The following is a 141,750-nucleotide window of genomic DNA, read 5'->3' as shown; positions in this document are numbered from 1 at the left end:
ACCCCCGGGACCCCCAGGACACGCAAGAGGAAGAACCAGCGGGCAGTGTGAGGCCTTCTGGAAAACGGACTGTTGCCTGAAGCCAGGGGCCGCCCAGGGGTGGGGTGGGGTGGGGGTGGGGTGGGGGTGGGGTGGGGTGTAGCTTCTACACTGACATTCTCAGGCTCTGCTGCTGCTCCTGCAGGCTCCCGGCTCCTGCCCACTGTCTCAACCGAGTCCAGCGGAAAACTGGGAACAATGTGGCGGCGGTGTGAGCAGAGAGGCCTATAAACAGCCGATCCCAGCCGGTGGAGAACATCAGGGGTGTCCCAGGGCCTGTAGAAACAGACTAAATGGCACAGGAGACAGTCACCTTAACAGGTTCTCCTTTCTTCCCACCAGTTCTCTAGTCCTGCTCCTTTGCCAAGCTGCCCTCTGACTTTCAGCGTCCCTCGGGCCAATAGTTCCTCTTTCTCTTTGATGCTCGCGCACCTTTGTCGCCTTTCTTCCCCGCGCGCCCAACGGCACCGCCCAGAAAACCAACTGGATGCCTTGGACAGGACCTGCGCCCTGACCCATCCTACACCTAGGCTGGCGCTCCAGCAGCCCCTGCTCACGGAGCCCCCGCGCTTTGCGCGCCTCTAGCGGCGGTGCCGCGAAGTGCAGGGGCGGACTCTCTGGGGGACAGCTGTGCCATGAGGTCAGTGAGGACCTTAGTCTCCCAAGGCCATTTGCTGCCAGGGCTGGTCCTGGCGTTGCTCCTGGTTGACTCCCTCGGCGAGGACTTCAGTTTTCACCCGGAGTGGGGGTTTGACTCCTATGAAATCACCATCCCCAGAAAGCTGAGCTTCCGGGGAGGGGAGCAGGGCGTGACCAAACGCATGTCCTACCTCCTGCAGGTACAAGGCCAGAAGCATGTCCTCCACCTGTGGCCCAAGAGGTTTCTGTTGCCCCGGCACCTGCAGGTTTTCTCCTACACGGAACAGGGGGAACTCGTGCAGGATCACCCTTACATTCCCAGGGACTGCAGCTATGTGGGCGTGGTGGAAGGAGCTGAGGATTCAGAAGCTACTCTCAGTACATGCGCGGGGGGGCTCCGAGGCATATTGAAAATTGATGCCAAATATTACCAAATCGAGCCCCTCAGGGCCTCTTCCAGTTTTGAACATGCCCTATATCTCCTGAAGAGCAAGAGGGAATTTCAGGATCGGATCTGTGGCTTCACCGGTGATGAAACAGAAGATCAGATAGCCCAGCCTGACATCATGGCTCGGTATAGTGACTTTATTATACCCTCGATGCACCAAAAATATTACGAATTAGCCATGGTCTTTGATCATGAGAGATTTATGTTTTCAAATTCCAATCTTACTGATATCACAAATGATGCCATTCTTCTGACTTCGATTATGGACACTTACTTTCAGGAACTCCATACGAGAATACAGCTGCGTGCACTTGAAGTATGGTCCGATAAAGACAGAGTAAATATTAATTTTCCAACATTACAGCAAGCTTTAGGCCAATTTTTGATATACCAAAGAAATATACTAAGTTATCAGTTTAAAGTAGATTGGTCACAACTATACATTAAAAGACATTATATTGATGCTCTTGCATGGTCCTGGGGGATAGTGTGCACTGAGAGGTATGCAGGATCTGTATGTGTTTTTCCAGACACAGGCATCCTTGGACCTGCCACTTGGAGCGCTCATAATCTGGGCCATAGTTTGGGAATGAGCCATGATGGACCATCCTGCAGGTGTAAGGGTCGGCGGAGTTGCCTCATGGGCACCGGCCGGGCTGGGTTTAGTAATTGTAGCATTATTCAATTTTTTAACCACGTACATAAAGGGGCAAACTGTCTGAATAATATCCCAGGAGAAGATTTTGTGGTTAAGAGATGTGGAAACAAAATTGTGGAAGACCAGGAGGAATGTGACTGTGGCTCCTTAGAGGACTGTGAAGACGATCTTTGCTGTCAACCAGGCTGCAGATTCAGACCTGGTGCCAATTGTAGCATTGGACTTTGCTGCCACAAATGTCACTTTCGTCCCTCTGGGTATATGTGTCGGAAGGAGGAAAGCGAATGTGACCTTGCAGAGTACTGCGATGGGACCTCCGGTTTCTGCCCAAATGACACGTATAAGCAGGATGGCACCCCGTGCAAGTACAGCGCCCGTTGTTTTCAGAAGGGGTGTCATTCTGCGTACATGCAGTGCCAGCGCATTTTTGGATCTGATGCCAGGGAGGCTCCTAATCAGTGCTTTGAAGCAGTGAATTTAATAGGGGATCAGTATGGGAACTGTGGTATCATTGGAGCTGGCAACTATAAAAAGTGTACCAAGAGGAACGCGGTATGTGGCAGGGTGCAGTGTATCAACGTTGAAACCCTCCCCGACATGCCAGATCACACGAGTATCGTGTCTACTCACCTGCATGATGAAGACCTGATGTGCTGGGGCCTCGGCTACCGTCTGTCCTTGATCCCCATGGGGATCCCTGACCTGGGTGTGGTCTATGATGGCACCTCCTGTGGCAAGGACCGGATATGTGTGAACACCACTTGTTTTAACGTTTCAATCCTGCACTTTGACTGTGTGCCAGAGAAGTGCAACCACAGAGGCTTCTGCAACAATAACAAAAACTGCCACTGCATGTACGGCTGGGCGCCGCCGCTCTGTGAGGAGCAAGGGTACGGGGGCAGCATTGACAGCGGGCCGCCGGGGGAGATGCAGGAGGAGGTGCCCGCCTCGGTTCAGATCGTGTCCCTTATGTTATCTCGCATTGTTTTATTAGTCATCTCCGTGATTATCGTGTTTTTCAGGCGACTCATAGGAAGCTATTTAAATCCCGAAGAGACGAAACCCAAAGAAAAAGAAGAGCCCCCCAAAGAAGTAAAACCCAAAGTCAAAAAAGAGCCGCCAGCTGACACTAAAGTGACAAAATCTCCATCAAAAAAATTGAAAAAACACAAGAAAAAGGGATCCAAGAAGCCCTCAGCCACTCACTGACACAGGGTCATATCTTGAACAAGTTTATCATTTATCCAAACGGCTCTTCATTCTTCTCCGAACTCTTTTTTACTTCATTTTCCTTCATGGTTGATCAGCAAAATAAATGATATTCTTGTTTGGGAGACAAACCAGTGCACGTTGCTTTCCTGGTGTTCGCGTGCCCGAGTTTGTGAGCGAGGGTGGCATGTCCTGAGAGGAATGCCCTGCTGGCTTTTCTGAGCTACAGCTCTGGGTGGTGTGAGTCTCATACAGTTACAGTGCTCGTCAGAGCCAAGTCCTGCCTCCCAGAATCCCAGCAAACAGACGGATCCTTGGCCTTTGCCTCTGCCTCCCTCGGTGTGAGCAGTGAGGATGCCTGTGCCAGAGTCCCATACTGAACCACCGATGGTGACCTCCACAGTTTACAAGGCCTGCTCTACCAGGAGTGCCCCTCAGATAAGCTTATCGCCCTGGATAGTCCCTGTCTGGGCCACTCAGCTCTACAGATGTGTGGTCTCTGACTCAGGTTTGGGTGACCTCAGTGGGTTAGGATACTAATCTCTTGCTTTGTATCTCAGTCCATAAATGACGACACCCCCTGGCAGTATTCAGAGGACAAGGATCTAACAATAGCCTGTGCTTTGAGATTCTGCTCACAGAGACTCCTGGCTCTAGGTTTGCCGCACCCGTAAGTGGAGCAGAGGAGAGTGAGGAACCCCTTCCACACCCCAGGACGCCCCTGTCTGCCTCCAAAAATTCTTTCCCCTTTTTCTGGTACTTTGGGGGGAGGGGAGGAGGGCTGAGTAGGCCTTTGGAGGAGTCAGTGTCCACCTCTCCTGCCCAGGAAGGGTCTCATCCTTCGAAGACCTTGTCAGCCCAGGGGTTTTCAGTCGTGTCCCAGGCTGAGGCTCCCTGCTGTTCTCTCACCGGGCCCCAGGGCACCTCCTTCCCACGCACCACAAGCCCACTGTCCACCACCCCAGCATCCTCTCGTCCTAGCTACATCATTCTTCTCATTACAGAAGAGGCTGAGTATGCTTCATAAGAGTGGTCCCCGTGGACTGTTTGGGGGCTGCTTTTACTCGGAGAACATCAAGATAATCCATGTTTTGTGGTTGTCAAGCTTGGTCATCACGAGAAAAGGTTCTGAAAGAAAACAAGGACATTGATTTACAGCCCCAATGCTGACAATGATGGCTGCGGTGGATTGAGAGTTCCCTGCGTGCCAGGCAATGTCTCACGTGTATTACTGTCATGCTCCTGACGATAACTCTGTGAGGAGGTGTTGTTTTCCTGTTTTCTGAAAGAGAAATTGAGGCACAACAAGGTTAAATCACCTGTTCACAATTACGTAACTAATAAGTAATGACATTGTTCAAGGAAACATTATATAGATATTAGGAAAGAGAATTTAGAGAGAGGATGAAAAGTTTTAATTGTGATAAAATGTATATAATATCTACCATCTTACCCCTTTTTCTACTGTATTCAGAAATAATTGACAAATGTAATTGAAGAGATATAAAGTGTACCATGTGGTGGTTTGATATACATATACATTGTGGAATGACTACCAAGATCAAAATAATGAACAGATCTGTCACCTCACATAGTTAATTGGGGGGGAGGCACTGATGAGGATGCTTAATGAGAACTCGAAGCAAATTTCAGGTAAATTGTTAACGACAAGTATCATCGCCATGCTGTACATTAGAGTCTCAGAACTATATTACTGAGGTGATAGTTTGTACCCTTTGACCTCCATCTACCCATTTTCCCCTTCCCTCCCAGCCTCTGGCAACCACCATTCTATTTTCTGTTTCTATGAAATTGATGCTTTTTTTTTTTTTACATTCTACATATAAGTAATACCACATAGAATCTGTAAATCTCTTTCTGGCTTCTTTCAGTTAGCATAATGCCCTCCAGGTTCTTCTACGTTGTTGCAAATGGCAGGGTTTCCTTTTTACAGCTGAATCATATTCCAGGCCAGGCTGGGGGAGGGAAGCCTGCGATGATCTGGGAAGAAGCAGATATCTATGCAGAAGGAGAGTCAGGATCATAGGTGGTCTCAGAAGCACTGCATGGAAGATGCCGTGGTCAACAGGGGAAATACTGAGCAGAGTTGAAGAAACACTGAATTTATTTATTTTTTATATTGTCATTGAATTCAGAGAGGGAGAGAGAGAAGCATCAATGATGAGAGAGAATCATTGATCAGCTGCCTCCTCCATGCCCCACAATGGGGATCAAGCCGGCAACCTGAGCATGTGCCCTTGACCTGGGAATCGAACCCAGGACCCTTCAGTCCGCAGGCCAACTACTGAGCCACACCAGTTAGGGCAGGAAACACTGAATTTAGCCAAAGGAAGGTCGGAGTCACTTGAGTAAGGAGTGAACTTGAGGAACGGCTGAGGAGCAATGCCAGCCACCAGAAGGTTGAGATATGAATGGGCCATTAGGAAGGGAGGTCACAGGTCTAGACCAGATCTTCACGAAATTGAATGTGAAGCGAGAGAAGAGGTGGGGAAGTCTCTGAAGGTGCAATGTGGTAGAAGGTGGGGTTGGGCGATGGAAGGGTCCTGACCGTCGCATGGGCTGCTGGGAAAGCCTCAGCAGGCTGCCTGGCTCCGCCTCCCCGAGAGGATGGAGGTCTCTGGGCACTGGGAGCAGCCCAGGAGGAGGCAGGTGCACAGAGATGAACTCGGTTGGGAGTGTAATGAGGAGACAATAAGGGAAAGTCAGTCCGAAGGCCGTTTTCTCTGAGAAGTCAGCTGCTGAGCTGAGGAATCAGTGGGAGGATATGAAGAAGAGGCGAACTCAGGGGAGGGCAAACGAGGGGGAAATTCAAGGAACACCAAGTGTGCTGAGCTGCACTTCCGGTTGGAGCGGCCAAGGCCCAGCCATGCTTTGTTCCAGCAACACGCTTCTTTGTCCTTTCAAGTAGCCCACTTGAAGTTGAGCTTGCTGGGGTATAGTTCTCCTTCATCAAAAGCAAACTTTAACTCTAAGGATCTCCAATGGACTGCGAGCGCAAAAGCCAGGCCTACCCCTGCTTCAGTCCCATTCTCTCCCTTGTAAGATGAGGGAGAGGTTCCAATCACCTCTAAATTCTCCTCTGTCTTTGACATCCTGTAAATTCTGGTTCCTTTTCAACTACTTTGTTTTTGGAAGCAGGTACCCTAAAGGAGCTGACTGAACGCCTCCTGTCTCCTGGGTCCAGGCATTCCTGGGGCTCTTTCAGATAAGAGGTTCTCGGGTCGCTGTATTCACAGCACTGAGCCAACTCCGGGGCCATCTGGGCCGTGGCTGAATGTTTGCCCGTCTGATGTGGACATAAAGGGAGGAGACAGCTACAAAGCTTGGGTGTTATAAACTGTGTCATCTTTAAAGGAAACGCATGCAAGACTTTGCAATAAAACCATAAGATTTACTCATTTTAAGGCTGAACCCCGTGAAGGATGCCCATAAAATTCTTATCTAAAGAGTATTCAGGAAATTGTTGAACAAAGACATCGTCATTCGAAGAGATATAAAGAGGCTCTCTCAGCTAAGCATATGGACTATATTAAAGAGGAAAGTAAACAACAAAAGAACCCAACTCTGCTCTGGGAAAACAACTGATGGCTCCTTAAAAATAATAATAATAATAACTCTTGTATTTGACTCTACTCTTTGACCACAGGCTCAGATTTGATGCCCCCTGATCTCAGAAGCATTGCACGGAAGATGTCGTGGTCAATACCTGCATTGCTCTCTTTTAAATCGTATCAACACCTGGGTTTCTAGAAACGATAGATTTTTTTAGACCATCCTTATCTTCAAGGGTTACCAAGAAGAAACAAAAAATACATTTCCCTGCCCCAAAAGCACAGGTGTAATGAATGAATCACCAGGAGACACTTCGCTGCCAGTGACCCCAGAGCCTCCTCTGCCCTGATCATTTGAGTACCCTGTGTGGTCTGACAGGAACTCACAATTAGCCTACTTTCTAAAGCCCAGGTGATGGTGGTGGTGGGGTGTCCCTGGAGGCCATAGTCTTGGTCCTGAAGTCATCAGCCATGTCTCCGGTTAGACAAATGCAAACATGTAGATGGAAAACCCCTTTGGAAGTAGCAAACGCCTTCTCCCCTCTCATACAGAGTGGAGGGAATGCAAAACGGTTTAACCAATTTGGGTAAAAGTCTGGCAGATTCTTGAAATTAAACAAATACCTATTCACCGATTCTATTACTCAGTAACCCCTAGGTCTTCACCCAAGAGAAATTAAAACATGGCCACAAAATGACTTATACGAGAATGTTCATAACAGCTTTATTATTATGGCAAAAACTGGGACCATCCAGGTATCTGTCAATAGAATGGATCAACTGTGATGTATTCAGTCTATGGAAAGCGCAAAGAGAACAATGAAAAAGAAACAAAGTCGTACACAAGAGAGTAGGAACTCTTTAATTCCAGTGATGGGGTCCTGGGGTTGAAAATTAATCTCCAATGGAAAAAGTCAGAGCAGCACTTGCCCATGGCGGGGAGGAACTGATTGGGAACGGGCATGAGGAACTTTCTAGGGGGATGGAGAGGTTCCATCTCTTCCCAGGGGTTTGGTTTGCATGTTAGTATGCACTTGTCAACACTCTGCAGAGGTATGCTAGACGTGTGTGCATTGTGTTGTATGTAAATTTTACCTCAAAATTAAAAAAAAAACTGCAAGTACATTTTTAATTTAGTAAATGATACGTATGATGAAGTATTTAGAGGAAAGTGTACTGATGTCTCCGATCTACTTTGAAATGCACTTAAGCCCTCCCAGTCAGGGCACAGGCTCAATCCACATGTGGGTCGTGCAGGAGGCAGCTGATCAATGATTCTTTCTCATCATTGATGTTTATATCTTTCCCTTCCTCTCTGAAATCAATTTTTTTAAAAGAATGTATTTTTTAAAAAAACCATAACATGGGTTGGTAGGTGATTGGGAGTTAGTTAATGTATCAACATATAATATAGCAAGAACAGTAAAATTCTCATGATGGACTCTAAGTGATGGGTGTACAGGTGAAAGTTTGCCACCTTGCCGGAACCAGTTTGGCTCAGTGGATAGAGCGTCAGCCTGCGGACTGAAAGGTCCCAGGTTCGATTCCGGTCAAGGGCACGTACCTTGGTTGCGGGCACATCCCCAGTAGGAGGTGTGCAGGAGGCAGCTGATGGATGTTTCTTTCTCATCGATGTTTCTAACTCTCTATCCCTCTCCCTTCCTCTCTGTAAAATATCAATAAAATATTAAAAAAATAAAAATTAAATAAAAAATTTAAAAATTAAAAAAAAAAAAGTATGCCACCTCAGTAAAGCCTTTCTACTTTGTTTCGTGTTTGAAGATGCGTGTGATAATGCAGTACTTCAAGTCTTTGGAGATCCTACAGGAGGGAAACTGCCTTCTCCGTCATGTCAGCCACACTGAGATTGGCCACGTTCATTAGAACTCCACTTCCCCCCACCCCAGAATATATTGTAAAAGTGTCCATTTTTTAAAAAAAATCTGATATGTATTAAGTTCTTACTATGTACCAAGCATAATGCAAAACTCTTTGCACTCATGACCTCATTTAATATTCAAAACTTTCCTCTGGTACAGTGGTCGGCAAACCGCGGCTCACGAGCCACATGCGGCTCTTTGGCCCCTTGAGTGTGGCTCTTCCACAAAATACCACAGCCTGGGCGAGTCTATTTTGAAGAAGTGGCGTTAGAAGAAGTTTCAGTTGAAAAAATTTGGCTCTCCAAAGAAATTTCAATCGTTGTACTGTTGCTATTTGGCTCTGTTGACTCATGAGTTTGCCGACCACTGCTCTGGTAGATGTACAATTCATATCTGATTTTATGAGTAAGAAAATAGAGTATTTGGGGGCTCAGTATCTACTGCAAGCCCCCCAGCTAGTAAGTGGCAGAGCCTGGTGAGAACCCAACGACGACGCTCGCCTGCCTCCCTCCAAATGCGTTCTTTGAGTTAGAAATGCCTCAGAAACGATCCGCTCCGCTGCCGTTGTTGTAGGGACAGTAACGAGGCCCGGAAAGGAAGAGTGATTCTCCCACAGGTGAATTCTCTCCTCGTTGAGGCCCGGGCCGTTTTCTCTGGGGAGTTGTTGATCCCCTGCTCTGTGATCAGCGACAGCACCGGCATCGAATGTCTTACGTTTCGAATGAACAGGAAAGTGGTGAAAGACTGGCCACACCAAGTGACACCAGGATGTGGAGCCCTTGGAAGGCTCATCATTGCTGCTGGGACTGTGACATGGTCCAAATGCGCTGGAAAACTGTTTGCCACTTTCAAACCAACTCAGGTATCCACGCATCCCACGACCCAGCCAGCCCACTCCTCGTCATGGAATGAGAACCATGTCCACCGGAGACTAAGAATGGCCATTGCAGCTTTAGTCAGAAGCTGGAAATAGCCACCCTGTCCACCCACCAAGAATGAGTAACCACATAACAATCTGTGCTACCACATTCACGCAGCCAAATGCTACTCAGCATGAGCAAAGCGTAAACTATTAATACAGGCAACATGTGGAAGCGTGACAAAAACCTTATGTCAAGTGAAAAAAAGACAGACAGAGTACATACTATATTATTTCATTCATGAAAAGTTTTTTTTAAAAGGCAAAATGAATCTATGGTGTTCAAAGTCAGAATAGGTATTGCCTTGGTGGGGGATTGACTGCGAAGGGGCAGGAGAAAAATTTCTGGGGGGATGGGAATGTTCTATATCTTGATCTTGGTTTTTGTTACACAGGTGTATGGATTCGTCAAAATCCTTCAAGCTTAATATTTAAGGTGTGTGCATTTTATGCAATGTAAATTATACCTAATAAAGTAATATCATTAAAAAATCCTTCTAAAATGCAAAGCAAGACAAATTAAACAAGGAATTTGGCAACAAGGGGAGCTACATTTCACCTAGTAATTTTGAAGATGTGATATGGTAAGCCCCCTTCCCCTCACCCCACATGAGAAACAAGTGGATAATAGTACCGTGGAAATAAAATAAAGCGACTTAAAGAGTGAGGGAAGGAGGCAGGCAGGGTGGGAGGGGGCTAGTCAGGAACAGACTTTTCACTTGACCTCTCTGTGGCATAACTTCCATGGCCACCTCTTGAGCGAATCAGCTGATGCTTTTGAGCTGCTAGAGCTCTCCCACATTAGATAACAGAGAGTCCAGGAGAGGTGGAGGAGGGAAGATGGAGGAGAGGAGGCGGGGGAGGGGAGGAGAACAAGGGAGCTTGCTCTCTGCCACCTGTCCCTGCATCAGGGCTGAGTGAGCAGGCATAGACTACAGCTCTCCCCGCTGTAAAAGTTAATGAACATCCTCAGTGACTCATTTCCTCTCTGCTGATAGGATTGGTTCCGGTATCGAAGGATGTTACAGGGCTTGCTTGCAGAAGTGCTCCTGATCAATATCGTGGTCAAATACAAAAGGATGAAGTCCAAGACTGTAAAAATGTGCACCGCAGAGGGGTGGCGGGGGGGAATTCTTCCATGGTATTTGTTTAAACGAGTGGTTCACGCTGTTTTCTTAGGGTTTAGATTAGAAGCTTCTAAAAGCTCAAGGCTCACCATTTCCATATGCAGCCCCTTTAGACCTTGCCCAGGCCCCTCTGCCAGGCTTCATTCCCCACGTTCCCCCAAAGCACTTTCCTCTCACCTTTTCCACACTGTCCGTTCCATTAGGTGGTACACGCCCCAGGCCCCTGCCTGGCTCAGGCGCTTTTTTCATGCCAATCTAATGTTAAAAAAAATAATTGAGCCTTTGCAAACCTTCCCACAGGCACCGTCAGGAAAGTAGGAACTGCTCATGAGTTAACATGAGGACTAAGTGACTCGCTGCCACACCGACGCGGGAGACCATTCGTCCTTGACCTCAAACGAGGAAGCAGGGAGAAGCTCCAGGACTTGGCTCACATGGAGTTCCCTGGTCATCTGAAGAGGAAGGCGAAGGGACAGTCACTCAAGCTCCCTCCCTCTCTATCTCCCACCCAGTTTTCAGTAAGCCTCTTCCCTTTTGAATCTGTGTGGATTGCTCTCGTCATTTCTTTTTTTTTATTATTTTAGAGAGAGAGGGAGAGAGAAACATCAATGATGAGAGAGAATCATGGATCGGCTGCCTCCCGCACGCCCCACATTGGGGATGGAGCCCACAACCCGGGCATGTGCCCTGACCGGGAATCAAACCGTGACCTCCTGGTTCACAGGTCAATGCTCAACCACCGAGCCACGTCAGCCGGGCTGCTTTCTTGATTTCTACCCTGAGAGGGGGCAAGAATCCCTCCATGGTGCAAAGCGGAAGGTTTTTAAAGAAAACTGGACAGGACAAGAAAGTTATTAGCAAAAGGGAAGAAAGGATTGTTCCAGGTAAGGTCGCCTGTCTTGGGAGGAAGGGAAGGGCAGAGGTCTTATAGGCACAGGACCTAGTCACTGATCAGGACATCCAGCTTCAATCTCCACTCGGAGAGGAGCAGGTGCTGCAGCTGAGTCTTGCTTTGCTGTCCTGGTCCAAGTAGCCCCACCTGGGTCCTTGGCGCGCTCTCTCTCTCTCTCTCTCTCTCTCTTAGAGCTCACTGAATGTTTGTGGAACCATATCAAGGGCTCATATTTGAATTTCCATCAGAAAATTCACTCTGTTGTCCGCCTTTTGAACCGCCCTCCTCTTCCCAGACAGGTATCGCCGCCTGTGGAGACGCATCAGTGTAAGTGTTTGCACTTCAGGAGTCTTTCCAAGGAGCCGAGTAGCATCACCACGTGGAGGAAGGCAAGATGCTTCACCTGGGCGTAGAGCATGATTCTGCCAAGGGAGGAAATAAACCACTTCTCTCTCCCAAAGGTAACTGTCTTCTCAATAATAACAATACGCCCGGTTGGCGTGGCTCAGTGATTGAGCGTCGACCTATGAACCAGGACCTCACGGTTCGATTCCCGGTTAGGGCACATGCCTGGGTTGCAGGCTCAATCCCCAGTAGGGGCGTGCAGGAGGCAGCCGATCAATGATATTCTCTCATCACCATGCGTCCATCTCTCTCTCCCTCTCCCTTCCTCCCACTGAAATCAATAAAGCCATATATATTTTTTAAAGATTATGTTCTCTTTTGAGAGTAGTTAGCTTATTTCAAAGATGTGTTAAACTAGATGCACACCACAGAAATAATAAATGCCTATAAGAAAATACTATGAACAAACTCGAATCAGTAATCAAAAAACTCCCAACAAACATCCCTCTCCCCCCAAAAAGAGATAATTTAAGGTTTTCTGAGTTCCGTTTTTATTTCCCTGATGCAGTGCCATTCCAATTCCTGTTGTTTTTTAGGTCATTGTTGCTGGTTTGTGGTTTTAGGATTCTCTTTTTCTAAATCTCATGCATGGTGTGTCTACATGTACAAGACATTTTAATAATTCTACTCAGTAGTCAGTGGGCCTTTTCAGTTCAGATGTCTTGCATCCCAAACTTTTATGTGGGTTCCATCAAAGCCCACCTCTGTCGCCACCTAGTGGGGAGGCAGGGAAAGAACTCTTAAAGTCTTAGCATCTACCTCTGTCTAATCTCTTTCCTTTCTCATCTCAAGACTTAATATCCTTATCTAGTGGCATGGAGATAGCAGAGCGAGGGGGAGGAAAGGGGAAGATTTACCTAAACACATGTTTTGTCAAAGCTTCCCTCTCCTACACCTGGCCCGGTGCTTTGAACCGAAAAGCCTTGGAGTTCATATCGCTGTTCTCTACTGTGCCATGAAGCAATGGCAATGCCCCTTCAGCTGCCCAGAGGGGAAGGGGCTTGTGTTTAACAGGAAGTGTGAAAACTATAACCCATCCCGTAATATCAACCACACACAGTTAGTTAGGAAACTGAGCCTTCAAAGAGGACGGGGAACAGGCCCAGTGGTACACGGTGTGTGGGCGACAGAATGAGGACCTGAACCAGGACCCCTGGGGAGCAGCCCTGGTGACATTTCTCCAGAGCGTCGTCAGAATGGCAGAGGGGCGGGGCTGGCGCTTCAGAGAGAAAGCCTGCACGTCCTCCTCGAGCTCACCACGCGGGGACATATCCGATGGCAAATCCTCTCTGTGAGGGTACAAACATCACGAGTCCCCAGAGCGGCAGTGGGGCATCTTTACAGAAAAGAAGGGGAAATACAGCAAAGGGGTGAAAAGAGAGACCGAAGAAAAGGTAAGCAGGTGGAGAGGAAGGTGGGCTGTAACTGATGACAGGATTTTGCCAGTTGAGATAACGTGGGCTGTAAAGACAGATTCTGTGTGCAAACAGGGAGAGGTTTCCCTTCTGCTTGCTGAAAACACAGCGTACAGCCATCCCTCAGACCGGGCCTCTGGCTGCAGATAAGACTTTTATGGGTGGATTATTATTTGTAAACAATGTTATTGCTCTATGATTAAAACAATGGTCATATAATTCCCGAGGGAAGAAGATATAAGAGCAGCAGAAACTGCCGGGGGTCTCTCAGAAGGCTGAAGAAGGCGGGTCCTCAGAGCCTTGAATGCCAACCAGGTAACCCTCCTGCTCTCTGCCAGCTGTTCCCTGGGCAGAAACGATAAGTTACAGCTCTAATGGTGTTGGGCACGCTTCTTGCTGTGTTGTTTGATATATGAATGACTTATTTTCTTCCTTCCCCCATTATGAAGAGCGTTGGCTTTGGTCTCAAATAGTGCAGGGTTAAATCATGGCTCTGCAATCTAGCAGCTAAGGAACTTTAAGAAAGTTAATCTTTTCTTTTTTTTTTTTTTTATCTTCACCCAAGGATATATTTATTGATTTTTTAGAAGGAGGGGGAGAAAAGAGAGAAACATTGATCAGTTGCCTCCCACACCTGGACCAACCAGGAATGGAACCCACAACCTAGGTATGCGCCTCAACCAGAAATTGAAACCACAGCTTTTTGGATGATGCTGCCACCAGCTGAGCCACCCAGTCAGGGCAGGAAAGTTACTTTTTTAAAAATAGGTTTTTATTGATTTTTAGAGAGAGAGGAAGCGAGAGGGATAGAGGGATAGAAATATTGATGAGAGAGAAACATCATCGATCATCTGCCTCCTTCCTGCATGCCCCCCGCTAGGGATCAAGCTCGAAACCCAGGCATGTGCCCTGACCAGGAATCGAACCGGTGACCTCTTGGTTCCTGGGTTGATACTCAACCACTGAGCCAAGAAAGTTAATCTTAATGAATGTCAGTGTCCTCATATGTAAAATAAGCTAATGATACCTGCAATGCAGCCTACTTATGAGAATTAAATTAGATGAGATGTGAGAATGCAATGAATGTCAGTCATTAACATTCATTTGTAGATTATTCAGAAAGATGCTGTACCTCCCTCCCTGCAGACAGTTGGCTTGACGGAGGAGTTCTTACTATTTGTGTTTCAGGGGGATTTCAGGACAGGAGAATACCTCCATCACTTGGGAAGGAAGTTTGTCAGAGAGTGCAGGGCTAATGCAGTGATTTAAAGGAGGGGGGCGGTCATAAAGCCCCACACTCTTCATCCTTTTGTTTCCTCTGTATTAACTGTGTCCAGGTGTCCATATGGAGTCTAATATGGAGCTAATCTTTAGATTTTCCAGGGAAGTTTCCGTTTCGAAGTCATGTTCTATTCTTCCCCTTAAGCAATCTATTATTTGAGAGCTAGAACATGTGTCCTGATTTTTGGATCCTAATGCACGCTCAACTGAGAAGTCAATGAATTGCCCATTTTCATAATTATTTTGGGGGAAATCTTGGGCCCAATCCCAAGCTTACACTAAAATAAATGTCAGATGGATGAAAATAGAGGAGAATGTGGGTAAGTATGTGGATGGTGATGGCCAGTTTTTCTGATCTAAATTCCCAAGATGTAAAGGAGATGATAGATATGACGATTTTTGAAATTTTCAGTATGGCAAACAAGATAAATAAGAGAAAATACAAAATGGGAAATATTCTGACTAATATACAAAAGACAATAACTATTCAAGAAAAGACTTCACAAATTCCCAAGAAAAAAGATAAACAATCAAATAGAAAATGTGCAGAGCTATAAACCAAACCTTTACAAAAGAAACTTTAAAAGCTAATCCCTATATGAAGAGATGTTAACACTTCATTAGCATATTTTAAATGCTAACAAAAACAATGAGGTTTTTCTCTAGTATACCAAAATTAGCAAGAACGCAATGGACAAATTAGGCACTCATTGAGGGTGCAGTTAGTGGAATGTACAGTGCAGCCCAAATGGAGGGCATTTGAGCCAAGGGTATCAATGCGGCAATGCCTACGTTCTGTGCAGCTAGAACCCTGTGTATGTGAATTTATACTAAAGAAAGAATCGGAGCTGCATAAAAATCACATGAGTGGGAAAGATTTATTACAATCAACTTGTTTCTAAGAAACAAAACCAGGTTGCAGGACTATATGACTCCATTTATGTAAAATCTCACACACCAGAGAGATGTATATGGAAAGAGGTCTTTAAGCTGGTCCCTAAAGTGTTTACCTCTGGGAGATGGGATTTCCTTCTCACTTCCTAGTTTTTCACTGAGCATGTACTGTTGGATGGTGGGACAAGATAACGAACTTTTATTTTATTTTAAAGAGGGGCATTGCCTAAGGATAAAAGGGTGGAGTCAGAAAATCTGGTTGTAGCTGTGTGACAATGAGCAAATGACTTTGGACCCATCAGCCTCCAGGTTCCTCGTCTGTAAAATGTGGGTGTTAAGAGCATATCTTCACTTTTAAATTTAGCACCAAACAATTCACTGCTTTCATTTGATTGACTTGTCTGCAGCAAGCCCATTACTTCCTCATCTGTGAGAAATCTTGCCTGCGACGCCCTCTGGCGGTGCCCTTGAGAATATCAGGGGCAGGCTCTCCACAATATCCCTAATGCCTCTACCTGGACTTTTAAACCATTCAGCCCAGTCTAGCTAGGTCCCTGCCACTGGCCCAGAGACCTTGCAAATATGAACACCTCATAAGTTCAATGTTCCCACTCTCCTAAACATTTAGTTGAAGATGCCCTTGGATGTGTAATCTTGGTTTAGCCAGAAAAAATATTTTTGTTCTCCATATGTGATTTGGCACCTAAATTCCTGGCTCCGTCTCACCAGCGCACATGTGTTCAGATTGCGGATCTAGGTAAACCCGGGAGCTTCCAGGGAACACTGACCAGGGCTCTGAGATCCTTTCGGTAAAAGGTTCTGAAGCTCGTCTGTCCCCGGGGAAGAGGAGGATGGCCTCCAAGAGCGTGTGGCTGCTCCTGCTGGTGGCCGGCACCGGAGCCCTGGCTGGTGAGTATCGGGCCCTCGGCTGGAACAGAGCCCACGGCCAGGGTTTGTGCCACTCACAGGGCACAGCCAGATCCATTTGCCCCCAAAATATTTAGGCACTTCAGGAAATAGATGCTACAGACAAAAGCGAAAGACAATGTGATGTGGTAAGTAAAAATAAATGCCAGGAATTTAGAATCAAGAATTCCAACCTTGTATGATTGTGAGCCATAGTCAAATCATCAATGACATGTAGATTATAATGATTATTTTGCAAGTTTGTGAAGGGTAGAGATATGTGTTTAAAACACCTGACACCTCGCCATCAGTAAATGAGAGCTGTACTCAGAACTGCCAACGTTTCTGCCTTGCTTTCCTACTTGACCAGATGGGGAGTTTGCGTTGGAAAGATGGATCCTACACGGGTATCGACCTAGCACCAAGTATAAAGTAACATGTCAACAAAGCGGGGGGCAGTACCCTAGAATCCACCAGTGCAGAAAACGGGAAGAGTGAGCTAAAGATAAGTCTCAACAAATATCTGAAATGAAAGGAACTGAAATGTAGACTCCATTGTTCTATTGATGAGGAAAATGCGGTCCCAAGAGGGATAGAGACATGCCCAAGGTCTCTCAGTAAGGTTAGGGCAGTGGTCGGCAAACCGCGGCTCGCGAGCCACATGCGGCTCTTTGGCCCCTTGAGTGTGGCTCTTCCACAAAATACCACGGCCTGGGCGAGTCTATTTTGAAGAAGTGGCGTTAGAAGAAGTTTAAGTTGAAAAAATTTGGCTCTCCAAAGAAATTTCAATCGTTGTACTGTTGCTATTTGGCTCTGTTGACTAATGAGTTTGCCGACCACTGGGGTAGGGGATGCTCTGGCTCAGTCCTGGCTGCTCCCGCCATTCCCTGTGGCCCTGCTGGGCATTGTATGTGGAGGGGTAAGCCCAGCCCACTTCTGTTGAGAAAGGGGCCTCACTTCTCCTAGAGGGGACTACCCTGGCTGGAGCGGGGACTGGAAGGAAACACAGAGGGAAGCAGGGCTCTTTGGCATCATGTTGGTGTCCGTGGCTGATGTCTGTGGCCCAGCCACCAGCTGTCCCAACCACCCACGGCTGCTCAGGACCCGGGGCACTCAGACACCTCTGAACCATGCCAGGGTGTGTGAGACTCAGAGGTCCCTCCTGCAGAGCCACCTCCCATGCCGTTTCTAACCAACTAACCAGTAGTTCCTGTTGCTCTGGTTCTGGCTTCCCTGAGGCAGCTTGAAATTTGCCCACGCTCTGTGCTGGGACATGAGAAACAAGCCTCCACTCGGGGGTTCCCTGAACCTCTCTGGTTCCTCCCTTAGAGAAGGTAAAGGCAGAACACTCCCTTCCCAGCCCATCCATTCCTTTTTTACAGCTCTCCCTCCCAGCTGTACAAAGACTTCCTCCTGATTCTACTGTCTTGGGGGGGCCTCTCACAACACATCCCGTTCTTCTTTGCATTATGGCTTGTGGACGGAGTCTAATCTTGCATTTAAGGGGAGTGTGGGAATGAGAAGGGCATTTTCTCTCTCAGGGAGATGTGATGGTCAAGAGCATCACCCTGTGGCCTCAGCAGTGATTTCCTTGTCCCAGCCCTCAGCTGCCTTTCACCTGAAACAATTCACTCAACGAGTAGGAAGACAAAAAAGCAACATGACTGGCGGACAAGGAAAGACTCCATCCAGTGACTATTTTCAAAAGGATTACACTGGTTATAATGATAACATGATTAATTTTAATAGCTGCGATTCGTTAAGTAGCTACTATCTACTGAATAATTACTACATACCAACTCTATGCTAATGGCTGTCCATGCAGCATCTCCTTGAATCCTCCCAACAACCCAATGAGAAAGTTAATATTGTCAGTCATGGTGCAAACACTACACTAAAGCTAAGAGAGGTCACAGAGGGCTCCCGAGGCCTCGTCTCGTAGCCGTGGCGTCAACAGGCTGTTGCATCCAGGCGACACGCCAGCGGCTGAAGGCTCTCGTCACGCACGTGGTGACCAGGAGCTCTGGCACCAGGAGAAGTGGGGCCGGGGGGCCGGGGCTGCTAGGAACACTCGCCCTCGCCCAGGTCCCGCCTCATCTCCATCTGCGTGACCTCAACAGGCCACTTCGCCTCTTTGAGAAGGTTCTATCTGTGCAGTGGGGTGGACATCGCTATCTCTCGGACAGTCTGGTGATTAAAGGAGGCAATCTGAACAGTCCAGGGGTGCAGCCCATTCTCCAATCGCCCAACAGGGAGCGCTGGCAGCTCTGGGTCACGCTTCCTTCGCTCTTGGGCCCAACTCTCCCTCCCTCCCTTTCTCCCACGCCTGCCTGACGGATACCCTCCCTTCAGGCATCGGTGCTTGTCCTTGCCATTCCTGCTCCACTCCTCTGCTCACCCACCCCTTTTGCTTAATGCAGTGGTCGGCAAACTGTGGCTCGCGAGCCACAAGCGGCTCTTTGGCCCCCTGAGTGTGGCTCTTCCACAAAATACCACGTGCGGGCGTGCACATACAGTGAGATTGAAACTTTGTGGCCCATGCGCAGAAGTCGGTTTTCGGCTCTCACAAGAAATTTCAATCGTTGTGCTGTTGATATTTGGCTCTGTGGACTAATGAGTTTGCCGACCACTGGCCTAACGTGTCCCCTCCCCGGGCTACCGTCTCGCAGCCCAGCTGCCCTTAGCCTGTCCTATGTCTTCCTGGGAAAAAAAACACTCCCTCCTTGTCATGCCTCCTGTGAGCCCTCACCCTCTCCTGAGATGCCTTGACCTATAGCTGTTGGATCTCAGTACCAATGGGGGGTTCTACCCGATGCATTTGATGATGGGAAATCGCCACCAGATGGGCTGGGGCCCGCTGGGCCCGCTGTGAGAGGGGCCTGAGCCGAACTCCGCTGGTCACCTGACTCCATCGCCCCTCCGCTGGCTGGTGGAGCTCAGCGACACTGGTTCTCCTGGAATTAGTGTCGGTTCCAAGTCAGCATCCAGTGTCCTCCAAGGATGGATTCCATCCTGTTCCCCAGTGCACAGCCATCCTGGTAGATGGCCATCGTCCCCCTGGGGAAAGGCTGGGAGGACTCACGGTCTAAAGTATTCGCAGCCTAGGAGGGTCGGAGACTCCCTTCCATCGCAGGGACTCCAGGTCTGTAACGGGATCGAGGGTGGACATGGATGGCTTTTGCCATCAGAACCTGTCACTGCCTTGTGCTTACATGCAGACATCATCATGAGGCCCAGCTGTGCCACCGGCTGGTTTTACCACAAGTCCCATTGCTACGGGTACTTCCGGAAGCTGAGGAATTGGTCCGATGCCGAGGTAAGACATGCTTGTCCACAGCCGGGGGCCACCCTGGGGTTCCAGACCTCATTTGACTCTGAATCGAGGGTCCTTGCTGGGCATCCCGAGAAGTCACCTGGCTGGGGACATGGAGAGAAGAGGGCTGTGTGCTCAGCTCGGCCCCTGTTTCAAGCATTGATGGAGCAGGTGCTCTCTGCCCGGACCCTCAGTGGGCTGCGAAGACGTGAGAATGAACAGGGCACAGCCCCTGGCCTCCAGGAGTTCACTGTCAGTAAGAGAGACAGAACTATGTGAGTCAGAGGAGGGCGAGAAGCTGAGAAGTCACAGAAAGAGCAATTGCATTGCAGTAGGAGAGCTGCAGGAAGCCGGTGTGTGGCCAGGCCTGGAGCTCAGGCCCCAGACCCTGACAGGCCGTGAGGCAGAGGATGGAGAGCTCAGTGGTCCTCTCAGCCTGACAAATACAGCAGCTTAGTTCATCGCGGCTTCGTCTAAGAGACACCCAAGGAGCCGGTCGAATGAGTTACTCAGGGGAGCGTGGGGAGTCCGCTGCTGCCTCTCTGGACTGTGGTTGTTTAATTGAAGTGACTGTGGGGGCTCCCATGGGAAAGTATGGGGTGACCTGGGCCCAGAATGGCCTCAGAAGCCCTGATACAAGCAACTCAGCACTGATGGCATCCTGCGGCGAGATAGGTCTTCTCGGGCCTTAACACGTGCAGCGTTCATGTGGGATGGTGGCATTTACACGGGAAATGTCTTCCCAAGATCCCAGCGAGAGTAGCTAGCAAACCCAGGCAGTCAGCCGTAACGCAATGCTTTCCTGAACTGATGTGAATGATAGTTTTTTTAAAAAATAGCTAAACAAACAAGGGGTCCCCAGGCTGTCCACTGGGGCGGGGCCAGCGGGGGGGTGAGGGGAGGAGAGTGATGTGGGAAGCAGCTGGAGAAAACCTTGGGAGGCATGTCTGCCTGTCCCCGGAGATTCCAGCACTGATTCTGCCAGAACGGGGAGGAAGCTGACTGGGGACCTGGGAGCTCCTCAGACCTGGGTTTAAGTCAGGACTCTGACATTCCTTAGTCACAGAAGTACCTCACTTTACCAGCTTTCTTGCTGTGAAATGGGGGTAACGCGTTTACCCCCGGGGGCTGTCAGGGGGACTTATTAAAGCAACTTGCCAAAAGCCTGTGGCACACGGTAGATACTCAGTTCAGGTTTTCCAGGCAAAAACAGTCCACAGGATCGAGACCGAGCCTTGGCAGTTAGCCCTGCAGCACCAGAGGCCAAGGATGTTCTGGACGCCACGGTCCCTGCTGCTCTTGGCTCCCTGCCAGTGCTGATGGCCGATCTTAGTGCTCGAGGCTCCTGGAAGCTGATCCAGGGGACAGACGGGAGAATGACAGGGAGATCTGAGCTCAGGCTGCAGAAGCGGAAGGAGGTCTGAGTTCTGTTCCAGCTTCGTCGCCACCAGCTGTGTGAGCTTGGAGGGAAAATATCGCTTAAACACTCCCAGGCCGTTTCCTCTCCGTCGCAGGAAGTTCTGTGACTGGTGCACCCACTACATGTTGACTGGTACTCTGGCTTCCGTGCCTCACACATTTGAAAGTCAAATGCAACTCCCGGTAAAAAAAGCATTTAGGAACTGTAGCGTGGGTGGCGAGTGTGAGGACTGAGCTATCATTACCCGGGAACCACACCTCATCCCAAGCAAGAGCCTAAAGGCAAGCGCTGGAGTAGCAATCACAGCCAATCCATGTTTTTATTACATTACACTTTTATCACGTGGGCAGATCCCGTCACACAACCCTCCAAACGCGTAAAATAAAGTGTGTATCTCTATCTATAAAATGCGTATAGATAAAGTGTTTGCTTTGTTTCATTGGGCAGTAAGTTTCAGGTTAGAGAATAGCACATTTTTTAAAAAATATATTTTATTGATTTTTTACAGAGAGGAAGGGAGAGGGATAGGGAGTTAGAAACATCGATGAGAGAGAAACATCGATCAGCTGCCTCTTGCACACCCCCCACCGGGGATGTGCCCGCAACCAAGGTACATGCCCTTGACCGGAATTGAACCTGGGACCCTTCAGTCCGCAGGCCGACGCTCTATCCACTGAGCCAAACCGGTTAGGGCTAGAGAATAGCACATTTTATAATCAGTGGTTTCTTAGATGTGTGTGGGATGTAGTAGTATAAAACACTAGAGGCCCGGTGCATGAAATTCGTGCACTGGGGCGGCGGGTGGGGGGGTCCCTCAGCCTGGCCTGCACCCTCTCGCAGTCCAGGAGCCCTCGGGGGATGTCCGACTGACAGCTTAGGCCTGCTCCCAGCAGTGCTGCTGCGGTGGCGGGACCGCCACTGTGCTCGCCAGCCATGAGCCTGGCTTCTGGCTCACTGACCCCAGGGGGCAACTCCTGCATTGAGCATCTGCTCCCTGGTGGTCAGTGCGCATCACTGGTTGTTCCGCTGTTTTGTCGATTTGCATATTAGCCTTTTATTATGTAGGATAATTATAACAACTGTATCCTCCTGACAACTCCCTGGGTCGCGGTAATTATTTTTCTCCGTTTACAGATAATGAAACTAAGTGAGCTCAGAGAGGTGCAGTGACTTGTCCAGGTCACATACACTAATGAGAGGCAAGACCAGGACCCCAGGCACTTCCGGGGCCCTACAGCCGGGCCCCTGCCTGGAGCTGCCTCGTCCTCTGAGACCTGGCACTGATTCCCTCCCTTGGTGACAGGAAGGCCAGGAAGCCTTTGGGGGGTTAGATGATGACTTCCGGAGGCTGTGGGGCTATGAGAGTCCCCGCTGCGTGGCACAGGCGAGGGCTGTGCTTTTAAACCTTGAGGCATCACCGTGACTTCTCCTTGCCCACAGCTCGAGTGTCAGTCCTTTGGAAACGGAGCCCACCTGGCGTCTATACAGAACCTACCGGAAGCCAAAGCCATCTCCGAGTACATAGGTGGCTACCAAAGGAACCTGCCCGTGTGGATCGGCCTGCATGACCCACAGAAGGTAAACTCGGACATGGCCCCCAAACACCCACAAAGGCCCCGGGGGAAAGCCAGAGAGCTAGCCCCTCTCCGGAACTGGCCACCAGGCCCCCTGGCAGGGGCCACACAGAGCAGAGCTCCAGTCACATGCCTCCAACGGAGAGGGCCCAAAGCCTCCAGGTCAGGGTCCAGTTCTAAGGAAAGTCCTCCCCAATCTTAGAACGCACAATTACCAGCTTTAAAAAAAAACAAATGTTTGTGCAAGCACACACAGACACACACACACACACACACACACACACATCTGGTATGGCACCTAGCTTAATTAAATCTCCATTGGGTCTTGGCTTAAAATTGGAAGCTTTTAGCTAAGCTTTCTCCTAGATGCCATTATGTTTTTTAAAATTTTATATTTTATTGACGAGATGGGGGGGAGGGAGCGGGAGAGAGAGAGAGATTTGTTGTTCCACTTATCTGTGCACTCATTGGTGGTTTCTTGTACGTTCCCTGACCAGAGATGGTACTGACTTCCTTGGCGTATCAGAACAATGCTCTAAGCCAGTGGTCAGCAAACCGTGGCTCGCGAGCCACATGCGGCTCTTTGGCCCCTTGAGTGTTCTAACGCCACTTCTTCAAAATAGACTCGCCCAGGCCGAAAACCGACTTCTGCGCATGGGCCACAAAGTTTCAATTGCACTGTTTGTGCGCGCCTGCACGTGGTATTTTGTGGAAGAGCCACACTCAAGGGGCCAAAGAGCCGCATGTGGCTCGCAAGCCGCGGTTTGCCAACCACTGCTCTAAGCAACTGAGCTACCTGGCCAGAGCCTATGCTCTTATGCTTTTGATGATTCCTTAACCTTTTGCACTAGACCAGTGGTGAGCAAACTCATTAGTCAACAGAGCGGCAAACCGCGGCTCACGAGCCGCACGTGGCTCACGAGCCGCAGTTGGCGGACCACTGCACTAGACCCTCATTTTCCTCTCTGTCAGCACCTCATTGTAAGGAGCGGCCTGTGAGGTCTTCGGGCTGAGGTCTCTGTGGGATCTGCCGTGAGCAGGTTCTTCGTGGGGCGTCTATAGTCAACCCAGACAAGCGTAAGGAACACGGGAGCGGACACCCGGACAGTTCCTTGATAAAACTTTCCCATGGATGTTACACATATTCTTTACAATTAATTTTCCATTTTTATGTATTCACACTGCTTCCAACCAGAGCTCTCATCCAGAGGTAAAATAAATATTTAATCTATTTCCTCTAGATAGGTTTTGTAATTCATTTTTTTACATTTGTGACTAAAGAAAGTGGCGAATGAACATTCTAAAAAGTATGTGATGTCTCTAGTTATCAAAGAAATGCAAATTAAAGGGACATGACTTATTGTACTATCAAACTTTTGTTTTGTCTTAATCAATAATATTTTTAAGGATATGGACTAATTGCCCACTCGATGGGGACGTAAATTCCTCCATATGAATCATTTTGGACAGGAGTTGGCCATGCATATCAATCCCCTCGAACTATTCGTGCCCTTTGGCCATTCATTCTATTTCTGGGATTCTATTCCAAGAAAATAATTTTAAGTATAGAGACAGCTTTATGAACAAAGTTAAAGCAGTATTATTTGTAATAATTGTAAATTGAAAGCAATATAAACGTCAATCATTAGGGGAATTATTCAGGTAAATTATGGAACAGACTTACCATTAAAAAATGTTTTGGAAGCAAGATACAAAGTTGGGTATATACTTTAAAGATCACCACGTTTTTTAGTTCACAAACATATTGTGATAGATAAAAATGTTTACACCAGAAATGAATACACTAAGTGATGAATAATGTTTACGGAGCAACTTTCAGTGTTTCCTTTCTCACACATTCCTGTGCTTTCCCACTTTTCAAAATAAAAACTGCATTTTAACCCAGCCCGGGTGGCTCAGTGGTTGAGTGTTGACCTACGAACCAGGAGGTCACCGGTTTGATTCTGGTCAAGGGCACATGCCTGGGTTGCAGGCTCGATCCCCAGCAGGGGGTGTGTAGGAGACAGCCAATCAGTGATTCTCTCATCATTGATGTTTTATATCTCTCTCTCCCTTTCCCTTCCTCTCTGAAATCAATAAAGATATATTTAAAACCAAAAACAAGAAACAACAACTGCATTTTAGAGGGGCCCGAGGGCTGCACCTGGTCTGTGAGAGGGTGGGGTGACCCCGGGCTGTGAGGAGGGGGCGGCTAACCTCTGCGTGCCCTCTGTCTCCTGTCACCCGCAGAGGCAGCAGTGGCGGTGGATTGACGGGTCCTCGTACTTATTCAAAACCTGGTCTGGCAGGTCCAGGGCTGGAAACAAGCACTGTGCTGAGATGAACGCCCACAGTGAGTTCTGAGGCTTCGCCCTCCCCTCCCCCCTTTACTCTGGTTCCAAGCAAAGCCCCCAGAAAACGTGCTCAGCTCAGTACAGGGCCGCACGCATTTACGTGGCTGTTCGTTCTCTTACAGACTTTTTAACTTGGAACAGCAAGGAATGCGACAAGCTCCAGCACTTCCTCTGCAAGTACCGGCCCTAGAGCGGGAATCGGGGCCCCGCAGCCCCTCCCCCCTTCTTGCCCTGCCACGCTGGCTACTCCAATCATTGCCTCAGGAAGTAAACGTGGTAACCAAGGCTGGTGAGGGTCTTACTGCATTGCTTTTATCGGGTTAGAGGCAGAGACCTCAACATCGACACAACGGCTTCTAGCTCTACATGTTCACCCCACAATCACTGCCCATTACCCTCCTCTTCCCTCCTCCCACCTCCACGTGTCTCACGCAGACTAGGGGTGCACATCCCTCCTGGCGAAAGAGCTGGGTGTCCGGCCATCAGGGACACAGGTTTGAAGACGGAAGGAATCGCTAGTGAGCTTTTGGTCACAGCTGACAGCCGGGCTGTCTCAAGCAAAAAGGAAAAAGTATTGGTTATGTTACTCCACAGTCCACAGGTAGATCTGGGCTTCGGGCATAGCTTGACCAAGGGCTCCACAAAGCCCCCAGGATAGGGCTTTCTCTCCGTATCCCTCGACCTTGTTTTGCTGAGAATAGCTTTTATTATTCCACCCCATCTACTTGCACGGTTGGCTACAGCAGCTCCGATCCTCACCTTGTCAGGAAAGAGAGCCACAGCCCTCGAACAAAATCCTCCAAATTACAGCCTCCTTGGCCAAGAATCTTGAGTCACATGTTTCCTCCTAACGGATCACTATGGCCAGGAGGACAGAATGGGATGGTTAACTTCGCTCAGGTGTATCACAGGTAGCCCCCGGGAGCCCAGGGGTGTAGTCCGCTTCCCACCAAGGCCTCTGCTGCAGATATGGTGCCTGTGACGGAGGGGTGCCCCTCTGGGGAGGCACAGCATGGACCGCAGGACCAGAGCAGGCTGCCCCCTTAGCTGTGTGCTTGGGGCAGTGCACCTGCTCACGGCCCTCCTGTGGTCCTGCTGGCTGACAGCGGGTGAGGTGGTCCTCCACCTGGGAGCCAGGGGCCATCCGTGGGGAGGTCTCTCCTGAGGCCCCACAGCAGGACTTTAGACCAGCCTTGGGCAAACTATGGCCCGCGGGCCGGATCCGGCTGTTCTATCCAGTTCTCTTGCTCTCCCCTCCGCTCCTTTACTTTGAATTTATATTAGTTCACACAAACACTCCATCCATGCTTTTGTTCCGGCCCTCCGGTCCAGTTTAAGAACCCATTGTGGCCCTCGAGTCAAAAAGTTTGCCCACCCCTGCTTTAGACTCAAGTGTCTGAACCGAGACTGGAGATGTACCTGATGCCAAAAAAAGAAAGCAACCAGGTAGATGTTGTTCCCCAAGGTGTGCTCATGTGCATACAACTCCAGCCACCGCCTAAGGCAGTATGTTCTACTGGGAAGAGCAAAAGGCTTGGAATTGGGCCTCTGGATCTGAGCGACTGCCTCCAACTGGCTGTAGGAGATGGAGCCTGACGCCTCTGAGCCTCTGTCTTCTTTCTTGGGAATCTCAGGGTTAAATTGGTGGAAACAGGTAGAGTTTGGAATGGGGCCTGATATACGTGCTTAACAAATGCAGCTGTCCTCTCTGAGAGTCACACAAGCTGTCATAATAGCTGCTTACGACCGTGACACAAGCTGACACCCTCCTCTGGGGACAGGAGGACAGCAGCACAGGAAAAACTTGGGCTCCAGGAAGCTGTGTGTGTGTCTGCTGGCCCGTGCGTGCGCCCACAGGAGGCAATGCAGACAGGATGGTGAGGGAGGTGCCTTCCCAAGCTCTAATTCAAAAATCTAGCACACATTTCCATCAGCCTTCCTCTGTGTGAAGTCGTCCTAGTCACTGCGTGGATGAAGGCAAAGGAGAGTAAGCTGAGGGCATAAAGATTAAGTTAGAAATCATACAGATGGAAATCTTGGTGATCTTGGGTTAGATGTCTTAGGACACAAAAAGCAAAAACCACAGAAGAAGAAAAAAATCATAAATTATCGTCAACATTAGAAGTGTTTGCTCTTAAAATATACTGGTAGAAAGCTAAAAGACATGTCATGAAATGGGTGAAAATATCTGTACAACATAGATCTGAGGAAGGACTTGCAATTCAATAAGAAGGCAACTTGATTGTTTTTTATTGTTTTTTATTTTTTTAATATATTTTATTGATATTTCACAGAGAGGAAGGGAGAGGGATAGAGAGCCAGAAACATCGATGAGAGAGAAACATCGATCAGCTGCCTCCTGCACACCTCCCACTGAGGATGTGCCCGCAACCAAGGTACATGCCCCTGACCGGAATCGAACCCGGGACCTTTCAGTCCGCAGGCCGACGCTCTATCCACTGAGCCAAACCGGTTTCGGCCTTGATTGTTTTTTAAATGGGCGAAGGAAGTGAACACTTAACCAAAAAACGTACACAAATAGCCAGTAAGCACATGCGTAGATATTTAACCTCTCTAGACAGGAGAGCACTGTTAATTAAAACCTAATTATCCCAGGAATGCAGGATTCAATACAAGAAAATCAATCAGTGTACTATGTCATATTAATAGAATGAAGGCAAACCCTCACATGGTTATCTCAGTTGGCTTTTTTTTTTTTTTTTTTTTTTTTTTTTAGCATTCGGCAAAGTCTACCTTCCTTTTATGATTAAAAACAATCTCAGAGGCCTGGCTGGCGTGGCTCAGTTGGCTGAGCGCCAACGGGTGCACCGGAAGATCTCTGGTTCATTTTTCTGTTTACTCTGTAGGATTATTACCTGACTTTTCCTCTAGATCCTCCTCTCCGAAACCAAACACAAACAAAAAAGAGTTTCCCAGTGGGTACAAGAGGAAATTTATTCTGCTTCTGATCTGAGCCAAAAGCCAGACTATTGTAATTCACCTGCAGGCATGATGATGGTGGTGTGATGACCTAAATCTTGAAGCTAGCAAAGTGTCAGGCTGCCAAGTTCCTTTTTTTTAAAAAAAATTATGTATATATTTCAGAGAGGAAGGGAGAGAGAGAGAGAGAAAAACATCAATGATGAGAGAGAATCATTAATCGGCTGTCTCCTGTACACCCCACATTGGGGATTGAGCCTGCAATCCAAGTATATGCCCTGACTGGGAATCAAACCATGACCTCCTGGTTCATAGATCAACGTTCAACCACTGAGCCACGCCAGCTGGGCCCAAATTCCTTCCTTAACAGCTCAATGATTATTTTTCTTATCTCATGAAAGGCTGACAGCATTCACACAGCACACCCTCCCTTGATTTCCCAGGTCCAGCTGGTGTGCATCAAATGAGAGGCAGGGGTCCTATCAGAGGAAATGGTTTGTGGGCAGTGGGAGGAAGCGTGAGGAAGTCAGGTCCTCTTCAGCCTGCAGATGCTGGTTCATCTCCTCATGCCCTCCCCAGTGCACAGCGTTCATTTATTGAACACTTACCATGTTCAAGGCACTGTACCACCACCATAATCCAATGATACTCTAAGTGAAGAAACGGATTCTAAGAAATTCTAAATGATTAGTTCAATGCATCCAGGTAGCATAGGGCGGACTCCAAAGTCTATGTGAATGCCACTGTCCTACAAGTTATGTAGCTGTGGATATAAAAATTATGTTTCTCTCATCCTATATTCTTCCACTCCAGCTCCCTCCCTCGCCCCAGCTTGACAACCATTCCTGGTTGCAGCTGTTTTCTGTGAGATACAGGAGGTATGCATGTTATTAAACTTGTTTGCTTTTCTCTTGTTTATCTGTCTTTTATTATAAGGAGGTCTCAGCCAAGGACCTAGAAGGGAAATGGAAAATCATTTTTCCCCTCCTAGTTTCTTAGTAGTGCCTTTCAGTATGAAATCTTCCTTTCCTTCCTTAGATACACAGAATGGTTATTTTAAATTCTGGGTCTGTCTGTTCCCAGAAATTCTGTTTCCTCTGGTATGCGTCCTTCCGTGTGCTGTCTTCCTTTTGCAGTCTTCAGAGTACTGTTATGTTGGCGCCTGCCATCTTGTTCTCCGGGGTGGGGGGGCGGGGGCGGGCAATGGCCACTCTCTGGTGCTGTGTGTTGGGTAAGGGCTGAAGGCCCGGCCCTGGTGGGTATGTATTTCAGGGGAGGGTCCTCAGGGAGAGCCCCAGACATTGCCTAAGCCCTGTGGACCAACCCTGTTTGCTGCCACGTCACCAGGAGACACCCCTGACCAAAGCTTCACATTTAAACTGCTAGGAAATCATGGCACCAGGAGAATATTGCCGGGCCATCCATTTGGGGGGGTGGGGTGAAGGGTTAAGAATGGAGGTTTGTTACAGGGATCGTCAGAGTGTGATTGGTCAATCTGCAAGTCTGTGCATGCACTGGGCACCAGAGCTTTTACAATGTCCCTCCTCCCACTGCCCCCTCCAGCCATCCTCCACCCCAGGCTCCACCCCCCTTCCAGCCTCATCCCTGCCTCTGTCCCATCCCCACCTAGAGCATCCTTCAGACTCCTCAGGGATTTCTCACAGCTTTTAAAACAAAAATGCTTCCAACTCATGCTTGACTTATTTTTCTAGTGCTTTCTGGGTTGATTTGGGAAGAAGCATTCAAACAGCCCTAGTGCCAAGTAAAAAAAAAAAAAAAAAAAAGGTTTGACATGAGAAAAATACTACGCAAATTATGAGGATGCCAATTACCTATCAACAAAATTCTGAGACCTCAAAAAAAAGCAAAGGCGGTTGCTTATGTAAATTGTTTACTTTGTGGCTTATTCTTTGTTATTGACGGAAGATGGCTGTGAGCACATAATGTGTGTCCAACTGTTTAAATGTGTGCGAAGGTGAAAGCTGACAATAAATGCCAGGGAAGGGATGACAGGTGATGCCAGGCTTGTTCCTTGAGAATCACAGGCGACTGTTAGCGCACTGTGTCTCCCCTGTGCAAATACTGCACCCTCCCTCCGTGGGCCCGCACCTCGTCTTGCTAAACTTTGTTCCCTGTGTGATATCATAAGCACAAGGCCACACCTGGGATGGTGAAAACGGAGAGACAGCAAAACACCCACTGTTCTTCTGAGAAATTCAATCAGACTCCACACCCTTTCCCCTACTTTTCTCAGGACCTTTCACTTAATTAGATAACAATCTAATCAGATTACCTGCAAGCCTCAGACTCCTCCCTCACTCAACTGTGGGTCTGAATGTCGCCCCAGGCAATCACAAAAGGCAAGTCCTGCCAAGTAAGAGATTGGTTAACTACTAACCAACTCTTCCCTCCCACAGCAGAATCTGCAAGTGAGTGCAGGAAAGAGCCAGAGAGGGAGGTGCAGCGGGGAGAGCCAGGCCTGCTGAGGGGCCCCGGATGTGAGGCGGCAAATGCAGAGCCAATCGGTCATACATTGTTGTGTTTTTCTTCAGCCATGTTCAGCGGCTCAGATACAGGCACCTGGGTTACAGATTTGATCCCCAAATTGGGCGATTGGTGTTTCTCTCTCACACTGATGTTTCTCTCTCTCTTCCTCTCCATTCCTCTTTCTCTAAAGTCAATAAAAACATAACCTCAGGTGAGGATTAAAAAAAAAAAAAAAAGATAGGAAGAATTGAGCGGGCTCCACACCCTTGCTGATGCCAGAGTCCTTTGCCTAGGTGCCAATACCCACTGGCAACTACACAAAGGGCTACTATTAAAAGACTCATTCCTTTTGGTTTTGAAATATTTTTTCTTATTGTGCATATTATACATTAAAATAATAACAGCTCACTCCACAGAGAGCATTCTGGGCCACCAAGGGAGAGGGACTCAGATGAGGAGCCAGGGTCCGAGACAGGCCAGGTGGTTACCTTAGGACGCGGTACCAGGAGCATCCGACCCTGCGAGGCGGCTGGGCACCCATCAGGCTGTGCCGGAGCCGGAGAAAGGAGGGCCGGAGCTACCTACCCTCTCCTGCACATGCCTGGAGCAGGACGACTCCCTGCATGTTGGAGGATGTTTGTTTTCCTTTGACTTGCTGCTGCGCTGAGACCTTTGGCCCAGTTTAGGCAGCCAGCTGAGCCTTGATAAGCAGGGGCGTGACCTCCGGGGGCAGCAGTCTGGGGCTCTATAAAGCCGGATCGGGCACCTCTCCCCAGGACTGCCTGTGAACTGCTGGCTCTCTGCTCGCTCCTCTGAAAATGCAGCGGCTGCTGACTCCCGCCAAGGGGGTCTTGCAACTGACAAGGGTGCTCCAGGGAGCACCTGCCATGCTTGCCCGCCTTCTCCCCGCCGCGCATCACAGGTGAGTCCGCGGCTCCCAGGGACTGTCCAGCTCACGCTCAGGGACGTGTCCCGGAACCAGCAGAAGGTAGGCAGAGGGCCCAGAGCCCAAGTCAGAGGCTGGCAAGGCTTGTGCACAGCCTGAGCTACGCAAGCTAACCTCTGCGGTCTGAGGTTCCTCATCTCTAAAGGGACAGCCCTGCCCAGCTGGAGTCCCAGCGTCTCAAACTCCGACACCTGCTGTTTGTGAACGAGGGCGTCTGTCACCCCCCCAGCTGTGGATTAGCACCGGGGCCCACAGCATTCTCCCCTCCACCGTACCCACCTTTTTGTTGTTGTTGTTAATCCTCACCCAAGAATATTTTTCAATTGATTTTTAGAGAGAGTAGAAAGGAGAGCAAGAGAGAGAGGAACATCGATGTGACAGAGACACACTGATTGGTTGCTTCCCGCACACGCCCCAACCGGGCCCAGGGATTGAGCCTGCAACCAAGGTGCATGCCCTTGACCGGAATCAAACCTGGACCCTTCAGTCTGCAGGTCGACGCTCTGCCCCCTGAGCCAAACCAGCGAGGGCCACCATCCCCACCTTTGCCCACAGCCCCTGCCAAGACCTTCAGGATTCTGTGCCAACAGCAGTGTTAGCAAACCCAGCTGCTCCAAGTCACTGCAGCAAGATTCAAAAGGACCAAGGGTAGCAGGCAAAAGGGGATGTAAAGATGTGTGTGCATGCGTGTGCGTGTGCGTGTGCATGCATGTGTGTGTGCGTGTGCATGCATATGCATGTGTGTGCATGTGTGTGCAATCTGCTTGTGCGCAGAAGCACCTATGCTTCTCTCCTTTTCTTTGTGAACTTGCTCAGTCTGGCCCAAGTCTCCCAGCATGGATGGTAACACAGCTACAGCCAGTCCCCCAGGGCCCCGAAGCCACCCTGCACCCTGGAAGTAGCCCTTTCTTTCCTGCCACTTCCACACTGCACTCTCTGGGTGCTCCAGGAAACGACTTTGATCTGGTGCCTCCCCTTGCCTGGCACCCAGGGAGCCTGGGAGGATAGGTGTGTGGGGCAGGTGACACTCTCTAGCCTTCTTATTTTCTTTTGGACTCTCCACCATCGTCCACACTCTTCCCCATCTCCCCACCCCCCACCCCACCCCCTGCCCCGTGTACAGGTCCAATGTCCCAGCTCAGAATGCTCAGAATGTCACCTGTTTTGATGTTTGTGAGGAAGGGACTGACGTGGGTTGGCTTGTTTCAATAAGCAGCGTTTGGCCGCCCACCAAGAAACCAACCTCAGTCCTCACCAACCTGCCCCTCCTTCTGACGTTCTTGGGCCAAGATCTTGGCGTCATCGGCCACATTTCCCTTGTTGGTATACTCACAGCTAATCCCCACTTTCCGGGGCCTGAACAACATTACGAATCTTATCTATGGGGTTCTTTTTCCTATTTGTCTGTCCCCCCCTAATCCGACCCGCACAGCTCTAAAGGCAGCCTAAGAGCTTCTCCATCTCAGATGCACTTCGCTGCCTTTAACACCAAGGAGGACTTGTGCCACCACCTCATAGTTCCCGCCTGCTTTTTCTCAGGTGTCGTCTCCCTCCGCCCTTCACTCTCCACTCCAAGTATCCTTACCTGTTCAATCACCCCACCCCCCACCCCCGTGGCCTCTGCCCTTGACCGGGAATCGAACTTGCAACCTCCTGGTGCACAGGACGACACCCAGCCACCTGAGCCACACCAGCCAGGACTGTATTGTTTTTTTGAGGAAACTGGCTAGAGAGCATCAGTGGGATTTTGATTGTTATTTCCCCTGCAGGTTTTCTACAGTCCCTGCTGTCCCCTTGGCCAAAACGGATACTTGGCCAAAGGATGTGGGCATCCTGGCCCTGGAGGTGTATTTCCCAGCCCAATACGTGGACCAAACAGACCTGGAGAAGTATAACAATGTGGAAGCGGGGAGGTACACAGTGGGCTTGGGCCAAACCCACATGGGCTTCTGCTCAGTCAAGGAGGACATCAACTCCCTGTGCCTGACGGTGGTGCAGCAGCTGATGGAGCGCACGAAGCTCCCCTGGGACTCGGTGGGCCGGCTGGAAGTGGGCACCGAGACCATCATCGACAAGTCCAAGGCTGTCAAAACAGTGCTCATGGAGCTATTCCAGGACTCGGGCAACACGGACATCGAGGGCATCGACACCACCAATGCCTGCTACGGGGGCACTGCCTCCCTCTTCAATGCGGCCAACTGGATGGAGTCCAGCTCCTGGGATGGTATGTGCTGCCAGAGGTCTTATGTAAGAGAGGAGCTGCGGTTGGAGGCTGAACACTCAGGGGTTTTTTGTTTGTTTGTTTCGTTTAAAATATATTTTTATTGATTTCAGAGAGGAAGGGAGAGGGAGAGATAGAAACATCCATGCTGAGTGGGAATCATTGATCGCCTGCCTCCTGCATGCTCCACATGGGGGATCGAGCCCGCAACCTGGGCATGTGCCCAGACTCAGAATCCAACCATGATCTTCTGGTTCATAGGTTGACGCTCAACCACTGAGCCATGCCGGCCGGGCTTCTTGTCTTTTTTTATGAAAGTAATTGAAAATTATACTTAAAAAAACATTACACATACACAAAAGTGTGTAAAGTGATTAAAAAAAAAAAAAAAGTTCCCTTTGGACGCCTTGTTACCACTTTCCAGAATTTAACAGTTTCTGTGTATTCTTCCAGATTTTTTCTATGTCCCTGCAAGTACAACTTGTCTATTCAGTTTTCATTTTCAACATTGTACATATGTCATGTATAACATCTCTATGATGTCCCCATCTCTATGATGTTTTCGAGGTCATTCTATGTCAATATACATAAGGTCTGCTCTGCTCTTTTAAAAGCTACATAATATGCTATTCGTCAATGTGCCAAACTTTACTGAATTAGCCCATGTTGACAGATATTTAGATTGTTGCAAGTTTTGTGCAATTATCAATCCTGATGAGTGTTGTACAAGATTTGCATGTTTGTGATAATGTGTGGTAAGACCAGATTTCTAGACATGGAATTGCAGGATATGCTGTGTTGTGTTGGTTTAAGAGATTAATAGAATGTGCCCAATTGCTCTTCTAAATGTTGTACTAAAGTACATTTCTACGATACATATTATCAAACTTTCTAATCTTTGTCAATATTCTAAGTAAAATAATAGTGTCATTGATTTGCCTTTTTTTCATTATGAGAACTTCAATATTTTTATGCTATTTTTTGGCCATTTCCCTATTATATTCTTTGTCTTTTTTACGAGACTTTTTATAAAAGAAGAAAAATAGCTTTTTGTTGATTATAAGTATTATAAATACTTCCCCAGTTTGTCTTTTGAGTTTGTTTCTGATTGAAGATGTTAATTTTTACGTGGTCAGATTTACTGATTTTTTTCCTTAATGGCTTCTAAATACAGATAGATGATAGATAGATAGATAGATAGATAGATAGATAGATAGATAGATATAAAGATATAGACATAGATATATAGATATTTGGGGGAAATAGTTTTTTGTGGGGATTGGAGTTGGAGTTGTTATAGTTCTTAAGAGAAGGCTCTCAGGTTTTGATGAATTTGGGTTGAATCCTGACTGAATCCTTATTGTGCCATCTATTAGCTGTGTGGCTCTGGACAGTGACTTAAGTGCTTCAGGCCCCAAATATCCAGCCCTGGAATAAATCCTAGGGGCTTCCTTACGGAGCAGATAGAATGCTAAAAATTACTGCCACGTGTCCCCTGAAGCTCAAGTTTGGTGTGGTTTTTGGGGTGGGGAAAGGGGGGCAGTACTATCAGATGAAAGTGGAACAAATAATAGTCAAGACAACAATTATTCACTGAGTAATAGTCTCACTATTATAGAGGTAGTCACTATGATCATCTACATTAAATGTGGTTCCTCAATATACACCCCTTTCCCAATAAAAATACTATCAAGTCGTTCAGAGCACATGGCTTAGGATCCAGGCAGAACCGGGCTGGAATATCCAATGCCATATTCACTAGGGGTGAGACCTTAGCAGGTTACTTGGTCTCTCTGGAAGGCAGTGTCTTCCCCTGTGCGTGTAGATGTTACCTGCCTCATTGGATGGCTTTCAGGATTCTTTGAGGATAACTGATATCTAGCTAGTCTTTCCAATGTTAGTTTCCCTTCCTACCCCTTGGCTCTCTATGGGAAGGAATTTCAGCCACAGAGTGCTAAAGGGGATGGGTACCAAGCTCAATGACCTCCAAAAGTGCCAATCAATAAATTGCTCATTGAATTCAGGAACAGAATTCTGAATAACTCAGCATTTTACAGCTACAGCACCTGAATAACTGAGCGTTTTACAGCTAGAGCACCTGGACACTGAGTTTTGGCTTTGCATTTCAAATGTGGCATGATGGGTTTGTCAGTCTATCCCCAATACCTAAAATCATTCCTGGCACACGGGAGGCGCTCAGTCTGCTGAGACTTGATGGTGATGATACTTATTTCTGGTCTCTCACTACAGGTCGCTATGCAATGGTGGTCTGTGGAGACATCGCAGTGTATCCCAGCGGCAACGCCCGCCCCACAGGGGGGGCCGGAGCCGTGGCAATGCTGATTGGGCCCGAGGCCCCCCTGGTGCTTGAGAGAGGTTTGTAGTAACCTGCAGATGTGTGGTACCCAAACACTGTGCACGTCACGGCCGAATGCATAGCTCCTGACCCCAAATGGGCCTGGAGTACCTACTGTGCAGGGCTGACGGGTGGATTTGAGGATGCCACTTGCTGGGGGATTGGGGAGCAGAGGGCAGGGAGAAAGGGATGAGAGGGATCAGGGAGGTTTCATCTTTTGCACCATCACACGTTGGGAGAGTGATGCATGGAATAAATGGTGGTGATGCTGTTAACAAGGACGTAAGCTGGCAATTGAAGATGAAAGGTGATTATTGGGTGGAAAGTAAGACTTTCCTTTGAGACTTTTGGCATCTACTCCAGATTTTGTTAAGCCCATATAGGCGTGGAAAGGGAAGCGTGAATCTCACTTATGTAAGAGCAACAAAATATTCTACTGCTTTGAACATGTGAGGAACGTTGAGTGGGCCTGAGACACAGAGACCAGGAGGCTGTAAGAGTTCTCCCATCCTCTCTGCTCCGTGTGAGCTGCTCTGTGCAGTCACTGAATCCCAGTGTGTGTCTTGCCAGGGCTTCGGGGAACCCACATGGAGAACGTATACGATTTCTATAAACCAGATGGGGCTTCGGAATACCCAATGGTGGACGGGAAGCTCTCCATCCAGTGCTACATACGGGCCTTGGACCGGTGCTACACAGTCTACCGCCAGAAAATCCAGAACCAGTGGAAACAAGGTATGGGGCTCCAAGGGCAGAAAGGGGGCCTCTACGCACACGGGGCCAGGAGTTTGTCCTAAACACTTCGGACAAGGCCTCTTCTCTCCTCTGAAAATGATCTCAAGAGGATTTTCTCGCCTGGCTGTGGTCACAGTTTGATTCCTGGTCAGGGCACATGCCCAGGTTTCTGGCTTGATCCCCAGAGGGGGCCTGTAGGAGGCAGTCGATCAATGATTCTCTCTCATCATGGACGTTTCTATCTCTCTCTCCCTCTCCCCCTCTGAAATCAATTTTTAGAAAAAATTTTTAAGAGAATTGTTTCATGTCCTCTTCTTCTTACACCTTCCCTGGGACCATGCTCAAGTCCAAGGGGAAGTCATTCAAATTCAAGCATGAAATCGCCTCTAACTTGAGCTAAATGAACAATCTAGGCCAAAGCCACCAGTATGAAACCAGCAGGTGTCAGCCACCTGGGGAGGGACTGTGGTGAGTCCGAGTAACCACATCCTGCTGGGCCCAGCATGTGCTGCTGCTAAAGTCAGGAGTGATTGGACTCTTGGCTGGTCGCTTGCCACCTTTTGAAGTCTGCTGGGTGTTGGAAAATCTTGCCTGTCTCTTCAGGATACTGTTATCAGGGATTTCCCCCAGGATGGTAGTGTTACAAGTTGACTTTATTTTCACCTTCAGTTTCTAGATGGTCCTCTAAAAAAATATATGTACTGCTTTCAAAATCAGAAAAGAAACAAATTTTATTTTAGAAATAAAGAGAAACCTACTTTTATTTTTTGTTAACCCTCACCTGAGGATATTTTTTCCATTGATTTTTTTAGGGGGAATGAAAGATAGAAAGGAGAGAGAGAGAGAGAGAGAGAGAGAGAGAGAGAGAGAGAGAGAGGAACACTGATGTGAGAGATACCTCGATTTGGTTGCCTCCCACACGCACTCCGACCAGCCCTGGAACAAACCTACAACCCAGGTACATGCCTTTGACTGGGAATCAAACCCACAACCCTGTGAGGATCAATGCTCTATCACTGAGCCACACCGGCCAAGGCAAGAGAAACCTACTTTTAAAAAATAAAAAGGGTTCTTACCTGTTTAGCCAGGCCCAGATGGGCACCTGCAAATGGCAGGTTTCAGTGAGGGAAAAGGCAAATGCTGAAGCATCCGAGCACGGATGCTGCCGGGGTGGCACCAGAAGCCACTTCTTGCCCCTCCCCGCTGCAGTGGGTGAAATGCCAGCTGCCCAGCTGCTCCCCACGGGTGAGGAGCCAACCTGGACCTCCGCCTCTGTGCATCCACTGCACGCTGCTATTCGCTCATTGCTTCCGCCTCCTCCAAGTTCTATGGCATTCTAATTTTACTCCAGAGTCTCACATGGAATCTGAACACGCTGCCTGGGAGTCAGCACTAATTTGTAAACTTCCCCCTAAGGGCAGAGGGTACACTGCCCTTCTCTTCAAGTGAGAGAAACTAAACTGTCTGAAGTGTAGAGTGAGAGACATCGGAACAGGAATCCAGAGCCAACCATTTTCAAGCTGTGACCTTGGACACATAACTTTGTATTTTGTAGGCACTGTTTCCTCCTCTGGACAAGAGAGAAAATTATAGGACACAAGGTTAATGGGGAGGAATTAGCTTTCACAAAGGTTGGCAATAGTAGACAGGAAGAATCTAATTGTTTCTTTCCCTTCTTTCTGTGTACGTAGGGTGTTTATTTAAGTGCTTGCAAGGGGAAGGAGCAAACCTCAGGAGTGTTTGCTGGAGGCAGGGCCCGGCGTCCCTCGGCACAGTTAGATATTGGAGCAAAGGTCTAAGTGGCTTATCTATCAATCGTGTCACCTCCTTGTTTTCACACTTTCTCTCCCAGCTGGCATTGACCGAACCTTCACTCTGGATGACTTACAGTTCATGATCTTCCACTCACCCTTCTGCAAGTTGGTCCAGAAATCGCTGGCTCGCCTGATGTACAATGACTTCCTGTCGGCCAGCAGCAACACTCAGAGCAGCCACTACAAGGGGCTGGAGGCCTTCAGGTGAGTCTCTTTGTGGAGAGCCTAGAGGGTCAAGAGGGGTGAGGAAGGAGGAGGCTTCCTCGAGCCTTAAGTCTGGACCACCAGCCATGCCTGTGGGGAAAAAGGACACTCCTCCAACAATAGAAACGACACCAAGTCTTACATGGGTTAATGGGTTATTGTCCACATAGGATCCTCCACCTTTATCTCAGGAGCACAGGGAGTTTGCCAGCAACTTGGATCATCCTATCTGATAAAATGGTAATATGCAAATTAACCGTCACTCTGTCACAAAGATGGCGGCACCCATAGCCACAAGATGGTGGCGCCCAGTCCTCTCAGCCCTGCCAAAGTCCCCCAGTCCCAGGGGGGCGGCTGCTGAGAGCAGGGAGTGCGAGTGGCCTGGTGGAATGCTTGCTTGTCACTGTGGCGATGAGGCAAGCGTTCCACCCCGGTTGTGGATGGGCCTCTGGGCTGCGGAGAACCTCTGGGCAGCGGGCGTGAAGCGGCCAGGCCCCACAGAGAGCTACTGGTGCACGGACTCATGCGCAGGGCTACTAGTAGGACTATAAGAAGCTTCAGAGAATAAGACAAAGGGGAAAGAGGGTGTGGCTATATAATCCAGTCAGTAAACATTCAATGAACGTCAGCTATGTGCCAGGCATCTTACTAAACTCTAGGGGCACAGAAGCAAGTGTGACTCTATGCTCTGCAGGGGTCCTCAAACTACGGCCCGTGGGCCACATGCGGCCCGCAGAAGACATTTATCCGGCCCGCTGGGTGCCGCTGCCTGTCCTGTTTAGCAGCTGACTCGTCCAGGGCCCGCAGTGCACATAGGAATTTGTTCATAGTTTTTTTTTAAACTATAGTCTGGCCCTCCAACGGTCTGAGGAACAGTGAACTGGCCCCCTGTTTAAAAAGTTTGAGGACCCCTGGCCTAGAGGCTCTCACAGTTTATATGGACAGAAACACCTAGAAACAATCCCAGTACAGGACAGCAACTCAGCCAGTGTCCACTCTAATTCTCACTCACCGTGGACTCCATCAATGTCTTGCTTGTTATCTCAATTTCCCCATCTACAAAATCGAGATAGTCCAGCTCACTTTCTTAGAGGTCAATAAGGCAGGAAGAAAGCCATTTATTGATGCATGACTCCAAGATATTTAGGAACAAAACGCCATGAAAAATATTCGAACAAAGATAATAACCTAACATATTTAATATATGAAATCTCGTCAATAATAAGTACTTTAGTAGAAAACTGAGCCAAGGATATGGATAAGGAATTTCCTCAAAAAGAGAAGTGCACATTTCTAAATGTGCATACTCATTGGTAATAAAGTTGAACAGTTACCATGTTCTTTGTGCAGCCATTTTGAAATTTGAATGCCCAGAATTGACGAGGCTACAGGAAAACGGGCAATTAGTGGATATTGACACAAAGGTTTTAGGGAGTAATAGGAAAGTATGGGGCTTAACGATACGCATAGCTTCTGGCTCAGTGATTCCATATGTTCAAAAGAACACGTAGGTTTTTTGAGTAGTGCTTTAACTAGTGAGGACAGGAATGGAGATGGGCCAATGTAGGGCCAATGCTATCATGACCCATTCTTGCAGCCTTTAATAATAGTGTTGTAGAAGGTGATCTATTGCCATAGGAAAAAACAGTGAAGGATGCGTGCTAAACAGAATGTAAAAATGATTTTATTTTCCAGTAACCTGTATGAAAGTAGAGATAGATCCCACACAAAATATATGACCTAAGCGCTCTCTCCAAATAGTAGACTCTTAGGGACATTTTCATCTTTGCACTTTGCTGTATTTCTAAATATTCTATAATAAAAACATGTGCCCTGCTAAGTAACAAAATAAGCTGATGAACAGGATGGACCCAGAGTCATGGAAGCATGGAACGGAGTGCGGAATCTCAGAGGGAGGGTGGAGGAGGGTGATGGGTGGGAGGTAATCAACCAAAGACCTTGAATGCATATATGCATAACCCATGGACACAGAAGGCCTGGGGCACGGAGGGGAAAGAGGGGGTGGGTTGGAGGGGGTCAATGGGGGAAAAAAGGGGCATATGTAATACTTTAAACAATAAAGAATTATTTTTAAAAACAAACAAAATACATGTGCCCCGGAGTCTTCCCTCCAGAGCAGCAGTCGCCAACCAGTGGTCCGCAGGCCACTCGTGGTCCATGAGGTCCGAAAGGCTGGCGACGGCTGCTCCAGAGCGTCACTTCCCCTCCGGAGCTGCCTCCCTCCCCTCCTGGGGCTCTCACCTGGCCTCTTCCTCTGGCTGCCTCACAGGGGGCTAAAGCTGGAAGACACCTACATCAACAAGGACCTGGACAAAGCTCTCCTGAAGGCCTCTCTGGACACGTTCAACCAGAAAACCAAGGCCTCTCTTTACCTCTCCACGCACAATGGGAACACGTATACCTCCTCCCTGTATGGATGCCTGGCCTCACTTCTGTCCCAGTGAGTACTGCGTCTGGCCCACCTCCCAACCCACCCGTGGCCTCAGGGGTCAACCAAGCCTGGGTCCTCTTGTGGTTTAGAATTTTTTCTTTAAGAAGGAAGGAAGAGAGGAAGGTAGGGAGGGAGTGAGGGAGGGATGGAGGGAGGTGAAAAAAAAACTTATTTTAAAGGTATGTGTAGGAGGTTTACTATCAATATTAAACAGTCATCTCCAAAGTGAAGTTCATGTATTATGTCAAGGGATGTGCAAGAGCTACTCTAGGCAGCAAGTAAACAGAGGAATTTTAATGCATATTTTTATCTCCTCCACTTAAAATCTCTATACTTAGTAAAGATTCCTGGTTAAGAGAGTCTAGTTTTAGAGTCCACAACCTAGGTTCAAATCTCTTTACCACTTATTAACTTTGACCTTGGGAAAAGACTTGACCTCTGTGTGTCTCCCTTTCCCCATCTATAAAATATGTGCAACAACAATATGTACCTTCTTGGGTTTTGATGAGTGTTAAATGTCGAAAGCAATTAGAACTGTAATAATGCTCAGCAGATGCTCAAATGTTAATTGTTATTTCTATTGACATTCTATGTTGTGAGGTTTAGAAGGAAATACATGTACTATACATATAGTACATGCATATAATCTAGGAGATGCATGTATATAAACTTGGCGAAATTGGTGTGGCTCAGTGGTTGAGTGTCAACCCATGAACCAAGAGATCACTGGCTCGATCCCCAGTAGGGGGCATGCAGGAAGCAGCTGATCGATGATGTTTCTCTCCCATCGATGTTTATCTCTCTATCCTTCTCCCTTCCTCCCTCCCTAAAAAAAAAAAAAATCAACAAAAATATATTTTAAAATAAATAAACTTGGTGAAATTATTGCTAATAAGGGGACAAGAACATTACCAGTCAATGTGGAAGCCTGCAGGTGAGTCCAGTGGTCTGGTCTCCACACAGAGATGCCTTCAGCGTTCACTGAACTCACCTTGTTTTCAGAAGTGGGGAGAAGCTCCTTTGACACCCCGAAATTCCGTTATACTCCCTGTGCCTTCTGCACCTTGGATTTTAGCTGCTTCCTTCCTGGCATATTTTTCTCCTTCTGGGCCCATCCCCAAAGTCCAAACGTCCCTCTTTGTGTGAGTGCTGAGAACCCGTTCCCAGGGGCAAGAGGTGAACTAGATTGGGCTGTTAGGGTGGTGGTGTATGAGGAGCACAGAACACAATGCTGGTGTGTTTTCTGGGTTTTGATTTCTTTCTCTGCAGTCACTCTGCCCAAGACCTGGCCGGCTCCAGGATCGGCGCCTTCTCCTATGGCTCAGGCTTGGCAGCAAGTTTCTTTTCATTTCGCGCGTCCCAGGATGCTTCTCCAGGTGAGTCTGTCTTTCTACCAGGCGCTTCTGGTAAGAATCATCTGGTAAAAGAAACAATGGTCTGCCTCACCGCCAAGGAGGCTCCCACCCTCACCGAATAATGTGATTAAGAACAAAGGAAATCCCTAAAGGGATTTAAGCCATGGAGCAAGTTTGTCTAATTTGTGTATTTGAAGCGCTGCCCTGGAACAAAGCTAGATATGGGGAACCCAGTCCAGCTGGTCCAGCAAATAGTCCAGGGGAGAGTAATGATGGCTTGGTTGCAGCTGGTTAAAGAGAAGTGGGTGGATTTGAGATACCCAGTAAGTAGCTGTTGCTTGTTTTATGACGAATGCAGTGAAAGTCGTGCATCTAAACACTGCGTGAGATATACCTTGACTAGATGAGTGTGTCTGTCCCTGTGTTTTGCCAGCATCGTGTTTGCTGGCTTTATCATTTCCTGGCATTCCAAGCCACACACAGAGCACTGTCCCCCCAGGTTGGAGCTCCCACAGACCCTTGCTCTCCACTGCGCGGGTGGCTGGTAGCAGTGACAATGACCATGAGGCGGGTTTATCAATCTTGCTTTTGCTTCCCAGGCTCCCCCCTGGAAAAGCTGGTTTCCAGTCTCTCAGACCTGCCAAAACGCCTGGCCTCCCGGAAGCGCATGTCCCCTGAGGAGTTCACGGAAATAATGAACCAAAGAGAACAATTCTTCCACAAGGGTAAGAAAAGAGCAGGAAGAGAGAAGGAGAAGGCGATTTTTCTCAGATTCTAGGCCGGTAGCTGAGAGCCAGGGATTCATCAGAAGTCTAGCATATGGTCAGATATATGACTGGGAGAAGATCTGTTAGGTGCCAAGGGGCAAGAATGGGGTGGGGAAGCAAAAGACAGAGCTGGGAAGAGGTAGCAGGCAGCCTGTGGCTTCTCAGTATAGCATTTGGCTAACCACCAAAACGGGGTTCGGAGCAGTGTAGCCCCATGCAAGCCAGATGTATGGTCTTTGAAAATACCATCTATGCAGCAGTTGAAAGAACCCAGACTTTGGAGCGAGATATTCAAATTAAACTGACCCGTGACACTCACCAGCTCTTCATCTTTGGGAAAATTATCGAACTGTTCTCAGTTGTCTCATTTCTAAAATCATGCCAACTCTGCCCGGCCACTGTGGCTCAGTGACTGAGCGTCAACCCATGAACCAGGAGGTCATGGTTTGATTCCTGGTCAGGGCACATGCCCAGGTTGGGGGCTTGATGCCCAGTGTGGGGCGTGCAGGAGGAAGCTGATGGATGATTCTCTCTCATCATTGATGTTTCTATCTCTCATTCCCTCTCCCTTCCTCTCTCTGAAGTCAATAAAAACATAAAATAAAATCATGCCAATTTTGCAGAATTGCCAAACAAATTAAATAAATGAGTGCATTAAAATAAGTTTTGAGCAAACTTGTCTCCACCCAACTGCCCTCTTTCCCTACCAAACCTAAAAACACAATATGGCCCCAAAGCAACAAAAGAAAGAAACCAAAGCTAGAGGTATGACTGGAGAGACCAGATGGTGATGTGAAAACCACAGTAACTATTTTCTGAAGCAAATCTTGAGATACATGGTTTGTACCGTGATCTGAAAAGGGGACAGAACCTATGGGATTTGGAATGTTCCAGAAAACCTAGGTGGAGCAGCCACAGTCTTATCTGGAACAGGGGACATGATAGAGCAAAGGAAAAATAAATAAATAAATAAATAAATAAATAAATAAATAAATAAACAAACAAATAAATAAAAATGGGACCTCTGAGATGCATATTCATGGACAAAACACTGAAATACTATAATAAATCAGGGCCAGAGAGCTTAGGGCGCAGAAGGAAGTGTCTAGTAGAATGGGAAGCTCTGAGGTGCACCTCAAGCTAAGTCCCACTGACCAAAAAAGCACATGATGACTGTGTCAATGGAGGAAGGCCGTGTTTACTGAAGGAGAATGTCATACTCCTGTAATAAAAGGCCTAATAGCCCAGCCTTACGGACTAGATCCTTAGACTAGATCCTATGGACTAGACTTTGGACTAGCTCTGCTTCTGGTCCTCCCGCTGGTCCAGTGCTCTATTGGGCATATAGGTGACCTTGCGGCTCCTTGCAACACAGCCAGGAGAGCGTCCCATGAAGCTGTAGGCGTCCCTGTTACTATTTTCTCTTCCCCAATCGCATGTAGCTCGTTTTGAGTCTTGCCTCTTCTCCTTATTCCACAGTGAATTTCTCACCCCCTGCTGACACAACCAGCCTTTTCCCAGGCACCTGGTACCTGGAGAGAGTGGATGAGCTATATCGCCGAAAGTATGCCCGGTGTCCAGTCTGAAGGTGGTGAGTGAAATGTGGCAGGGTTGGCGGCAGGAAGGGTTTCCTCCGGGAAACAGATGCAGTTCTGATGGTGTAACTAGGCCCGGGAGGGTTTGTAGCTCCCAAAATGGTCAGAGGTGGCGAGTTTGTACCATGAAGACCAAGAAAAACACGTAGGACTCTTTGCCCTGGAAAGCTCCGAGCAGGCAGGGGGAGGCGTGTTCTTAAATCTCAATGTAAAAAGAGTCCACTTGTTTATCTGATCTTCGTATGCCAGGAAGCTCCCTAGAAGCTCGATAAAATAAAGTTAGCACCCTTACGGGGAAGCAGGCTGTGACCTTGAAACTAGGGGATTCATTATTCCAAAGGGGCGAGATCAGCCCTCGCTGGTTTGGCTCAGTGGATAGAGGGTCGGCCTGCAGACTGAGGGATCCTGGGTTCGATTCCAGTCAAGGGCACATGCCCAGGTTGCAGGTTCGATCTCCAGTAGGGGGCATGCAGGAGGCGGCTAATCAACGATTCTCATCATTGATGTTTCTATCTCTCTCTCCCTCTCCCTTCCTCTCTGAAATCAATAAAAATATATATTTTTAAAAACAACAACAAAGGGGCAAGATCAGTCAGGAAAATGAATAGCTTCAGAAAAGACACACACCAGTGTGGTAGGGACAGATTCATAAAGAACAGGATCTTAAGGAGAGAAGAGTTTAATGGAAGTGGACTGGGGCCAGAGGAGAAATGGGAGAAGTCTTTAAGCTATTTTTTTGTTGTTGTTAATCCTGACCTTTGGATATTTTTCCATTGATTTTTTGAGAGAGTGGAAGGAAGGGGGAGAAAGAGAGAGAGAGAGAGAGAGAAACATCAATGTGAGAGACACATCAATTGGTTGTCTCCCGTACACGCGCCAACCAGGGCCGGGGATCAAGCTTGCAACCGAGGTACATGCCCTTGACTGGAATCGAACCTGGGACCCTTCAGTCCGAGGGCCGATGCTCTATCCACTGAGCCAAACCAGCTAGGGCTTTTAAGCTGCTTTTTTAAAGAAAAATCAAGTATTCGGAATCTTAGAGTCCATGGACCCAGATATCGGCCTTCAGTTTATCTGCCTTCCAAGTTGGTAAGATACGCAGAAGAGTGAAATTTCTCTTAGAGCCCATACATCTCAATAAACACAGTCCCACGCCCACATACTTCCTCTATATTTTTCTGGTTTGTTTTTTTTCATTTATTTTTATTTTTTTATTGTTTCCTTCTTTTGGGCTGAAGGGAGAAGAATGAAAAGGTTTGCCAAGGGCAGGGTGTGGAATAGGAGACAGGAGGGAAACGTCCAGGGATAAAGGAGATTGTGAGATAAAGCAGGAAACTGCAGGCTGAGGGGGGCCCCCAGCTCATTCCCAGCCCTGCCAGCTGCTCGGTGCGTGCAGGGGTTGGTCAAGGGGTCAGGAGCCAGGCGAGGAGGGTGGGGCTACAGGCTGTGGTGTCAAGGCAGGCTCTGGGGGCAGGTTCACCAGAGGCTGACACCGCCAGGGAGTTGGATGCTTGTTTGACGTATGGTTCTTAAGGGAAAGTCAGTGGCAAAGAGGGGGCTGTGAAGTATGTCAAGCCAGTTCAGCCATGAGGAGGGGGAAGAGAGAGGCAGGGGAAGAAGGGAGGGCGGGCGGGAGGGAAAAAGAGACATTTGGGTTTTTCTTTTTTTTTTTTTTTAATATATTTTATTGATTTTTTACAGAGAGAAAGGGAGAGGGATAGAGAGCTAGAAACATCGATGAGAGAGAAACATCGATCAGCTGCCTCCTGCACACCTCCCACTGGGGATGTGCCTGCAACCAATTTATGTGCCCTTGACCGGAATCGAACCTGGGACCCTTCAGTCCGCAGGCCGACGCTCTATCCACTGAGCTAAACTGGCTAGGGCGACATTTGGGTTTTTCAAGGTGTGTGGCGGAGAGACGACGTTTGGGATTTTGAAGGGAGAATTTCAGGGTCCAGCCCCCTCGCTGTGCCTGTGGGAGAACGCTGGCGCCCCTGCACCTGCTCATGCCCATCTCTCACCCGGGAATGGACCCGCGCTAAGGGGCTCAGAGCTGAAATAGGGCTTTAAATCGGGGCAGCGCTCGGCAAGCTCTTCGGGCCTCGGCACGGCCCTGCCCAGCCTGCTCGCCTCTCAGACAGACCATGCCCAGGGGGCTCTGCCAGCCTTGGCTCCCGGCATTGGGCGCCGGTCCCTGGGGCAGGCAGCAGGGCTTGGAGCTGGGGAGGGGAGCAGGGGAGCACCCCGGCCCTCAGGATGCAGTTAGGAGAGACAGCCCCTGTGCACAGCGCTGCCTCGGGCAAGAAGCAGGTACTGAGGGTGGGGGCCCGGGATGAGACTCACTAGTCAATGGCCTTGTTTTGCTTCTTTAAATCCTACAGCTCTGCGGAGTGGGCCCTGGGACAAGTGTGCCAGCACAGCTTTTGCCCACGAATCACGTACAAACAGCCACCCACCCACCCACTCCTAGCTGGTAAATAGAACGGATCGGACACGCTGTCTCCGCTGGCCCTGGCCCCGTGGGGTGACCGCCCCCCTCCGGGGTCCCTCGTGCCTTCTCCTGCTGCGTCACTGTCGGGCGCTGTGCGCTTAGGCCAGGGCCTTTGTGGGAAAGAGCGATGGAGGGAGGCCTGGCTCCTCGGACCTCCTGCAATGTGGCAGATCCCCGTCTCCAGACCCAGATGGCCTATCGTTGGTTATAGCTCTGTTTTTATTATTATTACATTCCTGTGCTGTTATGTCTTTTTTCTTTCTTCGGGTTTTCTGTGAATTTCTCCATTTTATACCTGGTGCTCAGCTAATATAGCAACATTAAAAAGATAGAGACGGGGGCGGGGGTGGGGGGGAGGGGTCGGTGTGGTGCTGGATGATAACTAGACTTGGGGGGTGGTGACTTTTCAGCGTACACAGTTGTCGGATTCCAATGCTGCACACCTGAAATGTATATAATCACATAACAAAGGTTAAGGGCAAGAGAGGCAACCGGGCCCCCAAAGTCACAAGAAAATAAAATGAAATACTCGAGCCCCGGCTCAGTGGTTGGAGCACCGGCCCGCGCACTGAAAGGTCACGGGTTCAACTCCCAGTCAAGGCCACGTACCTGGGTCGCAGGTTGGATCCCCAGCTCAGCCCCGTGACTGCAGGAGGCAACCAATCGATTCTCTCACACTCATGTCTCTCCCTCTCTCTCTCTCTCTCTCTCTCTCTCTCTTCCCCCCTTTCTCTTTCTTCCTCCCTTCCTCCCTCCCCTTCCACTCTCTATTTAAAATCCATGGGAAACTATCCTTGGGTGAGGATTAACAACAACATTAAATTAAATACTCAAAACAGAAAAGGAGGGAAGGAGTCTTCTGTTTCCCGGAGAGAAGCCTGCCGAGCCTCCTGGCTCCTGCCCTGCCCTGGCACCTGCCCCCCAGCAGTGACTTGCTGAGCATGGTCTCCCCTCCTTTCTTTTCTCTGGGGGGTACAGGGAGACGAGGGCGGCGCAGCACACAGGGTGGCCAGCTTCCTCCCCTGACCCAGGACAGCCGCCCAGGACAGCCGCCCAGGAGAGCCAGCAGACAGGGGCCAGACAGGACTGAGAGCTTGGGGATCAAAGCTCCCGGCCTGGCCAGTGGCATCTGAACAAATAAACACCCGAGGAGTGTGCGGCCGCAGTGTTTGGACAGGTTCAAGCCTTGGACTGCTGAGAGGGCACAGTCCTCTCGTGACCACGCGCAAGTCCAGCTTGGAGGGCAGAGCCCTCCCCGCACAATGACAGCCAACCGCTGTCGTGGTAAGCTTGAACCCATGGTCCGAGCACGTGGCCCCACGTGCCCGAGTGATACAGGCTGCAAGTAAACAAAGCTTGACCGGGTGCATGTAATTGAGTAGGATCGAAACCCACGAGAATGTTGTAAACATCTTGACCAGGCCCTTACTTTGCCTCGTGGCACCTGCTATAAAATAAAGACACGGCTTGTGTAGTCTGTGGCGTTGTGTCTCCGGAAGCAGTGTCCCACCGAGACCCAGCCTTCGTTCTCTTGTCTGTCTTTTCTTAAGCCTTTCAGCCGCCCCCACTCAGGTTCACCCTTGGCGGTGCCGGCGCGGGGGATGGGGGGGTGGTGGTAATAGGCTACGTCTTGACTCCTCCAGCCAAAAAGACACCTTTGAATCCTAGCAGGAACTTTCCCCCTTGGGTGAGGGCACTGCTTCTTCCAGGATCTTATAAAACAGCAGCGGCTCCGGGAGGTGGGGGCTGAGCTGAGGCCGGGACTGGGGGGTGGACACCACGTTGCTGCCATTCATTTCCTTTTAGAAAATTGCTTCTAAAAGCCACCCCAACGAGTGTTTCCTCCACGGGTGGGGAACAGGCTGGCGGGGGGAGGGGGCTTGCTAGGAATAATGGGGCACCAGGCATGTGGGAAGATGCTGGGCCCGCCCACTTTGCTCTTTGCCCAAGGCTGTTCATTTCCCAACAGGCACCAGAAAATCCGAGATAAACCCCAATTTGAGCCGCTAATCCAGCATCAGCTGACTCCCTCCCAGGGGCGCGTGCTAAACTTCGACTCTATTCCACCAGCTGTGGCTGCCCCTTAGCAGATCCTTCTGCTGACCCCCTGCTCCTGCTCCCTCGGCAAGCTGGTTGGGGGCCCTCAGTCTGGTTGGCATCCCTGGCAGGCAGTAGTTGCCTTTCCTGACATCTCCCAAGTAGCGTCTTCCATGCAAGAGGTTCTGTGTAAGACTGAGACCTGCTGTCAACTCAAAGGCACAGGAATAAAAATAAAATAAAATAAAATAAAGGTTCACCACCTGCCTGGGGTACTCCCATAAGCCCTGTGTGCAAAGTCAGCGCTGCTCGGTCAGGCCTGCTGTTCCGGTCCAGGCCCAGCCCTTCCAGGCCGCTACAGCAGGGCGAGGACAGACCAGCAGAGCGCCCTGCAGATGCCAGCACAGCGGTTAGCTGGTGGCGGTCCTGCCAACCTTTAGCTCAACCACAGCACGGAGAAGGCCCAAGTGGTGGGCTCGCTCCTGCCCGTCCAATCAGATGCCCCGTGCCAGGCTTTAACCCCGGGCAGCAGTCTCAAAGCCAGAAGCTGCGGGGCACAGGGGAGAGACGCAGCCTCCCCTACCAACGGGAACCCTCACAGGCTGAAAAACGCAGGGTCAGGGAGCGAGTGCCGTTGTCATGTTTCATAAAAATCATGTTTTAAAAAAATCAAGTAGCATACTATCCAACCCATCCTGAGCTGGCTCTGTAAACTCGCCTAATATTCTCATGCCTCGCCTCACACTTTCTGCCCTGACGAAATCCTCCCAGCACCTCAGAAACCGTCCCCAGCTGAGTTGCTTCCTCCCCTGGATCCACGGAACTCGTGGCACCTGCTGTGGCACTTTCTGCACTGCTCCCGTGACCTGTGCGCGCTGCCCGCCCAGCAGATGGCGTCTTGCGTGGGAGAAGTCTGGGTTTACTGCTCCTCCCAGGCCGGTCACCTAGCCCAGTGTCGGGCACATAACGCTGCCTGTATTTATTAACATGCATGTATAGTTCCAGATGGAAGGGATCTGAAACGCCAAGCTTTGTTCCTGTAAAAATGCCTCTGAATAACCTGAGACCGGAGTATCCACACCCAGGCATGCAGCTTGCCCATCCAGGTCCTCCTGAGAACCCGCCTCCCCCTACCCCTGTGGCTGCCCGTGGGCGCCCTCTGGTGGCCCTTGTGGGTAATGACAACACAAAGACACAAGGAGATTAGGGGGCGGGGGGCTGTTTATTAGGTGATTATTACAGGGGTCAGACCACATAAGTGGTGTCAGCCCCGGGAATGTGACCTCTCAATGTTGATCACAAAGCCCCCAAGGCTGGTCCCCGGGAACCCCAAGGTCAGAAATGAAACTGAAAAGCCTCGGTCACATGCTGCTTCCAGGCGTCCAGGCTGGGCAGCAGGGAGGAGATGCCCATGACGTGCCAGGTCTCCCCATCGGACACCACCGAGGTCTGGTAGGACAGCAGCTGCACGCCTGCCTCTGCCAGGAGCCCTGGGGAGAAGAAACCCTTGGTTGGCACTGAGTATGGGAAAGGAGAAGCGAGGGGCTGAGAGCCTTGGGCTGCTGTGATGGCTGCTGCAATGGAGGCTGATGGTCTCGGGATCAGAGAGCTGAGAGAGGGAACACTTGCTCAGCTTTATTCCAGGGAGCATCGGGCGAGGCAGGGAGTGAATCACTGAGCCAGAGCAATTGCCTGACTGGCTGGCTGCCAGCTTCATCAGACCAACAGCGAGAGAACAAAGCAGGCCCACTCCTCGGCGCAGCTGGCAGGGATGGGGAAACTGGGCCCGTCGGGAGGGAACTCACTCTCTGCCAGGAAGTGCTCCAAAACTCCCCGTGGCCCAGGCGCCAGGGGACTGGGCAGCTCAAGGTGGCACAGACTGTCAAATCTCAGAGGGAAGGTGGGGGTGGGGGGTGGGAAGAGATCAACCAGACAGGACACCCCCTTCCGCAACCAACCACCCGCCTCAGGACACCAGCAACCCCCACAGGCCCCTCCTCACCGATCATGGTAGGCAGCATGGCAGGGTTGGAGGGCTGAGCTCGGAACAGGAGCAGGGGCAGACCCCTGCGGAGAGGCACTTCAGGTCTGAAGGCAGCTCCGTTGAGTGCCTGCAGCACAGGTGTGGTGCCCTGGACAAAGCCCACAGCCTGGTAGGGGGCACCTGCCAGGGCCACGCTCAGGAGGCCTTCCCCGCATCCTTGCTCTCCTGGCACAGCGGGGTTATGGGAGGAGGTTACCTGCAGAGAGAAGGCAGGGGCACGGTCACGCCTCCTGCCAGCATCATGCCCACCCTCTCCCTCAGCCCCATGGCCGATTAGTAGGGCTTCAGTCTGGCCCACTGGGTCAGCCATTCAGAGCCGGGGGAGGAGTCAATGGCCCCCCCCCTAGGGAAGGAGAGATCTGCCTGGTATAGGTAACAGCTTGGAGGGGAGGGGTGGGAACGAGGGAGGAGGGAGGGAGGCGGGTCTGCCTGCGGGCTGACCCAGCCTGGCCCCTCCTGCTCACTGCTTCCTGTACAGAACCAGTGGCCTCAGTGGGATGTAGGTGTGGAGAGGGGGCCGGAGGGGGGCTGCGGGAGCCCTGCTTCCCATGGCTGCTGCCAGCTCCCACTGGCGAAGAAACACGGGCTTTGATCTACAAAGGGAACCAGCGGGAGAGACGCCAAGGAGAAGCCATGAGGGCAGCAGAGGCGGAGAGGATGTGTTGCCAGCTTCCAAGGAGTGTGCAAGCTCAGCCAGAGACCAGGCTCTGTGGTGAATGCAGCCCTGGATGGAGCCAGAGCTGAGCACGCGAGGCTGCCTCCCAGCCCCCCAGCCAGACACAAAGTGGCTCCTCAGTGCTCCGGGCTGTGAAATGGGGGTGCTGGCACAGGCAGGCATACACACAGCACTTTCTCGCACAGCAACGCTCGGAGGCAGGTGGTAGCCCGCCTTTGCAGATGCAGACGTAATCTGCAGACCTAATCACAGGCAGGACCGCCCCCAGGGCTCCCCCTCACTGAACAGGGCTGGGGGTGTGCTCTGAACACGCAGGGGGAGGAGGGCTGTGCCGACGGGGTGAGGAGGAGAGGGTGGGTGGGCACCCACATTGAGGCCGGCCTCCTTAACCAGCAGCTTGGCGTTCACCAAGTTCACATCCGCGTGACTGGAAGCGTCCTTGAGGAGGCCGACAATGACTGCGGGGCTCAGGCAGTTCCCAGCATTCTTCAGGGATAAGCCTGCGGGCCGAAAAGAAGCCACCGTAAGGTCAGTTTGTTGAGCCACACAGGAGGGGCGGGAGACCCCAGCACCCACCTCGGTTCACAGCTCCTCACACACTGGGGACCCCGATTCCAGCCTGCCTAGGCAGTCCTGCTTCCCCCGAGGAGCGGACACACGGTGGGTCAGCAGACCTGCCCAGAGGCTGGCCCCAGCCTGGCCCTGTCCAGGTCTGGGCCCCGAGGGCACTCTCATCCAGTCTAAAAAACCCATCTCCAAAACTCAGCCCAAACCCAGTGCCCCCCACACCTGCCATGGCCTGGCCACCCTGGCCTGCCTGTCATTCTGGCACTCACACCCTTGCTGGCCTCAGGAAGTAGAAGAAAGGGGTGATTGAAGCAATTGTGGCCCAGTTCCCCCTGCCTTGTGACCTGGGGACCCAAGCTAGTGGGGATCCCCTGGCTCGGGCCTTGCCCAGGACGGACAATGCTCAGGGTCTACCTGCCCCACCCCCCACCTCTCCCCAAGAGTCAACAGTCAATGGGGAGGAACGTCTGCAATGCTAGAGCCTCCCTGGTCTCTCCAGCACCTCTGCAGCGGGCTGGAGCCTGCACAGCCACTGAGAGGCCGACAGAGGGCGCTGTTCTGTTCCCACGTCCTGGCTGAGCGAATGCCCCCAAGGCTACCATCTTGTCCCAGGGCCCATCTTGGGCTGTGGGAGCACAGAATGGCCCCACACCTCCTGGCACACCCATCCTGACTCACACTTCACACATGAAAAACACACGCCTCGGAGACCGGAATGCCACATGACTGGTAAGCGACAGGGTCAAAACCAGAATCAAATTCCATGTCACTTAACCAGGTCTCCCGCCGCCAAATCCTACCGCCTCTCATGGGAAACTCTGTCTCTTGCAGAGGTTCCTCTTGCACCCCAAACATGAACATCTTTAAAATAATGTACACACGTGGTTTGTGAAAATTAAGCATATTTCCCAATGACTTTTTGTCCCTCCTCTTCTGCCTCCACTCAGTAGCAAATGAGCCATACCCAGAACGTGGGACATGGGGTCCCAAGACCAGGGTCACCTCCGAGTCCCTGTCTGGCCTGCAGCAGACACACCTAGTGGGGTGCAGAGTCCACACCCCTCTTCCCCTTCCCTCTGCAGTGTCCCCCGCTCACCCTGCGTTACCACCTGGATGGTCCCTTTGGGGGACCCTGCCCAGGCTCGCATCAGAGTCCCCAGAGCTTCTGCCAGACCGATCCACGGTTTGGTGTGCGGAGAGAAGGCGCTGGTAAGGGCCTGGGCATTCACCTGCAGGGAGACGGGGAGTGGGGCTGGGATTAGGAAGAGGTGGGACACAGCACACCTGTCCCAGCAAGCCTTGTTGCTGAGACCCAGCTCCCTGCGAGAGCAGACGGCCTGTGGCAGGCGGAGGAAGTGTGCAACTAAGAAGGACCCTCCCCCTCAGGGGCTTTCTCCATCGCCCCGCCCCACGAGCGTCCAGCCCCCAGCCCAGCCTCACCCCTGCATTCGCAGGCCCGCAGAGAACAAAGGAGCCTTTCCCAGACGCTGGGCCCTGGGGAGAACCTCGCTCTCCGCACAAGGCTGCAATGTCAGGGCGGAGCTGCGCTCCCTGCTGCCAGGCCTGGGCATCAAGGCGAGGGGCAGGCCAGCTCCTGCCACCCACCCAGAGGCCGACTCAAGTGGAATCTTATCTCGGCTCCCAGAGCAGAACCCGGCCACCACACCACGCTGTCCCCATTCCCATCACCAGGACTCCTGCTCCTCCCTCTAACCTCCCGGCCCCACCCCACCTGGGATACTCACAACCCCCGCGAGGGCTCTCCCCTTCACCATGTCCACGAACTGGACAGCGATCTCCTCCCCGCAGCGGCTCTGGGCCTCCTTGGTGCTGGCGCCCAGGTGGGGGCAGCTGATGACGTTCTCGTGGTCCACCAAGGCGCGGTCCCGAGGCGGCTCCTGCTCAGAGAGAGACAGGGAAGTTGGCAGGAGGGAAGGCACCTTCTACTCTTATTTCGTCAGGGTGGTCACTGGACTCAATGACCGGCTTCCTCATGGATGCCCCACCACAGCAAAGTGGTGGACAGAGCTGTGGACCACATTCAAATGTGCCCCTGGGCAAACCTCCATCTTCCCGAGCCTCGGTTTCCCTCCCTGAGAAATGGGTGAGCACTGCTACCTCGTACCATCGCCATGGAGATTGCACACCAGCAATGCAAGAGGCTCTGGGCAGTGGTACCTCCTGTGGCTGCTGCTTTTCCCTGAAAGCCCCTCCCCCTGCGCTCCCCGTCATGCTGTTTGCAGACACTGAGCGTGGCCACCTGGCACCTCCTCCCCAGGGTCCCCCCACCCCTTCTGCTCGCTGAGTACAACGCACTGCCCTTGGGAACGGGACTTAGGCCCTTCTCTGCTGGGCACTGTCCCCGGGGCTCTGTGGGCTCCACCTCACCCGGGGCCCCAGGCAGTGGCAGTCCGTGCCCTGAGGAGGCCGAGGGGCAGGGGATGGGGCTGTGCTGGGGGATGGCAACCCAGGGAAGGGCCAGGCACCCCCGCCCGCGGGGACCTTTCCATCTAGTCCAGAAAGGTCACCAGAAACACAGACCCAGTGCACGGTGCACCCTGGGCAGGGAATGGACAGCGAGTGCTAGGGGGGCTCAGAGGGCGGGGGGCTCGCCAAGGCCACACAGTTCATACAGGCCCAGCACCCGCCCGCTGCCTCGGCCCAAGTCCATGCGCTCTTCCCTGGACTCCTGGTGTTTGGGTGGCGACGGGATTCAAGGGGAAACGCACCCTTCATTGCTGGGTCTGGCGCGCGGGCGGGGTGGGGGGTGGAGGCGGAGACCTAGGAGAACAGCCCACCCTGGGGACCAGGAGCTTCTAACCTCTGACCTAGGGCTTCCTTCCCTCCCGGGAGAGCGGAAGGGCAGGGAGAGCCAGGGACGCTGGGCGGAGTTGGCGGGATTCGCTTCATCAGACCCGCATCAACGCATGAGACCTCTCTCCCTGCCCCAGGCCCGGGCCTCGGAACCATGGGCCGCTGTCTCCTCTGAGGTTGTAACACGGCACAGACCAGGAACCGTTCGACCTAACACTCGGGTTTTGCAGGACCAGCGTGGGGAGGCCTCCTCAAACCACACAACACAGGACCATTTCTCCCCTTCACCGGGGACAGAGACGTGACCTGAGGGCCTCCTGCCCCCCGCCCAGTCCCTGCGCCTCCAGGGTCCTCGCCTCCTGCCCCCCGCCCAGTCCCTGCGCCTCCAGGGTCCTCGCCTCCTGCCCCCCGCCCAGTCCCTGCGCCTCCAGTGTCCTCGCCTCCTGCCCCCCGCCCAGTCCCTGCGCCTCCAGGGTCCTCTCCTCCTGCCCCACGCCCAGTCCCTGCGCCTCCAGGGTCCTCGCCTCCTGCCCCACGCCCAGTCCCTGCGCCTCCAGGGTCCTCGCCTCCTGCCCCACGCCCAGTCCCTGCGCCTCCAGGGTCCTCTCCTCCTGCCCCACGCCCAGTCCCTGCGCCTCCAGGGTCCTCGCCTCCTGCCCCCCGCCCAGTCCCTGCGCCTCCAGGGTCCTCGCCTCCTGCCCCCCACCCAGTCCCTGCCCCTCCAGGGTCCTCGCCTCCTGCCCCACGCCCAGTCCCTGCCCCTCCAGGGTCCTCGCCTCCCCTCACGCCCACGCGGCACTCACCTCCGTGAACACGTCCAGCGCTGCGCCCGCGCACTGCCCCGACTGCAGGGCCCGGAGCAGGGCGCCCTCGTCCACGATCCCTCCGCGGGCGCAGTTCACCACGCGCACGCCCTTCTTGCACAGGGCGAAGGTGCTGTCGTTCAGCAGGCCTGGAGGGAGGGCGGGGGGTGCCACGATGGTGCCAGGATCCCACGGGCTTGGCTCTAGCTCGGACCCCCTTCCCAGCCCAGCTCCTCCCCACAGGCCTCCCCTCTCCCCTCTCCCCCGAGGCGCTGGGCCAGACTCCGTTTAGAAACCTCCTAGAAGTCCCTGAGATACGGCTGCTTCCAGTGGGTCCGGAACCAGAAAGGCCTGCAGTGGCCCAGCCACTATCCAGGGACACTGGTCATACATGTTGCCCCAGCTCACCCCGCACCCTACCACTCCCTGCGGGCACACCCCTCCCCTCTAATGCAGGGCAGCTCACAAAGCATCCCATGCTGGTGCTGGCAGAGCTGGGGGCCCCTCCCCAGAGCTGATCTCACACACACACACACACACACACGCACTCATACACACGCACACACATGCACGAACACACGCACTCATACACACGCACTCATACACACACACGCACACTCATACACACTCGCACTCACACACGCACACACTCATACACACGCGCACTCACACACACACATACACACACTCATACTCACACTCATATACACACACACGCACACTCATACACACACACTCATACACGCACACACATGCACGTGCACACGCACTTATACACACGCACACACACAGGCACAGTGTCTGTGGAAGCCCTAGACCGGGCCCCACCCTTATCTGGTCTGTGGCTTGTGGCCACCACCAGGTGGGGACATACCCACCTGTCGTGGAGGGCAGGAGAGGGGTGTGCACAGTGATGAAGTCACAGAGGGGCCAGATCTCCTCCAGGGGCAGCTGCTGAACGCCGAAGGAGGCCGAGACCTCTGGTGAGATGATGGGGTCGTACCCTACAGTCTGGTTATGAGAGAGAGTGTGTGTGTCATTAGTATTTGTATTATTAATAATGGCAACCATGGAACATTTGCCATACGCCAAGCTATGCTAAGCCTTCTGCAGACACCAGTGTACTGAATAGCAGGGGCTTACCCACGAGGAAGGGCCAGGACCAGAGCTGAAAGGCAGGTGTCTGCCTGCACGCTCTTAACCATAAATGGGAGCAGCTCCTGTGTGCGGCCAACGGGCAACGTGGAGCTGGAAGCCCTTGGGAAGCAGGGAGCCCAGGGGAGGGAGGACGATCCATCGGGGTCAGTGTGGGGCACAACCAGGAAAGGGAGGGGAGGCTGGCTTTCCAGACAACGGCAGGGGCACTGGCTGCTTGGGCAGAGAGTGCGGGAGAAGGGGGGGGCGGGCGGCGGTGCAGAGCAGGGTTAGAGACCAGGACGCGTCATCGGGGAAGGGGGGGAAGTACCCGTGCTGACAACAACGGGGAGGGGCTGGTCCCCTTTCCTGGAGTTACTCTTAGGGACTTAAGACGCATCTGGTCTTGGAAGGCAGACCATGGTGACTAGCCACAGGGGGGTATAAATGACTAGTGACCGATGCTTTCAACAAGGCAGGGTTGATGGGGGTGAGAGCAATGACATCAGAGGAGGAAAGTGAGACATCAGGGTACCAAGGTGGGGGTGGGCCCCGAAAGAACCTTGGTCTGGGGAGGAGGTGGACCCCCCTGAGGCTGCTGAGAAGGAAGAAGGTTGACTGCTGGGAGATGGGGGCAGGCAGGGAACTGGATGTGTCAGCTTCACTAACGGCATCAAATTGGCCAAAGGTCATCGCATGTCAGTGACGGGAATGAGCCGGGCCAGTAAGCCAGGGCAGGTGGAGAGGGAAACCGAGACGGCTAGCTGAGCAACTCGCAGCCAGATACAGGCGGTCACCTCCCTGGAGATAACATCTAGGCTTCAGGTGTCTTTCAGCTCCTGGCTCAGAAAAGCAGCAAAACCAGGTGGGCGGGCGATGCCAGGACTAGCTGTGATGACTAACCACCCCCCACCCTGGCACTGACCAATCAATAGAGACCAGGACCACCCAAGAAAACAGGGGAGCACGAGATGCAAACATCTCTCCTACATCAGAAACAGCCTGGCTGCCAGACACCCATCCTCGAGCAAGGGTACCACGCCAGCGGAGCAGCTGGGGGGCACCTGCAACCAGGTGCAAAGCAAATGACAGAAACATTGTTATTTTAGAAAATAAAATGGCAAAGAAGATGGCTGTACCAAACCCAGTGCTTCTGGAGAAGCAATGGAAAGTGGTTATGGATGAGATGCCGCTTTTGGATCCCACTTCTCATCACCGTGTGGAAGAAGGAAAGCCACACGGGCCTCACCCCGACCGCGGGTGGAGGCTTTGGGGAAGGAGGCTGCTGCCGGTGCCGTATAGGATCACCAGCTGGTGACACCCAGGCCCACATGGCCCGGCCCTCAGAGAAAATCTATTTTTCCCTCGTGGGGAGAATAAAATGCCCAGGGGAGGAGAGAGGCTTCTGTGCTTATTCTCACAAGTCTTCTTTGTCCGCTGCCTGCCGGAACAATGGCCCCTTCATCTCTAACCCAGATGCACTCTGGCATGTGGCGTGGGGAGAGGAGAGGTCACAAAGCCAAGCCTGACAAGCGGGTTCACACAACTCTAGGACCCTGGGCTCTCAGAAGAAAAGGGGCAAGCCCTAGCCAGTTTGGCTCAGTGGATAGAGCGTTGGTCTGCGGACTGAAGGGTTCCAGGTTCGATTCTAGCTGAGGGCACATGCCCGGGTTGCAGGCTCGATCCCCAGTAGGGGGCATGCAGGAGGCAGCCGATCAGTGATTCTCTCATCATTGATGTTTCTCTCTCTCTCCCTCTTCCTTCCTCTCTGAAATCAATAAAGAAATATACTTTTAAAAAAGGGGGATGGGGGAAGCTGGCCAGGTGCCCCTGCCTGGGGCCAAAGGGAAGTGGGCGGGGCCGGGAGACAAGCATCTCCTGCATGCCCAGGCCCTGACTCAGCTTTCTTTCACACAGAGACAGAATCTCACTCATCCACAGGGAAAGAATTTGAAAGAAAAGCCTTGTTTGTGGGTTGTTGTTTTTTTACTGGAGACTGTCCAGGGCAGACAGGAGCTGAGCTGAGCTAAGACCTGGGGTCCGTGCACCAGGAGACCATGTAGGGGGTGGGGGCCCAATGCCTCGGTAGGGTCCTGACGTTTCCTGGAAAAGATCAGATGTCTGAATGTGCAAACTTTGGGGCCATTTCGGAAAAGCACTATCTGAAGTCTATTCCTAGAGAGGAGCCTTGGGGAGAGGCATAAACTCTCCACCTCAATCCCAGCCCCAAGACAGGCTCCTGGGGTCCGGGCAACAAAGGAACCTCGCTTTTCAAGGGGAACACCAAGGCGACCTCTAGCGGGTGTCACAGACGCAGCCTGGGGAGGCTAGTCCCGCCTGCCCCAGGGCCCCTGGCTCAGCAGGGGGCGGAGGAGAGCTAGGGAAGGCCAGGTTTCCTGGATGGAGGCTCCAATGGTGGAGCCTGGCAGTCACGCCCACCCTCCAGCCATGCCCATTCTGCCCTGCAGCCACATTCTTTGGCTTAGACTTGAAACTCTCCTCCTCACACAAAGAAATCTTAAACACAATATAAAACCAGATCAATTCAAAGCTACAGAGGTGAGGGCCCAAGGCCCCCGCCTGACCCTCCCGCCTGACCCTCCCGCTGTCCCTCGGGCACCTTTCCAGAGCCTGAAGCTCTGGGAAGGATTTGAAAATCACTCACTGTTCTGGGGCAGTAGGAATTCCAACAGACCGAGATAAGAGAGCTTTTGATCTAGAAAGAACTCAGGGAAGGGCCTGTTTAACCGACAGGGTTCAGGACAGGGGTCAGGAGTGAAGACAGCCGTGGTGGTGCAGGGCAAACAACACAGATTAGCAGTCAGGAGAGTCTGAGCCGGCCTCCACCACTTACTGGTCCTATTTTCTTGAGCATATCACATAACCTTCCCGGGCCTCAGTTTCCTTATCTGCAACTGGGATAATAATTTTGACTCCGCAGGGTCAAGGAGCACAGAATCCGACACAGCCGACCTCAGTACACGTTAGCCGGACCCGAAAGACTCAGTGACAACTGGTGCCTCCAGTCCAATGTCCATCCCTCTGGGCTAAATCAAACTCATTATAACACCGGCCACCAAGAAACTTGCGAGATGCTGCTCTGCTCCTCATAGGAAACCTTGATAAGAAAGTGCAAGGCTCTTTTACACATTCTAGTCCAGAGGACATGCCAGCGTGCGTGCGTGAAGTCTCCAAAGTGATTACCTGTGATTTAGCAACACTAATGAGAAAAAGTTTCAAGCAGAAAATGTTATAGAGAGACCCAAATGATTCAGACCATCAGCAGGCTGCCAGCTTCGAGCATTATCCGGAAACCCGCACCTGAGCCACGTGGCTCAGAGCAAGTCAGCCGCTGCTCTACAGTGGCTGCTCAGGGCTCCTTCTGGGCCTGGGCCTGTGCGAGTGTCAGTATAGGTGGGCAACAGCCAAAACCTCCCTCCCCAACCACAACACACACCAGGTGGTCCTGGGAAGACACCTGGCTAAGCTCCCATAGGAGGTGAAGGATCCCCCTTTCCCCGAGTGACCAGATAGTCACAAAGAAAGGAAAGGGGGACAGTCCATCCCCAGCCCCTGAGCACAAGACGGTCTCTCCCTACAACTCCCGTGATACGAAGGGATCAACTCTTAAATCACAATACCCTGGAAGAGGCCAGATGTTAGCCATTCATTAACAGCCTCATAAGTGATACCAGCCTGGGTGACTAGGACACAGGTTAGCCCAGGTGCCAGGGAAACGGATGATAACAATCACCTTTACATGCTTTGCAGTTCTGACCGGCCAGCCCAACCAGACATCCCAAAGTGTCCCCTATGCCTCTTGGTCCACTCTATGTCTTCAGTTACAATGTTGTCCCAAGTTACAGTCCTTAGTAATGTTACATCACTTCCCAGGACAGCACAGTGATGTCCATGGCCCGGGTGGATGACATCGAGGGACTTCCAGGATCTACCAGTTTCATGTTGGTTTCCACAAAGACTGGGCTGAGGTCTCGGAGGTGGAGGCAAAGCCAAGGAGAATGAGTGGGTCCCGTCATCAAGCTGGGCCGCCTGGTCCCGGAAGTGAAGATCGAGTCCCTGGAGACCTACCTCCTCTCCCTGACCATCAAGGAATCTGAGCTCGTTGACTTTTTCCTGGGGGCATCTCTCAAGGATGAGGCTCTAAAGATTATGCCTTTGGACCTAGCCGGTTTGGCTCAGTGGATAGAGCATCGGCCTACAGACTATAGGGTCCCAGGTTCGATTCCGGCCAAGGGCACATGCCTGGGTTGCGGGCTCAATCCCTCCCAGTAGGGGGCATGCGCCCATCAATGACTCTCATCATTGATGTTTCTATCTATCTCTCTCCCTTCTTCTCTGAAATTAATTTTATATATATATATATATATATATATATATATATATATATATATAAAATAAATAAATAAACAAAACAGAATCTTTAAAAATAAATAAATAAAGATTATGCCTTTGCAAAAACAGACACTCATTGGCCAAAGGACCTGGTTCAAGGGAGTTGTCGCCATTGGACCACAATGGACATGTTTCAGGGGTTACAAGCAGCATGTCTCAGAAGCAAGGCAGCCCAGAGTGACCCTCCAGAGACATCCCGCCAGAAGCCCTCGAAGCGAAGCACCCACACCTTCAACGCCATGCTGGGTGTAACACGTGTGGGTGTATCATGCAGGCTGTGCCTGGAAACATTGATGAGCAGGTTCTAGACATCTCTTCGAAGCAAACACATGTCTGTGGGGTGTCAGTCACTTCCCCTGCAGACACGCAGGGTCCTGCATCCCCCTGGGCCTCCCAGAAGCAGCTCCCGCGGGAGTGGAGTAGCTGAGTGTCGCCAGAGGACTGGACAAGCTGGCTGATCGCATCCATTATTCAGGAAATGAGGTAAGGCTTTTTGTCTGAGTTAAGTCACTGCCAGTCTCAAGTCCTTGGCAACAAATGTCCCTGAGTTGGAAGAATCCGATGTGCTATGGCACCGTGGAGGGGAGTGAAAGGAGCAGAATGGCCGTGGGGCCTGGACCCTGCTCCGAAGTTACTGCATCATCAATGAAACCAGCCTTTACCTAGATGGCCACGTGTGCTCTGAGCTTACCTGGCCCCTGTCCCCCACTTTCAGGTGACTGGAAATCCCTGTGAGCTAACCCTTGATCCCTCACAAGAGGCAGGAGGAGAGAGAAAGTGCTCTCGGTGGCTGATGACACTTCGCCTCCCTTACCCAGAAGGACGTGGGTTGGTTTGTGCTCATGGTCAATGGGTCCTGCCGGGCCCCACTCACCGCTCTGGGAGATCTAGAAAAATGTACCTGCCCTTCCCCGTGCTAAGGTTCGGGAAGATGTCTTAAATATGGTGGGGGGTAGCCCTAACCAGTTTGGCTCAGTGGATAGAGCGTCGGCCTGTGGACTGAAGGGTCCCGGGTTCGATTCTGGTCAAGGGCATGTACCTTGGTTGCGGGCACATCCCCAGTAGGGAATGTGCAGGAGGCAGCTGATCGATGTTTCTCTCTCATCAATGTTTCTCTCTCATCAATGTTTCTAACTCTCTATCCCTCTCCCTTCCTCTCTGTAAAAATCAATAAATAAAAAAAAAAAATTGGTGGGGGGTAGAGGCAGGAGGCAGAGGAAAATGCTCAAGGTGGTAGAATGGGATGCCCACCCGGGTTCTTGTCTATCATCCATCTGCTGTGAGCCCTCAGCATAAATTCACAAACTCTGGAGGTCAATATAAACGTAAGGGTTCATCAGTAAGTTCCCTATAGCTCTATGAAAGTGGGAGGGACAGAGAGGGAGGGAGCCAGGGAGAAACGGAGAATTCTGAAACAGGGCCATGTAAATTTCTCAAGACCTGAAATGATCTGATTTTCGAAGCTATTTCCCTTAATGTTTAACTAAAGCCTCCCTGGCTGCAATCTGAACCCACCACCCCCTCACGGCCACTGTACACAGGGAGGCGCCCAGCCCTTCCAGGTGCCTGTCACTCTGGCCTATCTGGTCTAAGTGGCCTCCCCCTATGCAACGCCCCCAGGTGTGGTTCTGCTTTTGATGACAACACTCCCTCAACCAGAAGCCTCCCGGAATAGGATAAGGCAGGGCCCTGGGGGGAGCTGGAGGGCAGGGACGATTTCTGAGAAATGTGTGGGGTCTCCAGCCACACCATCAGCTCTAGGATCCTATCAGCTTACAGACAAGCACCGTTCAGTTTCTTCTGAACCCTGGAGAGGAGCTAGAAGATGGACAATTGCTCTGTCGTAAGCGTGTACATTTGCTCATGTTTCCTGAATCATCACAGGCGACAGACACAGCAAACAAGGAGGCCTCACAGCAGGGGAGGGAAGGTGGGCAGGAAACGGGACCCCGCTCCGCTGGGACTCAGGGCTATTACCCACCTCAGGGCTATTACCCACCCACCGAGCATCCCCAGGTTCTGAGTTCAAGAGTGCACAGCAGCAGGTAATGCTCCCTCCCTCCCTGGCTGTACCGCCTGTTTAAGCCAGGGGCTCTAAAAGGGAGGGGCGGGGGGTATCAGGCCCTCCTAGGACAGAGCCTTCATCTTCTCGCACACAAAGCTGCCTCTTCCAAACTTTCTGCAGGAAGCCGGCCGACCCCTTACCTTCATCCCGAAGGACTGCATCCGGACGGCCACCTCTCTCCCGATCCTCCCCAGGCCAAGAATTCCCAGGGTTTTTCCATTCAATTCGGTTCCCATGAACTGCAACCAAGCAGGCAAAGAAGCCGAAGTCAGCACCAGGAGTGAACGTCAGGCACTGAGCCAGGTGCGGGGAGGCACGGCCGGCTGCTCACCTTCTTTCGGTCCCATTTGCCATCCTTCATCGAAGCCGTCGCCTGGGGAATCTGCCTGCAAGGACAGACACAGGGTGAGCCGGCCCACGCAGACCCCCGCCAGCTCAAGGAGGCGTGCGATGATGCCTGCAAGCCACCTCCACCTGTTGTGAACCAAGCTCGGCCTGGGTCTGGGGGCTCAGGTTCAGAGACAGGAGGGTCGAGGTTGTGCAGCAGAGGGGAACCCTTGGCAAGACTTGACTTGGGGCCTGGCCAGTTTGGCTCAATGGATAGAGTGTTGGCCCGCGGACTGAAGGGTCCCAGGTTTGATTCTGGTCAAGGGCATGTACCTAGGTTGCAGGCTTGATCCCCGGCCCTGATCGGAGGAAACAATCGGGAGGCAACCAGTCGATGTGTCTCTCTCACATCAATGTTTCTCTCTCTCTGTCTCTCCCCCTCCCTTCTACTCTCTAAAAATTAATGGAAAAATATCCTCAGATGAGGATTAACAAAACAAACAACAAAAAACAAAACAATAAGGATTCGAATAAACTCATTAAAAAGAGGGGGCGGGGGGCGGTTGGAGGCTTGACTTGGAGTCCTAACTTCTGTCTCCAGCTAGGAGTCTGGGAAGAGGTTCTGATTCCACATCAGCCCCTGGGGGCATGAGAGTGACTCTGGGCACTAAAACGCACGTCCGTCCTCCAGGGTTTGCAGGAATCAGAAATACAGCGTGGAGAGGCTCCGATGGCATTAAAAGCTCCAGAAATTCAAGGATTTTCATTTTCCTATTCCATCCAGGGCCACCACCTGCAACATCTTCCACTATATCAGGGGACAGCTGGTTATTTTTTCGTCCTTGGGAGTTTACGCCCCAAGAGTCTCAGGCTAGATTTGGGTGGGTGGGTGCCACAGTCCACACACGTCTATAACTTCACCTCCTGTCCCACCACCTCAGGCAGGCACACACGCATGCACGCACGCACGCACGCACCCCACACAGCCTCTCTGCTCCTATTGGTTGACATGGAAGGCTAGTCTCCATGTGTTTTCCAGAGAAGACCAAGGAAGTTAGGGCAAAGTTAGAGGTCACAAGGGGAGATATGCCCTGTGGGACAAGGCCATCCAGGCTTCTCGGGAAGCAAAAAAGTAAGAGACAAGAAACGATGTTTGGAATGTTTAAGGAGTATCTTCTGTTTTAGATACTCTTATAGGAAATGTTTAGACACCCATTAGCTCATTGAATGCTCAAGACTGCAGTGTGGGCTCTGGGGGTTCAAAGCCGAGGAAGGCCTCCCACCAGGGAGCCTCCTAAGTAGGAAATGCAGACCATGGATGGGTGGGTGCACAGACAGAGATTCCAAAATATTGTTCTGTGTTTCTACTTCACCGACTTCTTATTTAAAAAAGTTCTTTCCTGTCTACCCATTATGGACTTCCACCTGCTGGTAAGGCTGCTCTCGTCCACTGGGAGCCCCATGGACTTGTGGGTAAACTCAGCCAAGCTTAAGGAACTGGCTTCAGGGGAAACGTTCCATCTCCCTGCTTCGGCCCATCACACCCTCGCGTCTAGTTCAGGAAAGCAAGAAGGGAAAGTGCTCTCGGTCTCAACGAAGCCTAAAAAATGCCTCACTTGGTGAGACGGAGCCCCCAACCTCACTCCCCTACCCGCCTCCTCTCAGCTCCCTCGCCTCCTGATCTCTGCCCACCCGACTCCACGGTGCTGAGATGCAGGTGCTAAGATGTACGGGATGGCACCACGGGCACAAGCAATCCCCAGACCCTCCCTCTAGCTGCTGTACCCAGCTGGTCAGAGCCTCCCAGGTCCGGTCCTCACCAGGCCGGTCTTGGGGGACCACGCTGTGGACGAGGGGCCTCAAAAGGGGTCTGACTCACAAGAGAAGGTAAAGCGGGCAAGACGGGGAAATGTGCAATGGCTGCCGTCTCCTCTTTCTTTCCATGTCACTGTTGTTCTGCATCTGACTCCCATCATCTGTTCAAAGCCCCCCACTGTGAGGCCCATTCAGGGCGTCCGCACCCACAGGGCCCCGAGCTCTCAACTGTCCGGTCCACAGCGCCCACTGGGCCTACTGCTGCCCTGCCAGGAAAGCAGTGACTGAACACACAGGTTATGAGACGGGAATGCCTTCTCAACGGGTACTTATTTCTCAGTTTGGACGCATCTTTGATGAGTGAGGTTATGGATGAGGGACTGGGATGAGGTGGTGGGGGCATCCTTTAAACCATCCCACTTTACCGACTCTTTTAAATAGTCTTTTTATTTTATTTTATTGATTTTTTTACAGAGAGGAAGGGAGAGGAGGGATAGAGAGTTAGAAACATCGATGAGAAACATCGATCAGCTGCCTCCTGCACAATCCCTACTGGGGATGTGCCCGCAACCAAGGTACATGCCCTTGACTGGAATCGAACCTGGGACCCTTTAGTCCACAGGCCGACACTCTATCCACTGAGCCAAACCTGTCAGGGCCCGACTCTTTCAAATAAAGCTGGACATGCAGCCAGGACGGTCTGGAAGACCCAGACAGCCAGCTCGACGGCCCCTTCTGAGCTGGGTTCCTGTTGCTGGGGAAGTGGTGCCTGTTCCTCTCTCTCCAACCGCCTCTCCTCCTCACTGGCCAGTGATTACCAGTGAATCCCTGTGGTCTCGGGGAGAGATCTCGGAGAAGAGTTAGAGCAAAGCTGAGCCCCTGGAGGTCCTCCCCAGCAGGAGGGAGGACGCCTCTTGAGGGAGGGAAAGAGTAACTTCTCAGGCCCGGGAGGGTTCAGGCCTGCACAGAGAAGCAAGGAGTCCTGCTGTCTGGCTGCTGGTTTAAGGGTCCCAGGTCTCAGTGAGGCAATGCCAGTGGACCCTTCTGACCCTCCACTGTGGGCTCAGGACCAGGGAGACGAAGAGGAAAGTGACGGAGAGATCAAGGAAAAAGGGAAAGAAGGATCCAAGGCTCTGCCAAGGGACCTCGAGCAGCTTCCTGCCCTGTCCCTGGCTCCGTGCCCTCCCCCGACCACAGAAATGCTGGGGTTGCCAGCTCAGCACAGTCATTCCACCACCAGCCCGGTAAGGCTCACCCGCATCATGTGTCATATCCCTTGTTCCTAGGCTGCCCCCTCTACTCAGGGGGCCCCCACGCCCAGAATTCTGGGTTCAAAGAGCAACAGATTTGAGCATTTGAGTTCCTTTGTGTTATGAACCCACAGGGCAGCTTTAATTTCATTTTATTACAACACAGACTGTGAGGACAGTGACAGAGGTGAGCCCTGTCACCGAATCCGGAGACAGCTTCTTGGATGAATTAACCTTGAAGAACAAGAAGAGTTACCTAGGCCAGTGGTCGGCCAACTGCGGCTCGCGAGCCACATGCAGTTCGCGAGCCGCGGTTTGCCGCTCTGTTGACTAATGAGTTTGCCAACCACTGGGATAGGGGCTTAATCACAAGGAACAACAGCCTATAATTATTGGAATCGAGAGTCTAGGTCAGTGGTCAGCAAACTCATTAGTCAACAGAGCGGGAAACCGCGGCTCGCGAGCCACATGCAGATCGCGAGCCGCAGTTTGCCGACCACTGACCTAGACGAAGCTGATGGGGAAGGGTGCTCCGGGCAGCAGGAAGAGCATTTGCAAAGCGTGGAGGCTAGAAGTTAGTGTGTGAAAACCGACTGCCAGATGGATGGGGCGCGTGGGAAGCGAGGAAGGAGAAATGAAAGATCACACACAATCCCTCCCTCCACGACCCTGCTCCTAGGTGACAAGCAGCACCTGGTAACTGCCCCTCCCCATTGGCCAGCACTGGGGACCTGACCTTGGCGCGCCAGAGCCAGGGTACTGAATGTTCCACAGGGCACCGGCGGCCTTGAAGGTTCCTAGCGGCCTGCACGCCGCCAAGCTGCCGTGCACTCACTCAGTTTCTGCGGGTCCCTTTGCTTGGAGCCTCCTACTAACTGACATGCCAGGGGGCCTGGCTCTGCTGAGAAGTCGGCGACTTACCTGGCCAGACACATGATCATCCCACAGGTGAGCTCCGCAGCACTGAGACTGTTCCCATTGGGGGTGCTAAAGAGCAAAGGGAAGAGGGACATCAGTGGGCCCAGGCCCAGCACTCTCACTCCTATGCCAACAGAAGGCCTTGAGGGCACACTGCGCCCGCTCTCTGCTCCACGAGCTTGTCCCACGGCACCGCCCCCGGTTTCTCTGATGTGCTCCAGCCCACATCCCAGGGCTGCGACCTCCAGCAGAGAAACACACCGGGCCTCACTCCCCAAACTCACTTCTCCCGAGAGAAAAGTGTCTCCCTGGCCTGGCTAGCCCTTTGTCTGATTCCTCTCATTTCTGAATCTACCTGCCCGAGGAGGCACAAATCCCGAGGCTCATGCCATCAACCTGACCGAGGCTGTGCCTTGATGGGTGACACATCTATCAGATGCGGAGGTCAGCCCATTGCCCACTGGCCTTCACCAAGGTGCCCAACTTGGCATTTATTCATAACAAAGTGATATATATATATATATATACTAGAGGCCCCGTGCACAAAATTCATGCAGGGGTTGGGGGGGACGGTGTCCCTCAGCCCAGCCTGCGCCCTCTTGCAATCAGAGACCCCTCTGGTATAGGGTCCCTAGGCCGGGCCAGTGATCAGGGCCTATTGGGGCTTTCCTCCCCCGCTCCCCGCAGCTGGCCCCGCCCCCGCCACTGCCACTGCTTGCCGTCTGTGCGGCACTGCCCCCACTCCCCGTCACCGGTTGCCTCCCTCTGCGGGCAACAGGCAATCGTGGGGTGTGATCACTTGGCTGGCCTGGGCCTCCCTCTTTGGGGCAATCGTAGGGCGATGGCAGGCCCCCGACCAATAGCATCGCACCCGCCTTGGCTGGCCTGGCGCCAGTGCGTGTCATAGCGTGGGTGTCCGGAAGGTCGTTGGGACCGGCCTTCTGCGTTCAGTCAATTTGCATATTACAATTTTATTATTATTTATAGACAAATAAGATTTTTTTTTTTACTTTGTCACACCACCAATTGAAGCAAAACAACACAACATGCTGCCGCCTCACCCAAAAGCAGTGTTTTCACTTTGCCCTTTTTTGACGGCTCAGTGGGTCATTAGCAAAAGGCCCAATGAGTGCTTTTTAAAGGGGCACAAAGTGACACTTTTATCTCCACCCATGTGGCTTCTCCTCCTTCCCCTCAACGAGTCCTCAGCTGAGAAAGGTTCCTCACACCCTCACCCTCACAGCAATGCTGACTGTGCCCATTTTACAGGAAGGAGAAGGGAGATGGCCACCGTGAAACTGTTTCTTTTCCTCAAAGGCTTTTTTGTTTGCTCTTGAAAGAGCTTGTTAACATGCATGTTCACCCTCCTTCTTCCCCTACTGGATCTTTGCATCTCTGGAAATGAAGGTTAGAAGGAGAAAAAAGGTCAAGGGGTTCTATATTTTTTAAAAGGTCAAGATGAAAGGACCCTCAGAAATCTTGGCAGCTGCTCTTGCTTGGGGGATGTCCCACACCGAAGGCAGGACGACGGTGGCCGCCAAGAAGATGGAAGTCAGTGGAGTGGATCAATCAACTCTAGGCTCCAGCCTCCGCTATGGAAAGTGGGACGTACGTGCTGGGGTACAGCAGCCTCTGGAAACGACCACACGAGGCCAGTGGAACCTGGTCACCCTCGCCAGCTGCCCAGCCGAGGCGATCTGAAATGGAGCACTAGGCCGAGCGGCCAAGGCTGGGCCCATCACCGCGGTGGCAAGGACACTGAGCTGGGCCCAGCCTGTGGAAGATACTGGAGCACGCAGACTAGCAGGCGACGCAGATGATTCTGGTATGGTTAGCAGCCTGCCAGAGCAGACAGGTGAAAAGTAAATCGTGCAACATTGTTCTTTAATAAAACTGGCAGAGCTTGTTTACGAAAAATCCTATATCATAAAAGGCTAATATGCAAATCGACCAAATGGCTAAACGACCGGTCGCTATGACACGCACTGACCACCAGGGGGCAGACACTCAACCCAGGAGCTGCCCCCTGGTGGTCAGTGCACTCCCACAGAGGGAGCACACTCAGCCAGAAGCCGGGCTCATGGCTGGCGAGCGCAGCGGGGTGGCGGGAGCCTCTCCTGCTTTCACAGCAGGGCTAAGCCGTCAGTCGGACATCCCCCGAGGGCTCCCAGACTGCAAGAGGGCACAGGCCTGGCTGAAAGACCCCCCACACCACCAGTGCACAAATTTCATGCACTGGGCCTCTAGTAAATAATAAAAGTTTCTCAGAGCCTGTCTTTGCACAAGACCCTGGCTCCCTGGCCCCCAGGGAACAGGCCGGATGGGGACACTGGCAGAGGGGCTGGGGGGCCGGAGGCTGCTGCTTCTGGATCCAGGGCAACCATGTCAGATGGGTTACATTTAACATTTCTACTGTTGGATATCGCCCACCCTAGTCAGATGACCGGTCAGTTCACCCCTACCCTAGAGGGGAGAGTGGGGGGAAAGGACTTGAGGACATGAGGTTCCCAAGGGAAAAGGACTCCAAGGGACAGAGCCGTGGACCAAGGATAGTCTTGCCTCACCACATGCCAGGCGGGAGCCAGAGGTGAGTGTCCCCTTGCACGAGCATGCCGACATGACCTTGCATGACCTTTCCCCTGGGTTTCTGCAAAACCAGCTCCAGTGGGGACCCTTTTCCTACTGGCCCTGGGGTGTGAAAGGGAAACGGAGGTCCTGGCTGCAGGGGGGTCCGGGGAAGTGAGGAAGACAAAGACTGGAGTCACTGGGTTGCTGAGATGGTGCATGTGCACATAGATAAGAGCAGAGCTAACAATACTGGCTCCAGACAGCACAATGGAGGGGGAAGGCAGAGCTGGAGCCGAGAGGATAGATAAAATTCACTAACTCCCTTCTGACTCCCACACCAGGCTGCAGACCTACAGACACCTGGGGGGTGGGTTTGTGAAGCACGGAGTTTACAAAGAGAAGCTCAATGGCAAACTACTAGGTTTGAGCACTGACCACCGCCTGGACTCGGCTTCGACCACGCCTCCTCCTGAAAGTCCTTAGCTCCGACCTGGCTTTGCCTAACGTAGATATCTCCCTCCCTCCTCGGGGTCCAGCCCCACCCCCACCCCCGGCCTCCACGACTCACTTCATGACCAGGATGCCTTTCCTCGTGGCGGCCTCCAGATCCACGTTGTCCACGCCGGTGCCGGCCCTGCCCACCACCTGGAGCTTCTCTGCGGCGTTGATGACTTCCGCGGTCACCTTGGTGGCCGAGCGCACGATAAGGCCTTCGCAGTCCTGAGGCAGAAGGAGAAAAATACCTGGGTCCACGGAGCTGGTCTGGAAGACCTCCTAGAACAGCCTTGGGCAAACTACGGCCCGCGGGCCGGATCCGGCTGTTCTATCCGGTTCTCTTGCTCTCCCCGCCGCTCCTTTACTTTGAATTTATATTAGTTCACACAAACACTCCATCCATGCTTTTGTTCCGGCCCTCCGGTCCAGTTTAAGAACCCATTGTGGCCCTAGAGTCAAAAAGTTTGCCCACCCCTGTAAGAGCTTCCTTGCCCACAGCGGGAGCTCCCACATGCTGGCTGACTGGATATCCTCAAGGAAAAGGAGGCAATAGCGTGGGGCACCGTTTACACATCCACGAAGCTCCCCCAGACAGGCCTGGGTTCAAATCCAAGCTCCATCCCTGGTGAGCTCCGAATCTGAGCTTCAGCATCAACTGTGTGAGAGGAGGGACAGGCCGGGGGCAGCACCTGGTGCGGTAGCTGGCCCTGCTGAAGGTGAGACAGGCCAGTAAGCCAGGACAAGCGGAATAGGGAAACAGACCTGTAGTCTTCAGCCATCTAGTAAATCCCACCTTTCCTAAACCAAGGACCCTTAAAAGTAAATCGTTTGCATTTCTCCTCCCCGGCCGGAGGGTAAATAGCTTAAAGCACCCTAGGCAGGGAGACAGCAGAAATCCAATTAGTGCCATGGGCCAACCACACCCAAGGACAGACAAATTAAGAGAATAAATCCCATTTTGGCACATCAGCATAAAGCTGAATATTCTATTGAGATCCTTCCCTAAGACCTCACCTAAATGCCCAGCCTGGAAAAACCCTCAAAAGGAAGATCCAGCCCTAACCGATTTGGCTCAGTGGATAGAGCGTCGGCCTCCGGACTCAAGGGTCCCAGGTTCGATTCCGGTCAAGGGCATGTACCTTGGTTGCGGGCACATCCCCAGTAGGGAGTGTGCAGGAGGCAGCTGATGTTTCTCTCTCATCGATGTTTCTAACTCTCTATCCCTCTCCCTTCCACTCTGTAAAAAATCAATAAAATATTTTTTTTTTTTTAAAAAAAAAAAGGAAGCCGAAGCCGGTTTGGCTCAGTGGATGGAGCGTCGGCCTGCGGACTGAAGGGTCCCAGGTTTGATTCCGGTCAGGGGCGTGTGCCTTGGTTGCGGGCACATCCCCAGTGGGAGGTGTGCAGGAGGCAGCTGATCGATGTTTCTCTCTCATCGATGTTTCTGGCTCTCTGTCCCTCTCCCTTCCTCTCTGTGAAATATCAATAAAATATATTTTAAAAATAAATAAATAAATAAAAAATAAAAAAAAAGGAAGATCCAGCTCATGCTCTCCCTCCCTCCCAGGAACAGGTGTGCAGCTCCTAAACTCTGAGGGACCCCACGAGGCTTGCAACCAGGGCAGCCAGGGGCAGTGGTTGGCTGCCTCTCCTCTGACTTCTTGGTGAGCCAAAGCAGACCGCGAGGCTCATTTCCCCAGCCTTTCCTTGTTTCCCTGTCCCCCGCCCCCCTTTAATAAACGTCTTCTAACATTCACCTGGACTCGTGTTGTGAATTTTTTCCTGCACGAAGTCAAAGCCTCCTGTCTGGTAACAAAGGGACATCCCTGCCTCCACTGACCCTGGGAAGCCCCTAGGCTGGCACATGGAAGGCACTCAATAAATAAATGGTGGCCGGCTGAATGAAGAAGTGAAGGGAATGAAGGAAAGACAAAACGGCTGAAAGGGAAACATCTAAAAAGACCAAAGTAAGGGGAAAGGAGAGAACAATGAAACGGGTCCAAAATGGCTCAGAAACCCAGGCAATTTAGACTAAAATATTCCATGAGAACACTGAGACCTTCTAGAGCAGGGGTGGGCAAACTTTTTGACTCGAGGGCCACAATGGGTTCTTAAACTGGACCGGAGGGCCGGAACAAAAGCATGGATGGAGTGTTTGTGTGAACTAATATAAATTCAAAGTAAACATCATTACATAAAAGGGTACGGTCTTTTTTTTTTTATTTCAATAGTTTTATTCATTTCAAACATTTTAACAAGAAGAATGTAAACACTAATTATTATAATTTGAAACTTCAAAAAATGGAGGCATCATAGCACAATAACATACCTTATATTGAAGATGGCAAAGGCAAAATAAAATTGCCTAACAAAGGAAAGGTACAAAAGCCTTTCAAATTAAACTTAAATATAATAAAATAATTTAAAACTAAAACAAATAGAAAAGAACAAAATGTGTAAACAGTAAATTAAACATTTTCTTTAGTGCAACTTCCAAATTATGCCTGGGACGTAGACGTAGATGGCAATGTAGACTGGGTTGAAAGGTTTTTGGTCTTTAAAACATCAACTTCAGTGGGAACAGTGTTGTTGGTCTCCTTTTTAGCTAATGCTCTGATACTGTGCTCTCCAGGGGCGTGTCTCCCTACATCACCACGATAACGTGTCTGTGCATTCCCAGGGTGATGTCGGGGGACGCGTCCGCGGGCATTACAAGGAGCCTCTGGAAGATTGAGAGGTTGTTCCTTCTACTGAATGGGCGGATATAAATCCGCCCACTCAGAAGAAGGAGCTGCGGCCGTGTTTCCCGTTGCCATGTTAACACTGCTGCTGGTGAAGGAGCGGAGGGGAGAGCAAGAGAACCCTCCGCTCTTTCAGCTCCACTGGCTGGATAGAACAGCCGATCCGTAGTTTGCCCACGGCTGTTCTAGAGTCATCCTAGCCACTTTACATGGCCATTCGCTAAGCTAGACCCCAAGACGGTCTTCACAGCTCATCCAGACTCCTGGGGTACCTTCCCACAACCAGGATATTGTTGCCCAAACACCCAATGAGCATCCCCACGCAATAGAGCAGGTGAACAAGCACCCGGCCCACCCCCATGACTGTCCGGGTGGGTGAGGAAGCAGCAAGCATGGAGTCGTCGGGAGGCTGGGTCCCAGCCCTGGGTTGGTTATGTCACCCCAGCCCTGGTCTCCGTCTGTATGAGAGGGTTAGAACAGATGGACCTTGGGGCCCGCCCACCTCTGCTCAGCCTCCCATGCATGGGAGTCTCTTGCATTTTCCTCAGCGGAGCTCTCGGCTGGATCCCATGAGAACTTTGTTTCTTCCCTTCCCACCACATCGATTCTGGGGAAAGAAAGGCCAGCGGGCACCTGGCTCGAAGGGCGAGGGCCCCCCTGTAATACCATGCACAAGCCCAGAGCCCAGGAACACGTCAGACAAGGTACACAGAGAGGGCAGAGCCCCTCGGTCCTCCACGGCCGGGGCGGGGGCCTGGGAGGGGGCGGAGGGGATTCAGGTTTACACGCAGCCGAGTCTCTAAATCTGGAGGCCTCACCGATGTTTCAGGAGACCTTTCTCCACCTGACCGCAGAGAGCTTGATGCAAGACCCCTCATGGGCACCCCAAGCCCTTTTATTTATCTGTGACTTTATTATCCGTGGTTCTGAAATAAAACCTCAAAATGTGACATTCAAAGAAGCATTTACCAAGAAGCATTAAAGTCTCACCCCACTTCACAGATGAGAAACTGAAGCTCCCTTCCCCCTCCCCCAACGAAGGCTGCCCACGTCCCCTCCACCTCCTCATCCCCGCCTCCTTTCTTCTGTCCACCTCCGGGGTGTCTGGTGTATATATATCTGGAATTATGCTACACCTGTCAACACAAGTCACAGCCCCACCCAAGGAGCTCACGGCAACAACACACCAGAACTCACCACTGCACGTGTATGGTGTGACCTCGGCGTGTACAAGGCATGGAAAGGTTAAGGAGACAGACGGGAGCCACCCTGTCTGGGCTGTGGGCCAACACCTGGTACTCTGAATACCTCCCTAGTTGAACATCAGCCAATGCCTGGCCAGAAAGGGGACACCGTGTCTGTCCCACATCCAAGTCCACCGCCCCTGCCTCCACAGAAAAGGATCCCCCTACCTGGCCACACACCACCCACTCTTCCAGGCAACTTCCCTTCCATGAACCCTTTGCAAACAACCCAGGACGCCATCACGGACCCTCCCGTTTTTTTGTGTGTTTTTTTTTTAATATATTATATTGATTTTTTTTACAGAGAGGAAGGGAGAGGGATAGAGAGTTAGAAACATCAATGAGAGAGAAACATCGATCAGCTGCCTCCTGCACACCCTCCACTGGGGATTTGCCCGCAACCAAGGCACATGCCCCTGACCGGAACCGAACCCGGGACCCTTCAGTCCGCAGGCCAACGCTCCATCCACCAAGCCACACCGGCCAGGGCGGACCCTCCCGTTTTATCACCTGCTTCACATGTACTAGTGAATGTCCTCTCTCTGACCTGCAGTTTGCTTTTCTCATACGTCCCTAAAGCAAAGATTATTTTAACAGCTGATACTCAATAAAAGACGCCGCTGAAATGAATCCAGTGATTAAACCTACCTTCACCATTCTCCCCACCCGCCGCCTTCCTTCCCCAAATATTTGATTGGGTCACATGATTGAAAATCCAACGTCAGAAATCCCTTCTCTTGAGTGTGATAAGAGGCTTAAGATTTACTTGTGTGAGCACTGAACAGTTTTCTGAAAAGGGAGAACAAGCTGGGAGGCAGCCGGGAGAAAGAAAGGTTCAGAAATTGCCAAGTCGAGCCACACAGCCAAATAGGCACCAAACAGACCCACGTATGTGTGGGGATTTACAAAATAATAAAGGCAGGTTTCAAACTGCTGGGGAAAGGAAGATCTATGCAATACATGGCAGTAGGAAAATGTAAGGGACAAAACACTGAATTCCTTCTTTATCTTTCTTACAATTATGAGCTAAAGCAGCCGTGGGCAAACTACGGGCCGCGGGCCGGATCCGGCCCGTTCGGCTGTTCTATTCGGCCCGCGGAGCCGAAAGAGCTGAGGGTTCTCTTGCTCTCCCCTCCGCTCCTTCACCAGCAGCAGTGTTAACATGGCAACGTCGGGAAACACGGCTGCAGCTCCTTCTTCTGAGTGGGCGGATTTATATCCGCCCATTCAGTAGAAGGAACAACCTCTCAATCTTCCAGAGGCTCCTTGTAATGCCCGCGGACGCGTCCCCCGACATCACCCTGGGAATGCAATGCGGAGACACGTTATCGTGGTGATGTAGGGAGACACGCCCCTGGAGAGCACAGTATCAGAGCATTAGCTAAAAAGGAGACCAACAACACTGTTCCCACTGAAGTTGATGTTTTAAAGACCAAAAACCTTTCAACCCAGTCTACATTGCCATCTACATCTACGTCCCGGGCATAATTTGAAAGTTGCACTAAAGAAAATGTTTAATTTACTGTTTACACATTTTGTTCTTTTCTATTTGTTTTAGTTTTAAATTATTTTATTATATTTAAGTTTAATTTGAAAGGCTTTTGTACCTTTCCTTTGTTAGGCAATTTTATTTTGCCTTTGCCATCTTCAATATAAGGTATGTTATTGTGCTATGATGCCTCCATTTTTTGAAGTTTCAAATTATAATAATTAGTGTTTACATTCTTCTTGTTAAAATGTTTGAAATGAATAAAACTATTGAAATAAAAAAAAAAGACCGTACCCTTTTATGTAATGATGTTTACTTTGAATTTATATTAGTTCACACAAACACTCCATCCATGCTTTTGTTCCGGCCCTCCAGTCCAGTTTAAGAATCCATTGTGGCCCTCGAGTCAAAAAGTTTGCCCACCCCTGAGCTAAAGGTATAAATACATCACCAGCCTGCGGGCTAATGGATTCTGACTAGCACTGCTATTTAATGAAACAAGAAAATATGTAAATGCATCACCTATGGTATGGGTGTTATTTCATGAAACTTTAGTAAGTGTGTGTCCATATGTGTAGATGTGTAAACTGAGTTGTGACGTAAAATGACTTTCTGATTGTGGGTCATGGTCAACGTTTAAAAGCCACTGATGCGTGGTAAGATTTAAATGTTCCTGCATATTAGGATTTAAGAAGTGGCACCAGCCCGGCCAGCGTAGCTCAGTGGTCGAGCGTCCACCTATGAACCAGGAGGTCGAGATTCAATTCCCAGTCAGGGCATATGTCCAGGTTGCGGGCTCAATCCCCAGTGTGGGGCGTGCAGGAGGCAGTCGATCAATGATTCTCTCTCATCATTGATGTTTCTATTTCTCTCTCCCTCTCCCTTCCTCTCTGAAATCAATAAAAACACATTTAAATAACAACCAAAAAGAAGTGGCACCTGCTGAGAGAGGAGGGGTACACAGTCTTGAGTTTTGTGAGTTCCAAAAAAGATGCTTTGTTATTCCAAGCCGGTTTTCTAAACATTTTTTTTTAATAAGACCCATAGTTAAGAAACACATGATTAAGTTGACATTTTAAACTCACATATCCCACACACCCCCCACGACTACACACATAACTGAAACAAATTTCACCACACACTATTAGCCTTACTATCTGTATAGTTCTTACTGTGTGTGTGTTTTTCAAATGCTAATCATGACCCATTAAAGCGACTTCCTTACCCAGCAATGGACTAGCTGTGACTTGCTTCAAGTCTGCAGAGGACGGTTCTGGGGGAGTAAGCGAGGGCAAACTGTGCCTGCCCAGAATGCGAAGGAGTGGGAAGGGAGGCCTGGCCTGGCCCAGGCGATGAGTTGGAGTTCCTTCCATACTGTAAAGATTGAAACGGGGGAGGCAGGGGCACTAACTCCGATGCCTCTCCACGCAGAATAAAAGCGCATAGAGTGGAGAGGAGAGGGCACCGTCCAGTCGGCTGCCAAGGAGACTCCCCAGCACTCCCAACTGAATGTTTCACAGAAGCAGGCAGGAAGGCTGGCGCTCCCAAACAGCCCCAGGATGCCTGGCAGTCTAGCCAAGAACCACCCCTCCTGCCCTGCCAGTTCCCAGCGCCTTGAAAAGGGCCTCCAGATTTCAGCTCCAGACTCCCACCTGGCTGGCTTCCCAACGACTGGGGACGCCTCTCGTTCTTCCCAATCCCACACTTAGCCCTCCCTGCCCCCCTCCCCCCGCCCCTTCTTCCCCTCCCGGGGTAGAGTATCTCTGATTTCCATAAGAAAGCTACAAAGCCCCAAGAAAAGGGCACGCTCCCCATTCCAGTGATCTGATGGGTCTGGAGCTGGGCTAGAGGCCACTCCACTGCCTTCTGGCCACTGCCCAGAGCCAAGGTCATTGGCACCATTCATACAAAAGGAGGTGGTGAGTGTGAGGCGCCTGCCTCCCACCTGGACCTACCCTGCTCCTAGGATTAGGTCCTGAGCCCTTGCACCTCACCCCACCTCATTCCCACCCCCCCCACCCCTCCAGGCCGATCAGCCCTTCTCTCCACTTCTGCGGCGGGAGCAGGCGGAGGCTGGGCTGCTGGGCGCTCTCATTCACCACTCATCCGGCCAGTCGTCTCGGTCGCCGTTTGGCCAGGTTCCCTAATCAGCTTATAAGCTTCCTGAAGGCACCGACCGGTCGGAAACTTCTCTGAGTCCGGGAAAGGTTGGACGCCCGGACACCGCATATGGGGAGGGTCCATGGAGAAACACGACAGCAGATACCACCGCACAGGCGGCTGTGAGGACCACGCGGTGGCCGCACCGTGAAAACAGCAGCCGCCTGCTATTTTGATGTCAGGACCCCGGGAGGAGCGAAGGACGGAGGGGGTGGGTCCGCGCAGAGGCAGGTAGAGGTTGGTAGGAGGCTACACTGCGGGGGGTGGGAGTTGGGGGAGGGGTAGACAGCGGGGTGCTGGGTGCAGGAGCTGGAGTGAAGAGTTCACAAAATAACTGACATCCACTGGACGAGGCCACCAACCCGCACAGGAAGGAGGACCCTTACAACCAAGGTAGATTACGATTTGAAGTCGGCTGTGCTCATTACATATCCCAACAAACCGAGATACGTTCCTGAGAAAGACTTGCTAAGAAATACCAATTGCCTGGGGGCGCCTGGGATCGATTCGAGTCCAGTCTGGTCGTTCTTGACCAGCGAGGAGGCCAAAGTGAGGCCATCCGCCCGGGCCACGTGCGGAGACGGAGCTTGGACCCCAGCCGCGTGGGCGGCCCAAGGATCTCGGGCGCCCCCCGCCCGCCCCCATTTCCTCCGGGCTCCCAGGAGGCCGAGGGGCGGTGAAAACTCACAGCAGTCTTGCGTCAGACGAAAGGCGGGTACGTTGGTTACAGTCCCCGCAGCTGCCACGAGACAGGCTGGGACTCGGCCAGCGCCCCCCAGGGAAGGCGCGATTCGGTAGCGCCAGCCAGGGCTCGGTTCGGGGAGGATCGCCGGTCCCGGCGCAGGGAAGCCACTTTGGCCGGAGCCCCGGCGCAGCGCCCAGCTGGCGGGGCCACTGGGCTCCAAGGCGCTGGGGGCCATGCTGGCATCCCGCCGGGAGCCTGCACAGCGCGTTGCTCGCGGGTGGCAAAGCCAACGAGATACGCGCAGTTGCAAACTGAACGGAAAGTTTACATCCTGCAGCTCACCGCCGCGTGTTCCTCCCTCCTTCCCCCACCCCCCGCCCCAACCCTTTAAATCAGGAGGCCCCAGGATCCACCGATACCCGGGACCGGGGTGGGGGTGGGGCGCGCTGGCCCGGGCGCGGCCAGCCCGTTTCCGAGGAGGATGCCACCGAGCGCTTGTCTTTCTCCCGCTCGCGTTACCTGCAGCTCGGCTATCAGCTCCTCTTTGCTCAGGTTCTGCTTCTCCACCACCTGCAGCCCTCCATCTTGCAGGATCTTCCGGCAGCAAGGGTCCAGGCTGTCACTGATGAGCACTTTCTGTAGATTTGCGAAGGCCATTGCTGGAGCCGGCCTCGGATCCACCGCTCTCCCTGGACAGAAACACCTCGAAGCCGAGAAGCTACTGTTCGGAAGGCCGGGCTTGTGTAACTGGGCAGGATTCACGATCTCCCGCTCCCCCCTTTGTCTCCCCCTCCTGCTCCTACCGTCTCCTGTGATTGGGCAGAAATGCTCCAACTCGCGGTGACTCCGCCTCCTCCTCGAGGTTCTGAGCCTTCAGTTCCCCTCCCACTTTATTATTCGCAGGGATTGAATTTCTCAATCTCAGCCAAAACCCTTCCCTGCACCTGGTGAACATATACTAGTAGAAGCACAATTTATGCTGACGGAGCTGATTTATATCTGCAATAAACGGAGAAAGATCCGTTCTCACCGTGAGGGCAATGCTTCATCTTCACTTCTTTCCTCCTAAGGACTCATTCATGAATTCCTGCACGGCGTTTAGAGAAGACACACCTATTATATGTAAGGCACTGTGCTAGATGCTGAAGGGGGCTGAACATCCAAAAGACATAGCCCCCTGCCGGGCTGCGTGGCTCAGTGGTGAGCAGTGACCAACGAACCAGGAGGTCACTGTTCTATTCACCATCAGGGCCCTTGTCGGGGTTGCTAGCTCACTCCTCAGTGGGGGGCGTGCAGGAGGCAGCGGATCTACGATTCTCTCTCATCATGGATGTTCCTATCTCTCTCTCCCTCTCTGAAATCAATTAAAAATATTTTTTTAAATTAAAATAAAGACCAAAACTCTGTAAAACATACACATAAATTTCTTCTAGAGCAAAATAAAATGTGAATCTGTACGTCCACTGACAAGTGATATATAAATATAATGGTTCCTCATAAGCAACAAAACAAAAAAGATTATGCACAAAAGCACCATAAATATGAGAAGAAGAAAAAAAGGCATAGCCCCTGTCCTCTGGCGGCCTAACATCCGAGGGCACCAAAAACACAGATAGAGAATGTGAAATAAGCAAAAGCAATGGGAAACTGTTTCTGAGAACTCACAAAGCAGTGGTTAATGGCAAGTGAAGGACACAATGAGAATCCTGAGGTTTTTTGTGTGTTTTTTTAAATCGATTTTATTTTTTTAAATATATTTTATTGATTTTTTTACAGAGAGGAAGGGAGAGGGATAGAGAGCTCGAAACATCAATCAGCTGCCTCCTGCACACCTCCCACTGGGGATGTGCCCGCAACCAAGGTACATGCCCTTGACCAGAATCGAACCCGGGACCCTTCAGTCAGCAGGCTGACGCTCTATCCACTGAGCCAAACCGGTTTCGGCGAGAATCCTGAGTTTAAAACAGAGCAAGGGACCTGGTGGGTTTGGACAGAATGCTCGTTCAAGTTCAGTATTCTCCTCTTCCCCCACCTCTCTGATAAGGAAAATGAAGAAAAGAAAAATGATATGTCTATACTAATTTACATGCTGACCAAGGAGGCTCTTTCCAGCTCTTAACATCCTGTGTAAACCCCACAACAAGCGTGCTCTCCCATGCCCCACTTTATAGAAATAGTGGAAAATTCCACTTTGGATTATTTCTCTTTTTAATAATTTATTTTTAATTATAAGTTACATACAGTATTATATCAGTTTCAGGTGTACAACCTAGCGATTCAACATTTCTATACCTTGTAAAGGGATCATCACAATAAGTCTAGTAACCATCTGTCACCATAATTATGATCATGTTATTGATTGATTCTGTTTCCTACACTGTACATTATTTTCCTATGCTGTACTTATTTTATAACTCAAAGTTTGTATATATATATATATATATATATATATATATATATATATATATAATTGATTTCAGAGGGGAAGGGAGAGGGAGAGAAAGATAGAAACATCAATGAGGAGAGAGAATCAGGCTGCCTCCTGCACATCCCCTACTGGGGATCGATCCTGAAACCCAGGCATGTGCCCTTGACTGGAATTGAACCTGGGACCCTTCAGTCCGCTCTCTCCACTGAGCCAAACCAGCTAGGGCGAAGTTTGTACTTCTTAATCCCCTTCTCCTTTTCTACCCCCACCCTCTAGGACCATCAATTTGTTCAGTTTGGGATATTTAAGGCCACCTAGGATGAGAAGAAGAATCAGGGATGCTCATAGATGGCTGGCCCAGTCAACCATTGTGGGCCATTGTTCTGCACCATTCAAAAGACTCAAGTGCTAGATCCTTATCCTGTGGAACTATGCAATATCAATATATAAAGGTATGAAAATTAGAATGGCAGTTCCTAGGCACAAATCAGACTTTAGGCCACATGCTCCCAATGGAAAGAAGACCATTTGTCTATCCTGTTTACGTGTTTGGGTGCGTTCTTGTTCTCACATCCCAGTACTTGTGAGTATTCCATTTCTCTTCCTCTCGGGAGGTGTAGCCTTACCCCTTGACCCTAAGTCATACTTCTTGGACACTGAAGTCACAACCCAGAGGCCCTTCCATACCTGTCACACGGGCATTTTTTATTATTATTATTTACTAGGGGCCCAGTGCACGAATTTGTGCACCTTAAAAGGAACTGTGGGCTGTGATGCTGTGGTGGGCACAGAGACAGGTCTCAGCCCATCCTCCGTGCCCCCGCCTGGCCCCTCCTACTGCGGCCCCCGGTCCCTGTCTGCCAACAGCCCCACTCCCACTGCCACCACTCCCACCCGCTGACTGCGCAGAGTGATTGGGGCCAGCGCCAGCAGCGGTTGTGAGCGGGGCCAACGGCATCAGAGGGTGCGAGTGGGGCCATCGCTGGCAGCTGGTGCAAGCGGCGGCTTTGGCACTGGCAGTGGGTGTGAGTGGGGCCAGTGCCGGCAGCAGGTGCGAGCACTGGGCGGGACCAGGGCATGCATGGGAGCAAAGAGTTTTCAGTAACCACCAGAGGCTCACCCCGATGACAGGGACCGGCACCCTGCCTTGGTCTGGTGCCCCCGCTCACCTGCTCCACCATCCCGCCATGCCCCCTGGTGGTCAGCGCACATCATAGCAACTGGTTGTTCGGTTGTTCCGCCTTTCGGTCTATTTGTATATTAGGGATATCCTATCTAATAAAGAGGGAATATGCTAATTGACCATCACTCCGTCACAAAGATGGCTGCACCCACAGCTGAAGCCAAGTTCCCATAAGGAGCCTTAACTAGCAATCAGCAGGGACCTGAGGCTACACCCTCCCCCGCCCCCGGAGGGCTTGACAGGGGACCTCAGGCCACATCCCCCACCTGGCAGGGCTTGACAGGGGACCTCAAGGTGCGCTTCCCGTCCTGGTGCTGGGGTAGGGGACCTCAGGCTGCTCCCCCCGCCCCAGTGCCAGGCCAGGGCACCTCAGGCCGCACCCCCCACCAGGAGGGGCTTGACAGGGGACTTTAGGACGCGCCCCCCACCCTGGCACCAGACCGGGGACCTCAGACCACACCCCTTGATGGGAGACCTCAGGCTGTGCCCCTGCCCCAGCATCAGGCCAGGGGACCTGAGGCTGCGCCCCCCTGCCTGGCTGGGCTTGACAGGGGACCTCAGGCCACATCCCCCACCTGGCGGGGCTTGACAGAGGACCTCAAGGTGCACCCTCAGTGCTGGGTCAGGGGAACTCAGGCCACGCCCCCCACCCCAGCACCAGGCCGGGGAACCTCAGACCACATCCCCCGCCCGGTGGGGCTTGACGGGAGACCTCAGGCGATGCCTCCCACCCCAGCACTGGGCCAGGGGGCTTGAGGCTGCGCCCCCCTGCCTGGCTGGGCTTGACAGGGACCTCAGGCCTCACCCCTTGCCCCGGCACCAGGTCAGGGGACCTCAGGCCATGCCCCCTGCCCGGCGGGGCTTGATGGGGGACCTCAAGGTGCACTTCCCATCCTGGTGCTAGGCTAGGGGACCTCAGGCTGCTCCCCCCGCCCCAGCGCCAGGCCCGGGGACCTTAGGCCACGCCCCCGACCAGGAGGGGCTTGACAGGGGACTTCAGGCCGCGCCCCTCGCCCCAGCACCAGGCCAGGGGACCTGAGGCTGCGCCCCCCCTGCCTGGTGGGGCTTAACAGGGGACCTCAAGGTGCACCCCCAGTGCTGGGTCGGGGGAACTCAGGCCATGCCCCCTGCCCAGCGGGGCTTGACGGGGGACCTGAGGCTGCCCCCCCCCCTGCCTGGCAGGGCTTGACGGGTGACCTCAGGCCATGCCCCCTACCCAGCAGGGCTTGATAGGGGATCTCAGACCGTGTCCCCCACCTGGTGGGGCTTGGTGGGGGACCTCAAGGCACACCCCCTGGCCTGGTCTGGGCTGGGAGACCTCAGGCCATGCCCCCCATCCTGGCGCCAGGCCAGGGGACCTGAGGCTACGTCCCCTGCCCAGTGGAGCTTGACAAGGGTGGGACTGGCCAGGTCTGGATCTAGCCCAATGAGGGCAAGGGCTGGCCAGGTCTGGGTCTCCCGAGATTTTGAGGCGCATGTGGGTGGGCGGGGACTTGACTCTGGGTCCCATGGTGCGCCCAGACTCTGACAGGAGGAAGGTTTTCATATACATTTTACTAATTTTCTTTCATCTCTGACATTTCTATTATAGAGAAAGGGCAAATAGCAATATTAAATTATTTCCTCTAATTAATCCCCTTTTAATGTGCACGAATTTCGTGCACCAGGCCACTAGTATATATATACATATGATCCATGTACTTTCTAAAAGAGATCCAAGCCACACAATGAAAGACACTTCCAAACCCATTAAGAAAATAGTTAACAGGTAAGAGTCTGTTTCCAAGAGGGAAGGAGGGCATTTAATAATGTTTACCATCAGCAAGTCAGAAATGTTCTCCTTAAATGTCCACAGCATTATCTTCAAGTTATCTCACAGTGCCTTGTGTAACATACATACGAATGTGTGTGTTTTGTGGCCCCGACCCCCATTAAGATCAGAGGTGCAGCTTTGTAACCCTCTAATAGTGTGCCCAGCATAGTGCTTTCTGCGTTGTAAAGATTCCATTCAAAAATCAATTAACCGAGCATCTACTATGTGCCAGGTACTGTGGCTTAATACTGGGGATGTGGTGATGCATGAGACAAATGCCTTTCCTCAGAAAGAAAGAAAACAACATTTAAAGTATAGCCTTAGGACTATAAATAGGGATGTGTTGAAGTGCTTTGGGAGGGAGAAAAAGAACTCCCCACCCCCATCCCAGCACAGTTTAGGGGAACAGGCAGGCTTCCAGCAAGGTTGCCTTTGAGCTGGCACTTTGGTTCTCCTTGAAGACAGCCACATTGAAAGGCTGAAGGATATGGATATCAGCAAAACTTAATCTGCCTTCGAACTGTTCTTCAAATTGCCTGACCTTGAGAGCTGAAGAAGTAGCCACGTGGAGAAAACAATGACATTTACCAAGGCCTAGAGGTGTGAGGAACTGCAAGACAGGTGCCAGGGGGAGCAGCTGAGGCTGCAGAGGGGCCAGGGGCTGCCCAGCAAGGGCCTGGCCCCGAGGAGGAGTTCAAGCTGGACTCTGAAGGTAGTACAGAGGTGCCGAGTAATTTTTAGAAGTGTTGTGATTAGATTCAGTGGCTGAGTTGAGCCTTGATACTGCTAATGTACACAGTATTCCTCCCCACCCCACCCCAACATCACCTCTATGTCTGACATCTATTGCTATGAACATAGGGGTGCATATATTCTTTTGAATTGGTGTTTCCGGGTTCTTAGGATATGTTCTCAGATGTGGGCTCACTGGATCAAACCGCAATTCCATGTTTAATTATTTGAGGAAAGCCCACACTGTTTTCCACAGTGGCTGCACCATCTGCATTCCCAGCAAGAGTGCACTAGGGTTTCCCGTTCTCCACATCCTCACCAGCGCTCTGTTGATTTATTGATAGTAACCATTCTGGCAGGTGTGAGGGGATAGCTCAATGTGGTTTTAATTTGCATCTCTCTGATGAGTAGGGACATTGAGCATTTTTTTCATATGTCTATTAGCCACCTGTATGTCCTCTTTGAAGAAGTGTCTATTCAGGTCTATTGCCCATTTTAAAAAATACATTTTATTGATTTTTTACAGAGAGAAAGGGAGAGGGACAGGGAGTCAAAAACATCAGTGAGAGAGAAACATCGATCAGCCGCCTCCTGCACACCTCCTACTGGGGATATGCCAGCAATCAAGGTACATGCCCTTGACCGGAATCGAACCCTGGACCTTTTAGTCCGCAGGCCGACGCTCTATCCACTGAGCCAAACCGGTTAGGGCATGTTTCCCATTTTTTAATTGGATTGTTGGTTACTTTAGCGTTGTTTGAGTTGTTTATTAATTTTGCAGATTAACCCCTTATCAGATGTATCAGTATGTTTTCTCATTCAGGCTATGATAAGTATGATGAAGACTATAAAGTGATCCCTTTATACTAACACACCAAAACCGCTCCTTTCACGGTGTTGTTCTTATCATCACTATGGCAACGACAGTGAACTGCAATGATAATGACTAGTAGAGGTGAGTCTCTTGTTTGGCATCTGAAGCAACTCAGTAAGGTATGCTTTGAACTTGACAAGGTGACTCTGACTGTGCAACTAAAAAAAAAAAAAAAAAAAATCAATGAATAATGGATAAAGTTCACCACCTGAGAAAGTAACCCATCCTGAGAGAAGGTAAATGCCTGACAAAGGAGCTGTGGGAACCACCAGATCAAATTAAGGGAAGCAGAATACTGTTTCATCCAAACATATTGCATGTTTAAAAGAAAGAATTCAATATAATCAATGTGGTCTCATTGATTTGTTCTCATTTTCTCTGCAGGGAGAATATATTAATAGGAAGAAGAAGATGTCCAAGAAGATGATGGAAGGCGAGTCTTAGCTTTCACCCAGCACTGTTCCGGCAGAACGAGAGGAAGACAGTGAACATGACCGACAGGAGCGCCGTGGTCATCAGCAAGGTGTGCTTGATGTGGAACGGGGAGAGTTCATCCCATTTTATCGTGTCTGTATAAAAATAGCCCTTCCAAAAAAAAAAAAAAAAATAGCCCTTCCGATAGCGCAGTTGCCTTTCTTTACCATTCTTCTCAGTAATTATTTTATTTTCCAGACACTCTGATGCCAGGGAGGGGCTGCTGGGTGGAACTGTTCTCTCAGATCCATGATGAAATCTCTCCAATCTTTATCATCATTAAGTCCTGTGGCAAAGGAGAAACAGGCAGACGTCAAGCAATGGGGTGAGGGAACTGTACATGAATGTCACAGCCACTAGACAGGCATCCCCCCTCTTTGTGACCACGGGAGATCTTAGGTTTGCGTGGTCTGGGAGTTAAGCTAGCGGCAGTCTCTGAAACTCTGGTCAGCACGAGGGGCTCTGATAAAATCCTGAACTCTCTGAGAAGTCCTGAACTCTCTAAGGATCTGATGAAAGCTACTAACCCTCTCACCTACACTGTGCAGTTTTGGGGATACAAGTACCTCCTGAAGCCTATTCATGAGTCGCCTAGGATCTATGAACATCTTGTTAGAAACCCATATTTACATGGATTGGGTATGGTAACAAAATGCAAAATAGCCATAATAATAATACAAATATTATTGATCATTTTTAAGTGCTAGGTAAGTATAATTTAGTAAATCCTCACAACCCTATGGGATAGGTACCTCTATTATTCTTCTTTTACAAATGATAGATCTGAGACATATTCTTTATTTATACCCAACTTTATAATTTAGAGAAGGAAAATGGTTTACCAAAGGTTACATGACAATATGTCGTAAATTCAGGATTAGAGCTTTTCTTTAAATCTGTAGTTGAACTTCTAATTGTTCTGCCCTGGAATCTTTCAAAAATGAACTTGAAGATCCTCCCATGGATAAAATAGCACATTTAACTTAGAAATAACACAAAAGGCTTGAATGTCATAACTACTGATGACAGGCAGAAATCAGGGATTCTATTGCCCGAGAATTTGTCCAGTATTGACACTGACTGAGAAATGTGAGTCTTGGTATGGTAGACAGAATAATGTCCCCCCTCAAAGATGGCCACCCCTTAATACCCTGAACCTATGAATATGTTACCTGATATGGCAAGCAAAGGGACTTTGATTAAGAAGTTTGAGATGGAGGGATGACCCTGGGTTATCTGGAGGTTGGAGGAAGTAGTCACTGGAACCCTTATCAGAAGGATGCGGGAGTTGAAGTGAGAGAGGCCACGTGATGATGGAGGTAGAGGGTGGGGTGATGTGCTTTGAAAATGCAGGAAGGGTCCAGGAGCCAGGAACACAGGTGGCCCCAGAAACTGGAAAAGGCAGGGAAACAGATTCTCCCCAGAGCCTCCAGCAGAACACCTTGACCTCACAACCGATTGCGGGTTTCTGAACTCTAGAACCCAAAGGGAGTAAACCTGGGTGGTTTTAAGCTGCCATGTGTGAGACTTGGCTCTTGCAGCAACAGAAAACTAACATACTGGAAAACCATGCAAAATTAAAAGAACAAAATTTCACCCAGGGCAGAGAGAGTAAATAGCAGTGAAACAGAAAATTTTGAGATGGAAAGGGTAGAAGGAACATGAATGGACCCACTGCCCACCTTGCCTCTCATTAACCAGGGAGTTTACATGAAAACAAAATCCTGGGTAGTCCTGGTTAAGCCTGGTTAAAATACAAACTTTAACCGAGTTAATTTGAAGACTGATTGGCTCTATTAAGTGGTTCATGAATAGGGCAGCATCACAATTAGCCATCAGAAGGGTGCTCGGAGAAGCTGTGCAAATGGAAGGCTTTTATAGGCAGAAGGGTGGAGCACGGCGGCTATTAACAAGAGAATAGAGCCCTACCTGGTTTGGCTCAGTGGACAGAGCGTCGGCCTGCGAACTGAAAGGTCCCAGGTTCGAGTCCGGTCAAGGGCACATGCCCGGGTTGTGGGCTCAATTCCCCAGTGGAGAACTTGTAGGAGGCAGCTGATCCATGATTCTCTCTCATCAAGGATGTTTCTATCTCTCTCTCGCTCTTCCTTCCTCTCTGAAGTCAATAAAAATATATTAAAAAACAAAACAAGAGAACAGAAAGGATTATTTTTAGACCAGGACATCTTTAGGGGGAAGAGAACAGAAGGGTTTTCATTAAGCTGTCTGCCGCCTCTTCTTTACCTGGGGAATGAAGAGAGCCCATGTGACTTCTCTCGTTGGTGCCTGAGCAGAAAATTTCCGATTGGTTGATTAAAATTTTGTGTCTGGAAGAGACTGAAATAGCATTTAGGTCAAGTGTTAAATCTAGGTTTGGTATCATGGGCTTTATAGCACAGTAATGCCATTTTGGGCCTGTGGTTTTCTCTTTAACAGTATCAACTGGAAAAAAATATATAGAGATATATTGACTAGACGTTTTATCACCAAAAAAAATTTATTCGGAAAAAGAAAGGGCTGCACACAGGACATGCAGACATGGCAAGCCAGGTGCACACTCTGCCTGTGTGCCAAGACAGATGGCATTTACCGAAGGGAAAAGGGGGTTAAGGGAAGGGGGAGTTAGAGCCACAGGCCTTTATTATAGATAGAGCTCTTCCTATAGGGCTCTCACCATTACACAGAGTTTAAGATCTTTCCTAAGCCCTAGCTCCCCCCATAGGCCTTCCAGACTGATTGCTTCAAGTCCCAGTTAGTCTAGATCCGTGGTCGGCAAACTGCGGCTCGCGAGCCACATGTGCTCTTTGGCCCCTTGAGTGTGGCTCTTCCACAAAATACCACAGCCTGGGAGAGTCTATTTTGAAGAAGTGGCGTTAGAAGAAGTTTAAGTTTAAAAAATTTGGCTCTCAAAAGAAATGTCAATCGTTGTACTGTTGATATTTGGCTCTGTTGACTAATGAGTTTGCCGACCACTGGTCTAGATCAATAGCCTACAGTGAGAGACAGGATGGATGGGACCAGAGAACTCTCCCCACCATCCCCTTCCTACTCCTCAAGCATCTACTTCCTGGAGCGATTATTGATTAGGGATGCCTGAGACCAGAGATGGGAGGCATAAAATGAAGGACAATACACTGCCTACTCCCCCAACCCCAACCAGTTCGAAGGGCTGGATTTTGAGCCAGGGAGGAGTCTTTGAGGGAGTGAAGCTCCAGATGGGATCCGAAGAAAGAGTAGATGTGAACTCGGCCCTTAGAGCCTTTCAGGGGGAAAGAGACTCAGTGAAAAGGGGAAAGGAATGCTCCACACAGGAAATAGTAAGTGCAGATCCTTCAGGGACGTTGGGGGGATGGGGAGACCACATACCATGTTCATGAAGCTGAATGAAGAAGGTCATGTATGAGCATCATTCCTCAGGACCTTTGGCTGCATCATTGGCAGAGATGGTGGTGTCATCACCGTGAGCATCAGGAGGTAGCAGAAGGGAGGCAAACCCAGGCAGCGATGTAGGCAAGTTGGACAGGAACCATGGGATTCAGCCTTGTACTGTTAATGTCATGTAAGAACATGGAAGGCACATCTCAATAAAAGGATCTTCTGTGGCTGGAGGTGCAGTCCTCTGACACACCTCTGAAGATCAAAGCTCTGTGATCCATGCCTAGAGAAGGTGCAGTCTGGTCTCTCCATGCCACCAGGGTCTCAGGCAGGCGTGAGATGGCAGAGGACCCTGGCACTGTCACTCCTTTAATGGTTGCCATGTACAGTGGAAGTGGAATTCAAGATAAAATTGGCATGCCCAACTGGCATGACTCAGTGGTTGAGCACTGACCTATGAACCAGGAGGTCACGGTTCGATTCCCAGTCAGGGCACATGCCCGGGTTACAGACTCGATCCCAAGTGTGGGATGTGCAGGAGGTAGCCGATGGATGATTCTCTCTCATTGTTGATGTTTCTATCTCTCTCCCTCTCCCTTCCTCTCTGAAATCAATAAAAAAAATATATATATATATTTTAAAATATATTTTATTGATATTTTACAGAGAGGAAGGGAGAGGGATAGAGAGCTAGAAACATCAATGAGAGAGAAACATCGATCAGCTGCCTCCTGCACACCCTCCCACTGGGGATGTGCCCGCAACCAAGGTACATGCCCTTGACCGGAATCGAACCCGGGACCCTTCAGTATAACAAAATGCCGTAGACTGGGTGGCTTAAATAACATTTATTTCTCACAGTGATGGGAGCCCCTGGCCGAGAACTCTAGTCCTTGTCTTGTTTGTTCCCATCCTAGAAACTCAAGTCTTGGCCCTGCCCCTCCGTTCCCTGGCTACGTTCCTAATGATACCTGATATCTTGCCAGGCTTTCTTGAGGCTCTGCTCTGCCTACCTGCCTGGTTATTTACATGCCACAACTCCCTGGACATCCTCAGGTTACCCACTACCGAAGCCTCGCCCAACCTGGGACCATGGTCAGGGTTGGGGGCCTTAGTTTTCTCCTGGTTAGCCCATCACCAGCACTAACAGAACCTCAGTTCTGACCCTAAGCTCAACCCTGACCGAAGTGAAGGGAGAGAGATAAGGATAAGTGGAGGAGACAGGACCTAAGCAAAAGTTAGAGGTGGGAATGCTTAGGGCGGTGGTTGGCAAACTGCGGCTCTCGAGCCACATGCGGCTCCTTGGCCCCTTGAGTGTGGCTCTTCCACAAAATACCACGGCCTGGGCGAGTCTATTTTGAAGAAGTGGCATTAGAAGAAGTTTAAGTTGAAAAAATTTGGCTCTCAAAAGAAATTTCAATCGTACTGTTGATATTTGGCTCCGTTGACTAATGAGTTTGCCGACCACTGGCTTAGGGGATGGATATGATCTTAATAGGCCTTAATGGCCAAGGGAAGCTTTACATGGGACAGGGCCCTGAGTTTCTGAGGGAGCACAAAGGGATGTCTTGGATTCTTGGTTCAGTTCTGCTGGAAGGTCTGATGTACTGTTGGAGAGTTTATGGTCAAGAGGCCAAGTTCAAGTCAAATTAGATCTACAGGTTGCCCCTATGTACCCTGCAGGGGTTCTTACTGGAGTCCATGTATTCCTCGGGGTCCATGTGCAGGCTTTGGGAAACAGCACGCCTATGAGTGCTTTTCTTGAGAGGAGGCTCAGTTGCTTAGATCTGATTCTCATATGGGCTTGTGATTGCCAACTCTTGAGTTAAGGGATCAGACATTTTGTATCAACTCTTTCTCCCCGCACTGAGTTCTCTAGAACTTTCAAGTCATGAATAAAGTGAAGACCCATATTTTGATTATCACAGATAATTATAGACAACAAGCAACACGCTCCTCCTTCTCAGCTCAGACACAGGGCTTCCCTCATCCTCAACCATGGTGGCCTTGCAGTTTATGTTGCCTTTTAGTTGTCAGGGAAGACCTGGGCCAGGGATCTAACCTGCAACCCAAGTACCTGCTGAGGACCAGAAGACAAGACATGTGGAGAGCGGCTACAGTGTTTGGACAGGTTGAAGCCTTGGACTGATGAGAGGGCACAGTCCTCTCATGGCCACGTGCAAGTCCCAGCTTGGCGGGCAGAGCCCTCCCAGCACAATTATAGACAACAGCTATAGTGGTAAGCTTGAACATATGGTCCGAACACGTGGCCCCATGTGCCTGAGTGACGTGGGCTTGATAGAGTTCAGGTGCATGTAATTGAGTAGGATTGAAACCCACGAGAATGTTGTAAACATCTTGACTACGCCCTTACTTTGCCTCGTGGAATCTGGCTATAAAATAAAGACACCGCTTGTAGTCCATAGTGCTGTCTCTATCTCTCCATCAGAGAGGCTCTTCATCAGAGAGGACAGCGTCCCACCAAGACCCAGCTTTCATTCTCTTGTCTGTCTTTTCTCAATCGTTCACCGCCCCCACTCAGGTTCACCCTTGGCCATGCTGGCGAGGCACAAAGACGCAGTCCTGCCCCGAGAGGAGCTTAAAATATAGACAGTGGCTAATGGGACTATGATGTTTGTGGGAAAGATGTGAGTCTTCTTGGTTAATTAAAAAAAAAAAAAAAAAAAAAAAAAAATCTGTCCACCGGACCACCAGATGGCGCTCAAGAGATTACAGTTTAGCAAAACAATTACAGAAAGAAAAGAAAGAAAGGCGGGGTGGGGAGGGAAATCTACCCCCTGGAAGAACAAATAGCACTATGACTTCTATTTCACATGTACTTTTAGGTTCCATCAGGCTTCTAACTGTTACATTCCCCAACCCCAGGGCTTTGGGTGTGATGTTTCAACAGGGAGAAAATACCTTCGCACACCATCCCTGCCCAGCCCACACTAACCTGTAGGCGGCGCACTTCCCAGCGAGACCAGGAAAGAACTGACCATCTGAGGTGTGCTCAGGGAGGAATGTTCTCCTTTTGGATGGAGGGCTGATTCTTAGCTGAGTTCCATACCCAGTCCAGTGTCCTTTGGAATAAGCCACGTTTCTCCTCTCTAGCTGCTCTGATCCGGCCTTCTCCCCCTCTGCTCATCTGCTGCGTAATTTGATTAAATAATGAAATATGTTGATTTTTTAATGTGCCATCTCTTCCAACTGTTCACATCTTTTCAAAATATTTTAATTTGATTATAATAAGCTCATTAAAAGAAATGCAAATGGAAATTAATGACTTAGAAAGGGTGTGATTTCTCCATAATTCAACTCTTGGGGAATCTGTTATATTCATCTAGAGCAGGGTCTCTTAACCTTTGAACTATGGGTATTTGGTGCCAGAAAATTCTTTGTTGGGAGGACTGCCCTGTGCATCCTGATGTTTGGCAACATCCCTGACCTTTAAACACTAGATGCCAGTAGTAACCACCAACACCACCCTCATCACCACCACCACCCTCATCACCACCACCCAGTTGTGACAATGAAAAATATAACCCCAGATATTGCCAAACGGCTTCACGCTTTTCTGCAACTTGCTTCTCTTCCCTTTTTTAAAAAAATCTTCATAACACATCTTGATCATCTTTCCATTTCTAAACATCCAACTCTATTACATTCTTCACTGTTTCGTGATTTCTTTAACTTGATATCTTCCATTGATGATCATTTGGATCGTTTTAAAATTTTCTGACTAGTATTAAATGTAGCTGGGTGAAAAAACAGTATTAAAATCCAAACAGTCTGTAGTCATTTATTCCTTTTAAGGAGACATTTCCTAAGCCTCTATCCATTTTCTGTGTTGCCAGAGCTTGTGGCCAAATTCACGGTCCCTTGAGTATAGCCTATTGTTGAAGCTTTAGAGATGCAAAGAGAGGCTAAGGACTAATGCAGCACAGAAAGCAAGTTTTCTCTGCATAACAAAGGCAGACATTGTTACCCTCCCTGGAAACATGGAGCTGATGAGACGTGAGATAAGTCCTGGGGTGAGGAGAACAGGTCAAGTGACAATCAGGACAGGAGCCCAAGGAGAAATGTAGATAGTGAGAAATGATTCCTGGGAGGGCATTTATGTATGAGAATGTCAAATATGAGTTTTTAAAATTGAGGTCTAATCTACATAATATATTATTTTTAGGTGTTCAACACAATGATCCAATAGTTGTATATACATTGCAAAATGTAAGTCCAGTTAATATTCATCACCGGACAGAGTTACACATTTTTTCGCACAAGTATTTTCAAGACCTATTCTCCTAGGGACTTTCAAATGGGCAATGCAGTGTTATTAACTATGTTATGATGCTAACCTTGTATTCCCACGGTTTATTAGTTTTATAACCGGAAATTTGTAACTTCTGACGCCCTTCACCCATTTTGGCCCTCCCCCCACCCAGTTTACATTTTCACCAACAGTGCACCAGGGTTTCATTTTCTCCACACAGTCACCAAGGATTCTTTCTTTCTTTTCTTTTGTTGTTGTTAATCCTCACCTGAGGATATTTTTCCCATTGATTTTAAGAGTGGACAGGAGGAAGGGAGAGAGAGAAACATTGATGTGAGAGAGACACATCAATTGGTTGCCTCTTGCATGTGCCCAAAAACTTGCAACCCGATTACCAGTATGTGCCCTTGACCGAGAATGGAACCCACAACCCTTAGGTGTGTCACTCTAACCACTTAGCCACCCAGCGAGGACTAATCATCTAAATCTTGATCTTCATGTCCACATCTGCTGACCAGCAGGAAGACTCTTTTTTTTTTTTAAATATTTTATTGATATTTTACAGAGCGGAAGGGAGAGGGATAGAGAGCTAGAAACATCGATGCAAGAGAAACATCGATCAGCCGCCTCCTGCACAACTCCCACTGGGGATGTGCCCGCAACCAATGTACATGCCCTTGACCGGAATCGAACCCGGGACCCTTCAGTCCGCAGGCCGACGCTCTATCCACTGAGCCAAACCGGTTTCGGCGACTCTTATTTTTTTGGTGTTCATTTCTCCAATTATTTCTGAGAATCCTTCCCCACAGGAATATACTAGGTGTACTGGTTACTAATGCGGATTTTTTTCCACTAGATGGAGTTACACATATATTGATATATTTATGCGATTTGATATGAATGCTATTTTGTTGTATTGACAACAAGCTTCAAAACTTCATATGTCAAATTTTCTGAAGGTGTTAACATCATAGATACTTTTACACTTAAATATGTCGAATTTCGTGCCAAAAAGAGAGCATTTGCAGGAAGTTTTAATTCATTACTTTATTTTGAAGAAAAGTGCTGCTGAAAGTTATCATATACTTAGGGAAGCTTATAGTGAACATGCTCCATCTCAAGATACTTGTGAACGCTGGTTTAAACGTTTTTAAAGGGATGATTTTGATGTGAAAGACAAAGAACGTCCAGGTCAGTTTGAACCACGCTTTGATTGTAAGACGACCAGAATGGGCCCGAAGACATGGCAAAGTAATTTTGCTTCATGATAATGCACCATCACACACTTCAAAACCAGTCAAAGACATGTTAAAAGATCTTGCCTGGGAAGTTTTAATCCACCCGCCGTATTCACCAGACCCTGCTCCTTCAGATCACCACTTGTTCAGATTGATGCCACATGCACTTTCTGAGCAGCACTTCAAAACGTACGAAGAAGTGGAAAATTGGGTCTCTGAATGGTTTGCCGCAAAACAAGAAAAGTTCTATTGGGATGGTATCCACAAATTACCTGAAAGATGGGGGAAAGGTGTAGCTAGCGATGGACATTACTTTGAATAAAGCACTCTTGATGTTTCTCTTGAAATTATTGTGTTTTCTTTGATGACAAAATCCGCATAATTAGCCGGTTTCCGCAAAATTAACTGGTTAATGAGAAATCCGAATTACTAACCGGTTAATGTTTAATCTGCATTTAATAATTAACCAGTTAATAATGCGGATTAATCATTAACTGGTTAATAATGCGGATTTTGTGACCAAAGAAAACACGATAATTTCAAGAGAAACATCAAAAGTGCTTTATTCAAAGTAATGTTCATCGCTAGCACTTTTCTTCAAAAAAAGTAATGAATTAAAACGTCCCGCAAATGCTCTTTTTTGGGCACGAAATTCGACATTTTTTAAAAAAAATATATTTTATTGATATTTCACAGAGAGGAAGGGAGAGGGATAGAGAGCTAGAAACATCGATGAGAGAGAAACATCGATCAGCTGCCTCCTGCACACCTCCCACTGGGGATGTGCCCGCAACCAAGGTACATGCCCTTGACCGGAATCGAACCCGGGACCTTTCAGTCCGCAGGCCAACGCTCTATCCACTGAGCCAAACCGGTTTCGGCGAAATTCGACATTTTTAAGCATAAAAATATCTATGATGTTAACACCTTCAGAAAATTTGACATATGAAGTTTTGAAGCTTGTTGTCAATATAACAAAATAGCATACATATCAAATCCCATATATATATAAACATATGTGTAACCCCATCTATTAGGAAAATTTCCGAATTATTAATAGGTACACCTAGTATACTAGGTAATGGAATCACAGTGTTTGGTGATTTTTTCCTCTGAGATTCCCAGAAATTAGACCACCACCTCATATATATTATCAGAGCCCCTCCTGACACTCCCCGCTGTTGTCCACGGTCACTTTGATCATCTCTGGGTCCTCATCTTGCCACTGCTGTCCTTCTCTGGACACCTGAGACTCACCCAGTCTCCTGTGCCCCTTTCTTTTCTTTCTTTTTCCTTTTTAAAAATATATTTTTATTGATTTCAGAGAGGAAGGGAGAGGGGAGAGAGAGAAACATCAATGATGACAGAGAATCATTGATTGGCTTGCCTTCTGCACGCCCCCCCCCCCCCTACTGGGGATTGAGCCCGCAACACTGGCACGTGCCCTTGACCGGAATCAAACCCGGGACCTTTTAGTCCACAGGCTGACACTCTATCCGCTGAGCCAAACCAGCTAGGGCTCCTGTGCCCCTTCCTGTCCGGCCAGCACATCCACATGTCCAAGTTTTCGGACTCCCATAGCTGTGCTCTGTGAGTCCTTAGAATCCTAGCATTTCTGCCACAGCCTTACCCTCCCAGGGCTCACAGGTACCCTGGGAATAGTGAGGGATTGTTTGAGTGAAGGTGGTAGAAAGAATTATTCTACATTATTGCTGAAACAGCTGCTCCTTCCTCCCTCCAGATGCTACAGCTCAGTCGGCCCCATCCTAGACAGCGTCCCTTATTCTTGGCCATCTGGTCTGTAGGGGCCAGTTGAGAGTCCCTACTGTCTTCACTAGACAGCCTGTACATTTCTGAACCCCAATTACAGACAAGGTTCTGTTCTTTCCAACCAACGTACTTTGACCAAGTCATCCCAATGTACCCAGGATTTTCCCAGTTAGCACTGGAAGTCCCATGTCCCCCAATCCTCCTCAGTCCCGGTAAAATAGGGATGATCTGTCACCCAGACACAAACCTCGCTTCTGTTTCATTTCCTCAAGTCTCCCATGGCAGTTGAGAAGCGAATTGCCCAGAGCACACACAGGACCTTTAGGGGAGAATGTTCCTTATCTACATGCAAGACTATTGGTTCGGCCTCCACAAGAAAATTGAGAATTTAAAAAAATAAATAAAAATTCTTTGACCCATAATCAATCGGAGAGCCTGACCTACATCTGGCAGACGTGATTCTTCCTGGCCACGATGTACCCCGTCTCGCCAATTCTTGGAGAGTCTGGAGCTGGAGAATCGGCTGGCTTTCCAGACCAGGTCACTTGCATGAAGGCAAGACTCAGGGGGAAGCGAGCCAGATGTCGGAATTACCACAGATCATCACCAAAAAGAGGTACATGGACACGGGCAAGGTATAGTCCAAACATCCATCGGGAGAGACAGGGGTGGGCAAACTTTTTGACTCGAGGGCCACAATGGGTTCTTAAACTGGACCGGAGGGCCGGAACAAAAGCATGGATGGAGTGTTTGTGTGAACTAATATAAATTCAAAGTAAAGGAGCGGAGGGGAGAGCAAGAGAACCCTCCGCTCTTTCGGCTCCACGGGCCAGATAGAACAGCCGAACGGGCCGACGGGCCGTAGTTTGCCCACGGCTGGGAGAGATCTTGGGACCAGATGGAAGGCTCAACTCTGTAAAATGAGTGTCAACCAAGGAGAGAAAATTCTCATTCTAATGGCCCGCAAACAAGAGGTGGAGTTGGCTAAAGTGCATTCATTAGACAAAGAGGAAGAATAATAAAATATTCACAAGCCCATTGTTCCCAGAAAGCACACTGTGAGCAGTGTGGATTTTAGGCCTGGTCCTTAAGCACCTTAAGCTCTCCAGGGGAAGAACAGTCTGAAACCAAAGTGCTCTTCACCGAATAGCAACAACAACCAAAGCCCTCCCCGCCCTCCTCCCCATCATAAAACTAGATTTAGGATAAGTGAAAGAAAAACAGTAATGGATAGAATCGAGGACATTTTCCCCATTAACTTAATTTGGGGGTGGGGGTGAGGGGGAGGGAGGAGGAAATGCCACTGTGGTTCAAAGCCAGTTCAGAAAGCCTTCCTGGTTCTGGAATCAGTAAGAGCTGCAGTTGAGAACCACTGCTCGAAGGAACTGGTAAGACTCATTAGCATTTGAACTTCAGCTTGCTTCAGACCTGTTTTCTTAAGTTAAACATGTCCTACCACCATCTTGGTTTTGCTCTTAATGTATGTTGCAAATCCTGTATTCAAATAGTTCAAAGAGGAATGGGATGGCCAACGTATGGAGGTTTTACTGCCTAGAAGAAGAGCTGCTTTCTCCTTCCTCAGCGTGGTCCTGTTAACTTCCCATCCTCCTGCTTCTGGCTCCTTCTGGGTGGCTACCAGAGGGCTCCAGGTGGCTGTGTGCACTCTCTGCAGTGCAGGGACTTGATCCCATAGTCAACAAACCTCACTCAGCAACTAAGGAAGTGACTTATTGGCAAGGGGGGAGGGGATGATGAGGTCATTGCAAGGGAGTGTCCTGTGACTCCAAGTGCTGGCTTTGGTAAGGAAGCCTCAGGTGATCCTTGTTGGGTAGCTTGCCTTACCAGCTGGAAGACTGCTTTACCTAGAGTATATCAAGCTCAATTAGAACTCTTGTTTTTAAAAAAATTGATTTCAGAGAGGAAGGGAGAGGGAGACAGAGATAGAAACATCAACGATGAGAGAGAATTAATCATTGATTGGCTGTCTCCTGCACATCCCACACTGGGGATGGAGCCTGAAACCTGGGCATGTGCCCTGACCAGGAATCGAACCACCATGACCTCTTGGTTCATAGATCAACGCTCAACCACTGAGCCACGCCAGCCAGGCTCAATTAGAACTCTTTTGGCCCTGGCCAGGTTGCTCAGTTGGTTAGACTCTAACCGTTAGAGCATCATCCTATATGTCAAGGTTGTGAGTTCAATCCCCCATCAGGGCACATACAAGAATCAGCCAATGAACGCATAAACAAGTAGAACTACAAATCAATGCTTCTCTATCTCTCTCTACTTCCCCCTCTCTAAAAATCAATAAATAATAATAATAATAAAAGAACTATTTTGCAATAGGAGAGGTTTCAGTGACAGGCTGATGACTTCAAACTGTTGTTCAATGTTATGGTATTGGCAACAGATAAAGCTGTGAGGGTGGGCAAAGCCTCCCCCCTACTGGTAAGCCTTTTCCACTGTTTCTCCCTCCCCCTCTCCCAAACCCCCAACACCTCACCTGCTCTCGCTCTCCTGTTTTACCTTATGAAGTGTGACTTTGGCCCAGTCTCTAAATACTTCTTTTTCAGTTTACTCTGGAGCTGTGGTCGGCAAACTGCGGCTCGCAAGCCACATGAGGCTCTTTGGCCCCTTGAGTGTGGCTCTTCCACAAAATATCACAGCCTGGGCAAATCTATTTTGAAGAAGTGGCGTTAGAAGAAGTTTAAGTTTAAAAAATTTGGCTCTCAAAAGAAATTTCAATCGTTGTACTGTTGGTATTTGGCTCTGTTGACTCATGAGTTTGCCGACCACTGCTCTGGAGCAAAATTATTCCACAACACAGTTTTAAAAAAATATATGTTTTTCTATTGATTTCAGTGAGGAAGGGAGAGAGAGATAGAAACATTAATAAGAATGAAACAATGAGAAAGAATTATTGATCGGCTGCCTTCAGCACACTCCACACTGGGGATCAAGCCAGTAACCTGGGCATGTGCCCTGACCAGGAATGGATCGGTGACCTCCTGGTTCATAGTGGTCGATGCTCAACCACTGAGCCACGCTGGCCAGGCCACAGCACAGTTGTTGATCAAATGAGGTCACGTGTGAGGGGGCTTGTAAAGAGTAGACTGCTTACAAGGTACATTTATCTTGGTTAATACTACTTGGTGTAATGAGAGAATTCAACTGCATTCTGTAAATGTCCGTTAGGGGGCGCCCTTTCACTCCAAACTCCCTATGCGGCGCTATTCCAAATTCAGCAAGTGGGCGGCTTTTTTTCCTTTGCCTTAAAGTGGCAAAGAAAGAGAGGGCGTCTCAGCCTGTAAATCGGGCATGGTTCTTATTTATGATTATGCCCAGGAGGAGTCTCTTTTCTCTACCCCTTTAGCCAATAATACCCTAAAAAAATCTATTGGCTTTGAAGTCCATGTTTAGGGGACAGAGAGTGTGGCCCGCACTGCAGAAAAATAACTAATAAAGCACATATGCCTAAATATCAACGATCTCAGGGAGGGGTAATGGGAGTGCACACCCCATGGGGGGGGGGGGGCAAAAGGAAGTGGCAGAAGTGGGAATAATTATTTAGGGTCTTCTTTTTAGTGCCAGGTGTTTTACAGATATTATTTCTCTCTGTTACAGGGGTTAGCAAATGATGGCCCAAAGGTCACGGCCATGCTCATCTGTGTATATGTTGTCTGTGTGGCCTCACTGTACAAAGTCGAGGCCAGATGGCCCAGAGTCTAAATTATTTACGACCTGGCCGACAACAGAAAAGGTTTGCGGACTCCTACTCTGTAACCACGTGAGATGGGAATTATTCACATTTCACTGATGAGAGACTGACACTCAGAAAAATTAACTAGCCAAAGTCACACTCCTAGTAAACTGCAGAGCTAGCCTTTGACTCAAAGTCAACCTTCTTTCCAAAGCCCTTGGCCTTTCCGCTGTTCCTGCTCTGTGGCCTTGGGAAAGTTATAAGCCACTCTGCGCGTCAGTGTCCTCACATTCACAGTAGAGAAAGTAGCAATGCCTGATGGCGTTGTCATGAGGCGTCGGTGAGGGGATACATTTAAAGCTCTCAGCACAGTCTCTGGCATATAAGCAGTGCTTGATATTACCAGCCATGGTTTTCCCAAAACTCTGCCCTTCCGTGGGCACCAAATCTAGACATTTAAGACTGACTGGACCCTGCCCACTTACTGCCACGCATTCACCATCTGTGGAGAGCGGCTACCGTGTTTGGACAGGTTCAAGCCTTGTTGGACTGATGAGAGGGCACAGTCCTCTCATTGCCACGTGCAAGTCCCAGCTTGGAGGGCAGAGCCCTCCCAGCACAATTTCAGCCAACAGCTGTAGTGGTAAGCTTGAACCTACGGTCCGAACACGTGGCCCCACATGCCTGAGTGACGTGGGCTTGATAGAGTTCAGGTGCGTGTAATTGAGCAGATTGGAAACCCATGAGAATGTTCTAAACATCTTGACCACGCCCTTACTGTGCCTCGTGGAATCTGGCTATAAAATAAAGACACGCCGTGTAGTCCGTGGTGTTGTCGCTAGCTCTCCATCAGAGAGGACAGCGTCCCACCGAGACCCAGCTTTTATCCTCTTGTCTGTCTTTTCTCAATCCTTCACCGCCCCCTCTCAGGGTCACCGAACCTGGCTGAGGTGGCGCGTCACATAAGGCGCCCAACGTGGAGCTGCGTATGCCATGGCTGGGCCGGCTTGCCACCACCATCCTCCTGACCGTGTCATTAAACAACACTACAAGCGGCCCACTGCCACTGAGGGTTACCGAGAAAGTAAATGATGGGGGCCCCGACCACAGCAATTCTACTTTAATAGCGATACAGGCAGCTGGAAAACGTATTTCATTTCTTCCCCTTCTCTCCAAATAGCATTTACAGCAGATGCGTGGTTCTGAAATGGAGACAGAGTTGAGAATCAGTCACGTGGCTGGTCTGCTAATGTAATCCCTCAGAGTCTCTGAAGCAGATCACTCCCTTTCCTAGGAATAGGTCCCGCTGCCTGCCCGCCAGCTCACTTCATAGCCTGTGTATTTCCCGTGGAGGATCCTGCCCTTCCTTCGCTTTGCTTAACCGTTAGCCCCGCCTACCTGTTCCTTGGCTCCCTACACCTCTCAGCTGTTTATCAGTCCCAGACACACTTGAGTTTTCAGATTTAGAAACTGACTCCAGGATGAGGAATTGGAGTTGATGTAAGCAATATAAAGATAGAGGAGCTACTGGTATGAGCCAGGGGCTTTAATCCCCCTGATCCACTGAATTCTGGCTGGACAGCTCAGCTCTGTCTCTTTCCCTTTCTACTTGGTCAGTCCAGTTTTTAGTGTGGTCCCTGGAAACCACTGGTGTTTTAGCCTGGCTTTTGGTTAAAACTGCATTCGTGTGTGTGTGTGTGTGTGTGTGTGTATGGAATGATGCTCCAACCAACCGAGCCACCCAGCCAGGGCTGAGAGAGAGAGAGAGAGAGAGGGGAAGGGAGACACAAAGAGAGAAACATCAGTTGGCCACCCCCACATGCGCCCCGACCAGGGATCTAACCTGCACCTCAGGTATGTGCCCTGACTGGGAATCAAGCCCACAACCTTTTTGATGCATGGGGCGTTGCTTCAAGTAACTGAGCCGCCCCGCCCGGCCAGGGCAAAACTGCATTCTTTGTAGCTGTCTGAACTCTTAAAATAATCATTCCCCTGGATTCTGGATTCACTGATATAAAACCCTTCATATAATTGTTACAGGATTCCAGGGCAGGAGGAAGAGGGAAACTGAGGCAGGCAAGTTAACACAAGGCCAACCAGTGCGGGCAATGTGCAACCAGTTTGTAACTAACAAACCGCTGTCTTCCCCAGCCAAGACACAGAGTAAATGGTTTTAAGAAACCTCCCTACGGAGAGAATGTAGAAAGGGAGGGGAGAAGGGGAAAGGAAAAAGGTTTTACTCCTTAAGCAGAGAAGCCAGTAGTCTCGAGGCTTGACAAGATAGAGTTGCCAAGTGTTTCTCATGAATTCTGGGAAGGCCACCACAAAGAAGAAACAGGGACTTTGAGAATTAATCTGCCCCAAAATAGTTAGCAGAGGAATGTTGACGCCTATAGACAGGAGGGTATATAACGCCCCGGACCCCCACCCAACGTACTCAGATTAGCTGAGAGCCCATCTGCGCTTCATAGGCCAGATGTATAGGTTTGCTGGCTTTGCTTTTCCAGTAAAGGTGTATGCTTTAATAAGTTGGCTTTTCACAACGCAGTTAAGGCCTCGCATACCAATTCATTTATATGAGAAGACAAGGACTGAGGAACAGCCCTCTCCCACGGACTTGGAGGCTGTCTGGTAACACCTCTCTGGTGACGGTGAGAGGTGCCAGATAACGTCATGGAGGGGGGGTTGTCTTAAAGGGATTAAAATTATATTTTTTAAAACCTCTTACTCCCTGTACTATCTCACACACGTTTGGTTTCAGAATTCAGCCTCCAGCTCCAGGTCTGCTTGGGATTGAGACAGGACCCTAATGACACCAAGAGCCATCCACGTCTGCGTCACAGAAAATCTCAGCGGAGACAGGTCTGCAGTCCTACACGTGTCTTTGCATTTCTACCCCAACACACTTCCTTCTTGAGGGGGAACAGAACCAATTTACTTTGAGTGTTGGTAGAAACCTGAGTTGTTCGGCATGCAATCTGGGATGCATTCCTGAAATGTTTCAGTGTCATTATGGGTTGAAGCCTGGGGCCGCTGTCCCTGCCCTTCTGACTCTGACTGGGTAACCGTGCTCAGGTCACGGAAACTCTAAAACTCGGTTTCCTCATCTGCATGGGGATATGAATACCTACAGAGTCTACCTCCTCCGAGGGCCACTTGAAGCTCCAGGGAGAGAATGAATGTGAAAACACTTTAGTAGTAAACTGACAAAGGTGGCCACCCGTAGCCTGGAGAGGAGGAGGTTAGATTGGCAAAGCAGTTCCCCAGGGAGAATCCCGACTTACAGCACCGCCTGACTTCTCTTGAACCCCCAGTTCAGAATATATAAGGGAGCAGGGTGCTTGCTAGAGAGAGCCACGTTTCCAACACCACACCACATTGAGATTCATGGATTCGGGTAAATCCCCTAAGCACTTCAGTTTCTTCATCTGTAAAAGAGATGAATACTTATATCTTCTCTAAGTGTTAAGAAAATGAACAAAGGGAAACCTGGCTGACATGCAGTTAGGAGGCCACAAGGGGGCGGTCTCACATAGTACCACTGGATGTCAATTACAGGAAGCATGGTCAGTTACAGACCCCAGAAAGGTCAACAGAAAAGAACCACCAATTACAGTCCTCAAGGGGAGAAGATGTACATTGCCTCTCCCACAAAAAAACCCACCGCTCCTGCGACTCAGCCAATGAGAAACTGTCATCTGCCTGAGCTCGGATTTTCTCCAATGGACTTTCAACAACCCCTCCCAACTTCCTCCTTTTTCTCCATAGAATGAGTCCCTCTGTTTGTAGGACTTGCCTATGGCTTTTGCTATAGCTTGCTGTCCCACAGCACATTTTGCTGGTAAAATAACCGACATCTATTTTTCGGGTCAGGAGTATGAAAACCATGTTTTTCAGGTTTTCTAAGATATTTAGGATTTATTTTCAAGCTCAAGGACTTGTCTCCCTCACTTCTGTCTACCAGTATAGGCACTTTCTTTTCCAGTCCGTGCCTCACTACCCCAGTGCTGTGTCCACTGTGCACACACCTTAGCATTGTTCCCAATGGCATTCGGGACCTGGGCCTCCTTCTCTAGCCTCAATCATGTCATTCGGAGCCACCATCCTGCCCCACCCCCGCCCCTACAGCATTTCAGGTCTTTGTTCTCACCTGACTGCGCTCAGCTCCTATTCCTCAAGGCTCAGCTCTGGTGTTGCCCCTGGGAAAGCAATCTCTGACAATCCCAACTTCTTCTGTGCCCTTGCTGTGCTCCCAGAGAAAAAGGGCTTCTCTCACCTTGGCTTCCGGGTCCTATGCCACTCCTGAAGGGTCACTGGTCTGGGCATTGAGGCAGCGATGACTGGCAGCCCTGGCCCCTAACTTAGCCTTGAGCTGGAAGATGAAGAGGTGGGGGGCAGGGGGGAGGGTGACAGCCTCTTCCAGACAAGACTAAAGGTGGGGGGCGGGGGGTTCTGCAGAAGGGAAGTTAGATGTTGTTAGGAGAAGATGTGGGAATGCATGCTGAGCCGTTAAAGAAACAGTAGCCAAAAACAACCCTTATAAAAACAAACAAACAAACAAACAGTAGCCTGCACTGCAGTTTATCCAATGGCTTCCCTTCTTCCAAACATTTTATTTTTAAAATATATATATGTATATTTTAAATATATTTTATTGATTTTTTACAGAGAGGAAGGGAGAGGGATAGAGAGCTAGAAACATCGATGAGAGAGAAACATTGACCAGCCGCCTCCTGCACACCTCCCACTGGGGATATGCCTGCAACCAAGGCACATGCCCTTGATCGGAATCAAACCTGGGACCTCTCAGTCCGCAGGCCGACGCTCCATCCACTGAGCCAAACCAGTCAGGGCTAAAATATATTTTTATTGATTTCGGAGAGGAAGGGAGAGAGAGAGAGAGAGAGAAACATGGATGATGAGAATCACTGATCATCTGCCTCCTGCACACCCCCTTCTGGGGGTGGAGCCTGAAACCCACGCATGTGCCCTTGACCAGAATCAAACCCGGGACCTTTCAGTCTGCAGGCCACTGAGCCAAACCGGCTAGGGCCAAACACAGTGTTAAAAAATGTCCCCATTTAAAAGCATGCAGTTACTCTGCACATGCGTGACTATGCATTCACCACATTCCAAAGAGAGAGACCTCATTTGTGTCTTAGCCCAGGGCTCTAAGTGATTTTTATTCTCCCTTTTTGACAGCTAATGGCTCAACTACAAATGTGGTCACTTCCCACACAGGCGGTGTAAAACTGGTGGAGGGAAATTAGGGCAACTCCTACTCCACAGCAAAGGGTAAATAATAAGCAGGGAGGTTGTCCCCTAGGACGCGTTCAAGTCTAATTAGAAATAACAAGAATTGCCCGCCCCAGGGGAATTGAGTTCTTTGGCCAATTGAGCTATTTCCACTTTTACTCACAAGAGAGATTCTTATTGACTGTTTTCCTCCGTGACCACAACTGCATTGGGAATTGGGGAGGTCGGCCTCGGGGACGGAACTGCTGTAGTCACCTACTTCCTACTGCAGTTCCGAGGGTGGTTCACACTCCAGAACCCTGGCCAGCGGCTGGCTCTGTGATGAAGGAAGGCTTCTGGGTTGATTCACTCTCCCGTTTGTGGCTGCCATCTTGACCTCTGCCCAAGGACAATTTGAAACAATTATCTGGGGGTGAGAAGGGCGAATGGATGGGCCTTTTGTTGCAAAGTTGTGTCCTGGCGAATAGCTCTCTCTCTCTCTCTGTCTCTTTGCCTCTCTTATAAAAAAAAAAATCCTCACTCAAGGATATTTTTCCATTGATTTTTTTAAGAGAGAGTGGAAGGGAGGGAGAGAGACACATGGACTAGTTGCCTGCAGCATATGCCCAAACCAGGGCCAAGGATCAAGCTTGCAACTGAGGTACGTGCCCTTGACTGGAATGGAATCCTTCAGTCCGCAGGCCGATGCTCTATCCACTGAGCCAAACCTGCTAGGGCTGGCGAATAGCTCTTGTAATTAGGGTGACCTGCTTTAGAGCTGTCACTCAGGTGTAATTATTAATAACGCCCCTATTCTCTCTCAACACTGTCCCATTTGGGATGATAAATGATATGGTCACCCTACTTAAAGCGGGATTAATTCTTCCCTTCCTCAGCAGGGAAGCAGACCCTGGAGACGGCTTTCCATGCTCGGTTTTTTCACCCACAAGCCTTTGCTGTCACTCCGGAAAGCACAGAGAATTTCATTTTCCCAACCTGGCATGGCTCCCTTTGGGTTTGTGGGCTAGAGGCAGATAGAGGCGGAAAGATTATCTTGGAGCCAGGCTGTCATTCCTTCCTCCCTCTTCTCCTACACAGCCAGCTTCAACATCAGCAGGTCTCTTTCTTGAGAACATTTCTAAAAACCACAGTAGCCCAAACCTTCCTAAAACCCCGGTATTCATCCATCACCATTTCTAAACCTCCACCCTTGAAATGCTGGGGTCTGAGACTCCTTCCCACGCCCACCTTCCTCAGCTCAGGACTGCACAGCTAGGGATCCGCACTGCAATGCCCCACGCCCTGCAGCACGGAACTCTGGGAAGCAAGAGCTAGAGAACTCAAAATAGCTGGAGCCCGAAAGGGAATGTTTGGCTCATGTAACTAGAAGTCTGGGGGCGTTTGGCTTCAGGCATGACCCAACAGTATCATCAGGATTGGCTTGTGCAGGTCTCTCTCCCTCTCCCTCCCTCTCCCCTCCCCTTCCCCCTCTCCGTCTCCCCTCTCCCCTCCACACACACACTTTTTCTCAGCTCTGCTTCCTCTAGTAGCCTATCACTTGTGCAGCAATGGAACAGCTTCATTGCAGGTGTTGACCATGTACCCCCCACTGAAATGGAGGTAGAGACAGGCTCTGTCCCTCTTTAAACCACAAAGATTAAGGGCAGGAAGGGGGTTGTTTCCCCAAAGGTATTGTTGCCAAAAAAGGGGAGATGGATGCTTGTGAGCGTAAGAAAAACGACGGATGTCCACCTTATACTTGCAAGTTTAAAACATGCAGGCAAATCTAGCCGGTCAGCCCCCCACCCCTGGGGTTGTCCCTCCCCCAACCAAGCATTGTATATAGTTTTACACTCATTTTATTTTATTTTATTTTATTTATTTATTTATTTATTTATTTTTTAAATATATTTTATTGATTTTGTACAGAGAGGAAGGGAGAGGGACAGAGAGCCAGAAACATCGATGAGAGAGAAACATCGATCAGCTGCCTCCTGCACACCTCCCACTGGGGATGTGCCCGCAACCAAGGTACATGCCCCTGACCGGAATCGAACCCGGGACCCCTCAGTCTGCAGGCCGACGCTCTATCCACTGAGCCAAACCGGTTTCGGCTACACTCATTTTAAGTAAAATAAATTTTACATTAGAATAGTGTCTTGCCCTAGCTGGTGTGGCTCAGTGGATAGAGCATCGGCCTGCAGACTGAAGGGTCCCGGGTTCGATTCCGGCCGAGGGCATGTACCTTGGTTGCAGGCACATCCCCAGTAGGGGGCGTGCAGGAGGCAGCTGATCGATGTTTCTCTCTCATCGATGTTTCTAACTCTCCATTCCCTTCCCTTCCTCTCTGTGAAAAATCAATAAAATATACTAAAAAATAATAATAAAAAAATAAAAGAATAGTTTCTTAATGCAAGTGTGAGGAAGTAGTTTAGAAAAAAAAAGAAATAAAAGCATAATTACAAGAGATTATTCTTCCAAGTATTAAAAATTTAATGCCATAGTAATTAAAGCAACACTCCATGAAATATAGGAATATTAATGGAATATATTTTTAAATCCCGGAATATATCTAAGTGTACATAAAATTGAATTTATTGTTATTATTTTTTCAATTATCAATTCCCCTTTAGAAAGGTGAGGATGAGAATTGTTATTTTACTTCAAAATGAAGAAAAAAAAAACAAGGTTAAAATATTTGCTTGATTAAAAAAAAAATAATAAAACCAAAACCCATGGGCTAACACGTTTAGATGTCCCTGATGTTGCTGTGTGCCTTTGGAACCTGCTGGAGTGCCTCCTCTTGAATGATTAAAAAAAAATTTTTTTTTTAATTGATTTCAGAGAGGAAGAGAGAGACGGGAACATCAATGATGAGCGAGAACCACTGACCGGCTGCCTCCTGCACACCCCCCACTGGGGACCGAGCCTGGAACCCGGGCATGTGTCCTTGACCGGAATCGAACCCAGGACCCTTCGGTTCCCAGGCCGATGCTCTATCCACTGAGCAACCCGGCTAGGGCCTCTTGGATGATTTTCTATCACCTTCCCCCCACCCCCAGGACGTGAAGGGCGGGGGAGGGCGCCTGACGAGGAAGAAAGGAATGTCATTTCTATCTGGTCCCAGACTGCTATCTTAGCTGGGAATGTGCAGTTCGTTAATTTCAATCTCAACATCTTCCACAGTGATTGGTGGCAGGAATTAGTTAATTCCGAAAGTATCCGTTGAATGCCTAATCTCTTATCGTTTCTCTGTCTGTCTTCACCCTCTGCCTCTCTCCGAGACCTTTCCCATCAGCATTCAAACATCCCCAAGGAGCTCCCATTTTAAAAACCGGAGAAATAACCACACAGGGAAGCCTCCTCAGAGCTACCCTCCTTCCTTCCCAGCTGCCTCCCCTTCCCGACCAAATGTCCCAGGAAGTTCCCTCTGAAAGACCTGCATTTTCTCACCTTCCCCTCCCTCCTGCTGTCACTGGAACAAGAGAGGTTATGGAAAGAGTAACCCTCTCTGGGGTACACACCTCTGCACATGGCTTTGCTACAGCACGTAAATAGTAATTGTGTGATGGCAAGTGGATTGTGAGCTTCCTGAGGGTAAGACAGGACTCGTAGTCACTCAGTGAAGACCTACCGTTGTGCGTTATCATAGGTCTACCCCAGTCATGGTGAGTAGTCCTGAATGAGTGGTAAATACATCATTGTTGAAGCAACTATTTGACCTGGATTGGCAACAAAAGAGAAGGGACAGGTTTGGCCTGGGATGGAGATAATGAGGGAAATTCTCAGTGAGAAATGGAGAGGGTACTGAGAAGCAAGGCAGAAAATCCAGGGAGGGCGCAGTACACAATGTTAAATGCAACAGGCGAGTGTATCATCTTTTCAAACTGAACACTAAGAAGAGATTGCTGGATTGGCCACCGACGATCAAAGACCTCCCCCTCCCCTCCCCCCTTTTTTTGAGGGGTGGAGGGCAGTTTCACTAGAATGTTGCCAGGTTGCAAACCCTGAAGGAACAGTAGTCTATAAGGAAAATGCAAGGATCACAGCACAACGAATCCGGGTGGACAGTCAACAGTGACATGCAACAGGAACTTTGGGGAGGTAGGTGCCCACATCCATAACTTCTCATCAATTCTGCATCTTCAATGAATCCAGCTCATCTTCTCCCTGTGGCTAAGGCTCTCCCTCTCCCAAGAAAGGGAACCATAGCAGAAAATTGGATACACTTTAAAAAATATTTTTATTGATTTCAGAGAGGAAGGAAGAGGGAGAGATAGAAACATCAATGATTATGAGAGAGTCACCAATCGGCTGCCTTCCAAAGGACCCCACGGGGATGGAGCCTACAACCCAGACATGTACCCTTGGCCAGAATCGAACCTGGGACCCTTCAGTCCGAAGGCCGATGCTCAATCCACTGAGCCAAATCGGGGAGGGCTGGATACACTTTTCTTAAATGTAAACTAAATCCCTCACTCCAGTGCTCTAACTCATGCGCCCTTGAGATGGGAGAGGCCACGTGGATATGACGGGTAATTATGACCTATTTTTTTCGGACACGTTTTAGAGCATCCTAGAACCTCTTTTCCCAGCTCCTTGAGAGAACACAGCTTTAGTCATTTCGTCTCTCTTTGGCCCCTCTTGATTTTCCCACGAGGGCCCTGAGTATGCAGTTCCAGAATTAGACAGGAATGTGTGGAGGCTGTGATAGACTCTTGACAGGCGGGAGGTGGAGTTCCTCTCTTATAGCCAACGTCCTCCTCCCCTAACCCCACCCCTCCCCTCCCCCCGCCCCCCTTCGCGCACAACAGTGGCCTTCACGTCCGTTTTGTAGGATCCAGGAAACTGAATCCTGAAGGTGAATGAGGGGGAGATGAGCAGAAAGTCCAGATCGTTCCTAATTCAGCAGCACACGAGTTTTTTTGCGTGACTTATTGTTAATTCATGAAATTTGTTCTCAATCTTTTCATTTAATTACTTTTCTTGAAAAGATGCCTGGGACACGGCCAGCATCGGAGGAGGAATGTCACAGTGAGGGTCAGGCTGGAAACAATCAGCCCTTATGGTTTTGAGGACGAAGCGCCAAGATCTTAAGGAACCTGAATTCCTAGGGAGCAGTGAGCGGTCAAGTTCTTTAATCCTCCTCTCCGTCCCCACCCCACCCCCACCCCGGTAGGATTCGGGAGGTTAAAAAAAAAAAAAAAAGGAACCAAGAAAAAGAAAATGATTAAAAGGCAAGTCAACCCACCCGACACTTCCTCCTTTCTAAAGAAAAGGCCTCTCCGCCGCAGGGTCTTCCCGCAGCCGACAGCGCAGCGCAAGCCCCCAAGGAGGGGACCGCCGCCCGCGCGCGGAACGCAAACTCCAGGGCGGTGACCGCGTCCCCGGAGCGCGGGGCTGGGCCCAGGGTGCGACGCCCCGCCGTTCCCTTCCCGGGAGCGCTTAGGGATGCAGGCAGCGCCTTCCTCCAGTCCCAGGGTCCCCGTCTGGTCGGAGATGCTGCGGTGGCAGGAAGTCCCCGGGAACTACAAATCGAGGCATGCTGGGAACGGTCCCCTGCTCCTCCCAGGAAATGTCCTTTGTCCAGCCCTACAGGAAGCCCCAGCGAGGAGTCAGCCGGGCAGCTCGCCAGTCTGCCAGCGAGCCAGCGCCGCTGCAGCTGCCACCGCCGCAGCACAAGGGCAGGCGCGCCGCGGCGCAGGGCTCGGGCCGGGCGCTCGCCGCCCTCGCTCCTGGCCGCCCGCCGCCGCGCAGGTAGGAGCGTGCCCGCGGCTGGGCTGCCCCGCCGCCTGGAGATGGGGCTGACCCAGACCCGATCCGACCGCTGCGGGGATGGGTGTGCGCCCCAGGGTGGGTGGCGGACCAGCTGGTGAAGTTGTGCCTCGGAGACTGGACCGCTGTCCGCTCCTCCGGGGCGCAGGGGGTGCTCCGGTGGCCCCCAAAGCCGGGCTGAGCTTCTGTCGGGGTCGGGGGCGAGGGGCGGGGAAGAGGAGGCTGAGAGGCGAGGGAGGGGGCAGTGCTGCGAGAGGGAGTGGGACCGTCCCGCCGACCACCGAAGGGGGCATCCGAGACCCTCGGAACAGCGCAGCCCAGGGAGGAGCTTGGAGGCGAGGAGATGAAGGGCTTTGTGTGCAGCTGCCGGCGGGGACCGGCTGCACTCCCCACGCGTGTCTGTCCGTGTCTGTCCGCGCCCCTGGCCCCACTCTGGGTGAAGGGGCGGGGTTGGGGGCTCCGAGGAGGGGCAGCGCGGCATCTTGGATCCTTATGAAATGTGCTCTCCCTCTCCCCTCCGCTCCATTCCAGCCCGACTCAGGCAGGGCTGCCATCAGACCGGGCGAGCGGCACCGTGAGGATGGGTGGGTGGAGCGGTGGGCAACAGCTCGCCCCCGGAGGGTGGCCGCTTAGCTCTGGAGGTAGCCTTCCCGGAGCCAGAGCCCCTGTCTGCCGGCGGGAGGGTGGGGGCGCAGCTGATGCCTTCACCCAGGGAGAATGCTGAGGCTCAGCAGCGAGCGAGGAGGCGTGGGGTGAAGCGCGCGTGGGGAGGAGAGGGCGCTAGGGCGATAGGAGGCTGAGCGCGAAGCAGCCACCGGGGCGCTGAGTGTACCTTATGGCCACTGGACATTATGGCCGGGCTTCGGGATCGGATAACCACTTCCTCTGGGTGTTTCCTCGATTTTCCTTTTTTACCGCCCCCTCCTGCCCTCCCCCCCCCCGCCCCCGCCGCAGTGAATCACCCAGCCCTTGCAACGCGAGCGCTAGGCTGGACTCATTTGGTATTTGGTGATGCAGCCTTGCCCTCATAGGAGCCTATTTGCCCTTTACCTGCAAGGCGACGGGAATACTTTGCATTCCCTATGGCGTCTCCTCCGCGGTGGGACCAAGGGTGTGGTGGAGGCGGGTGGATCGTGGCTAGAAAGCGAATCGTTTTGAGGAGCTGTGAGGGGTGAGTGGGTAACTGGGGAGCGGTCCCAGCGTTCCTGCTGTAACTCGGCTCCCTCGCCGAGGGGCCTCCGCCTCTGCTTTCTCCCTCCCTGTGTTTCTGCTGCTGCACCGGGTGTTTATAAGCCTCCGAGGAAGCCAGCACGTGGCATTGTTTGATGTGGGACCCAGTGGGAGAGCCACAGGCACCTTGAACAGTGCCACGTAGGTGGGGGCGAGGAGGACCCAAGGCTCATGGTACGGATGGCGGGGCGCAGAGCCCTGCCCCCTGTGTGAATGGCTTGTAGGGGCCACACATTTCTCACGAGCTTCCCTGGGAGAGGAAGCATGGGACGCCAGATATGAGTGGAGCGGGGAAAACAGCGAGGGCCTGAGGGTTGTGAAATAAGTGTAAAGGCTCTGAATTCAGGACATGCGTTCTAGTTGGAGCATATTGGCGAGCTCTCTCTCTCTCTCTCTCTCTCTCTCTCTCTCTCTCTCTCTCTCTCCCCCTCCCTCCCTCCCTCCCTCTCTCTCTCTGAGATGGAGGTGGTTGTTGGGGGAAATCTGATGTCAAATGTCCAGTTGGGCCCCAAAGAGAAGATGGTGCCTGAGGACCCCGAGTGAGCCAAGGTCATGAATGGGAAGTCATGTAGCCTTTGCTTTACAGGAAGGAAAACGCAGAGAGAGGGCCTTTAAAAACGACTGGGATTCGGGGGTGCGTGGAAGCAAATCAGAAAGCCCAGCTGCTGCAGCTGAATTGGAGCGGTGGGGTGGCCTCGCTGAAGGCGTGTGACTCAGGCTGACGGCCTGGCATCCCAAGCCCTCCCCTCCCCCAAAGCTCTGTTTCCTCAGACTCTTCATGTTTGCTTAATTCCTAGTGTCCAGTTCAGGGAAGGAGAAAGGGGAAACATTAAAGATGATGTGTTAAGGCAAGAAGGATATTGCCTACTGGTGTAGGGTTGGGGGGGCAGGTGCGGGGAAGTGGCGGTGTCATTGAGAGCCCTGGAGCCAGAACCCCTGTTGTTGCCGTTTTCTTTGTAGCTAAGATCCTAATCCCCCTCCCCCCTCCATCCCCAACAGGTCTCCCCCCATATTACCGGCTCATTCTTGCAGCAGACAGCTCCCCATTCCCAGATGTGACAGACGTCCTTCCACGTGTGTCTCCGTCAGGTTGAACTTCATGCATGTTGGGCTTCCCTGCGCTGTTCCCGATTATTTTCTCCAAATCCAGCCCCGCTGACAGAGAACCCCAGTAGAAATCTTCCCGGACCTCCCAGTCAGATCATTCTCATCCTCATGGGACTTGTGTCCTCTGGGTGACTCACATCTTTGGGTTGCCTGGTGATAGCTAGATGTTTATCTTTCTCCCTTCAAACGTAAGCCCCTTGAGGGCAATGACTTTCTGCCCCTTCCTTTATACCGATTCGGTGCCAAAAGATGTTTCCTTGGGAAACACGAGTAAATGAAGGAATGAGTGAAAGAACTGATCGCTTTCCTTTTTCTTGTAAAGTCTTGCAGACCTCTGAGGGTTCATTGCAATTGTGTATGTAAAGCATCTAGTACATGACAGACTGGAACTTTTCCTTTTGCTTCTGGGTGGTAAAGAGACCCTAAAAAGATCTATCAAGGTGTCTGGTACAAAGACACGCATTAAAAGTTTCTTGAATTGCCCGGCCGGCGTGGTTCAGTGGTTGAGCGTCCATCTATGAACCAGGAGGTCACGGTTCAATTCCCAGTCAGGCCACATGCCTGAGTTGTGGGCTTGATCCCCGGTGTGGGGCATGCAGGAGGCAGCCTATTGATGATTCTTTTTCATCACTGATGTTTGTATCTCTCTCTCCCTCTCCCTTCCTCTCTGAAATCAATAAAAGTAAATAAAAATTTCTTGACTAGATTCTTGGCCAGAAGAATTCTTGACCAAAATTGCAAACTCTGTAGGCAGGGTATAGAAGGGATTAATCTCAAGTGGATAACCAGGGACTGGTCATGCTCTTGGACCTGAGCAACACCTCATTGTGAAGGTGCGATGTGATTTCTAGAAAGCAGCACTACAAGGCCGGCCTGCTATTGGGATGAAAATGTAGCGTGTAGAAGTGCAAGACAGACCCGACTCAGCTTTCCCCCAAGGCACTGCAATTTTATAGTCTCTCACTTGTCTTTTAATTGGACGCTTTTTCATGCTTTTTATGTGATGGTGACAGTTCCCGTTTATTGAACATCTATATGTTAGACAGTTTGCATGCATTGCCTCAATCTGGTGGTTTACATGTTATTACCTCCATTCTAAAAACGAGGAAACTGGGACTCAGGGAGAAGCAACTTGCCTGGAGTCCCAGATTCTGAACTGAAGCTACAGTGTAATTTAGGACTGCTGCCTCCCACGCCTGCTCAGAATGGGCGTATCTGTGTTTTCCTTGGGAGAAAACCATCAGATCTCTTTTCCTTCTTCCCGAGGCCCCTCCGCTTTCCAGATTTCCTACCGGGAATGTCGTTGAGCTTCTAAATTCATCCTAGTGGGTCTCATTCCGAGAGGCACTGGCTTCTTTATTTTTATGCTCTTAAACTCCACTTGCCCATCCTTTGGGAAGATCAGGTTCAGAATCCCTCGTTAAGACCTTTGGCCAGAGAACTGTTTGCCTGGAATTCCTTTCCGTGGTCTCCCAGCCTACCTGAATTCTTTCTGCTCCTCCCTCCAGACCAAGCCTTCGCCCTCCTGGGTCACCTTTCTTTTTTTTCTTTTTTTTTTAAATATATTTTATTGATTTTTTACAGAGAGGAAGGGAGAGGGATAGAGAGTTAGAAACATCGATGAGAGAGAAACATCGATCAGCTGCCTCCTGCACACCCCCCACTGGGGACATGCCCGCAACCAAGGTACATGCCCTTGACCGGAATCGAACCTGGGACCCTTCAGTCCGCAGGCCGACGCTCTACCACTGAGCCAAACCGGTTTTGGCATGGGTCACCTTTCTTGACACACGGCCACACACGGCCTCTCCCCTGATTTTCTGTATTATCTGAAATACCCGGGGCTGAGTGTCTTCCTAATGAAAGTAAACTGGAAAAAGCCCCCCCACGTATCCCCTGCACCTGGAAGGAATTCTGTGTCCAGAGCACAGCTCCACATGTGGTGGGGTTTCAGGGCTTGTGAGCTGATGATAAGTTGGTAACTAAAAATGCAGAAACGAAGTCATGAAACACCATGTGCACATGGACGGTTTGTAGGCGAGGGAGCAGAGGGGTCATTTTCTTGGTTAATTTTCATCCTTTTCCCGGGACTTTTGTTGAGTCTCACGAGCTTGAGTATTATTGATGTTGGGGAGCAGGGGTGGGGGGTCCATGGATTCAGTCCCTTCCCCTTGTTGTCCTGCCCACCTTCTACCCTATCTTCTAGGAAGGGCTTCTGGGTTTCATATCTGAGAAATTCAGAGCAGGTTTCCGGCCTCTGCAGGTGTGAAAAAACAAGAAAAGAGAAAGGCTGGAGTGAGGGAGGAAAATCATTCATCCCGTTTGTGTGTTTTTTCCCTGTGAGAGTAGCATGAGTTGCTGGGGTATGGATTTGAGCTTCATTGCATCATGTCTTAAAGGGGATGCTGAAAAGATCAGCTGCCTCGCCCCTTTGGGGACAAAGGCTTTTTCCTCGCCACAAGGTTGAACCCACCTCCTGAGGCTGACTCAGCCTTCTTTCCCCCTGACCTCAAGGCCTTATTCTGGAAGCTTCTGCCTCTACGCGCAGTTTGCCTCGGGTTGTCGTCAGCACATTAGCCGTTTTAAAGGAGTGTGGGCCAGTTCTTGGGATCCCTACATGTAGCTGTTCCAACCCGGTGTGTGGGAGGGCCACGTGCAATTCCAGCTCCCCTTCCCGCAGAGGGTCAAGTCTGAGTCAGTCCTGTGCTGGTGGCTCTCATTTGCCAAAGTGTGTGCAGTTAAGGGAAAGGTGTCCACTTCTGTGCGGAGGTTTATATTGCCTCTGAGAACTTGGTCAGGATCTTACCATAGGTTAGAGAATAGGACCCATTCCATTCTGGGTTTTATTAAGAAATCCCTGCTTTGGTGGCAGGGTCTTAGCGCTATGCATAGTCCTGTGGCTAGCTCTGCTTGGATGCTTGGGCAGGGCACCTGAGGAAAAACACATTGCCCATTGTTCCCCCTTTCCCCCCTCAACACCCCCCCACACACACCCCACAGAACCTTTGTAAATGCCAAAGAACCACTTTTATTCCCCTTGCAGGCATTGACAGTGATTTCTGGTAGCAGAAGATGGCTTTGAAAGCAATGAATATTTTTTATTTTATTTATTTATTTGTTACTGATTTTAGAGAGAGGAAGGGGGCGCGAGGATCATCAATGGGTTACCTCCTGCATGCCCCCTACTGAGGATCAAGCTTGCAACCCAGGCATGTGCTCTGACCGGGAATCGGACCGTGACCTTCTGGGTCATAGGTTGATTGATGCTCAACCACCGAGCCACGCCAACTGGGCAATTTCTTTCCTTTTTGATTGTGCTCCCGAATGTACCTCCGTGCTCCCCCCGGGGCCCCCCAAGCATCCTCTTTAGTCTCATTCCTTTGTAGAGGTTGAATGTTGGTCTTTTCCATTCACTGTTTAATTTCTGTTAGTTCTGGTCCTGTCTTGCCCCCAGGGATGGGAGAGGAGCAGGTGGGTGTCCGGACTGGGAGAGTGTAGCAGCACTGGCCACGGTCAGCACAGCACAGCTCCGTGCCGCTGATCTTTGCGCGCCGCCCCGAGTGTCGAGGCTGCGGTGGAGGGGGACCCGCACAGGACGCCCACAAGGGTTGTTGGCATCGGGTGTCCCTTGGCTGACATTTGGCCAGGGGACACAGGGTTCTTTTTCCAGAAGGTTCTGTGGAACTTTTGAAGCTAATCACTTTCTTTCATGTCTGTGTAGCAGCATGATTAAGCGTGCTGGGCTCCTGGTGCCGACAGGTGATTGGATCTAGTTAGGAGAGCTAGGCTGTTTCCATGGCGCTGCCTTACCTGATGTGATCTTGGCCAGATCGCTCGATGTCCTGGCCTGGTTCTTATTTTTTGAGACTGAGGGAAAGACATAATTACACCTCATTTCACCCATTTCAAGGAATATTTGAGGGCTCACTATGTGGGGGAGCCACCCCAGGGAAGGAAACAATATGTTCCCAGTGAGGGCTTACTCTTGGGAGGTGTTAGAGGGGCAGAGAGAGCAAACGGTAAGGTGCACGTTCTTATAACCGTGGTTATATTTTAAAAACTGACATTAGGCAGAATGAGATAAGGACTGGTACCTGAAAGTCATACAGACAGGCATAAGAATAGTTCTTTCTGAGCCTGACAATAATCTTATCGCCCTGGCCGGTGGGCTCAGCAGTTAGAGTGGGCCCATGCACCGAATAGTCGCCGGTTCAATTCTGGTCAAGGACATGCACTTGGGGTGCAGGTTCTACCCCTGGCTCCAGTTGGGGCACATTTGGGAGGCAACCAATTAATCTCTCACCTCTCTCTCACCTCTCTCTCTCCCTCCCCCCGCTTCTCCCTCCCCGTCCTTCCACTCTCTCTAAAAATCAATGGAAAAAATATCCCCAGGTGAGGATAAAAAAGAAAACAACAACGTAACCCCCCACACTAATTGTATAAAGCAGACGCCGTTGTTTGCATCGTTTTACAGATGCAGGAAACCAAGGCTCCAAGAGGCTGAGCAACTTTCTTAAGATGACAAGACCCCGTCGATGGTCTGGCCCTGGCTCTAACCACTAAGGCTGAGGAGAGCCTGCTTCCTGCTGTTTCTGGAGGAGAACAGAATGGCAAGAGGGGGACACATAGGGTGCTGCATGTGGGGGGTGCAGAGCACCCCTTTTGGCTGGAGTTAGCAGACAGCGGTCAGGGACAAGAGGGAAGAGAGCCTTGGGCTGCACTGTTGAGGATGTGGAGGGTGTGCTTCAGTGGAGATAGCGTCAGCCAGCGGTGTCTGAGCAGGAGAATAAACGGAGGGCAGCTGTGCTCTATGAAGGACCCTGCAGCGAGTGAGATGCCGGAGCACGCAATGGTGAGAGCCCCTGCAGTGACGGTGGCCAAGGCAAAAAAGAGGGAAGGAGTGGCAACTGACTTGATTGAAAGGGATGCGGAGGGGTCAAAGTTGACTCCAGGGTTTGATCCTTAGCGGAAGTAGGCACTGGCTGGAGGGGATGGTTTGTAACAAAGATTTGGGAACAGAACCAGTGGTTTCCAATATGACCAGGGCCAGATCCATCACAAATAGAAACTCATTTAGTCTTTACAACGATGTTCAAGGTACCTCGTTTTCCCCATCGTATGGATGCGGAAACTAAGACTCAAAGAGGAGAAAGAACTGTCTTGGGGGCATATAGCGTGTAAGTGGCAGATTTCAATTTGAAACCAGGTGTGTTGACTTAACGTGCCCCCCTCTTCAGCTGCCTCCTGCCCTGAGCCCCAGGTGAGGTGCGGGGCAGCACGTTAGGGTGGGATGGGGCTATAAGTTCCTCAGGTGCAGGGATGGGTGCATCATTAGACGTGGACCCAGAGTGCAGGGGAGCGGTTGGGGCGAGAGGTTCAAATTTGTGACATCTCTGGACAGAGGAGCGGTGTATTAAAGCCAGGGGAAGGGGCTACGTGACTGAAGGGGGAGGGAGAAGAAAAGGGAAATAAGGACTTTGAAGGCTGACCTGTTTTAGAAGTTAAGAAGAGGAGACAGGGTGGTGAGTGAAATAGGATAATGACTAGGACAGAGCAGCACCCTGGATGCAAAGGAAGGAAAAAATTCCCAAGAGCAGCCTCTCAATCGGATTTCCGCAGTCATTTACTGGATTCCTGAGTATAGGCCACGCACTTGACCGTGCTGTTGGTGAGGTCAAGGAAGAGACCGCCAGATTCGGAAGATAGAAAATTATAGCCGATATTGATGTGAGCCCGACCCGCTGAATGTCAACCATTAATGGCATCCGCGGAGAGGGCTCGCACCTGGGATGCCCCTGGTTCACGGGACACTGATGTGTGTGGCGACGACGTTAGCATTTGGCAGAGGGCTCACGGACACCTGTCCCCCCTTTCCCCAACAGCCTGTAAGACTTGTTTGGCAAAATAAATAAAAAAAGGCACTGCAGAAGAAAGGTAATATAGCTTGATCATTGGTTTTAAGCATTTTAAAAAATGATACTGCAAAAGAAAGGGTCTCCATTTTTAATGAGAGTTTCATAGTTTGATTGAAAAAAAAAGTCTTTAAAGATTCTTTTAAAATGGCATAACCATAACTACTTGTTCAGGTTGATGTTTTATAGGCTTTCTTCTTCACCCCATGTCCCCTCTCACTCTCTCTCTCTCTTTTTCATGATGACTTTTCTTTCAAATGCTGTACCAAGGACTTGGAATTATTAAATATTTACCATAACACTCCATTAAGTCAATGCTAATTCAAATGGCTTTTTCCTTTTTCCTTAGCCAACAAAAATGTCTGTTTTCTTTATGACAAACAGATAATCCAAAACCTTCTAAAAATCAGAGACTGTTTTGGAGGATCACAGGAAATTGAGTTTGAAGAACATTTTCTACATTTTTTTTAGAGGGAAAAATAATTAAGATTACAATAGAAAAAAAAAATGAGCAGGAGTCTGGGAGAGAACGAGAAAAATCGGAAGAAGGCAGCATTGGTGAAATGCTGTGGGAAAGGTCAGAGCAGTCTCCTCATAAATATGACAGCTGGTTGGCAGAGTCTGGTGCACGAGAGACTGAACTTGCAAGGATCAGATAACCTGAACAGTAGTCCCAATCTGGCCACCCGCTCCCGACCTTTGTGAGTGCACAGACGACACTTCTCTAGTCCTCATTCTCCTTACCTGTAAAATGAGGGATCTTTTCAAGAAATGTTCAACAGCAACAAAATGTGCAATTCTCTCAGTCTCTTCAGCGGAATTGTAGTTGGCCTGCCCCCCGGCCCATTTTTGCACCACCTCCCACACCGAGAATGCGAGGCGATCAGGGCAGGAGGAGGAAGATGCCAGAGAAAAGAGGGCGGATCGGAGGGCCTGTGTCTAGTGTTGGGCCGTGTCGGATGAGCACGCACCTCCTTCCTCGCCATGAAGTGTGAGCTGGGCTCCTTGGAACGCCGTTTTGTGTCACTCCCAGAATCCCCCTTTTCATGTGGGCATTTGCATGCTATGGTGCAGGCAGGGTGACTTTGCTAACCCTTAGAGGATTTATTAGGGATGAGTTGGTGACTTTGGCCAGATTTAAATTTTTTTTTTTTCCCTTTGAGAAGAGAAGGATTAACTAACAAAGTGTTGTGTGTCCTGGATAGGTTAGGGCTTGATTAATGTGCTTTGACTCACTGCCCAAGTAAGCAGCTGATGGGAGCTATAAACGCGGGGTCAAACTTGTTTAAATTAGCCACATCCCGGAAAGGGGGTGTGTTAGAGGCTTGAAGAGCGGCGTAACTCCCTCCTAGTGCACCTGCCACATAACACAGGTGACTGGGAAGCAGGTGAACTAAGGATGCTGGGAGGGTCCAATCACAGTAGGCTCTGTTGGGTTGAGGAGAAAAGTAATTGGAATGAAAGTTGAGACAGGGATTTAGCGTCATGTCTGCCCTTCACCTGTCTGTGTCTCTGTTGCCTGACTCGCCTGTAAAACAGGGTACTAGCCTAGATCGGAAGACGGGACCAGGCAGTTGCATTTGCAGATTCTCTCATCCTGCTCCATCATCTTGCCCATCATCCCCTGTTTGAAATGTACTGATATTTTTGTTCTCCTGCCTGATCTGGGGCTTACAGTCCCATCTCCCTTCTCCACCAGCCCACCAGAAGATTCCTGGCATACAGTGATGACATTGCTCTTATTGCCCTCTCCCAACCCACTCTGGAAGATTTCTGAAAGGCTGTAATCAGGAATGTATCACGAGTCGTCTGCGGTCGTGGTTTAGAACAGGGCTTTTGTCTCGTTTTTGTGCCCCGAATCCTTTTAGAGGCCAAGGGAAAGCTGGGGCCTTCTCAGGAAGAAGTTCCTACAGACACATTCACAAAGGTTCAGGGAGTTGGCGGACTCGGAAGGCTCTTAGGCTGAGGACCCAGGCCTAAGGAAAATGCCACTGTTCCCTTTATAAGCGGGTGTCGGACTGTTGCACTCTCCAGGAAATGCTGGGAACTGGACGTAAAAGGGGCGTAAGGGACCCAAACAGCCTGCCCCTGACTTGGGAATTACAGTGGTCAGCTGTCAATGAGCCTGGACGCCACCCCCCCCCCCCCCCCCCCGCTTCTTGAGAGATGTATCACTTCCTGGACGGGAGCTGTGACAGGTTCTGTGTATCATAGACTTACCGTACACCCTGAGCTGAGGCGGAAAGTATCTGCGAGCTTTTCGTTTCCAGCACGAGGTGGGAATAGGATCTCTTTCAGCTGATCTCTTTGTAGTGTGGTGTGAGTCCATTTGGATGGCAACCTCGGAGTACCTTGGAGAAGGACACCGGCTAAATTTAAAAGTGCTCCGTTTGGGCTGGGAAAGTAACTGTTCCTGCCAGGGATCATCTCCTAGGGACCACATGTTCATAAATCATTGGCATATTTCCTTTTCATTGACACACCCCCTTACATTTTTCATCCCCTAAGGCTTAGAAGATCATTCTGGGGGGTGACCAGTTAGCAATGGACTTCCTCTGTGGGGCACACACATCATGGTGCCAGTTTCACTTTTTTGGGGATAAGACATCCCTCTCCCAGAGTTGTCAGGACCAGGACCTCCATCCAGGTTTATTTTCCCTTGGTCTTTTTTTTTTTTTTTTTTTTAAACAAAAATAATGTTTTTATTGATTTCAGAGAGAGTATGGGCGAGGGATAGAGTGATAGAAACATTGATGAGAAAGAAACATGGATCGCCTGCCTCCTGCACCCGGCCCCCTCCCCCCTGCCCCCCCCCCCCCTCCTCACTGGGGATCAAGCCCACAACCTTGGCATGTGCCCTGACTGGGAATCAAACCGGCGACCTCTTGGTGCATGACATAACACAACCAGCTGGGCCACGCGGTTCTGGTTCCCCTTGGTCTTGAGTAGAGTTGCTGAACTGAGGGTGGAAATAAGCAGCACTGGCTGTGGCAGCATCCTTCTTTGCGTTCTTTGGAAGCATAAAAGGAGATGAAAGTGGAAACAGATTCTGATTCTATTTTGGATATGACAGCTATTCCTCTGTCTCATAAAAATAAGTTTAAAAAAGACTCAAAAGCATCAAACTTAAGTTTCTTTAGTCCCTTTCCCCTGCTGGCTCTCCCCCAATTCCCATGGGCTGTAGATTCAGTATTAAGCATTGTACTTACTTCTGATTTGGCATAAGTAATAAAAGCAGGCTGATCCTTTTGTGGGAGTCACTGACATTTTATTATGGTCGGCTCAGAATTTAAATGAATATAATCAACCTTAAATTTCAGAAAAAAATAATTTATGTTTTCCATTGAAATTTTTTATTAGTAAGTTTTCTAGCAAATATAAAAGTAGATAGTGTAGTATACTAAAACCACATATACCACCACCCCGCTTGTTTCATCTGCATCCCTGCCCATTCCCTTTGTCCTGGAGTTCTAGAAATCATTTCAAGTGAAGCAAATTCCAGAAATACCATTTCACCTATAAATATTTCATTATGTATCTCTTAAAGTTATAAGGACTCTTTGTAAATTAACCCCAATACCCACACCTTTAAAAAATGAACAATTCCTTCATATCAAGTATCAGTATTCACAATTCTCCAAGCGCCTTGTCATTTATTTTAGTAGTTCATTTGAATTGGGATTCAAATAAGGTCTATACACTGAGGATAGCTGAAATATCTCAAAAAATTTTTAAATATATTTTATTGATTTTTTTTGCAGAGAGAAAACGAGAGGGATAGAGAGTTAGAAACATTTATGAGAGAGAAACATCAATCAGCTGCCTCCTGCACACCCCCTACTGGGGATGTGCCTGCAACCAAGGTACATGCCCTTGACCGGAATCGAACCTGGGACCCTTCAGTCCGCAGGCCGACACTCTATCCACTGAGCCAAACCGGTCAGGGCCCCAAATTTTTTTGACTCAATAGGTTTCCCTCCTTTCTATTTCTTACTTGCCATTTTTGTCATTGTCACTGAAGAAACTGGATCATGTGTCTCTTATAGTTTCCTGTGATGTGGGTTTTGCTGATAATGTTATTTTTAAGGACATAAGAGTAGCACAAGTATTTTTTTGAAAGGTGTTTTTCAGGGTCTGTAAATGTTTCACTGTATGCTGAAAACAATCTAGCTATGGAGTTTAAATTTTAATCAGGCAGGAAAGTGGAAATATCAGGTGACGTCTCTACGTTTTTATTGCTGCGTTCTCTTCGTTGGGAGACACCTTGGCAGATTGCATGCCACTGCTGAAATGGACTGGGCAGGAACACGCCAGCCATTCTTCAACCACAACACCACACAGTTATTTTGGGCAGAGAATTAGAAGAGCAGCGTTTCCTATCGAACCTCAGGCGACTGACTGTGTGCCTCACACGCTCTGGTCCCAGCACTCCTCGGTCCCTGTGTGCAGTGATGAACACCCTCATTCCGGTGGAAATAGGATCACGGAGTCATCTGGGTTGGAAAAGACTTCCTGAGGTCACTTGGCCCCATCAGGTGACCTTAACGGGATTCCAGCATCAACCCTCCCGGAGCAAAGCTGCTTGTTAACAACTCTCAGACCCCACACGCACCCCCTGTGCATTCTAAGTCTGTTTTCTCTTTTATCCTTCAGGGAAGTAGGTTATTAAATTGCATTCCTTTCTGCTGTGGAGGTGCGTGCCTGAGCACACACGTGTCTCTGTAGATCTTTAATGAAGATGAATGTTGATTCTTTCCTGCTTGCCCTCTACAGAGACCTCGCTCAACAATCTGATAAAGGCTTTTATGAAAAAGGTGTTTTATGAGTACATTTTGACACATGAGGGGATTATCACAGACTGTATTTTTTAGCGACAGTGTGTGTGTCTGCTTAATTTTATGCATCAGTTTGGCTGGGCCAGTAGGTGTAAGGTATTTGGTCAAACATTATGCTGTGTGTTTCTGTGGCAGAATTTTTAGGGACTTTGAGTAAAGCAAGTTGCCCTCCATAATTGTGGGTGGTCCTCTCCCAATCAGTTGAAGGCCTGAATAGAATAAGAAGACTGATTCCGCTGAGCAAAGAGGACTCTCCCATCAGGCCTTCGGACTGAAATTGTAGTATCAGCTCTGAGTCTCCAGCCTGCTGGGCCACGCCGCAGATTTTGGACTTGCCAGTATCCGTAATCACACGAGCCAATTTCTTAAAAGTAACTTCCTTTCTGTATAAGCATCTCATTGGTTTTGATTCTCTGGAGAACCCTGAACAAATTGTGTGTGTGTGTGTGTGTGTGTGTGTGTAGCGGGGGGCGGGGGGGGCGGGGGGAGAAACTCAAACAAATATATGCCCCAGATTGATCTGGCTGGCTGTTTTAGAAGTGGTGTTTTATATTAAAGAAATGGAAAGGTCACTGGAAAATGAGATTCTGGCCATAACTCTTCCAGCACCCTGCCTTTCCGTCTCTGACCTGATCGCTTTCCCTCTTTGAGCCTCAGTTTCCTGTCTGCAGAAGGAGTTTGAGATAAGGGATATCAAGTCTTTGGTTCCATGAAATACAAACATTGACCATTTGAACATGCTGAGAGAGAGGGGGTATCTAAAGATAATCCTTCCGAGGCCTGCGCAGGTGCTAGGTGAGGGAAGAAGTGGAGGGTGTACACAGGTGGTGCTGATGCTGTGATGCCAAAGCCGGCGAGGGGGCGGGCATCATGAACAGAAGGATCCTCTGTGATTCAGGTGGAATATTCTAGTCAGTTAAGTGTGAAATATGGACGAGTAAATGCCTGCATGAAAACCTTCGGATTTTGTGCCTTCTCATCTGAGGGCAGATGGTGGTCTGACTTCCATGGTTCTTAGAGCCTGTCTCTGCATTGCGATCATTCTCACTTTGTGCAGGAGGACAGGGTGGGGAAGGCGTGGCAGCTGTGACAAGCTGAGGCCCTCTGGCCAAACCGAGGGGCCCCCGTCCAACCAAGGACAGGAAATGCCTGACCCCAAGGACACTGTGCTATTCTCGACAATGGAGATTGGAAGGCGTCTCGGACTAGCTCTGGCCGTGGGGTTGGAGGTTGATTTCTCAGTCGTCTGGGTTGTGAGCCTCTCTCCCTTCCGCGTGGGCTTGCCTCTCCAGGCAAAGGCCGCACCCACAGGAGGAACCGGCGTAGTTTTCGCTTCTCCTGTCCGGAGGGTGGTTAAGGCTTAGCTGCGGTCCTCTCTCAGCTTTCTCAGTTCGCCTCCCGCAGCAGCTTGCCATTTCAGAGGCTGGCATTTAGGTTGTACAGTTTCGGGGGCCGCTGGGGAAACCAGCTGTCCCCTCGGGTACGGACACCTTCTCCTTGCTTCTGGGGGTATCCCCTACAAATAGGTGAGGCGGATCACTTTGCCTTTAGCGTTCTTTTTTTTTTTTAAAAAAAATATTTTTATTGATTTCAGAGAGGAAGGGAGAGGGAGAGAGAGAAATAGAAACATCAGTGATGAGAAAGAATCACGGATCGCCCGCCTCCTGCATGTCCCCTGAGCCCTGACTGGGAATCAAACTGTGACCTCCTGGTTCATAGGTCGATGCTCAACTGCTTAGGGTTCTTAATGACCAGAGCGGGGAGGCAGGCCTCTGATGGCTATATCCCCCGAGAGGCTAGTTGACTGTTTTTCCATTTGGTGCTCAGACTGACAAATGATTAACCCCCTGGAATCCCTGGTTTGCCCCCAGTTCTGGTCGGGAGTCCAGCCTTTGGAACTGCAGACTGGAATTGTCCTCCATCCTTCCACCCTATGGGACCCTCCCTCGGGAGAGCATGGTGTGCAGGGGGCGTGGGAAGTGAGCAGGGCGGCCTGGGCTGTGGCTGGGAGGCGGGGAGGTGAGGCAGGGACCCGCAGGACAGGGGACAGGAAAGGAGCTGCGGCCCGAGGAGGCAGAGAGGGAGCCGCTCCTGGCCAGCCGCCTGACCGCTTCCTTCCCCTGACATGACAGCCCGCCGCAGGCCTGGCTCCAGGCCACCTGGCCATGGCCTTGGCACATGGCTCCCCCGTGTGGGGAGGTGGGGGGGGGCTGGACTTGGCTCAGGCCCTGGCTCCCGCCTCTCACTGCTCTGCAGGCAGGGCCTGCCAGGGGGGTCGCTTGCCCCTGTCCTTTGTCCTGTGACGTGACCTTGCTTGCTGCCTCTGATGTCCCGAGGAGCCGGCCGAGTGGGGACTGCGATGGCGCGGAGCCCAGGATGCTGGTTGGAGTCCTGGCTCTCTGGGAACTGTGTCACCTGGAGCTCAGCTTGCGGAGCTGCGCTTTCCTTGGCCTGTGAAGCAGGGTGGGTGGCCCTCACAGAATTTATGGAGGCAGGTGAGGGCCCCTCGGGTGCTGCGTCAGCTGCCCTGGTGGTTCCAGTGGGTGAGCGCTCACAGCAGAGCGAGGCCTGTGAGCACCGCACTCCCCACAGCCATCGGGGCGGGAGCGGGCATGACCGTGTGGGGCCCTGAGCCCCCCTGAAAGCCAGCCAGGGTTTAGCTTTTAGGAAGGTGGGGTGAGCTGTGGGCTTGTCTGCCTCACCCTCCGTAGGAAATGCGGTCGAATCTATAAAGGGATGGGGCTCTTGCTGTTGGAAAGGCCCGGGTTTGTCCGTGGGGCCACGGGGAGAATGTGCCAGTGAACTCAGGTTAAACTCCCATTCTGGCTCTGCTGCTGGCTCCACCTGCTCTTCCCCCACCTCATTCCTTCCCTCTCCCTTCCCTCCTTTCCATCACCCCTTGTCCTATTTCCTTCCACTGTGTAGCAGTATCTTCACGCTGATCTGATCCGTCTTTCAAATGGGGCTGCGTTTGTCTAGAAGGCACTAGAGCATTTTCCTAGTGGCTTTACAGGGTAATAAACATTACCTTTCTGTTGTTTGTTTTGTTCATCCTCACCCGAGGATATTTTTTGCATTGATTTTTAGAGAGAGTGGAATGCGGGGGTGGGGGGTTTGGGGGGTGGGGGGAGAAAAACATCGATGTGAGACACTTGGAGTGGTGGCCTCCCACACCTGCCCTGATCAGGGCGGGGATCGAACCTGCAGCCCAGGTGTGTGCCCTTGACTGGGAATCAAACCCTTGACCAGCTGGTGCGTGGGCCGACGCCCTCATCACTGAGCACCGCTGGCCATGGCAATATGACTTTTTTTTTGAGTTGGGGGGTTATGGGGCCGGAGGAAGGGACATGAAAATATTGCAAATTCTAAAAGCTAGGACTTGGGCAGTCTTGGTAAAGTTGGCTGATGGGCATCCAAGAGAAAGGTTCGGTGGTGGTGCTGGGTGTCTGGGGAGCTAACCGCTTGCCGTGCCAGTTGCAGAAGCCAGCTGCTGCCCCTGAAAGTGCCTAATGAAAGTGACAGTGGTGCCTCCCTGCTCTCACTGACCTGCACGTCACAGGGCAAAGCAGAACAGGACTCAGGTACGTCCAAACCCAGCCTCCTCACTGAACACCCCGAGGGGCAAATACTCAAGGCCACACAGCAGTCTCTGCCGGCCAAAGCCCAGGGCTCGTCCACTGCAGGACTCATCTTGTCTGCCTGACTGCTCCCACCATTACCTCTGTTATTTGTCCCCCCCCTTACACTTCTCCCCCTTCTTACTGGAGGGAGAAGAACTCCCAAACAGATGGTGTAAGTCAGGCTTATTGAGCTATCCACTCCATTCAGCTGTAGACTTATCTTTTCTCTATCCAAGGGTGGGCAAACTTTTTGACTCGAGGACCACAATGGGTTCTTAAACTGGACCGGAGGGCCGGAACAAAAGCATGGATGGAGTGTTTGTGTGAACTAATATAAATTCAAAGTAAAGGAGCGGAGGGGAGAGCAAGAGAACCCTCCGCTCTTTCGGCTTTGCGGGCCCGATAGAACAGCCGAACGGGCCGGATCTGGCCTGCGGGCCGTAGTTTGCCCACGGCTGCATACAGACGGGTTATCAACATCTCCAAACAGTATGGCACTGAACCTTTTTTCTTTCTCCCCAGTTCCTCGAGAAGCTATGCCCCCCAGTCCCTGGCTCTTGTCTCCACAAGGTGGGCCATTCATTCATAGAGCCTTTAGCAGCCAGGCCAGAGGAAACTCGGCTTGTACTGGCCAAAGGCCATTCATGAGGGTCACCAGCTGTGACCCTCAATTTTGGAGATATGTATGTAATTTTTTAAATCAAGAAGTTGGCTTACGCTCGGCTGGCATGGCTCAGTGGTTGAGTGTCGACCTATGAACCAGGTCAGGGTTCGATTCCGGTCAGGGCACATGCATGGGTTGCGGGCTCCATCCCCAGTGTGGGGTGTGCAAGAGGCAGCCGGTCAATGATTCTCTCTCATCATGATGTTACTATCTCTCTCTCCCTCTCACTTCCTTTCTGAAATCAATAAAAAAGATATTTTTTTTTAAAAGAGGTTAGCTTAAGTTTCATAACTACCCATTATTGTGTCCCTACTCTGTGCCAGCTGCTTTTCCAACCATCTTAGATGGTAGGTGGCAGCATACTTGTCATGGATGCAGAATCTGAAGGTCAGCAAGGCTGGCAGACTCGCACAAGGTAAAGCAGCTGGCGGAGCAGAGGATTTGAACCTAGGTCAGTAGCCACAAAGCTGTCACGATGCCCGACCATCCAACTCGTTATCCAGCCCTGGCCTTGCTTAAGAAAACATGTTGCTGTTTTTATTTTGAGAATGAATGGGGAGGGAGTTGGAACAAAGTGTGCTTGGCTATCTGCTGACTGACACAGTGACGAGATAACGTTTCTGAGAACCGTCTTCCAGAGAGAGCCAATCACAGCTCATCCTTGCCTTCCTTTTCGTTGCTTCTAGAATAATCAGAGGTTTTCCTTTCGTGTGTTTTGTCAAGTTGAAAACAAAGTTGGTGTTTTTGCTGATAAAAATGCAGCTTTAGTGTAGAACAGACAGGGTTCACAAGAAGAAAAAGTTGTCCTGAGCCGCACACCAGCTTCGGGGAAGAGTGGGCACTGGAGCTGGACCGCAGGGGTGTGCACCCCGCTTCCCTGTCTCCCAGATCAATCAGACAGATCAGATCAGCGTGAAGATACTGCTACACAGTGGAAGGAAATAGGACAAGGGGTGATGGAAAGGAGGGAAGGGAGAGGGAAGGAATGAGGTGGGGGAAGAGCAGGTGGAGCCAGCAGCAGAGCCAGAATAGGAGTTTAACCTGAGTTCACCGGCACACACTCCCCGTGGCCCCACCGACAAACCCGGGCCTTTCCAACAGCAAGAGCCCCATCCCTTTATAGATTCGACCTCATTTCCTACGGAGGGTGGGGCAGACAAGCTTAAGATTGCGTGACCTTGAGCTAGCCCTTAACTTCTGTGCCTCGTTCCCCATCTCTGACATGGAAACTAGCGCCCTGCTTCTTTGGGGTGTCGTTAAAATGAAATGATACAAAGCTCCTAGAGGTGACCAAGGGGTGGGTAGCATTTTAAGCATCCTCTCTGAACCTGTGCAAACACGGGTGAATACCTAGGCTAGTGTGCACATCGTAATAAACACAACGGGACTATTTCTAAACCAACCAGTTCTCATCTAATAACCTATCGTGGCTGCCTTTCCTTACCTCTGGGTAGCCTTTCCGTTGCTTGGTAACGGCCTAGAACCCGAGGAGGTAATGGCGTGAGTGGAGCCGAGTCCGCATCGTGGGCACGCAGCTTTCCAGTTTTGCACTAATACAATGCATTTTCCAATAAATTTGAGTAGATGTTGTACAGTGAATGGTGTCTCCCCGGTGACAGGGGCTTCCCCCTCTTTCAAAGCGCACCCAGTCTTGCCTCCCCTGGTGTGAAGGAAGCCATGGCGTGCCCCCTTGGGAGCTCAGGTCTCCATGATTCTGAGTAAGGCAGCATTGGAATGTGCCAGCCCTAAGTGGGGGGTTAGACTCTTCCTTCCCCCCACTCCCTCTTTAAATAAATAAATAAAAAACCACGCTTCTTTATTTAGTGTCTCTGGTATGAATTATCTCTTGGTTCCCAGGAAATCATAAGTCAGAAACTCTTCTTGTTCTGCCCTGGCTGGGTGGCTCAGTTGGCTGGAGCGTTGTCCCGTACAGAAAAAGGTTGTGGGTTCGATTCCCAGTCAGGGCACATACCTAGGTTGCGGGTTCGATCCCTGGTTGGGGTGTGTACAGGAGGCAACCAATTGACATTTTTCTCTCACATGGAGGTGTTGTTTTTTCTCTCTCTCTCAAATCAGTTAAAAAAACATATGTCCTTGGGTGAGGATTAAAAAAAAACCCCAAAAACCTCTAGATCTGATTTTGCTGTATCTGTTCTAAGACGGTGCTCTGTCCTCCTCAAACAGGCTTCGAAGTGAAATCTTAAGCTTCCCTGTCTCCCAGGGTGGACCCCTGAACCCCACAGAGCTGCGGTCCCCGTGCCATTCTGGGCACCACCTCCTGCCATTTCAGTTGCATGAGTGCAGGTGACATGCTTATTTGATTCCTTTACTGATGTAAAACTCGGCTTGCTGGTCTTAGATTGACAGAAACCATTGACTAGGTCTCCCTAAAATTCCCCCCCCCCCCCTCCGCTGCTTTTAGCCACTAACAAGCCAATAGGTCTTAAAACATGTTTGAAATCCACCCCTCACCATGGGGTGTGTCGTATATGCATACACAGCGGAGGTGGTTGTGTATTGCTCCAGGAGGCATGAGAGTGACGGGTAGCAGAGTTCAGGGGTAACAGCCCTCGGTGGGATAGACCTCTTAAAAGGTTTATGACTTTAATGGGATTTTCTGCAGCCTAATCCTGGGTGTTTGAACCCTGGCGTTTTAAGCAGAGCGAGTGGGCCTCCAAGGAGCCAGAGGAGCTGGCTGCCATCCAGGATGCTGTTGATGAATCATGGCAGGCCTTTGCCTATGACATTTAAGTGAAGACCTTGCTTTTTCACTCCGATGTAGGGAATAGGGCATCTCTGAGAAAGGATATAACACGCTCTTCAGGGCGGTAAGTCGGTCAACATTATGGTCGTGCCGGTGTGTCCTTGAGGTGTGATGGAATGGCATCAGGACTTAAAAAAGAGCCATAATGTGTGTATTGCACATGAAAAAAAAAATCACACGTTTATTCCACAGTTGTAAAACTCGGAGCACCAGTTCCTCTCCACAGTATTTTCCAAGGTGCTTTGTAATGTTTCCTTCTGACACCTTGCCTGTGAGGAAGGTTAAGGAGCATTATCCCCCTTGCGCTGAGGAAGACACTGGAACAATGAGAGGCTCACTGACTTGCCCTGGGCTCTGGAGCGAGGCTGGACCAGCCAGAACAGCTCCTGTTTTCCACTTTGAGTCTCGGCAGAGCCAGAGCTGCCTCGGGAAAGTGCTTAGTGGAGGCAAGAAAAGATGGGGCATCTGCTTAGCCATGTTCTTGGGGGTTCTGTTTTGGGGGCTCCCGAGGCAGAGAGAGCTGGACAGTTTGAAAGTCTAGGTCCAGGCCCTAGCTGGTGTGGCTCAGTGGATAGAGCATCGGCCTGTGGACTGAAGGGTCCCGGGTTTGATTCTGGTCAAGGGCACAATCCCCTTGACTGGTTTTGGGCTCGATCCCCAGAGGGGCCATGTAGGAGGCAGCCGATCAATGATTCTCTCTCATCATTGATGTTCCTCTCTCTCTTCCTCTCTGAAATCAATGAAAATATATTTTAAAAAAAGTCTAGGTCCAGGATCCTTGACCTACAAACTGCTTTGCTGCCATGAGCTAAGCTGGAGGAGTGATGGATGGCAGAAGCAAATTATTTTTGGCTCCATGGCTCAATCTTGGCAGGGGGCCCTTTAAATTTGAAATGTAAACCTGAGGGCTCCAAAAGGTTTGGGAAGCTGAGGTCATTTTCTCCCTGCAGTTCCCATGTTGGCCTGTTCTGTGGAGGGGTTGCCGACTACCCCAGGGGCATGTTCTGCTAGGGGCTCTCTACAATAAAGTCCATATAGTAAGGCAAACTATGTAGTAAGGCTACAGGAGGGCTTCTAACATGGAGGGTCCCTGCATCTCCCCCTCCCCCCCCCCCCCCCACAGACCCACAAAAGCTTGATCCTCACCACAAAACCAGGTTGGTGCTGCTGCTGGAGACATGGTCTTAGGTCAGACGTGTGTATACTAATGCTTCTGTTACTCTTCTGTCGTGTCTTTTTTTTTTTTTTTTTTTGTGAATCCTCACCAGAGGATATTTTCCCATTGATTTTTTTAAATTATTTATTTATTTTTTTATATATATTTTATTGATTTTTTTACAGAGAGGAAGGGAGAGGGATAGAGAGCTAGAAACATCGATGAGAGAGAAACATCGATCAGCTGCCTCCTGCACACCTCCCACTGGGGATGTGCCCGCAACCAATGTACATGCCCTTGACCGGAATCGAACCTGGGACCCTTCAGTCGCCGATGCTCTATCCACTGAACCAAACCGGTTTCGGCCCCATTGATTTTTAGAGAGAGTGGAAGGGAGGAGGAGGGACACACAGAGAGAAACATTGATGTGAGAGAGACACATCAATTAGTCGCCTCCCACATGGGCCCTGAGCGGGCTGGGGATCCAGTCTGCAACCGAGGTAGGTGCCCTTGACCAGAATGGAACCTGGGGCCCTTCAGTCTGTAGGCCGAAGCTCTAACCACTGAGCAAAACTGGCTAGGGCTATTCTTATGTCTTGAATGTCCTTTTCCTCTGGCTCCTTGGAGGCCCACTCATCATTAGCTAAAACCCGCACAAGATTGCTATGGGCTTGAAGAGGGCAAGTCCCTATTCTCCCTCTCCCTCCAGCTTTATTGAGGTACAGCGGATAAATACAAATTGTATATATTTAGAGGATGGCAAGCTTTAATAAGCGTAAGGAATGCATGGAACTTGAGGCAGCAAAAGTGATTTGAACCCCACTTTACGGCTCACATGTTAGCCTTAGGCTGGTGGGTCTTCTTCTTGAGCAGTTTTCTCAGCTGTAAGAGGGGAGCACCATTGTCACCCTTACCCATGGTGAGAGCTGCCAGGCCATGCTAACAGGACCACCCACTTCACAGATGGAAACGGATCCAGTTGTGGTCCAGCGAGAGCTGGCCTGTGGCCTGCGGACGAGTTGCCGCTGTAACTCTGGCACCCAGACCAGCCTCCTTTGTGCCTGGATCCGTTTACCTGAAAACGTGAGGTGGAGCGGAGATTTGCCACCGAGGCTTGGACTGTGGCACTGGACAGGGTGAGGGAATAGGGCCAGACTCACATGACCTTTATCTGTGTGTTTTGTCTGGAGCAGGGATTCCCGGTTACCGCCCTTGTCCGGCTCCTCCCGGATGGAACAAGAAGACAAACACGGTGTGTGTGAAGGCCCGGACTCAGAAGATACAGGAATGGGCTCCGATTGTGAGAACTCTGAGGACAGGGAAGGGGACCCAGACGAGAGAGAAATGGTTTCCCATGCACAGGACGCAGACAAGAGCGGCGGCCACCCGGAGCAGGAGGTGGGCTCTAACCCACGGCAGGAGCGGGGACTGGTGTCTGACATCTGCACAGGTGAGGAGGAAGCGGGAATTTCCATGGAAGTTGGGGCTCACATGTGTCTCTAGCTCCTCCCGAGTTGTAGCCAGGGGCAGCCTTCTTGTGAGGGAGCTCACCAGAGAGACCAGTAAGCCGCACTCCTATGATTTCAAGCCTGAGGAACATCCCTTTCTCCAGTCCAGTTGGAGGTGGCTGTGCTGGTAAACGGGTGAGGAGGGAGTCACTGGCCCCACACGTCACGGTATACAGAACACAGATACAGGTCAACACCTGGAACAGCACCAGAGGGGACACAGGGAATACGAGAACCCCGTCACCGGGTCGTTGGGAGAGTTAGATGAGTTGCCACGTACAAAGGCTCAGTTAGCGCAGCGCTGAGCAGAGTATTCAGGAGTTTAAGGTTATCGCCATCGTGTTGGCTGTAGATCGCTCAGCTCAGTGGTAAGTGACGGGCCCAGGTGCGTGTGGTTGATTCTCAGAGTGCCAAGGCCTCTGCTCATCGCCTTGCTTTTCTTGACCTGGAAACAGACTCCATCCGTATTCAGTTCTGTCCTCGGGCCTCCCTTACCTGATCCTGCTCTGTGCATGCCTCGGGGACAGGAATGAGCGGTGACACCCGTGGCCAGGGCTGTGAGATGACAGTCTTCCCGTGTAACTCGTCCCAGGCCCAGCGGTGCACACACGCATGTGCTCTTGCATACCCAGTGACTGTCTGGAGGGCCCTCTGCTTGGGCATCAGCAGCCAGAGACAGACAGGTGTGTGTGCCGGCCAGCTTCCAGGCTGGGCTCAGCAGCTCAGGGCCCTGTGCTCACTTCCCCTTTCCCCCTATATCAGGGGTCCTCAAACTACGGCCCGCGGGCCCCATGCGGCCCGCCGAGGACTTTTATCAGGCCCGCCAGGTGCCACTGCCTGTCCTGCTTAGCAGCCGACTTGTCCCGGGCCCACAGTGCGCATAGGAATTTGTTCATAGTTTTTTTTTTTAAACTATAGTCCGGCCCTCCAACGGTCTGAGGGACAGTGAACTGGCCCCCTGTTTAAAAAGTGTGAGGACCCCTGCATATCTTCCTCTCCCCCTTACATAGTAAAGCCTGGAGTTGGGATGTGTTTGGTATATCGTTCCATCATAAGCTGTTCCAGAATGACCAATCCCATGTTAAAAATCAGTCCAGCCCCACTGGTGTGGCTCAGTGATGGAGTGTGGACCCACCAACCAGGAGGTCACGGTTCAATGACCAGTCAGGGAACATGCCTGGATTGCCAGCCGGATCCCCCTGTAGGGGGCGTGCAGGAGGCAGGCGGTGGGTGATTCCTTCATCATTGATGTTCCTCTCTCTCTCTCCCTCTCCCATCCTCTCTCTGAAATCAATAAAAACATTAAAAAAAAAATCAGTCCAGGTGGCCTTTTCTTGTGCCGTTGGGGCCTTGAAACGCATGGGTTGCTCTTACAGTGAGCACATCTCTTTTGAGCTCCCACAGCGTCCCACCTGGCCCAGACTTGACCACCTCAAGCCCATTGTCTGGCCTTCAGGTGGAGCCCCAGGGACAGTGGGTTGGGCCTGGGTTCAGAGACAGCTGCCAAGAACTGGTGAGCGGAGGGGCCAGGGGAGTGAGCTTTCCCCGTTTCGGAGCACACTCTCCTCCAGGCATCAGGTAGGAGCTGAGGATCTTGGAGAGTGAGTTTGTGAACACCCGGGGGAGGGAATTAATTACTCCGTGGCCCACACTTTTATTGAGATTGGCTCCCTCTGGGTTGGCTCTTTGAGCTCCAGGTATAATCGCCCGTCCCCACTGTCACCGTTTCTGTTGCAGAGGGGCTGCTGAGTGAGGAAGCAGTTCTGCGGGAGGAAGAGGATGGCCAGTCTGGGGTCGCTGCCGTGGCAGTGTTCCCAGGACTGGCTGAGCCCCACAGCACATCCCGGAGCCCCCGGGAAGAGGAGGAGCCGCCGCCCCCACCGGTGCTTCCCTGGAGGCGGCACCTCTCCCTGGGGAGTCGGCACCCCGGCGACAAGCCGGCCCACCGCCGCTTCCGCCGGCTCCACCACCCCATGGCCGTGGACCTCGGGGAGCTGGACAGCCTGATGGCCAGCATCATGGATGCACCCACCATCTGCCCCGACTGCGGGGAGAGCTTCAGCCCGGGCGCCGCCTTCCTGCAGCACCAGCGCATCCACCGCCTGGCGGAGGCGGCCGCCGCGGTCAGCCTGGAGCCCTTCGGCCTGGCGGGGGAGTGCGGCGCGGTGGTGGGCGTGGCGGGGGGCTTCGGGCCGGGGCCCGCCTTGGCCCGGCCCCCGCGCGAGAAGCCCTTCCGCTGCGGGGAGTGCGGCAAGGGCTTCAGCCGCAACACCTACCTGACCAACCACCTGCGCCTGCACACGGGCGAGCGGCCCAACCTGTGCGCGGACTGCGGCAAGAGCTTCAGCTGGCGCGCGGACCTGCTCAAGCACCGGCGGCTGCACACGGGCGAGAAGCCCTACCCGTGCCCCGAGTGCGGGGAGGCCTTCAGCCTCAGCTCGCACCTGCTGAGCCACCGGCGCGCGCACGCGGCGGCCAGCGGCGCGGGGCCGGCGGCGCTGCGGCCGTTCTCGTGCGGGGAGTGCGGCAAGGGCTTCGTGCGCCGCTCGCACCTGGCGAACCACCAGCGCATCCACACGGGCGAGAAGCCGCACGGCTGCGGCGAGTGCGGCAAGCGCTTCAGCTGGCGCTCGGACCTGGTGAAGCACCAGCGCGTGCACACGGGCGAGAAGCCCTACATGTGCTCCGAGTGCGGCGAGACCTTCAGCGTCAGCTCGCACCTCTTCACGCACAAGCGCACGCACTCGGGCGAGCGGCCCTACGTGTGCCGCGAGTGCGGCAAGGGCTTCGGGCGCAACTCGCACCTGGTCAACCACCTGCGCGTGCACACGGGCGAGAAGCCCTTCCGCTGCGGCCAGTGCGAGAAGCGCTTCAGCGACTTCTCCACGCTCACGCAGCACCAGCGCACGCACACGGGCGAGAAGCCCTACACGTGCATCGAGTGCGGCAAGAGCTTCATCCAGAGCTCGCACCTGATCCGCCACCGCCGCATCCACACGGGCAACAAGCCGCACAAGTGCGCGGGCTGCGGCAAGGGCTTCCGCTACAAAACGCACCTGGCGCAGCACCAGAAGCTGCACCTGTGCTAGGGCCGGGCGGCGGGGCTGCCCCCGCGGGAGCTTGTGGGGAGTAAGTATCCTGGGGACAGGCCGCATAGAAAGGAATGGGAAGGGCGGGAGGGACAATCTGAGAGGGATGGGGAACGCTTTTGGTGTTAGGGGGTCCTAAGGGGAGCGTTCGGAGATGTTCTTTTGGTGCTATATTTTGAGGACAACGAAGGAATGTTTTGGAGATGTGCTTGGGCATGCTGACTTCTCAGACACTCTAGGAGCTAAGCGGGCACTTTGAGGACCCTGAGGAAATGGGGTTCGGGGTGGGGAGGGAACAGGGTGGCAGGCAGCGAGTAGGTTGGGTTGTGATGTTCTGTGGGAATCAGGAGGGTGTGGATGGAGTGAGGGTCATGGGGTAAAATAAAAGGCGGGTGTGAATAATTCTATCCTGGTTGTACCAGGTGTGAAGCCACCGTTTGCCCTGCCCCGCGCTCCCCACATCAGCTCGAGTCCCACAAAAAGCAGAGGAACCTTGCCACCCTGTAGGAGGATATACCGAGCGCTCCTCTCTCTGAGCCACAGTTAGCTGCTATTTTGAGGCATCCAGGTTCCCCAGAAAAGCTGCACACCCTCATTTCAAAGGTGAGACTCAGACATCCATTCATAACGGGTTTTCAGATCTAGGAAATCTGGTTCTTTGCTACTTCCTTTGGAACGTCCTGGTTTCGTGCTGGGCCGAGGTGTCTGTGGGAGAGCAGGCCCTGCCCCCGGGGTCAGTGTGTGCCTGGCTCCGTGGTTCTTTCAGGTCTCACCTGTGACCTACCTGCAGGGACAGGGAACCATCCCAGCTCTGGGCGCCTTTCCCTTTCCGGGTCAGCTGGGTGCTTATTTCAAGTGAACCTCAGGCCATCCACAGTGGCCCCGTGACCTGCTACAAAGGTCAGCCCACTCAAGAGCTTTGCAAAATTCACACGTTGGGGGGCAAGGCTTTTTTGTCTCATTTGCTTTGTATCTGTGTACCCCCCCTTCCCGGTAGTGATGGGGGAGCTCATGGAACCCCCACCTTCACTCCTATTGACCTGGGCTCCGTTCTGAGTAGAAACGTCTCTTTTTTTTTTACACGAAGCACAGTAGAAAGCTCCAGGCTTTATACAAGGAGGGCACACGCAGGGAGAGGTGTGAATGCAAAACTGCCAAGCAGCACAAGCAGTGAGTTTCCTGGTTCTACAAATGCCAAACCAGCACTTTCATGTTTGTAAAGTGCTTTACGCGTTGTAATGATTGTTAGTAGCTCCTCACATCTGTGAGGTGGATCAGTGTTGTGACCCCTGTCTCGGGGAAGGCCTGGGGACAAGAGTGCTGAAGGCTGCTCTGAGGAGAGGCTGTGACAGTGTGGACAGCTGTGGTCTGACCTTTTGTGCTCTCAGCTGCTAGGAAGACTTACCGTTGTGATTTACATAATGAAACGAGGACACTGAAAATGCGTACGCGTGATGGAACACTTAAGGCTAGTCTGGAAGGGCCACCGATGTCCTCGCTGACAAAGCTGGTCTTTGTCCCATCAGTAGGGTGTCCTCAGCATGTTACATGTCCTGTGGGGCTGTGGTGAGATGACCCCGGAGTAGATTTCAGTTCCCTGGGCTGGGCCCCTCCCCCGGTTTAGCCTCCAGAAGTCAGAGTGGTGGGAAGCAGCCTTGTTTTCTCACTCGTGGTGGGTACCCTGTACTTTTCACGGAAGCATCTTCACAAACTGTTGGATACACATGAAGGGAAAACGAGCCACAAGGCTGTTTTTACAATTCAGCAAATTTTCTGGGGATGCCGGCCATTTATACTTGATCAGTTGTATTCTAGCAAAGAACCTGTTTGGGGGCCTGTAGGAAAGCATGTTTATGTCATTATAAAAACACTTTTTAAAAGAATCCTGAGAATTCTGGGCTTGTATAATGCTTGTTGATCTTGCCCTCTTCATCAGGGGATTGTTGTTCACAAATGCAAATAGATTTTCAAAATATAGTTTTGGAAGACATGAATTGGTTTTTTTTTTAATGTTCTTTTAGTTGAGAGTAATACGAGCAAGCAAGTGTCCATTATTTATTCTGAATTGTATAGTCTGAATATGAAGTGTATGAGACTCACCTGAAAATAATATGGCCCGTTTGTAGGTAATCTTGTTCCTTTTTCCATGCACATCTACCTCTTCCAGCTGTTTTAGGTTCTCCCGAGTCTGTGCCTATGAAATCGCATCCAACTTTGGCTTCTTCATGGGTTGACTCTCCACTTTATGGGTTATTTGGCCTTCTGCTGCCATTGCACAGCCTCGCCCGCGTCAATTACGTTACCTTCTGGCAGCTTTTGAGAAAGGCTTCCAAGGAGAGGAGATGCAAGTTAATGTAATTGAGAGGCAGTGGGAATCTTGGGGTTTCATTGGCCTCTCTTGTTCTTTCTGTTCCCGTGGCTAAGAAGAGACAGCTACTGCTCCCGTGTCCCCTCCGTGAGCAGACCAGCCATCGACACCCCCTCTCACGGTGCATCGCAAACGTGGTTCCATTTTCCTTACAATTCTTCAGGGAACGTATCTGCATTGAGTGAAACGAAACGCGTTCAGGGGTTGGTTTCTTGGATTTACTTTTAAAATAACCATGTTTCTCAAGCAAACCCCGTTTCCTGTGGTTCACCCTTACAAATGTTAATCAGAAGACTCCTTCTCCCAGCTCCTGACGGAAGCTGGAGGCAAGTGTATCATTTGCTTCCTGGGAGTATGGTCAAGTGCAGGCTGGGCTTTCCCCGAGCGGAATCTGGCGTAGATCAAACAGGTGGAACGGCTTGCTGACATCGGGAGCTCCGAGTTGGAAGGAGATGACTGGTGAACCCCTTGAGCCATGTGGTCTCTTCGAGCCCAAGAGGCTGTACATATGTGAAAAAGTGCAAATGGAGAACCTGTGTTCACACACCATCGGAACTGAGCTTCTGACGTTCGTGCGCCCCTCCCTTCACTGTGATGTTACTTTACAGCTGATTGTTCAAATGGTGAATAACTTAATGACCCTAAAAGTAACTGGTTTTGTGTGTGTGCTCGTGTATGTGAGAATTGCCTTATTCTTCCAGGTGGTTTTATTTAATGATGGTTCCCTGGACAGCAATCTGGTGTTCAAGCAGCCAGTGTGGAATATGTGTCATTAAATCCACGTCAGTCTTTCACCGTTCCATTCTTTATTCTTTGTCGCCATTCGATGTCAGGTCACTCTACGGAAGCTGTGTTCACCAGTGCAAGTAGACTTGTAAAATACTAGAGGCCCGATGCACAAAATTCATGCAAGGGGTTCAGCCCCTGCTGCCCAGGCGGCTGCCTCTGCCCCAGCCTCTGCCCCAGCCCCCACTGCCGCGGCTTCGTCCGGAAGGTCGTCCGGTCGGTCGTCAGGTCTAATTAGAATATTATGCTTTTATTATTATAGATAGTTTCTGGTAGAACAGGGGT

The 141,750-nt window shown here is 50.6% G+C and overlaps 5 protein-coding genes across 7 annotated transcripts; 4 read left to right on the top strand and 1 right to left on the bottom strand.

Annotated features, from left to right (window-relative positions):
• Window positions 1-674: 674 nt before the first annotated feature.
• On the top strand, window positions 675-2,993 carry LOC308237299 (disintegrin and metalloproteinase domain-containing protein 30-like; the record flags this gene model as incomplete). Its single annotated transcript, XM_080647865.1, has 1 exon — window positions 675-2,993. The coding sequence occupies one exon, from the start codon at window positions 675-677 to the stop codon at window positions 2,991-2,993; it is 2,319 nt and encodes a 772-aa protein (XP_080503991.1).
• Window positions 2,994-16,229: 13,236 nt separating this feature from the next.
• REG4 (regenerating family member 4) lies at window positions 16,230-25,135 on the top strand (the record flags this gene model as incomplete). Its single annotated transcript, XM_080648047.1, has 5 exons — window positions 16,230-16,287; window positions 19,503-19,600; window positions 22,458-22,595; window positions 24,842-24,944; window positions 25,068-25,135. 5 exons carry the CDS (start codon window positions 16,230-16,232, stop codon window positions 25,133-25,135), a joined length of 465 nt encoding a protein of 154 aa, XP_080504173.1.
• Window positions 25,136-31,051: 5,916 nt separating this feature from the next.
• HMGCS2 (3-hydroxy-3-methylglutaryl-CoA synthase 2) lies at window positions 31,052-48,831 on the top strand. 3 transcript variants are annotated; one of them, XR_013959418.1, is made up of 11 exons: window positions 31,104-31,294; window positions 33,088-33,542; window positions 35,790-35,915; window positions 36,466-36,630; window positions 38,483-38,648; window positions 40,939-41,109; window positions 42,370-42,476; window positions 43,055-43,180; window positions 44,702-44,813; window positions 47,202-47,293; window positions 48,290-48,829. XR_013959418.1 is itself a non-coding variant. In XM_080648002.1 (10 exons), the coding sequence occupies exons 1-9, from the start codon at window positions 31,191-31,193 to the stop codon at window positions 44,806-44,808; spliced, it is 1,527 nt and encodes a 508-aa protein (XP_080504128.1). In that variant the 5' UTR covers window positions 31,052-31,190; the 3' UTR covers window positions 44,809-44,813; window positions 47,202-48,831. The 3 variants fall into 3 exon arrangements, 1 of the variants encoding a protein (XP_080504128.1); XR_013959419.1 differs by having other exon boundaries at window positions 48,151-48,804; XM_080648002.1 differs by having other exon boundaries at window positions 31,052-31,294; window positions 47,202-48,831.
• A 1,716-nt stretch (window positions 48,832-50,547) lies between these two features.
• On the bottom strand, window positions 50,548-80,361 carry PHGDH (phosphoglycerate dehydrogenase). The gene is made up of 12 exons (XM_080648818.1): window positions 80,076-80,361; window positions 71,311-71,462; window positions 68,178-68,243; window positions 64,196-64,250; window positions 64,005-64,103; window positions 57,131-57,263; window positions 56,253-56,401; window positions 54,381-54,533; window positions 53,732-53,864; window positions 52,438-52,568; window positions 51,351-51,588; window positions 50,548-50,838 (listed from the first exon to the last, which is right to left on the bottom strand). The coding sequence occupies exons 1-12, from the start codon at window positions 80,211-80,213 to the stop codon at window positions 50,684-50,686; spliced, it is 1,602 nt and encodes a 533-aa protein (XP_080504944.1). The 5' UTR covers window positions 80,214-80,361; the 3' UTR covers window positions 50,548-50,683.
• Window positions 80,362-98,294: 17,933 nt separating this feature from the next.
• Window positions 98,295-141,466, top strand: ZNF697 (zinc finger protein 697; the record flags this gene model as incomplete). The annotated part of the gene is made up of 5 exons (XM_080647864.1): window positions 98,295-98,348; window positions 112,224-112,408; window positions 134,908-135,164; window positions 136,960-138,351; window positions 140,736-141,466. 4 exons carry the CDS (start codon window positions 98,295-98,297, stop codon window positions 138,309-138,311), a joined length of 1,848 nt encoding a protein of 615 aa, XP_080503990.1. The 3' UTR covers window positions 138,312-138,351; window positions 140,736-141,466.
• Window positions 141,467-141,750: the final 284 nt, after the last annotated feature.

The sequence above is a fragment of the Plecotus auritus genome (genome assembly GCF_963455305.1).
Source record: "Plecotus auritus genome assembly, chromosome: 12".
NCBI classification, from domain to species: domain Eukaryota; kingdom Metazoa; phylum Chordata; class Mammalia; order Chiroptera; family Vespertilionidae; genus Plecotus; species Plecotus auritus.
This window is presented reverse-complemented; position numbering and strand designations above follow the sequence as displayed.

Excerpts from the sequence above, each read along its gene's own strand:
- HMGCS2 (XM_080648002.1), top strand. The coding sequence starts at position 31,191 with ATGCAGCGGCTGCTGACTCCCGCCAAGGGGGTCTTGCAACTGACAAGG. Across the intron at positions 36,631-38,482 it reads CCAGAACCAGTGGAAACAAG|CTGGCATTGACCGAACCTTC; the intron begins GTATGGGGCTCC and ends TTTCTCTCCCAG. Across the intron at positions 42,477-43,054 it reads GTCCCAGGATGCTTCTCCAG|GCTCCCCCCTGGAAAAGCTG; the intron begins GTGAGTCTGTCT and ends TTTGCTTCCCAG.
- PHGDH (XM_080648818.1), bottom strand. The coding sequence starts at position 80,213 with ATGGCCTTCGCAAATCTACAGAAAGTGCTCATCAGTGACAGCCTGGAC. Across the intron at positions 71,463-80,075 it reads AGCTGATAGCCGAGCTGCAG|GACTGCGAAGGCCTTATCGT; the intron begins GTAACGCGAGCG and ends CTTCTGCCTCAG. Across the intron at positions 64,251-68,177 it reads ATGATCATGTGTCTGGCCAG|GCAGATTCCCCAGGCGACGG; the intron begins GTAAGTCGCCGA and ends CTGTCCTTGCAG.